This window comes from Pristiophorus japonicus, unplaced genomic scaffold (assembly GCF_044704955.1).
Source record: "Pristiophorus japonicus isolate sPriJap1 unplaced genomic scaffold, sPriJap1.hap1 HAP1_SCAFFOLD_370, whole genome shotgun sequence".
Taxonomy (NCBI): domain Eukaryota; kingdom Metazoa; phylum Chordata; class Chondrichthyes; family Pristiophoridae; genus Pristiophorus; species Pristiophorus japonicus.
The window spans coordinates 231,879-376,057 of NW_027253544.1; the positions used below are offsets into that span (position 1 = coordinate 231,879).

The 144,179-nt window shown below is 50.2% G+C and overlaps 1 protein-coding gene across 3 annotated transcripts; it reads left to right on the top strand.

Moving 5' to 3' along the window:
• The first annotated feature begins 19,601 nt into the window (after nucleotides 1–19,601).
• On the top strand, nucleotides 19,602–114,658 carry LOC139250427 (uncharacterized). Of its 3 annotated transcripts, none has more exons than XM_070872822.1 (8): nucleotides 19,602–19,773; nucleotides 32,830–33,183; nucleotides 64,219–64,563; nucleotides 71,565–71,912; nucleotides 73,713–73,857; nucleotides 84,555–84,598; nucleotides 104,619–104,662; nucleotides 111,780–114,658. In XM_070872822.1, the coding sequence occupies exons 1-8, from the start codon at nucleotides 19,722–19,724 to the stop codon at nucleotides 111,894–111,896; spliced, it is 1,449 nt and encodes a 482-aa protein (XP_070728923.1). In that variant the 5' UTR covers nucleotides 19,602–19,721; the 3' UTR covers nucleotides 111,897–114,658. The 3 variants fall into 3 exon arrangements, with proteins under 3 accessions (XP_070728923.1, XP_070728925.1, XP_070728924.1); XM_070872824.1 differs by lacking the exon at nucleotides 19,602–19,773 and adding an exon at nucleotides 20,031–20,143; XM_070872823.1 differs by lacking the exon at nucleotides 19,602–19,773 and adding an exon at nucleotides 32,504–32,651.
• The last annotated feature ends 29,521 nt before the right edge of the window (nucleotides 114,659–144,179 follow it).

Here is a 144,179-nt window from a genome sequence, read left to right on the forward strand (position 1 = left end):
GCTTCATGAACGTCTTTCCTCCTGCCAGCATAGCAAAATGGTCATCAGCCTTTGGTAGTGGGTATTGATCCTGCAGGGAGAAACGATTGAAAGTTACTTTGTAATCACCACAGATTCTGACGGTGCCATCTTCCTTGAGGATTGGAACAATCGGACTGGCCCAATCGTTGAATTCAATCGGCGAAATTATGCCCTCTCTTTGCAGCCGGTCCAGCTCGATCTCTATCCTTTCATCATGTACGGTACTGCTCTCGCCTTGTGATGGATGGGTCGCGCCCCCGGAATTAGGTGGATCTGCACTTTTGCTCCTTGAACTTCCCGATGCCTGGTTCGAACAGCGAAGGGAACTTGTTTAAGACCTGGGCACACGAAGTGTCATCAGCGGACAAGAGCACTCGGACGTCGTCCCAGTTCCAGCGTATCTTTCCCAGCCAGCTCCTGCTGAGCAGCGTGGAACCAGAGTGGTAGGTTGTGCACCACTCCATCGTAGGAGATCTTTACTGTAGCACTGCCGATTACTTGAATCAGTTCCTTTGTGTAAGTTCTCAGTTTCGTGCGAATGGGAGTCAAGACTGGCCTTGAGGCCTTGCTGCACCACAATTTTTCTAAAGTCTTTTTGCTCATAATGGACTGGCTCGCGCTCGTGTCCAACTCCATTGACACCGGGAGTCCTTTAGTTCAACCTTCAGCATTATCGGGGGACACATTGTGGTAAAAGTGTACACCCCATATACCTCTGCCTCCTCGGTCTGAGGCTCTGGTTCGTCGTGATCTGCCCTCCTCTGCAACATGGTGGTTTGCAGGATTAACAGGGTTTGCAACTTGCCTACACTTACATTGGAGGTGTCCCATTGTTCCACAGCCCTTACAAACGTACCCTTTGAAGTGGCATGAATGGAAACGATGATCACCTCCGCAGCGCCAACAAGGTGTTAATGGCCTTGCATTCATCACCCTTGATGGTGGACTCAGAGACATCTGCGGATGTGCAGCTGCAGGCATGTGGGGCCTGCCCTGTACGTTGCGATTTGAAAACAACATTACTTTGTTCACAGTACTTGTAGCAGCACTCGTGTGCTGAGAGATTTGCTTAGTATTGTCACTGGTGGCAATGAACACCTGGACTAACGCTATGGCCTTACTCAAGGTTGGGGTCTCCACAGTCAAAAGTTTGCGAAGTATCACTTCATATCACTTGTATCACTTCAAGTCTCTGAGCATGTGCTCCAAATGTCCTTCAAATTCACAATGTCCTGCAAGGCGTCTTAGCTCGGCAACATAACTCGCTACTTCCTGGCCTTCAGACCTTTTGTAGGTGTAGAACCGGTACCTCGCCATCAGAACGTTTTCATTCGGGTTCAGATGCTTCCGGACCAATGTGCACAAATCATCATACAATTTCTCTCTGGGTTTCGATTGAGCAAGCAGATTTTTCATGAGGCCATATGTTGGTGCCCTGCAAACAGTGAGGAGAATTGCTCTTCGTTTGGCAGTGTTCGCTTCTCCTTCCACCTCGTTGGCCACGAAATATTGGTCGAGTCGCTCCACGGAGGTTTCCCAATCATCTCCCTCCGAGAATTTCTACAGGGTGCCCACTGTTGCTGGCATCATTGGGTTTGTCATCTGTAACTCGTCGCCAGTTATTATGTATGAATAAAGAGTCTGACTGGTTACTGTGAGCTCAAAGTAAAGTGTGACCGTAGTCTTTTATTGCAGGTCTCCAGAGTGCCTCTCCAGCCTGTGAGGCCCCCTTAAGTGATTGTGGGATCCTTTGGGACTCCAGGGGATGAGCCCTCTGGTGGTTGTACAAGGTATATACAAGTTTACATATATAACAGAGGGGAAGAAAACTAATCACTGTGGAATAGAATGAAGATATGTGCATCGATTCAGCGATGGTGAGCTCTCAGAGGATCCGTGCTCCTGGAGTGGACCTTGCTAAATTGAGAGAATAGGAAGGAGCTTTTGATCATCTTCTCCAATCGCTCCTCCTTTGGCTTGACACCTGCTTCCCTCACACCTCTTTTAAGCGCCATGAAATATTTTTCTGCGGTAAGGGACTGTTAAAGGCAAGTTGTTCTTGGCCCAGCCTGTGCTGGATACAGCACAGCACCACAGACTGGGCTCACTGCAGCAACATCCATGAAAGTCTGAGTAAATAGAAATGGTGTTTTCCTCTTTCTGGGTGTGGTTGCTTTTAATTTAGTTTGTGGTGATATGCTGTGTGATTTCCTCCGAATTATCCGTCATTTTGGGGCGATTGAGTAAATTGAGTTCTTGGGCGACAGCCTCAAACCTGTTGCTACAAAACTGCCCGAGTTATATTCCCAAAAAAGCACCAGACCCCTTTATCGTCTGTCAGGAGCCCACCTGTCTGATGGGAATGGCTTACTCCCCTGACCCATTTTCCCAAAGCTCTGCCCCAAGTTCTTCCCCTTACTATGTAAGTTATAGTACGAGATGCAAGAAGGTATTCCTGAGATGGATAGAGTATCGAGGAGGCCATGTAATGTGCAGCTGTTGAAGATTAGCATTACTTTGCCGGTAGATTGGCGTCTTTAATACTCCAGTGCTTCAGTCTGGACTTTTGCTATTAATTTTACTGATCTCTGCTCACATCACTACCTTGCATTGGGGACATGAACTTCCCAGTGGAATCCTATTATGGTATCGCGAAGGATATGGAAAAGGGGCTAGATTGGAGGTGATCATAGTCAGCGTGATTCTTCCCTACAAATCAAGAAAGTCGTCATTGAACTTTTCCACCACCAGAGCCTCAGAAAGCTGCCCCTTGCATTCATGGCTCACGGCTCCAGTAAGGCTTCTGGAGGCTGGGGATGGGTGGGCAACAGATACACCACAGCCCATGCCACTGCACAAAGTGTCACAGAGCAGACTGAGTGTAATGTAGCCAAGTTTGCTGATGATACAAAGATGGGTGGGAAAGCAAGTTGTGCGGAGGACATGAAGAATCTGCAAAGGGATATAGACAGGCTAAGTGAGTGGGCAAAAATTTGGCAGATGGAGTATATGGTGGGAAAGTGTGAGGCAGGAAAAATAAAAAAGCAAATTATTTTTTAATGGAGAGAGATTACAAAATGTTGTAGTACAGAGAGACCTGGGGGTCCTTGTGCATGAAACACAAAAAGTGAGTATGCAGGTTACAGCAAGTGATCAGGAAGGCAAATGGGATGTTGGCCTTTATTTCAAGGGGGATAGAGTATAAAAGCAGAGAAGTCCTGCTACAACTGTACAGGGCGTTGGTGAGGCCACACCTGGAGTACTGCATCTAGTTTTGGTCTCCTTATTTAAGGAAGGATATACTTGGATTGGAGGCAGTTCAGAGAAGGTTCACTAGGTTGATTCCGGAGATGAAGGGGTTGACCCATGAAGAAAGGCTGGGCCTATACACATTGGAGTTCAGAAGAATGAGAGGTGATCTTATTGAAACATCTAAGATACTGAGGGGGCTCAACAAGTCTGATGCAGAGAGGATGTTTTCACTCGTGGGGGAAATCTAGAACTTGGGGGCATAATTTAAGAATAAGGGGTCGCCCATTTAGAACTGAGATGAGGAGGAATTTCTTCCCTGAAGGTTGTAAATCTGTGGAATTCTCTGCCCCAGAGAACTGTGGAGGCTGGGTCATTGAATATATTTAAGGTGGAAATCGACAGATTTTTGAATGATAAGGGAATGAAGGGTTATGGGGAGCGGGCAGAGAAGTGGAGCTGAGCCCAAGATCAGATCAGCCATGATCATATTAAATAGCGGAGCAGGCTTGAGGGGCCAAATGGCCTACTCCTGCTCCTATTTCTTATGTTCTTAATTCTCAAATCCCATTTTAGGTGCTAGATAAATCCAGTGGAGACCTACAGTGTAACCAAGAATCAATACATCCTAGTCTCCAGAATCATTCGAGTTTGCTGTGTTCTGCATAATATCACAATGAGAAAAGGTTTGTTGCTTCAGGAAGCTGAATGATTGGGTGGAAGAACCTGGTTGTATGTCTAAACTATCGTAGGCCATCTGAGGCAGAGCAGACAATATGAAGGGCAGGTGAGTGGTGAGGCCAATTTCTCTTCTTTGAGTACATGCTGCGATGTAGAGGTACACTGACGCTTTAAATGAAGTGTCCAAGAAGACTAACAGTAGCCCACATGGCAGGCAATGTGAGTTGCCAGAGTGGTTTTGAGTAATTGATTCATTGCAGGGGTTATCCCATGTAGAAGTGAGATCCTCTGCTATCCAGCTGCTGAGAGGGCAGGAGAACGATAAATAGCAGTGGACTCACACTGGTGGGCAGCATTCCTCCTGTGCTGCCCTCCTCTGGTCTGGGCCCGCTGTGTTGTCCCGCTGGGCTACATCTCTGGCACCCTCCAATGCACCCTCCCTCACTCAGTACTGTCAATCCTACTCCAGTCACATCGCTCCTCACCCTCACATAAAATAACTTTCATCAGCACCAATCGGACAAGTTCACGCACCTCCTCTCATCCTCACTCCCTTAACAAGCTCACCTCCCCCTTCCTCTGGTGCTGGCCCTCTCCCTGGCATTCTGCGCACTCTTCATCCTGCAGACCTGTGAGGAATGTGTGCATCTGATGGATGCAGTGCAAGGTGAGAATCAGGCAGATGCATAAGGAGTGGGAATGGCATGCCTCTGAGGAACATGGTCACGGTGCCACCTCAGGATGTGTAATGAGAGTGGGTGGAGGCGAGTGAGGTCAGATGAATTGAGGATTGTAGTTGCTGGCAGTGGTGCACATTAACACAGGTTTCTTACATGGGTCATATAGCGTTAACAGATTGTTGGAACAGAACAAATTGCGTGCTCTATTAAAAGCCCTTTCCTGGCTGTCCCCCCAGACCCATTTGCGACCTTTGCGTAGGAGCACGTGTAGCGGCTCTAGCAGCGTGCTCAATTTGGGAAGAAAGTTACCAAAATAGTTCAGGAGCCCCAGGAACGAACGCAGCTCCGTCGTGTTACGGGGTCTGGGTGCTCTCTGCATCGCTTCCGTCTTGGACGCAGTAGGGCTGATCCCGTCTGCTGCTACCCTCATCCCCAGGAATTCTACATCTGGAGCTAGGAAGACGCACTTCGCCTTTTTCAGTCGCAGCCCTACCCGGTCCAGTCTGCGTAGCACCTCCTCCAGGTTGTGGAGGTGTTCTTCAGTATCGTAACCCGTAATGAGGATGTCGTCCTGAAAAACCACCGTCCCTGGAATCGACTTGAGGCTTTCCATATTTCGTTGGAAGATCGCGGCGGCCGAGCGAATCCCGAACGGACATCTGTTGTACTCAAACAACCCCTTGTGTGTCGTGATGGTGGTCAGCTTCTTCGACTCACTCGCCAGCTCCTGGGTCATGTAAGCTGAGGTCAGGTCCAATTTTGAAAAAAGTTTGCCACCGGATAGCATCGCAAAGAGGTCCTCTGCTCTCGGTAGCGGGTACTGGTCTTGGAGTGACACCCGATTGATGGTGGCCTTGTAATCGCCACATATCCTGACCGACCCATCCGCCTTGAGCACCGTCACAATTGGGCTCGCCCAGTCACTGAATTCGACTGGCGAGATGATGCCTTCCCTCAGCAGGCGGTCCAATTCGCGTTCTATCTTTTCCCGCATCACGTACGGCACTGCTCTGGCCTTCTGGTGTACTGGCCTGGCGTCCGGGTTTATGTGAATCACTACCTTGGCCCCCATGAAAGTGCCAATGCCGGGTTGAAATACTGAGTCAAATTTGTCCAGGACCTGTGAGCATGATACTCGCTCCACAGAGGAAATTGCATTGACATCGTCCCATTTCCAGTTCATGACAGCAAGCCAACTCCTCCCCAGTAGTGCGGGACCGTCCCCTGGGACAATCCAGAGTGGCAGTCTGTTCTCCGAATCTTTGTGGGTCACGACTACCGTGGCGCTGCCTAGCACCGGAATGATCTGCTTTGTGTAAGTCCGTAGCTGTGCGTCAATCGGCGATAATTTTGGCCTCCTGGCCTTGGACGCCCACAACTTTTCGAACTGTTTGATACCCATCAGGGACTGGCTGGCCCCCGTGTCTAACTCCATTGATACTGGGATGCCATTGAGGAGCACTTTCCTCATTATCGGTGGTGTCCTGGTGTATGAACTGTATACGTGCTCCACATGAACTCGCTGAACTTCAACTTCCAGCGATTTCCCCCAGCGTTCATTTCTGCAATTTCTGCAGGTATTTTGCTCACCTCTGCAAACTCCGGCTGAGTGTGTGCCTCCACGCCTCCAGCATGAGCTGTGGTTTGGAACAAAAGGTCCCTTGCCAGTCGATCGTCCCTGACTGCCCCTGTTATTGCCCTTGATTGTGCCATTAACAGGTGTTGATGGCCCCATTACTGGCCGCATTGTCCCTTGCAATGGCGTGAATTGCCGTTCAGCTTGCCATTGTCTCTGTCGAACTCCCCCTCTGGGTTCGACAACATGTTGGGGCATGCCCAACTGCCCTTGTCTGCCTGGAGAACTGTGTGCTGCTTTAACAATGTTGAATCTCTCTCCCAACCATTCCTTAACACAGTACCTCTCGTCTGTTCTGCTAGTGGCCATGCTCGCGTGGTTTAAATCCCAGTTTCTTGTTGCTATTGGCACGTCCTTACTATACAGTATAAATGCATACGAGGCCCATGCTTGAGAGGTCAGTCTGTGACCTGTCCTTTATTGCTTAGCACTCAAGTGCAGGAAGTGGGTGGAGCTTCCCCTTTTATACCTGAAGGTCCAGGTTAGGAGTGTCTCCCGCCCAGTGGTCATTGTTCTCACAGTGTACAACTGAGGTCAGATTATACATGGGTTACAATGCTGGTTGAATACATGACAGAGGTGTTGGTGACTGGGAGCTAATGTCGGTCAGCGGGTGATGGGTGAATGGGACTAGTACGAGTTAGGCTAAGGGCAGCAGAGTTTTGGATGAGTTCAAGTTTATGAAGGGTGAAGATGTGAGGCCGGCCAGGAGAGTGTTGGAATAGTTGTGTCTGTAGGGAACGTGGGAGGGTTTCAGTAGCAGATGGGCAGGGGCAGAGACGGGCGATATTACAGAAGTGGAAGAAGGTGTCGAAGTGTGCCCAGATCACAAGCTCACAATTTCCTCTCCCGTAAAATTGTGAAAACACAGTAACAAGGAGGAACTCTCAAAATCATTTGTTCTTGTCCTCTCTTATCTGTGACATTTGTAACCAGACTGATTGTACTGGCTGCCAGTCGAGGAGGCGGGAGCTCGGAGCAGCGCGAGTCCGGGGTCGGCGAGAGGCCTATAAAGGCCAGCGGGAGTCGAGCAGTCAGTCGAGGAGGCGGGAGCTCGGAGCAGCGTGAGTCCGGGGTCGGCGAGAGGCCTATAAAGGCCAGCGGGAGTCGAGCAGTCAGTCGAGGAGGCGGGAGCTCGGAGCAGCGCGAGTCCGGGGTCGGCGAGAGGCCTATAAAGGCCAGCGGGAGTCGAGCAGTCAGTCGAGGAGGCGGGAGCTCGGAGCAGCGCGAGTCCGGGGTCGGCGAGAGGCCTATAAAGGCCAGCGGGAGTCGAGCAGTCAGTCGAGGAGGCGGGAGCTCGGAGCAGCGCGAGTCCGGGGTCGGCGAGAGGCCTATAAAGGCCAGCGGGAGTCGAGCAGTCAGTCGAGGAGGCGGGAGCTCGGAGCAGCGCGAGTCCGGGGTCGGCGAGAGGCCTATAAAGGCCAGCGGGAGTCGAGCAGTCAGTCGAGGAGGCGGGAGCTCGGAGCAGCGCGAGTCCGGGGTCGGCGAGAGGCCTATAAAGGCCAGCGGGAGTCGAGCAGTCAGTCGAGGAGGCGGGAGCTCGGAGCAGCGCGAGTCCGGGGTCGGCGAGAGGCCTATAAAGGCCAGCGGGAGTCGAGCAGTCAGTCGAGGAGGCGGGAGCTCGGAGCAGCGCGAGTCCGGGGTCGGCGAGAGGCCTATAAAGGCCAGCGGGAGTCGAGCAGTCAGTCGAGGAGGCGGGAGCTCGGAGCAGCGCGAGTCCGGGGTCGGCGAGAGGCCTATAAAGGCCAGCGGGAGTCGAGCAGTCAGTCGAGGAGGCGGGAGCTCGGAGCAGCGCGAGTCCGGGGTCGGCGAGAGGCGTACCGGTGCAGCTACAGGGAGAAGGCAAAAAAACAAAGGTGACGTCACAGCCTAGGGGGTAAGTGATTGGCTGGTGATTGGTGAGTAGTTTTTCTTTTTCTTCTTATATTGGTCAGTAACTTTTAACATTGTTATTACCAGTTTAAGTGTATCTAAGGGTTAAGTCATGGCAGGAGAGCTCGGTCGGGTGTTATGCTCCTCCTGTACCATGTGGGAACTCAGGGACACTTCCGGTGTCCCTGACGACTATGTGTGCGGGAAGTGTATCCGCCTCCAGCTCCTGACGGTCCGCGTTACGGAATTGGAGCTGAAGGTGGATTCACTCTGGAGCATCCACGATGCTGAGAATGACGTGAGTATCACGTGTAGTGAGTTGGTCTTACCGCAGGGAAAGGGTCCACAGCCAGATAGGGAATGGAAGACCAGCAGGAAGAGTAGAGCAAGGAAGGTAGTGCAGGGGTCCCCTGCGGTCATCCCCCTGCAAAACAGATACACCGCTTTGGGTACTGTTGAGGGGAATGACTCATCAGGGGAGGGCAGCAGCAGCCAAGTTCATGGCACCGTGGCTGGCTCTGCTGCACAGGAGGGCAAGAAAAAGAGTGGGAGAGCGATAGTGATAGGGGATTCAATTGTGAGGGGAATAGATAGGCGTTTCTGCGGCCGCAACCGAGACTCCAGGATGGTATGTTGCCTCCCTGGTGCAAGGGTCAAGGATGTCTCGGAGCGGGTGCAGGACATTCTGAAATGGGAGGGAGAACAGCCAGTTGTCGTGGTGCACATTGGTACCAACGACATAGGCAAAAAAAGGGATGAGGTCCTACGAAACGAATTTAAGGAGCTAGGAGCTAAATTAAAAAGTAGGACCTCAAAAGTAGTAATCTCGGGATTGCTACCAGTGCCACGTGATAGTCAGAGTAGGAATCGCAGGATAGCGCAGATGAATACGTGGCTTGAGCAGTGGTGCAGCAGGGAGGGATTCAAATTCCTGGGGCATTGGGACCGGTTCTGGGGGAGGTGGGACCAGTACAAACCGGACGGTCTGCACCTGGGCAGGACTGGAACCAATGTCCTCGGGGGAGTGTTTGCTAGTGCTGTTGGGGAGGATTTAAACTAATATGGCAGGGGGATGGGAACCAATGCAGGGAGACAGAGGGAAACAAAAAGGAGCCAAAAGCAAAAGACAGAAAGGAGATGAGGAAAAGTGTAGGGCAGAGAAACCCAAGGCAAAGAACAAAAAGGGCCACTGTACAGCAAAATTCTAAAAGGACAAAGGGTGTTAATAAAACAAGCCTGAAGGCTTTGTGTCTTAATGCAAGGAGTATCCGCAATAAGGTGGATGAATTAATTGTGCAAATAGATGTTAACAAATATGATGTGATTGGGATTACGGAGACGTGGCTCCAGGATGATCAGGGCTGGGAACTCAACATTCAGGGGTTTTCAACATTCAGGAAGGATAGAATAAAAGGAAAAGGAGGTGGGGTAGCATTGCTGGTTAAAGAGGAGATTAATGCAATAGTTAGGAAAGACATTAGCTTGGATGATGTGGAATCTATATGGGTAGAGCTGCAGAACACCAAAGGGCAAAAAACGTTAGTAGGAGTTGTGTACAGACCTCCAAACAGTAATAGGGATGTTGGGGAGGGCATCAAACAGGAAATTAGGGGTGCATGCAATAAAGGTGTAGCAGTTATAATGGGTGACTTTAATATGCACATAGATTGGGCTAGCCAAACTGGAAGCAATACGGTGGAGGAGGATTTCCTGGAGTGCATAAGGGATGGTTTTCTAGACCAATATGTTGAGGAACCAACTAGGGGGGAGGCCATCTTGGACTGGGTGTTGTGTAATGAGAGAGGATTAATTAGCAATCTCATTGTGCGAGGCCCCTTGGGGAAGAGTGACCATAATATGGTGGAATTCTGCATTAGGATGGAGAATGAAACAGTAAATTCAGAGACCATGGTCCAGAACTTAAAGAAGGGTAACTTTGAAGGTATGAGGCGAGAATTGGCTAGGATAGATTGGCGAATGATACTTAGGGGGTTGACTGTGGATGGGCAATGGCAGACATTTAGAGACCGCATGGATGAAGTACAACAATTGTACATTCCTGTCTGGCGTAAAAATAAAAAGGGGAAGGTGGCTCAACCGTGGCTATCTAGGGAAATCAGGGATAGTATTAAAGCCAAGGAAGTGGCATACAAATTGGCCAGAAATAGCAGCGAACCTGGGGACTGGGAGAAATTTAGAACTCAGCAGAGGAGGACAAAGGGTTTGATTAGGACAGGGAAAATGGAGTACGAGAAGAAGCTTGCAGGGAACATTAAGGCGGATTGCAAAAGTTTCTATAGGTATGTAAAGAGAAAAAGGTTGGTGAAGACAAACGTAGGTCCCCTGCAGTCAGAATCAGGGGAAGTCATAACGGGGAACAAAGAAATGGCGGATCAATTGAACAAGTACTTTGGTTCGGTATTCACTAAGGAGGATACAAACAACCTTCCGGATATAAAAGGGGTCAGAGGGTCTAGTAAGGAAGAGGAACTGAGGGAAATCTTTATTAGTCGGGAAATTGTGTTGGGGAAATTGATGGGATTGAAGGCAGATAAATCCCCAGGGCCTGATGGCCTGCATCCTAGAGTACTTAAGGAGGTGGCCTTGGAAATAGCGGATGCATTGACAGTCATTTTCCAACATTCCATTGACTCTGGATCAGTTCCTATGGAGTGGAGGGTAGCCAATGTAACCCCACTTTTTAAAAAAGGAGGGAGAGAGAAAACAGGGAATTATAGACCGGTCAGCCTGACCTCAGTAGTGGGTAAAATGATGGAATCAATTATTAAGGATGTCATAGCAGTGCATCTGGAAAATGGTGACATGATAGGTCCAAGTCAGCATGGATTTGTGAAAGGGAAATCATGCTTGACAAATCTTCTGGAATTTTTTGAGGATGTTTCCAGTAAAGTGGACAAAGGAGAACCAGTTGATGTGGTATATTTGGACTTTCAGAAGGCTTTCGACAAGGTCCCACACAAGAGATTAATGTGCAAAGTTAAAGCACATGGGATTGGGGGTAGTGTGCTGACGTGGATTGAGAACTGGTTGTCAGACAGGAAGCAAAGAGTAGGAGTAAACGGGTACTTTTCAGAATGGCAGGCAGTGACTAGTGGAGTGCCGCAAGGTTCTGTGCTGGGGCCCCAGCTGTTTACATTGTACATTAATGATTTAGACGAGGGGATTAAATGCAGTATCTCCAAATTTGCGGATGATACTAAGTTGGGTGGCAGTGTGAGCTGCGAGGAGGATGCTATTAGGCTGCAGAGTGACTTGGATAGGTTAGGTGAGTGGGCAAATGCATGGCAGATGAAGTATAATGTGGATAAATGTGAGGTTATCCACTTTGGTGGTAAAAACAGAGAGACAGACTATTATCTGAATGGTGACAGATTAGGAAAAGGGAAGGTGCAACGAGACCTGGGTGTCATGGTACATCAGTCATTGAAGGTTGGCATGCAGGTACAGCAGGCGGTTAAGAAAGCAAATGGCATGTTGGCCTTCATAGCGAGGGGATTTGAATACAGGGGCAGGGAGGTGTTGCTACAGTTGTACAGGGCCTTGGTGAGGCCACACCTGGAGTATTGTGTACAGTTTTGGTCTCCTAACTTGAGGAAGGACATTCTTGCTATTGAGGGAGTGCAGCGAAGGTTCACCAGACTGATTCCCGGGATGGCGGGACTGACCTATCAAGAAAGACTGGATCAATTGGGCTTGTATTCACTGGAGTTCAGAAGAATGAGAGGGGACCTCATAGAAACGTTAAAAATTCTGACGGGTTTAGACAGGTTAGATGCAGAAAGAATGTTCCCAATGTTGGGGAAGTCCAGAACCAGGGGTCACAGTCTGAGGATAAGGGGTAAGCCATTTAGGACCGAGATGAGGAGAAACTTCTTCACCCAGAGAGTGGTGAACCTGTGGAATTCTCTACCACAGAAAGTAGTTGAGGCCAATTCACTAAATATATTCAAAAGGGAGTTAGATGAAGTCCTTACTACTCGGGGGATCAAGGGTTATGGCGAGAAAGCAGGAAGGGGGTACTGAAGTTTCATGTTCAGCCATGAACTCATTGAATGGCGGTGCAGGCTAGAAGGGCTGAATGGCCTGCTCCTGCACCTATTTTCTATGTTTCTATGTTTCTAAATGTCACTGTACATAGCCCAAGTGACCATCAGCAGGGGTGGGTGTTATCCCCAGTTTGAAGTGTATGTACACACGTCATCAAACCCACAAACAAAGCCGCTCTTTCAAAAATGGTCAATCTATAAATAATCTGCAGTGGTTTTATTTCGAATTGACTTCCTCTTTCACTGCTTCCTTAATGATACTTCCGTAACAGGAACAGATTTTGGTGTTTCATACACGTGATTGGCATCCAAAACCGGGCCATGAACAACCTCTTAGAAGCCGTACCACAACAGGAAAATGCCCAACCAGGGTATTTCCTGTAAATGCTGACCTGATATCCTATAATAAGTGGTAATGTTAAGAACGTAGGAAGAATTAGGGATGAATTATACATAATCTACAACGCACACAGGCCCTGAGGCCCAATGGGTCTGCGCCGGTGTTGATACACCACACAAGCTCCTCCCACTCGAATTACCATCAGCCGTGACTCAGTGGGTAGCACTCTCTCGGTGGGAGGGGCCAGGAGTGAGCAGGGACTGCTGGTTGTTTGATTAATGCTGGGGGTGGAGTGAGTTTGTAAAAAGTTGCTGTTGGGTTTAGGGCCATTTTGGCCCATGAACTGATGTCTGCTGAGGGACCCGGAGTGCAGGGACCCGGAGTGCTGGCCCCTCAGGGAACAATGTTCCCAGGATGCATTTAATCAGGGGAGAAAATGTTGGGGGAAGGGAGAATAAAAGACCCAAAGATTTGGGCCGGGACCCCAGGAGATTGGGAAAAGAAAACACGGTGGTGGTGCAGTGCGAGGATAAGGAGATACGAGCTTGGGACATTATCCAGGCAGTACATGAGGACTGCGGTGAGAGAAGCTGCTTTGCCTGCCGACCAAAGCCCAATGTTGGGTTCGAGGTGACGGTCAGTGGCTGAGAGGAGGTGGGAAGACTTTTACTGAGTTTGAAGGTTGGTGATAAGTTCTTGGATGTATCTCTGCTGTACTCTGAAGAGGTGGTGGTCTCATTCTTAAACCTGACGGTTTATATTGAGGACCATGTGCTAATAAAAAAGTTGGAGTCATAGAAACATAGAAACATAGAAACATAGAAAATAGGTGCAGGAGCAGGCCATTCAGCCCTTCTAGCCTGCACCGCCATTCAACGAGTTCATGGCTGAACATGAAACTTCAGTACCCACTTCCTGCTTTCACGCCATACCCCTTGATCCCCCGAGTAGTAAGGACTTCATCTAACTCCCTTTTGAATATATTTAGTGAATTGGCCTCAACTACTTCCTGTGGTAGAGAATTCCACAGGTTCACCACTCTTTGGGTGAAGAAGTTTCTCCTTATCTCGGTCCTAAATGGCTTACCCCTTATCCTTAGACTGTGACCCCTGGTTCTGGACTTCCCCAACATTGGGAACATTCTTCCTGCATCCAACCTGTCCAAACCCGTCAGAATTTTAAACGTTTCTATGAGGTCCCCTCTCACTCTTCTGAACTCCAGTGAATACAAGCCCAGTTGATTCAGTCTTTCTTGATAGGTCAGTCCCACCATCCCGGGAATCAGTCTGGTGAATCTTCGCTGCACTCCCTCAACAGCAAGTATGTCCTTCCTCAAGTTAGGAGACCAAAACTGTGCACAATACTCCAGGTGTGGCCTCACCAAGGCCCTGTACAACTGTAGCAACACCTCCCTGCCCCTGTACTCAAATCCCCTCGCTATGAAGACCAACATGCCATTTGCTTTCTTAACCGCCTGCTGTACCTGCATGCCAACCTTCAATGACTGATGTACCATGACACCCAGGTCTCGTTGCACCTTCCCTTTTCCTAATCTGTCACCATTCAGATAATAGTCTGTCTCTCTGTTTTTACCACCAAAGTGGATAACCTCACATTTATCCACATTATACTTCATCTGCCACGCATTTGCCCACTCACCTAACCTATCCAAGTCACTCTGTAGCCTCATAGCATCCTCCTCGCAGCTCACACTGCCACCCAACTTAGTGTCATCCGCAAATTTGGAGATACTACATTTAATCCCTTCGTCTAAATCATTAATGTACAGTGTAAACAGCTGGGGCCCCAGCACAGAACCTTGCGGTACCCCACTAGTCACTGCCTGCCATTCCGAAAAGTCCTCATTTACTCCTACTCTTTGCTTCCTGTCTGACAACCAGTTCTCAATCCACGTCAGCACACTACCCCCAATCCCATGTGCTTTAACTTTGCACATTAATCTCCTGTGTGGGACCTTGTCGAAAGCCTTCTGAAAGTCCAAATATACCACATCAACTGGTTCTCCTTTGTCCACTTTATTGGAAACATCGTCGTGGGACATTAAAATTTGCTCGGCAATAAAGAGGAGATACTCTCCAGGAACGCGGGAAGCAGGTGGAACCCGTTATGTAAAGATGTGCTTCCCAGAGGGGATGATGTCATTACCCTGCAACATGAAATTTGAGACAATGGAAGGACTGCAGTACTTCCGGGTACTGCATGGTAACCAGGTGAAGATTTGCTATTATTGTCTCGGACACGACCAGCTTGGAAGAAGCTGTCCAGACCTGTACTGCTATAACTGCGGTGAATCTGGACACATTACTTGGAGCTGCAAGCCAGAGAGCTGTGGGGTGTGTCACAAAGGCCCCACCCTCTGAGTGTGAGGCAGAAGGAAGCCCCTCGAGTGACGAGGAGATGGGAGAATGAGCAGGAGGTGTGAGTGGAGTGGCTGGAGGAGCAGAGCAGGCGGAGGACACTGCCGGCGAACGGAATGAGAAAAGAGCACAAGAAGAGGCAGAAAATTGCGGAGCAGAGAACAGGATGGAGATGGTGGAAAACATACCAAGTGTGGTGGAAAAGGACAAAGACAGCGGGGGGCAGCATTGGTCAAGGGCAGAGTCGAGCCATAATACGGCTCAGCTCACCCTAAGGAATCGGGTGTCCGTGGGGAGAGCGGAGGTGGGAGCGGGGTAAGTGTAAGTACTCCAAAGAAAGGCGGGGAGTCAGATATCCTGGGGAGCAGGAGGGGGCAAGACAAGGAGAGGGTGCAAGAGGCAGGAGTCTTAAAGGGGCAGCAGGACAACGAGTGGGGAGACAAAGAAGCCAAAAGGGAGCAAGATAGGTGAAGACGCACCATTGTCCCAGAGAGAGAAGAAACGGGGAGCAAGGGTCAGTGGTGGAGCTGAGGCCGCTGGGAGCGGCACTGTTGGAGAAACCACGATAGCAGGAAGACTGTCGAAGGGAGATAATGGCCCGAACTTGGTGCACTCACCGCCCGCTGCCACTGGGTTTAATGGGCGGTCTCCCCTCCCAGCCAGTTTGGTGGAGACCTCCCGCCGGCGGGCAGGGAAGACCGCTGGGAACTGTCCGCTGGTGTGCAACTCACGTCAGTGTCCTCCCGCCCGCCGAGCTGCCAGTTTGGTCCAGGCGGGAGTCCGCTGCAGCAGGGGGAAGGATCACCGCGTGGAGGCAGGTCTAAGCTCAACAGTAAGTACGAATCCCGCAAAAAAAGGTTAGTAAACTTCTTTTATTTTTATTTTCCTGCGATTCATGTGGATGGGGTCCCCTGAAGGCTTTCCAGTGTTTTTTTATTTTTTGGAAAGTTTGAATTTTATCTGTTCGCCCTCCCTGGGCCCGACTCAATCCGCGGCGGTACTTTGCCGAGGATTGCATTTGGTGCTGAGATTGGGAGGTCCCGCCCACTGCCGCCCAGATTCATGGTGTAAATGTTTTTTTTGCCGCCGAGCGGTCTTTCCAGGACTTTTCCACCAAACTCCCGCCCAAAGTACCGTCAGGTATCTCAGCGGTCCTTTGGGTGGAACTTGGGCAGAACTTAGCTTCCACAAGTTCGGGGCCGATGTATCTGACGGGGGGCAGGGACGGGAGATTACAGAAGAGCTCGAGAGTGAGGAGTCAGGGGGATGGAGATATGGAAGTGGGGGGTGGGGTGCCATTATGTGCAAAGGGAAAGGTTAGTGAGAGGCAGAAGGAGGGAGAAGGGGCAGCTCCTCGGCCTAAACCGATTGTAAGGAAGAGGCTGAAACGGCAGGGAAGGTTCAAACAGGAGGTGAAAAAGAGCCGGAGGCTGCAGGAGAAAGCAACAGCGGCCCCAAAAGTTGAGAAGCAGCTTGAGAGAAGGGAAGAGCCAGAGATTAAATGATGGGAATTATCAGGCATACTTTTATTAGGAGCCATGATACATTGGTCTCGATTAATGTGAACGGACTGAGGGGGGAGAAGAAATTGCAGCAGTTGTTGCAGTGTTTTAAAGCACTGACCTGTTTTGTCTTTTTGGGATGAGGATATCCTAGAAAGAGTTCGGAAGGTTTGGTTATGATCATTTTTAAAGTACTATAGATTAATATATGTTACGGGAGACAAATTAAACTTCAGGTTCTGATGTTACTGTGTGTTGGAGGAACGGCTGTGCGAGTGATGGAAAGGATTTGTATGATACAGTGGAATGATCACGATGTTGTAAATGTTTTTAATGTTGAATAAATTATATTAAAAAAATGTGGGTAGCACTCTCGCCTCTGAGTCAGAAGGTTGTGGGTTCAAGTCCCACTCCAGAGACTTGAGCACAAAAAAGTCTTGGCTGACACTCCAGTGTGGTGCACTGTCGGAGATGCCGTCTTTCGGATGAGACGTTAAACCAAGGTCCCGTCTGCTCTCTCAAATGGACGTAAAAGATCCCATGGCACTATTTGGAAGAAGAGCAGAGGAGTTATCCTCGGTGTCTTGGCCAATTATCCCTCAATCAACATAACAAAAAAAACAGATTATCTGGTTATTATCACTTGCTGGGAGCTTGCTGTGCGCAAATTGGCTGCCGCGTTTCCTACATTACAACAGTGACTACACTCCAAAAGTACCTCATTGGCTGTAAAGCACTTTGAGACATCCGGTGATCATAAAAGGCGCTATATAAATGCTAGTCTTTCTTTCTTTACCACTTCCCACCCTGCCATAGTATCCCTCGATCCCTTCTCCCTCATGGATGCACCAAGCCACCAGCTTCAACTGCTCTGTGTGGCATCGAGTTCCACATTCTCACCACTCTCTGTCAACAGATCCCTCCTAAATTCTTTATTTGATCTGTTAGTGACTATCTTACCTATTTCTGTCCCTTTATTCTAGACTCACTCACAGGTGGAAACAATCTCTCCACACCCACCCTATCGAACCTTTCATGGTTTTAAAGACCTCAATCAGGTCTCCTCTTCATCTTTTGCAGAGAAAAGAGTCGCTGGCTGCTCAATCTTTCCCCAAAGTTGCACCCTCTGAATTCTGAGAAGGTGCTTGTAAATCTTTCCTGCACTTTCTCCAGTGGTTCAATATCCTTTTTGTAGTATGGAGACCAGAACCGCTACAATAGTTCCAAGTGTGGTCGACGCAAGGTTCTGCACTAATTTAACAAAACCTTCCTACTTTTTTGAATACTATTTTTACAAATGAACCCTCGTACTTTGTTTGCACTCTTTATGCCTTGATCAAATTGTGTTGCTATGTTTAGAGATTTGTGTATCTATTCCCAGATCTCTGTGGGATGAGAAAAGGCAAAATGGTCCCTTCTGATCCCTCGAGAATCCTAACTTGTCACATGGTCCTATTTCAGTTAGAATAATCCCAGTGTTCCTGTACAGCGTTGAAACATTTAGCCCTCTGATACTCAGTTTTAAATGTACTTTGCTCTAATTTTTGTTTGTATCCTCTGGCCCCAGTTTGCTGGTTTACTTTGAAGCAGTAATCTAAATAGCAGCAAGAGAAGCGGGTGTATCAGGGACCCACAGCTACCAGTGTGAGGAACCAATAACGAAAGAAAGATAGACTTGCATTTCTACAGACCTTTCACAACCGCAGGAAGTCCCAACACACTTTACCGACAATGAAGTAATTTACAAGTGTAGTCACTGTTGTAACATCGGAAACGCAGCAACCAATTTGTGCACAGCAAGATCCCACTAGCAGCATGTGATAATGACCAGATAATCAGTTTTAGTGATGTTGGTTGAGGGATAAATCTTAGCCAGGACTCCGGGGAGAACGCCCCTATTCTTTGGTTAGTGCCGTGGGATATTTTACATCCACCTGAGAGGGAAGACAAGGCCTCGGTTAATGTCTCATCGAATGATGGCACCTCCAACACCGCAGCACTCCCTCAGTACTGCACTGGAGTGTGATCCTGGATGATGTGTTGAGGAGTGCGGAGTGGGACTTGAACTCACAACCTTCTGACCTGGAGGTGAGAGAGTGACCCACTGAACCACACCTGACCAGCCTTGTTCTCCCGGCCCCACCTCCACCTTCGAAGAAGCTGGTACTCCTGGCCTCACTTTGTCTGGTCCACTGGTTCCGGCCTCCTGTGGTATGCCCAGTGAGTGAGAGGCAGGGAATGCCGGAATTCTCAGTGTTGGGAGTCCCTCACTTCACCACCTCCTACGTCGCTGGCCTGTTTGGGCCGGGCAGAGGCCTCACCCCTTACCAGACCCAGCAGGTTCACCCACGTAAGGGCAGGACCTGGGTATCCAGGGCCCAGGCCCAACTTGTGGCCTTTTTACCAAAGGTCCACCGGAGTTACTGCAGGAATGTGCCGGAAGGGATGCAGATTTTCAGCTCCGTTGAGAGGATTTCTCAAGTGTTACATTTCTAGTGATATTTTAAGAATATTTGAAAATTCTGGACGGGAATAGACCCACGGGTCCACTCAGCCTGGCCCATACTGTGCTTCTCGACTCGAACGGGAAATACTGCATTCAAAAGCGATTGGTACAAACTAGTTTCGCTGCTTGTTTGTAAGTGTCAACTGTGGCTCAGTGGGTCGCTCTCTCACCTCTGAGTCAGTATGTTGTGGGTTCAAGTCCCACTCCAGGAACTTGAGAACATAGATCTAGGCTGACACTCCAGTGTAGTGCTGAGGGAGTGCTGCACTGTCGGAGGTGCTGTTTTTCGGATGAGACAAACTGAGACACTGTCTGCTCTCAGGTGGATGTAAAAGCTCCCATGGCACCATTTCAAATAAGAGCAGGGAAGTTATCCCTGTGTCCTCGCCAATATTTATCCCTCAATCAACAACAAAAACGGGCTATCTGGTCATTATCACATTGCTGTTTGTGGGAGCTTGCTGTGCACAAATTGGCTGCCCCGTTTCCCACATTGCAACAGTGACTACACTCCAAAAGTACTTCATTGGTTGTAAAGCGCTTTGAGACATCTGGTGCTCGTGAAAGGCGCTATATAAATGCAAGTCTTTCTTTGTGTGAATATGTTTTTCCAGAGGACGGCCCACTTGCTCTTGTTATTCGTTCCTCTTTATGTGGTTTGTACTTGAGCTGTGAGAACCCTGTAAGGAAGTTCAGTGACAATCAGCTATCTCTGAAACATCGACGGTAGCATATTATACAGTGTGTGAATGAACAGGAATTTCATCTTTTAAAAATAATTAATTTGAAATGTTTGGCCCGAGGCTCACAGCCGTGACTCTGACCCTCTGTGTCGCAGTGGGTAAGTAAATGCCCAGAGTGGGGGCATCCAACCTGGGTTTGGTTTCATATGATCACATTTCTGAGTTTGATTTCGCGATTGTGGCCGGGTGGTGTGAGTCGGGTATTTTGCAGTCAGATATTTATGTTTAAGAATTGAGATATGTTGGGATTTCTCATGGTTCAGTGGACAAATACCCGGTAAGATGTGACACTGAGCCAGACTGCCCAGTTATCCCACTCCTGGTCTGTGTGTGTGACTGCTGGGGTGTGGAGACCAATAGGATCAACTGCTCTTCCAGGCTGAGAAGCCATCCACGATGTATTGTTCAGATTCACTTGTGAAGAACAGGCGTTGGGTGAGCTATCAGTAGGCTGGCCCCTCCTGTGAGGTAAGAAACAGTATTATACTAAAAGCAAAGGCTGACACAAATGCACGGCAACGTGGAAATAAAGCAACAAAGGGATACAAAGAAAGTAAAAGCTGCATAAAGGAATACAGAAAAAACTGGTGAAGATTATCAAAGCAAACAGCAGAAGTTATCATCAACAACAAGAACTGGTATTTATATAGCACCTTTAACGTAGTGAAACTTCCCAAGGGGCTTCACAGGAGTATGAGAGATAAAATTTGACACCGAGCTGCATAAGCAGAAATTAGTGCAGGTGATCAAAAGCTTGGTCAAAGAGGTATGTTTTAAGGATTATCTTGAAGGAGGAAAGAGAGGTAGAGAGGTTTAGGCAGGGAGTTCCAGAGCTTGGGGCCCAGGCAACAGAATGTACGGCTACCAATGGTGGAGCGATTATAATCAGGGATGGGCAAGAGGGCAGAATTAGAGGAGCGCAGATATCTTGCGTGGGCGGGGGGCAGGGATTGTGGGGCTGGAGGAGATTACAGAGATAGGGAGGAACGAGGCCATGGAGGGATTTGAAAACAAGGATGAGAATTTTGAAATCGAGGCATTGCTTAACCGGAAGCTAATGTCGGTCAGCGAGCTCAGGGGTGATGGGTGAGTGGGACTTGGTGCGAGTTAGGACACGGACAGCCGAGTTTTGGATCACCTCTAGTTTACGTAGGGTTGAATGTGGAGTGTGTTGGAATAGTCAAGTCTCGAGGTGACAAAGGCACTGATGGGTGTTTCAGTTTATTTGGAGAAAGGGAGCAGCTGAAGGGGAATGTGGGCCCAATAAAGACAGATACAGGCGAGACTATAATAGATAATAAGGGCACGGCAGACTTGGGCAATGGAAACTTTGCATCCATTTAGAAGAACATACTGGAGTTAATGCATGTAAAAAATGTCACTGTGTAAATATTGTGACTGAAGAGAGACAGATCTCCAGGACCTGCTGGTTACCACCCCGGATATTAAAAGAAACCAGTGAGGAAATTGTAGATGTGTTTCATTGTTTTCCAGAGTTCTCTAGAATCAGGAATTATGTCCTTGGTCTGGAAAATTGAAAATGGTGCTCCATATTTGAAGTAGGGAGGAGGCAGAAAGCAAGGGCCCAAGTTTCGGGCCACGCCCCGACTGGACGCCCGTTTTTCACGCCACAAAGTGTGCCTTAAAAAAAAAACTTACCTATTCTCCGGCTCCCTGCAGGTCCTCTGGAGCTGGGCGCGGTGCATCACGAGCTGTGGGGGGCGGAGCCAGGTCCCTGCTCTGAAAACAGTGCCGGGACCTCTGCACATGCGCGCTACAGTGGGCGCGCATGTGCAGTAGCTCCAGGTGCCCAAAACTGTGTGGGAGGGGCCTGAAGCACACAGCCCCGAGCCCTGGCCGAATAGCCTCACTGGGGCTGCGTGGATAAGGCTGCACCTCCCACGCCCAGCTCCTGATTCCTCCCGACCCGACCCAACCCCCCCCCACCCCCCGACCCTCACCTCCCCCCCCCCGACTCGACTCCCGCTCCCCCCTACCGGACCCGACCCGACCCCCCCACCCTCCGACCTTCACCTCCCCCCTCCCGACTCCTAACTCGACTCCCGCTCCCCCCCCGGACCGGACACGACCCCCCGCCGACCCGACCTCCACCCCCACCCACCCCGACCCGCGATCCCGACCCCCGCCGGACCACGGACCCTGGACCCGACGGCGCCTACCTGGAAATCCGGTGCTAAAAACAGGCCCAGCCCGAAGTCTTGGGCCCGGCCCGTTCAGCCTCCCTTTCCTTTCTCCCTTCTCTCTCTCCCTCCCTCCCCCTCCCTTCTCTCCCTCCCTCTCCCCTCCCCCTCCCTTCTCTCCCTCCTTCTCTCCCTCCCTCCCTCCATTCTCTCCCTCCCTCCCCCTCACTTGTCTCCCTCCCTCCCCCCTCCCTTCGCTCCCTCCCTCCCCCACTCCCTTCTCTCCCTCCCTCCCCCACTCCCTTCTCTCCCTCCCACCCTTCTCTCCCTCCCTTCTCTCCCCTCCCCTCCCCTCTCCTCCCCTTTCCCCCCCTTCTCCCTGCCGCACCCCCTCTTCCCCCCTCCTCCTCCCCACCCCCTCCTCCCCCACCCCCTTCCCCCTCCCCTCACTGTCAGAAACACAGACTCTGACAGACAGAGAGATAGAGACACACTGGGGCGGGGGATGTCCCAGCACACTGTTGGAGGACTCCCGGTGCTGCAGTCGGCAAGTAGAAAATGTTTTATTTATTGATTTTTTTATTTTAAAAAAATGTTTGTTTATTTTGTTTTGATTGATTTATTGGTTGATTTATTAATGTATTTATCATTTATTATTGATGATGGCTCTTTATTTGTAAAACTGAAGTGTTTAATGTTTGTAAACTTCCCTTTAAACCCTGCCATTCCCTACGCCTGATTTGTAACCTACGCCTGATTTTGTAAGTGTCGACAAGGTTTTTCTGAGCGTACAAAAATCTACACTTACTCCATTCTAAGTTAGTTTGGAGTATGTTTTCACTGCCTAAACTTTCAAAAGTGGCCGGACACGCCCTCTTTTGAAAATAAAAAGCTGTTCCAAACTGAAACTGTTCCAACTGACTAGAACTGGAGCAAACTAAATGCCGAGAATTGCAATTTCTAAGATACTCTATTCTAAACCAGTTGCTCCAAAAAAACAGGAGCAACTCAGGCCAAAACTTGGCCCCCAAGTAACTACTGACCTGTCAGTTTAATGTCAGTTGTGGGGAAGTTGCTGGAATAGATCACCAGGGACAGAGTGACCGAGCACGTGGACAAGTCTGAGCTGATCAAAGAGAGCCAGCATGGATTGTGAAGACTAGGTCATGTCTGGTTCATCGAGCTGAATGTGTTTAGGAGCTCACTCACATGGTGGATAGGGGAGTGTCTATGGATATGGTCTGCATGAACTTCCAGAAAGATCAGGTTCCTGACAGATTATGAAACATGAGAAGGCATGGAATTGAAGGGGACTCAGTGACATGTGTTGGTCATTGGTTGAGAGATAGGAGACAGTGACAGGTACTCTGATTAGCAGCATGTGACAAGTGGTGTTTCCCAGGGATCGGGACTCAGCTCTTCACCATATTTATTAGTGATTTGGATGGAGGGATTGAGTTACACATCCAAGATGGCACTGAGTTAGGAGACACAGTAAGTTGTGCAGATGTGAACAGGAAGTTACAAAGATACATAGACAGACTCAGTGAGTGGGCAAAACTATGGCAGGTGGGGTTTATTACAGGGAAGTGTGAGGTCATCCATTTTGGATCCAAGAAAGACAAATCAGAATATTTTTGAATGTGTTTTACTTGTATGGGGTGTTTGTGAACATCATTGAGTGGGATACACCTATTTATGTGTCTCTATCTATACAGCAATCTATATTAAAATACAGCCACCAGTGGATTTTACGCAGGAATTTTTGAAAGAACATAAACTGATTATATTATACAAATATATATTAACTGTCCAAGTGCTGCAGCAAAGTAAAAGCCTCTTTCTTCGCTGAAACCACCTTTAGTGTTTTGAACTTGCCTTGTAGTCAGCAAATACACGAGGATGGGTCACAGTGCTTTGAAACGTAAACCGCTGGTGAACCAGTGAAAGTGGGTTAACAGCCTCGGGGGCAGGAAGCAGTGGCAGCAAAGGTAAGAAGGGTATTAGTTCACCAGTGCCAGCTGCTCCCTTCCTTTATTGATTTGTTGCTAGCCCATTCTCTCTCAATTCACCAATGTTGCTGTTAATCCATTCATCTGCTGATGTGCCTGCTGCTTCAGGAATTGATTTCCGTGTGTCCATGGCTCTGGAGTTGGTTCAGTTCTCACTGTCCCACTAACTTACTGATTTGTTGGTATTGCCACTGCTCCCATTTATTCACTGATGCTCACAACTCCATTCGTTTTCGAACCAGAATTTGGGGTTTGCAGTTCTCCGTGTGTTTAATCCGGTCCGCCAATACTTGGAGAAGCCGGGCTCCCCCTCGCTGTTTGCCGAGTGTGTTTGTGGCTGCACAAATCCAATTGTGGGCTGCAGCCCGACCCATTCAATGAGAACAACTTGTATTTATAGTGCCTTTAACGTAATAAACCCTCACAAGGTGCTTCTCAGGAACGGTATCAGACACAATTTGACACCGAGCCACATAAACAGATATTAAGCCAGGTGAAGAGGTCGGGTTTAAGGAGTGACCAAAAGGAAGTAGAGACGGAGAGGTTTAGGGAGGGAATGCCACAGCTTCGGGCCCAGACAGCTGAAGGCACGGCCACCAGAATGGTGGGGCGAAGGAAGTGGGGGATGCACAAGAGGCCAGAATTGGAGTGCAGAGTTCCCGGAGGGTTGAAGGGCTGGAGGACCCCCGACAGTGTTCATCCCCTCCCCCTCCTCCGACCGTGTTCACCCCTCCCCTCCCCCTCCTCCGACCGTGTTCACCCCTCCCCCGACCGTGTTCACCCCTCCCCCAACCGTGTTCTCCCCTCCCCCGACCATTGTTCTCAACTCCCCCTCCCCCGACCGTGTTCCCCCTCCCCCGACCGTGTTCCCCCTCCCCGACCGTGTTCACCCCTCCCCCTCCCCCGACCGTGTTCTCCCCTCCCCCGACCGTGTTCACCCCTCCCCCTCCTCTGACCGTGTTCTCCCCTCCCCCTCCCCCGACCGTGATCACCCCCTCCCCCGACCGTGTTCACCCCCTCCCCCTCCTCCGACCGTGTTCACCCCCTCCCCCGACTGTGTTCACCCCCTCCCCCTCCTCCGACCGTGTTCTCCCCTCCCCCGACCGTGTTCACCCCCTTCCCCTCCCCCGACCGTGTTCACCCCCTCCCCCTCCTCCGACCGTGTTCACCCCCTCCCCCGACTGTGTTCACCCCCTCCCCCTCCTCCGACCGTGTTCTCCCCTCCCCCTCCCCCGACCGTGTTCACCTCCTCCCCCTCCTCCGACCGTGTTCACCCCCTCCCCCTCCTCCGACCGTGTTCTCCCCTCCCCCTTCCCCGACCGTGTTCACCTCCTCCCCCTCCTCCGACCGTGTTCACCCCCTCCCCCTCCTCCGACCGTGTTCACCCCCTCCCCCGACTGTGTTCACCCCCTCCCCCTCCTCCGACCGTGTTCTCCCCTCCCCCGACCGTGTTCACCCCCTCCTCCTCCTCCGACCGTGTTCACCCCCTCCCCCTCCTCCGACCGTGTTCTCCCCTCCCCCTCCCCCGACCGTGTTCACCTCCTCCCCCTCCTCCGACCGTGTTCACCTCCTCCCCCTCCTCCGACCGTGTTCACCCCCTCCCCCTCCTCCGACCGTGTTCTCCCCTCCCCCTCCCCCGACCGTGTTCACCTCCTCCCCCTCCTCCGACCGTGTTCACCCCCTCCCCCTCCTCCGACCGTGTTCTCCCCTCCCCCTCCTCCGACCGTGTTCACCCCCTCCCCCGACCGTGTTCTCCCCTCCCCCGGCCGTGTTCTCCCCTCCCCCGACCGTGTTCTCCCCTCCCCCGACCGTGTTCTCCCCTCCCCCGACAGTGTTCATCCCCTACCCCTCCCCCTCCCCCGACCGTGTTCTCCCCTCCCCCGACAGTGTTCATCCCCTACCCCTCCCCCTCCCGTGTTCATCCCCTCCCCCGACCGTGTTCTCCCCTCCCCCGACCGTGTTCTCCCCTCCCCCGACCGTGTTCATCCCCTCCCCCTCCCCCGACCGTGGTCACCCCTCCCCCTCCCACGACCGTGGTCACCCCTCCCCCTCCCACGACCGTGTTCTCCCCGACCGTGTTCACCCCCTTCCCCCTCCCCCGACCGTGTTCACCCCTCCCCCTCCCACGACCGTGGTCACCCCTCCCCCTCCCACGACCGTGGTCACCCCTCCCCCTCCCACGACCGTGTTCTCCCCGACCGTGTTCACCCCCTTCCCCCTCCCCCGACCGTGTTCACCCCTCCCCTCCCACGACCGTGTTCACCCCCTCCCCCGACCGTGTTCTCCCCCTCCCCCTCCCCCGACCGTGTTCTCCCCCTCCCCCGACCGTGTTCACCCCCTCCCCCTCCCTGACCGTGTTCTCCCCCTCCCCCGACCGTGTTCACCCCCTCCCCCTCCCTGACCGTGTTCACCCCCTCCCCCGACCGTGTTCTCCCCCGACCGTGTTTACCCCCTCCCCCTCCCTGACCGTGTTCACCCCCTTCCCCCTCCCCCGACCGTGTTCACCCCCTCCCCCTCCCTGACCGTGTTCACCCCATTCCCCCTCCCCCGACCGTGTTCACCCCCTCCCCCTCCAGAGTTCACCCCCTCCCCCGACCGTGTTCACCCCCTTCCCCCTCCCCCGACCGTGTTCACCCCTCCCCCTCCCACGACCGTGTTCACCCCCTCCCCCTCCCCTGACCATGTTCATCCCATCCCTCTCCCCCGACCGTGTTCACCCCCTCCCCCTCCCCGACCGTGTTCACCCCCTCCCCTCCCCCGACCGTGTTCACCCCCTCCCCTCCCCCGACCGTGTTCACCCCCTCCCCCTCCCCGACCATGTTCACCCCCTCCCCCTCCCCGACCGTGTTCACCCCCTCCCCTCCCCCGACCGTGTTCACCCCCTCCCCCTCCCCGACCATGTTCACCCCCTCCCCCTCCCCGACCGTGTTCACCCCCTCCCCTCCCCCGACCGTGTTCACCCCCTCCCCCTTCCACGACCCTGTTCATCCCCTCCCCCGACCGTGTTCATCCCCTCCCCCGACCGTGTTCACCCCCTCCCCCGACACTGTTCCCCCCCGACCGTGTTCACCCCCTCCCCCTCCCCCGACCGTGTTCACCCCATCACCCCCCCGATCGTGTTCACCCTCTCCCCCTCCCCTGACAGTGTTCACCCCCTCCCCCGACCGTGTTCACTCCCCCTTCCCCTTCCCTGACCATTTTCACCATCCCCCCTCCCCTGACGGCAAGCAGTGAGTAGCATGGTATGGGGCAGTGGGGAAGGCAGTGAGTAGCATGGTATGGGGCAGTGGGGAAGCAGTGAGTAGCATGGTATGGGGCAGTGGGGAAGGCAGTGAGTAGCATGGTATGGGGCAGTGGGGAAGGCAGTGAGTAGCATGGTATGGGGCAGTGGGGAAGCAGTGAGTAGCATGGTATGGGGCAGTGGGGAAGGCAGTGAGTAGCATGGTATGGGGCAGTGGGGAAGGCAGTGAGTAGCATGGTATGGGGCAGTGGGGAAGGCAGTGAGTAGCATGGTATGGGGCAGTGGGAAAGGCAGTGAGTAGCATGGTATGGGGCAGTGGGGAAGCAGTGAGTAGCATGGTATGGGGCAGTGGGGAAGGCAGTGAGTAGCATGCTATGGGGCTGTGGGGAAGGCAGTGAGTAGCATGGTGTGGGGAAGCAGTGAGTAGCATGGTATGGGGCAGTGGGGAAGCAGTGAGTAGCATGGTATGGGGCAGTGGGGAAGGCAGTGAGTAGCATGGTATGGGGCAGTGGGGAAGCAGTGAGTAGCATGGTATGGGGCAGTGGGGAAGGCAGTGAGTAGCGTGGCAGGGGGCTGTCATGTTTGACCATGAACCACCTTGCCCCCATCAGTAACCCTCCCCTTTGTTATGATCTGGAGTGCACTGCCTGAAAGGGCGGTGGAACCAGATTCAATAACAACTTTCAAAAGGAAATTGGATAAATACTTGAAAAGGAAAATTTTGCAAGGCTATGGGGGGAGAGCAGGGGATGGGAGTAATTGAATAGCTCTTGCAAAGGGCCAGCACAGGTACCATGGGCCGAATGGCCGCATCCTGTGTATGTTTCTATCTGAGACCCAATTATACCAAAGGCCAGGAGCCAGGTTTACAACTTTATAATTGCTAAATTTAAAGAGATGAGGGAAGGATTGAGACAAATGGATTGGAGGATTGACCCTGATTCAGAAACCATCATTCTAATTGGTCAAGTGGCTGCCAATGTGGAACTAAGGGAGGGGCGGTGGACAAGGGAAGACACATATAATGGAACTTTGAAAAGATAAATTGCAGATAGTGAGCAGTTGAAATAGCTGTTCCAATGGGAGTTTGTTAGCTGCCACGTTCGGGGGGAATGGAGTGAGCCAATGGTACCTACTGAAGGGAGTCACTGTTGTACATCCCTGTGCTGTGAAGGGATTCTCTCTTTAAATAACACATTTATTGTATTGGGAATGGAAAGATCTCCTGCTGAAACTGCTCCCCTTTATTTACTGTATCGCTCAGGTTTTCAGAATGCAAATTAAAAATCAGATTTGACCACAGGTTTATCAGCAGCAAGACCAGTGTTTCATTCTTCTCATTCTACTCACACTCTGCGTTTCGTATAAGTCTTTTATTTATTTTATTTCTCCCATTAGGCCTCCTTTTGTCTTCTGCACGCATCACTTTTGCCCTTTAACCTTTTCCAGATCCCCACCGGAGCACTTCACAGGTCATTCTCTGGGGTCTTTAACCCGGAGTGGGTCTTGGGAAGTGGTCTCTCTGCACCTCCCGGGTCTGTATAAATACTGCTGGTCGATTTTAACCCAGAGTGGGTCTTGGGGAGTGATCTCTGCACCTCCCGGGTCTGTATAAATACTGCCGGTCGATTTTAACCCGGAGTGGGTCTTGGGGAGTGATCTCTGCACCTCCCGGGTCTGTATAAAGACCGCCGGTCGATTTTAACCCGGAGTGGGTCTTGGGGAGTGATCTCTGCACCTCCTGGGTCTGTATAAATACTGCCGGTCGATTTTAACCCAGAGTGGGTCTTGGGGAGTGATCTCTGCACCTCCCGGGTCTGTATAAATACTGCCGGTCGATTTTAACCCGGAGTGGGTCTTGGGGAGTGGTCTCTGCACCTCCCGGGTCTGTATAAATACTGCCGGTCGATTTTAACCCGGAGTGGGTCTTGGGGAGTGGTCTTTCTGCACCTCCCGGGTCTGTATAAATACTGTCGGTCGATTTTAACCCAGAGTGGGTCTTGGGGAGTGGTCTCTGCACCTCCCGGGTCTGTATAAATACTGTCGGTCGATTTTAACCCGGAGTGGGTCTTGGGGAGTGGTCTCTGCACCTCCCGGGTCTGTATAAATACCGCCGGTCAATTTTAACCCAGAGTGGGTCTTGGGGAGTGATCTCTGCACCTCCCGGGTCTGTATAAATACTGCCGGTCGATTTTAACCCAGAGTGGGTCTTGGGGAGTGGTCTTTCTGCACCTCCCGGGTCTGTATAAATACCGCCGGTCGATTTTAACCCAGAGTGGGTCTTGGGGAGTGATCTCTGCACCTCCCGGGTCTGTATAAATACCGCCGGTCGATTTTAACCCAGAGTGGGTCTTGGGGAGTGATCTCTGCACCTCCCGGGTCTGTATAAAGACTGCCGCCCACTCCAGGCTGGGAAGAGGGCACAGAGTGTCTGCTGGAGGTGAAGATCCGGTGGCCCCTGGCGGCCCGACAATTTCCAGGTAAATGGGGGAAGTGGGTTGGAGTTTGGGGCAAGGGAGATTTGTGGCCGCACAAAGGAGATTTTTTGACTTGCCTTGGATGGGGGGGTGGGACTGTGGATTCAGCAGGGGTCGGGGGGGGAGGAACTGTGGATTCGCGGAGGGGGGGAGAGTGTGGATTGAGCGGGGGCGGGGGGCGTAGTGGACTCGGGGGGTAGGGGGGAGTGTGTGGATTGAGCGGGGGTGGGGGGAGGTGGACTCGGGGTGGGGGGGGGAGTGTGGATTGAGCGGGGGTGGGGGGCGGTGGACTCGGGGTGGGGGGGGGAGTGTGGATTGAGCGGGGGTGGGAGGAGGTGTGGACTCGGGGTGGGGGGGGGTGTGGATTGAGCGGGGGCGGGGGTGTGGTGGACTCGGGGGGTGGAGGGGAGTGTGGATTGAGCGGGGGTGGGGGGAGGGGTGGACTCGGGGGGTGGGGGGAGTGTGGATTGAGCGGGGGTGGGGGGAGGTGGACTCGGGGGTGGGGGGGGAGTGTGGATTGAGCGGGGGTGGGGGGGGTGGACTCAGTGGGTGGGGGGGAGAGTGTGGATTGAGCGGGGGTGGGGGGGGTGGACTCAGTGGGTGGGGAGAGTGTGGATTGAGCGGGGGTGGGGGGAGGTGGACTCGGGGGGTGGGGGGTGTGTGGATTGAGCGGGGGTGGGGGGGGGTGGACTCAGTGGGTGGGGAGAGTGTGGATTGAGCGGGGGTGGGGGGAGGTGGACTCGGGGGGTGGGGGGAGTGTGGATTGAGCGGGGGTGGGGGGAGGTGGACTCGGGGGTGGGGGGGGAGTGTGGATTGAGCGGGGGTGGGGGTGGGGTGGACTCAGTGGGTGGGGGGGGGAGTGTGGATTGAGTGGGGGTGGGGGGAGGTGGACTCGGGGGGTGGGGGGGGAGTGTAGATTGAGCGGGGGGGGGGGGTGGACTCGGGGGGTGGGGGGGAGTGTGGATTGACCGGGGGGAGGTGGACTCGGGGGGGTGGGGGGGGAGAGTGGATTGAGCGGGGACGGGGGGGGGTGGACTCGGGGGGTGGGGGGGTGGATTCAGTGGACGCAGCCAAGATCTCACAAAGAGAGCTCAAAAAGCTTCCCAGCTGGGCTGATTAATGATGAATGGTGTTCAGTAAGAATAAATGAAAGGTGCCGTATATATCGGGAACGGTAGCATAGTGGTTATATCATTGGATGAGTTATCCAGAGGCCTGGATTAATGATCCAGAGACATGAGTTCAAATCCCACCACGGCCGCTGGGGAATTTAAATTCAGTGAATAAATAAATCTGGAATAAAAATCCAGTGTCAGTAATGGTGACCATGAAACCACTGGATTGTCATAAAAACCCATCTGGTTCATTAATGGCCTTTAGGGAAGGAAATCTGCCGCCCTTGCCCGGTCTGGCCTATATGTGACTCCAGACCCAGTGCAATGTGGTTGACCCTTAACTGCCCTCTGAAATGGTCTAAAAAGCCACTCAGTTGTCATCATCATCATAGGCAGTCCCTCGGAATCGAGGAAGACTTGCTTCCACTCGAGAAGTGAGTTCTCAGGTGACTGAACAGTCTAATAGAGGAATTACAGTCTCTGTCACAGGTGGGACACACTGTGGTTGAAGGAAAGGGTGGATGGGACTGGTTTGCCGCACTCTCCTTCTGCTACCTGCGCTTGGTTTCTGCACGCTCTCGGCGACGAGACTCCAGGTGCTCAACGCCCTCCCGGATGCTCTTCCTCCACTTAGGACGGTCTTTGGGCCAGGGATTCCCAGGTGCCAGTGGGGATGTTGCATTTTATTAGGGAGGCTTTGAGGGTGTCCTTGAAACGTTTCCTCTGCCCACCTGGGGCTCGCTTGCCGTGTCGGAGTTCCGAGTAGAGCACTTGCTCTCAGTTGTATAAGGCGGCTCACCACCTCCTTCTCTAAGGCAATTAGGGATGGGCAATAAATGCTGGCCTTACCGGCGATGCCCACGAATAAATGAATAAAAATATTGGAAATAAACAATAGGAGGTACCCGTGCCCCAGGGGAAGGACAGCACGTGTTGTGGGGGTAGGTAGAGCAAACCCAGAACAATAGTTTCAGATATAAACAGGGCAGGAGGGCACAGTCAGGATTGTAAAGGCCAAGTTCAGGACTCAGTTATTTGAAGACGGTGATCAAAAGCTGGAACAGGTTCCCAGGCGAGGCCAGAACACGGGACAGGTTTACAAACTGCTGGACGCTGCAATGGGACGATGGTAGTATTGGAATTCTGGAAGGATGAGATGAAGTGGACCGAGAGCCTTCTGTATCTGAACCCACATCAGAATCTTGTGTTGGGTATCGCACAATATTACTAAAACTGGCAGCTTTTTACCTGATTTTCTGATCCTTGTTGTACCAACCTCCGTGGTAAAGGCAGCAAAGAACATATCCACAGCAGGAGTTCTGAGTTCAGTTGCAGTGTATGTGTTTTTGGGCTGCCTGTTCACACTGGGATTGTTGGTCAGTACAGGGCAATGTGGGACAGCTAAGCTCAGGATATGTTTGAACAACTCGGCTACAAATTACTGATGATACACATTGGGGCAGATATCCCGGCCTCCCTGAGTCTGTACGGAGTGTGTACGGACCGGGGAAGGCATCACAAAAGCCGGTTTTCGGTGTGCAATGCGCATGTGCAGAAAACCAGCTTTGAAACATACAAAAACAAGTAACAATAACATTTAAAAAGCACATTTTAATGTTAAAAACACTGTCCACTAAGGTAAGTTTATTTTAAACCATAATGAAAAATCTTTTAAAAAAAAGTTTGAAAAATAATATTTTTTTCGAAGACATTTATTAACTTTAATTTAAATTAATCTTAAATATGTGATGTGTTTTTTCTATTTTTTACTTGTGTTTGGATGTTGGGGGGGAGTGTTTCTCAATCATAATGAGAACTCCTACTGACCGAGTTCCCATTATTATGAATGAGAAAATACTTGACCTGGATTGGCTGCCCAGTGCCATGTCACTCCAGCTCCAACATACATCCGTCCTGACAGACACACGCTCCGATGTGCAGGGAGAGTAGGCCTCAGGACCGGGATCTCTGGTGGGCGCAGCAGGAAAAGGTCGGTGCACATCTTTTTTACCATTTTCTGTCGAGCGCCCGCGGGAAACAGAGGAGTGGGATTTCAGACCAATATCCATTCGCAAACACACAGGAGATTTTATAATCACTTCGGTTTCAACTTATTACTTCATGTTGTTCCTCATCTGTTCTGATCCTCAGTTATTTACTATTCACAGGTCTAAAGGCAAGTCCGGTTCTTATCCAGTCCCCAGAAGTTGTGACGGTGCCCGAGGGTGGGATGGTGAAGTTTCGGTGTACCCTGGAGACCAGCAATGTGAATGACCGTGTGGATAAATATACTGTACACTGGTACCTCTCACAGGATAGGAAACACATAATATTTTCTCATTATGTAGATGGCTGGGTTTACCGATCACGCGGTTTCTCTGAGCGGTTTCAGCTTTCCAGAGATGTTGCCAGTAACAGCTACATTCTGACCATCAGAGGCGTGGAGCGCAGAGACAGCGAGGTCTATATCTGTGGTATTTGGGGAACAATCTATGGAAATGGAAACCGGCTGAATGTAACCAGTAAGTATATTCTACATTATATTGGTTTGATATCTAATAATGTTACAATACCAACATCTCATGTGTAAGTAAATGTTGTACAACGTTATCACTTTTACAGTAACAACACTGAGTGGAAATTCTAAGTACAGAATGGAGGGTGAAATCTGGGACAAACTCCATTTGTTTTTAATTTGTTTAAGTGAGCACATGGTGGGACAAAACCTCACACACAGGATTCAACGGGAAAATACATGTTGAGGGAAAAGTGCAGTAAACTCTTTTTGGAGTTTATCTGCAAAACAAAACACATTAAACCGTGCCACCCGACCTGGGTGACACACCAGACATTTACAAGGCCCTTTTTTTTTTTTGGCACTAAAATCACAATTTTCCCCAGTGCCCCCTATAAAAGGGAAGGGGGACACTAAAAGCACCGGCAATTAAAACAAATTAAACTTAAAAACGTAAAATCAAACTAAAATTTGGTTGCCGGGCGTGATGATGCACTCCAGTCCCTCCGGTGCCCACCTCTCGCGGAAGGCCGCGAGCGTACCGGTGGACACCGCGTGCTCCATCTCCAAGGACACCCTGGACCGGATGTAAGAGCGGAAGAGAGGCAGGCAGTCAGGTTGAACGACCCCCTCGACCGCCCGCTGCCTGGACCGGCTGATGGCACCCTTGGCCGTGCCCAGGAGCAGTCCTACGAGGAGGCCTTCGGACCTACCCGCTCCCCTCCGCACAGGGTGCCCAAAGATCAGGAGAGTGGGACTGAAGTGCAGCCAGAATTTCAGGAGCAGCCCCTTCAAATAATGGAACAGGGGCTGCTACCTCGTGCACTCAATAAAAACATGGAACACGGACTCCTCCAGACCGCAGAAATTGCAGGCGGCCTGGGAGTCCGTGAACCGGCTTAAAAATTTGTTGCACGGCACTGCTCCGTGCACCACCCTCCAGGCCAAGTCCCCGACGAATAGTGGGAGGACCCCTGCGTAGAGTGCCCTCCATCGGGGACCCCCGCCTCCTCAGGACGGCAAGATGGTACGCCATGGCGTGTCCGGACGGCAGGCGAGGATGGCAAAGTTGAGGGTGTGCAGGAGCAGCCCGTACAAGAAACCCCTCCGCGCGGAACTGAAAGGCACGGAGGGGATTTCCCCGAGGCGGCTCAAGTTGTGAGGCGCCGGCCCCCGAGGGAGGTTCCGGGGTTTGGCGCCGATGAGGAATTCCGTCCGGACGGGGGTCAGTTCGGACGGGATCTCCCCACGTGCTTGAGCCTCCTCGATGCACCTAACGGAGTCAGGGCCCAGAGCTGTTTTTAGCGACTCGATGGCATCGGCCGCGTGGCGGACGTTGGCAGAATTTAGGCGCCGCGCCAGCGTTTCTGGCGTCATCCAGCCCGCTCCTCCGCCATCGAGCAGGTCCCTGACCCTGGTCACCTCACCAGCCACAGCCCTCTCTTCCGACCGCCACATAAAACAAGTGCAGTAATAGGAATAATGGTGACATACCTGGTTAAATCAGGATATTGACAGGGTATATATATAAAACAATGCATCTCTGAGTGACTAAATCTGCACTCATCAATGCAAACAAATGAGCCCTCGACCCTTTCCAAGCTGCAATACACCATCCTTCAGCCTGTTAATTAATTCAGGAATGTGCAATCCGCTTTCAGAATGGCTGGGCGGCAAAGTACTGCGTCTCGTTTTGGAGTTGAAAGCCAGAAAATATTTAATAATAGAGTCCCGTGAGAAACTCGTCCGTGGGCCCGGAATGTACCCAATACACACAGACTGTAGTGGGTCTGGAATGTGCACAATACACACAGACTGTAGTGGGTCTGGAATGTACCCAATACACACAGACTGTAGTGGTTCTGGAATGTACCCAATACACACAGACTGTAGTGGGTCTGGAATGTACCCAATACACACAGACTGTAGTGGGTCTGGAATGTACCCAATACACACAGACTGTAGTGGGTCTGGAATGTACCCAATACACACAGACTGTAGTGGTTCTGGAATGTACCCAATACACACAGACTGTAGTGGGTCTGGAATGTACCCAATACACACAGACTGTAGTGGGTCTGGAATGTACACAATACACACAGACTGTAGTGGGTCTGCAATGTACACAATACACACAGACTGTAGTGGGTCTGGAATGTACCCAATACACACAGACTGTAGTGGGTCTGGAATGTACCCAATACACACAGACTGTAGTGGGTCTGGAATGTACCCAATACATACAGACTGTAGTGGGTCTGGAATGTACCCAATACACACAGACTATAGTGAGTCTGGAATGTACCCAATAGACACAGAACGTAGTGGGTCTGGAATGTACCCAGTGCACACAGACTGTAGTGGGTCTGGAATGTACCCAATACACACAGACTGCAGTGGGTCTGGAATGTACCCAATACACACAGACTGTAGTGTGTCTGGAATGTGTCCAACACACACAGACTGTAGTGGGTCTGGAATGTACCCAATACACACAGACTGTAGTGGGTCTGGAATGTACCCAATACAAACAGACTGTTGACGGTTTGGGAGGGTGTGACCCAGAGAGAGAACATGGCCAACCTGGTAGGAAGCCTGAGGTCTGTGAACTAACAATTTATGATTTAAACAAACACATCGATGTACGACTATAGTGTGACTGTAAAGGAGTAATGTTGGAAGTCTCGCCCACTGGGACAATATATGGAAGGTTCAGCAGATGCCGCCCACGATTTTCCGACTATCTGGCAGCGAGATTCCTGGCAGAGCTCTGGTCTCCTGAAATTATCTTTTTTGCCTTCTCAAAAAAGTCTATGCAAATAAATTGTTTCCTCGTGTCCAATGCCAGGTACCACTTTGAAAGGCAAGTGCACACTTTGTATAAGCACCACTTGGAGAAAGGACTGAGGGTAACAAGGGCACAGAATGTACTCTGGCTAGGCAGCTTCAATGTCCATCACCAAGACTCGGGAGTACCAGCACTGACCGAGCTGGCCGAGTCCTGAGGGACATTGCTGCCAGACTGGGCTTGCGGCAACTGGTGAGAGGACCAACATGAGGGAATTACTGATCTGGCTCTGTCCTCCCCAAGCTACAACAACTTGTATTTATACAGCGCCTTTAACATAGTAAAATGTCTCAAGGAGCTTCACAGGAGCGTTATCAGACAACATTTGACACCGAGCCACATGAGGAGATATTAGGGCAGGTGACACATGTTGTAACTTCTATGTATATCAGAGCCATTGAAGATGTTGCTGGGGCCGAGGGGATTCGCCTATGAATCTAAAACTTTAGAAGCTGAAGGATCCAGAGCAAGAGACCCAAGAATATAACAGGTCCAACTATGTCACAGACTTTCATGTGTGGCAGAAGGGGCAAATGCAGGTCTCCACGGACTTGGCCAACTAGGTGTGCCAGGGCCAATTCCGAGTGGCTGCCAGGCACCTGAGGTACAAGTCCATCACTCATTCTGCCCCCTCCCTGAACTCCTCTTCCACCTCCAAATCCACAGGAGCCACTGGCAAGGCCCAGTGAGCCTCCGTGCAGAGCAGTATGGTTAGAGAAGAGATTCACAGCTTGACAGCAACAATACAGTGGCTGGAGGGCTGTGCAAAAAGGAAACATCAGAAAAGAACTATTGCACGGACAACGATGCAGAAACAGCGGTACAGGAGATGGAGGGGAAAAAAACAACTTTCCAAAATCGGTCCCTCTGTCCCAGCTTCGAGTGGACATTCTGCGGTGAGCAGCTGGGAAGACCACAAGTGTCCATTATAAACGGGCAAGCAAAAGGCACCAAGTGAGGACACGTGGGGATTCACCATGGGACTGAGTGACATCTATTTACATATTTCTCAGGGTATAATGAATCCACGCAGGCTTTCAACACAACCTGAAAATACTTCAGATGTCTTCTCCGGCTGCATCTGTTGCACCCGGACCGCCTGCCCCATCCCGCGCTGCTTGTGCACTGGCTGCGGAGCACCGCCCCTCCAGTCTGACATTGAGTCAGTGTGACAGTGATTTCAGTGGGAATTAGATCGACATAAAGGCAGTGCAGGTGGAAGACAACAAACACTTGCATTTACAAAGCTCCTTTCACATAATTGTCTCAAAGTGCTTCACAACAATGGAACTAGGGCGACAGGCACCAAGCCGTCAAGGAAGAAATTGGTAGAAGTGTCGGAAATGCTGGTCAAAATGATGGGTTTTTGTAACGGTTTCTAAAGTTGGAGAGAGAAGTGGAGAGTTGGAGGGTTCATTGAGCAGTCTGCAATAGAAACATAGAAAATAGGTGCAGGAGTAGGCCATTCAGCCCTTCGAGCATGCAGCGCCATTCAATGAGTTCATGGCTGAACATGCAACTTCAGTACCCCATTCCTTCTTTCTCGCTATACCCCTTGATCCCCCTAGTAGTAAGGACTACATCTAACTCCTTTTTGAATATATTCAGTGAATTGGCCTCAACAACTTCCTGTGGTAGAGAATTCCACAGGTTCACCACTCCCTGGGTGAAGAAGTTTCTCCTCATCTCGGTCCTAAATGGCTTACCCCTTATGCTTAGACTGTGACCCCTGGTTCTGGACTTCCCCAACATTCTTGGGAACATTCTTCCTGCATCTAACCTGTCTTAAACCCGTCAGAATTTTCAATATTTCTACGAGATCCTCTCTCATTCTTCTGACCTCCAGTGAATACAAGCCCAGTTGATCCAGTCTTTCTTGAAATGTCAGTCCCGCCATCCCAGGAATCAGTCTGGTGAATCTTCGCTGCACTCCCTCAATAGCAAGAATGTCCTTCCTCAAGTTAGGAGACCAAAACTGTGCACAATACTCCAGGTGTGGCCTCACCAAGGCCCTGTATAACTGCAGCAATACCTCCCTGCCCCTGTACTCAAATCCCCTCGCTATGAAGGCCAACATGCCATTTGCTTTCTTAACCGCCTGCTGTACCTGCATGCCAGCCTTTAATGACTGATGTACCATGACACCCAGGTCTCGTTGCACCTCCCCTTTTCCTAATCTGTCACCATTCAAATAATAGTCTGTCTCTCTGTTTTTACCACCAAAGTGGATAACCTCACATTTATCCACTTTATACTTCATCTGCCATGCATTTGCCCGCTTACCTAACCTATCCAAGTCACTCTGCAGTCTCATAGCATCCTCCTCGCAGCTCACACTGCCACCCAACTTAGTGTCATCCGCAAATTTGGAGATACTACATTTAATCCCCTTGTCTAAATCATTAATGTACAATGTAAACAGCTGGGGCCCCAGCACAGAACCTTGCGGTACCCCACTAGTCACTGCCTGCCATTCTGAAAAGTACCCATTTACTCCTACTCTTTGCTTCCTGTCTGACAACCAGTTCTCAATCCATGTCAGCACACTACCCCCAATCCCATGTGCTTTAACTTTGCACACTAATCTCTTGTGTGGGACTTTCTCGAAAGCCTTCTGAAAGTCCAAATACACCACATTAACTAGTTGTCCACTCTACTGGAAACATCCTCAAAAAATTCCAGAAGATTTGTCAAGCATGATTTCCCTTTCACAAATCCATGCTGACTTGGACCTATCATGTCACCTCTTTCCAAATGCGCTGCTATGACATCCTTAATAATTGATTCCAACAAATTCCCCACTACCGATGTCAGGCTGACCAGTCTATAATTCCCTGTTTTCTCTCTTCCCTCCTTTTTTAAAAAGTGGGGTTACATTGGCTACCCTCCACTCCATAGGAACTGATCCAGAGTCTATAGAATGTTGGAAAATGACTGTCAATGCATCCACTATTTCCAAGGCCACCTCCTTAAGTATTCTGGGATGCAGATCATCAGGCCCTGGGGATTTATCGGCCTTCAATCCCATCAGTTTCCCTAACACAATTTCCTGACTAATTAGGATTTCCCTCAGTTCCTCCTTCTTATGAGACTCTCTGACCTCTTTTATATCCGGAAGGTTGTTTGTGTCCTCCTTAGTGAATACCGAACCCAAGTACTTGTTCAATTGGTCCGCCATTTCTTTGTTCCCAGTTATGACTTCCCCTGATTCTGACTGCAGAGGACCTGCGTTTGTCTTTCCTAACCTTTTTCTCTTTACATATCTATAGAAGCTTTTGCAGTCCATTTTAATGTTCCCTGCAAGCTTCTTCTCGTACTCCATTTTCCCTGCCCTAATCAAACCCTTTGTCCTCCTCTGCTGAGTTCTAAATTTCTCCCAGTCCCCGGGGTCGCTGCTATTTCTGGTCAATTTGTATGCCACTTCCTTGGCTTTAATACTATCCCTGATTTCCCTTGATAGCCACGGTTGAGCCACCTTCCCTTTTTTATTTTTTCACCAGACAGGGATGTACAATTGTTGTAGTTCATCCATGTGGTCTCTAAATGTCTGCCATTGCCCATCCACTGTCAACCCCTTTAGTATCATTCGCCAATCTATCCTAGCCAATTCACGCCTCATACCTTCAAAGTTACCCTTCTTTAAGTTCTGGACCATGGTCTCTGAATTAACTCTTTCATTCTCCATCCTAATGTAGAATTCCACCATGTTATGGTCACTCTTCCCCAAAGGGCCTCGCACAACGAGATTGCTAATTAATCCTCTCTAATTACACAACACCCAGTCTAAGATGGCCTCCCCACTAGTTGGTTCCTCGACATATTGGTCTAGAAAACCATTCCTTCTGCACTCCAGGAAATTCTCCTTCACCGTATTGTTTCCAGTTTGCTTAGCCCAATCTATGTGCATATTAAAGTCACGCATGATAACTGCTGCACCTTTATTGCATGCACCCCTAATTTCCTGTTTGATGCCCTCCCCAACATCACTACTACTGTTTGGAGGTCTGTACACAACTCCCACTAGCGTTTTCTGCCCCTTGGTATTCCGTAGCTCCGCCCATACCGATTCCACATCATCCAAGCTAATGTCTTTCCTTACAATTGCAGTAATTTCCTCTTTAACCAGCAACGTTACCCCGCCTCCTTTTCCTTTCTGTCTATCCTTCCTAAATGTTGAATACCCTTGGATGTTGAGTTCCCAGCCTTGGTCATCCTGGAGCCAACCACATCGTATCCGTTAACTGCTATCTGCACAGTTAATTCGTCCACCTTATTCCGAATACTCCTCACATTGAGGCACAGATCCTTCAGGCTTGCCTTTTTAACCCACTTAGACTCTTTAGAATTTTGCTGTAAAGTGGTCCTTTTTGTTTTTTGCCTTGGGTTTCTCTGCCCTCCACTTTTACTCATCTCCTTTCTGTCTTTTGCTTCTGTCTCCATTTTGTTTCCCTTTGTCTCCCTGCATTGGTTCCCATCCCCCTGCCATATTAGTTTAACTCCTCCCCAACAGCACTCGCAAACACTCTTCCTGGGACATTGATTCCAGTCCTGCCTAGCTGCAGACCGTCCGGTTTGTACTGGTCCCACCTCCCCCAGAACCGGTTCCAATGCCCCAGGAATTTGAATCCCTCCCTGCTGCACCACTGCTCAAGCCACGTATTCATCTGAGCTATCCTGCGATTCCTACTCTGACTAGCACGTGGCACTGGTAGCAATCCCGCGATTACTACTTTTGAGGTCCTACTTTTTAATTTAGCTCCTAGCTCCTTAAATTCGTCTCGTCGGACCTCATCCCTTTTTTTACCTATATCGTTGGTCCCAATGTGCACCACGACAACTGGCTGTTCGCCCTCCCTTTTCAGAATGTCCTGCACCCGCTCCGAGACATCCTTGACCCTTGCACCAGGGAGGCAACATATCATCCTGGAGTCTCGCTTGCAGCCGCAGAAACGCCTATCTATTCCCCTTACAATTGAATCCCCTATCACTATCGCTCTCCCAATCTTTTTCCTGCTCTTCTATGCAGCAGAGCCAGCCATGGTGCCATGAACTTGGCTGCTGCTGCCCTCCCCTGATGAGTCATCCCCCTCAACAGTACCCAAAGCAGTGTATCTGTTTTGCAGGGGGATGACCGCAGGGGATCCCTGCACTACCTTCCTTGCACTGCTCTTCCTGCTGGTCTTCCATTCCCTATATGTCTGTGGACCCTTTACCTGCGGTAAGACCAACTCACTAAACGTGCTATTCACGTCATTCTCAGCATCGTGGATGCTCCAGAGTGAATCCACCCTCAGCTCCAATTCTGCAACGCGGTCCGTCAGGAGCTGGAGGCGGATACACTTCCCGCACACGTAGTCGTCAGGGACACGGGAAGTGTTCCTGAGTTCCCACATAATACAAGAGGAGCATATCACGTGTCCGAGCTCTCCTACCATGACTAAACCCTTAGATTAACTTAAATTGGCAACAACAATGCTAAAAGTTACTCACTGATCTCGAAGAGAAAAAAGAAAAACTACTTACCAGTCACCAGCCAATCACTTACCCCCTTGGCTGTGACGTCACCTTTCTATTTCTTACTTCTTTTTTGCTCTCTCCCTGTAGCTGCACAAGCCTCTTGCAGACACTGTCTGACTCCTTGTCTCATGGCCTTTTGTAGGTCTCTCCACACACCCCGGACTGTCTCCTCTCGCAGACACTGTCTGACTCCTTGTCTCATGGCCTTTTGTAGGCCTCCACACACCCCGGACTGTCTCCTCTCGCAGACACTGTCTGACTCCTTGTCTCATGGCCTTTTGTAGGTCTCTCCACACACCCCGGACTGTCTCCTCTCGCAGACACTGTCTGACTCCTTGTCTCATGGCCTTTTGTAGGCCTCCACACACCCCGGACTGTCGCCTCTCGCAGACACTGTCTGACTCCTTGTCTCGCGGCCTTTTGTAGGTCTCTCCACACACCCCGGATTGTCTCCTCTCGCAGACACTGTCTGACTCCTTGTCTCATGGCCTTTTGTAGGTCTCCACACACCGCGGACTGTCTCCTCTCGCAGACACTGCCCGACTCCTTGTCTCACAGCCTTTTGTAGGTCTCCACACACCGCGGACTGTCTCCTCTCGCAGACACTGCCCGACTCCTTGTCTCACAGCCTTTTGTAGGTCTCCACACACCCCGGACTGTCTCCTCTCGCAGACACTGTCTGACTCCTTGTCTTGCGGCCTTTTGTAGGCCTCCACGCACCCCGGACTGTCGCCTCTCGCAGACTCAGTCCAACTCCTTGTCTCATGGCCTTTTGTAGGTCTCTCCACACACCCCGGACTGTCGCCTCTCGCAGACACTGTCTGACTCCTTGTCTTGCGGCCTTTTGTAGGCCTCCACACACCCCGGACTGTCGCCTCTCGCAGACATTGTCTGACTCCTTGTCTTGCGGCCTTTTGTAGGCCCCCACGCACCCCGGACTGTCGCCTCTCGCAGACACTGCCCGACTCCTTGTCTCGTGGCCTTTTGTAGGCCTCCACACACCGCGGACTGTCTCCTCTCGCAGACACTGTCTGACTCCTTGTCTCGCGGCCTTTTGTATGTCTCTCCACACACCCCGGACTGTCTCCTCTCGCAGACACTGTCTGACTCCTTGTCTCGCGGCCTTTTGTAGGTCTCTCCACACACCCCGGACTGTCTCCTCTCGCAGACACTGTCTGACTCCTTGTCTCGCGGCCTTTTGTAGGTCTCTCCACACACCCCGGACTGTCGCCTCTCGCACACACTGCCCGACTCCTTGTCTCATGGCCTTTTGTAGGTCTCTCCACACACCCCGGACTGTCTCCTCTCGCAGACACTGTCTGACTCCTTGTCTCGCGGCCTTTTGTAGGTCTCTCCACACACCCCGGACTGTCGCCTCTCGCAGACACTGCCCGACTCCTTGTCTCATGGCCTTTTGTAGGCCTCTCCACACACCCCGGACTGTCGCCTCTCACAGACACTGTCTGACTCCTTGTCTCGCGGCCTTTTGTAGGTCTCTCCACACACCCCGGACTGTCTCCTCTCGCAGGCACTGTCTGACTCCTTGTCTCGCGGCCTTTTGTAGGTCTCTCCACACACCCCGGACTGTCGCCTCTCGCAGACACTGCCCGACTCCTTGTCTCGCGGCCTTTTGTAGGTCTCTCCACACACCCCGGACTGTCGCCTCTCGCAGACACTGCCCGACTCCTTGTCTCATGGCCTTTTGTAGGCCTCTCCACACACCCCGGACTGTCGCCTCTCACAGACACTGTCCGACTCCTTGTCTCGTGGCCTTTTGTAGGCCTCCACACACCGCGGACTGTCACCTCTCGCAGACACTGCCCGACTCCTTGTCTCGCGGCCTTTTGTAGGCCTCCACACACCCCGGACTGTCGCCTCTCGCAGTCACTGTCTGACTCCTTGTCTCGCGGCCTTTTGTAAGTCTCTCCACACACCCCGGACTGTATCCTCTCGCAGACACTGTCTGACTCCTTGTCTTGCGGCCTTTTGTAGGTCTCTCCACGCACCCCGGACTGTCGCCTCTCGCCGATGGAACCAATCAGGAGGCAGGCGATCTTAGATCTGGTCCTGTGTAATGAGACAGGATTAATAAACAATCTCCTAGTAAAGGATCCCCTTGGAATGAGTGATCATAACATGATTGAATTTCAAATTCAGATGGAGGGTGAGAAAGTTGGATCTTAAACCAGCGTACTAAGCTTAATTAAAGGAGACGACAAAGGTATAAGGGCAGAGTTGGCTAAAGTGAATTGGGAAAATAGATTAAAGTGTAGAACGGTTGATGAACAGTGACGTACATTTAAGGAGATATTTCACAGCTCTCAAGAAAAATATATTCCAGTGAGGAGGAAAGGGTGTAAAAGAAAGGAAAAGCGTTTGATTAGGGCAGGGAAAAGAGTACGAGAGGAAGCTTGCAGGGAACATTAAAATGGACTGCAAAAGCTTCTATAGATATGTAAAGAGAAAAAGGGTAGTAAAGACAAACTTAGGTCCCCTGCAGTCAGAATCAGGGGAAGTCATAACTGGGAACAAAGAAATGGCAGACCAATTGAACAAGTACTTTGGTTCGGTATTCACGAAGGAGGACACAAACAACCTTCCGGATATAAAAGGGGTCAGAGGGTCTAGTAAGAAGGAGGAACTGAGGAAAATTCTTATTAGTCGGGAAATTGTGTTAGGGAAATTGATGGGATTGAAGGCCAATAAATCCCCAGGGCCTGATGGTCTGCATTCCAGAGTACTTAAGGAGGTGGCCTTGGAAATAGCGGATGCATTGACAGTCATTTTCCAACATTCCATAGACTCTGGATCACTTCCTATGGAGTGGAGGGTAGCCAATGTAACCCCACTTTTTAAAAAAGGAGGGAGAGGGAAAACAGGGAATTATAGACCGGTCAGCCTGACATCGGTAGTGGGGAATTTGTTGGAATCAATTATTAAGGATGTCATAGCAGCGCATTTGGAAAGAGGTGACATGATAGGTCCAAGTCAGCATGGATTTGTGAAAGGGAAATCATGCTTGACAAATCTTCTAGAATTTTTTGATGATGTTTCCAGTAGAGTGGACAAGGGAGAACCAGTTGATGTGGTGTGTTTGGACTTTCAGAAGGCTTTGGACAAGGTCCCACACAAGAGATTAATGTGCAAAGTTAAAGCACATGGAATTGGGGGTAGTGTGCTGACATGGATTGAGAACTGGTTGTCAGACAGGAAGCAAAGAGTAGGAGTAAATGGGTACTTTTCAGAATGGCAGGCAGTGACTAGTGGAGTACCGCAAGGTTCTGTGCTGGGGCCCCAGCTGTTTACACTGTACATTAATGATTTAGACGAGGTGATTAAATGTAGTATCTCCAAATTTGCGGATGACACTAAGTTGGGTGGCAGTGCGAGCTGTGAGGAGGATGCTGTGAGGCTGCAGAGCGACTTGGATAGGTTAGGTGAGTGGGCAAATGCATGGCAGATGAAGTATAATGTGGATAAATGTGAGGTTATCCACTTTGGTGGTAAAAACAGAGAGACAGACTATTATCTGAATGGTGACAGATTAGGAAAAGGGGAGGTGCAACGAGACCTGGGTGTCATGGTACATCAGTCAATGAAGGTTGGCATGCAGATACAGCAGGCGGTTAAGAAGGCAAATGGCATGTTGGCCTTCATAACGAGGGGATTTGAGTACAGGGGCAGGGAGGTGTTGCTACAGTTGTACGGGGCCTTGGTGAGGCCACACCTGGAGTATTGTGTACAGTTTTGATCTCCTAACTTGAGGAAGGACATTCTTGCTATTGAGGGAGTGCAGCGAAGATTCACCAGACTGATTCCCGGGATGGTGGGTCTGACCTATCAAGAAAGACTGGATCAACTGGTCTTGTATTCACTGGAGTTCAGAATAATGAGAGGGGATCTCAAAAATACGTTTAAAATTCTGACGGGTTTAGACAGGTTAGATGCAGGAAGAATGTTCCCAATGTTGGGGAAGTCCAGAACCAGGGGTCACAGTCTAAGGATAAGGGGTAAGCCATTTCGGACCAAGATGAGGAGAAACTTCTTCACCCAGAGAGTGGTGAACCTGTGGAATTCTCCACCACAGAAAGTTGTTGAGAGCAATTCATTAAATATATTCAAAAAGGAGTTAGATGAAGTCCTTACTACTTGGGGAATCAAGGGGTATGGCGAGAAAGCAGGAATGGGGTACTGAAGTTGCATGTTCAGCCATGAAATCATTGAATGGCGGTGCAGGCTCGAAGGGCCGAATGGCCTACTCCTGCACCTATTTTCTATGTTTCTATGTTTCTGCAGCCATCCGTGGCAAACTAAAAAAATAAAGGACGGTATCCAATTAAAAACAAGGGCATACAAAGTGGCCAAAACTAGTGTGAGGACAGATGATTGGGAAGCTTTTAAAAGCCAGCAAAGAATGACTAAAAAATGATTAAGAAAGGGAAGATAGACTATGAAAGTAAACAAGCACGAAATATAAAAACAGATAACAAGAGTTTCTATAGGAATATAAAAAGGAAAAGAGTGGCTAAAGTAAATGTTGGTCCTTAGAGGACGAGACCGGGGAATTAATAATGGGGAACATGGAGATGGCGAAAACTCTGAACAAATATTTTTAGTCAGTCTTTACGGTATTTTTATAGAACAAATATTTTTAGTCAGACTAACAATATCCCAATAGTGGATCGACAAGGGGCTATATGGGGAGAGAAACTTAACACAATCACAATCACGAAGGAGGTGGTACTCAGTAAGATAATGGGACTAAAGGCGGATAAATCCCCTGGAACTGATGGCTTGCATCCTGGGGTCTTAAGAGAGGTAGCGCCAGGGATAGTGGATGCATTGGTTATAATTTACCAAAATTCCCTGGATTCTGGGGAGCTCCCAGCAGATTCGAAAACTGCAAATGTAATGCCCCCATTTAAAAAAGGAGGCAGACAAAAAGCAGGAAACTATAGACCAGTTATCCTAACATCTGTGGTTGGGAAAATGTTGGTGTCCATTATTAAAGAAGCAGTAGCAGGACATTTAGAAAAGCATAATTTGGTCAGGCAGAGTCAGCATGGATTTATGAAGGGCAAGTCATAGAAACATAGAAACATAGAAAATAGGTGCAGGAGCAGGCCATTCAGCCCTTCTAGCCTGCACCGCCATTCAACGAGTTCATGGCTGAACATGAAACTTCAGTACCCACTTCCTGCTTTCACGCCATACCCCTTGATCCCCCGAGTAGTAAGGACTTCATCTAACTCCCTTTTGAATATATTTAGTGAATTGGCCTCAACTACTTCCTGTGGTAGAGAATTCCACAGGTTCACCACTCTCTGGGTGAAGAAGTTTCTCCTTATCTCGGTCCTAAATGGCTTACCCCTTATCCTTAGACTGTGACCCCTGGTTCTGGACTTCCCCAACATTGGGAACATTCTTCCTGCATCCAACCTGTCCAAACCCGTCAGAATTTTAAACGTTTCTATGAGGTCCCCTCTCACTCTTCTGAACTCCAGTGAATACAAGCCCAGTTGATTCAGTCTTTCTTGATAGGTCAGTCCCACCATCCCGGGAATCAGTCTGGTGAATCTTCGCTGCACTCCCTCAACAGCAAGTATGTCCTTCCTCAAGTTAGGAGACCAAAACTGTACACAATACTCCAGGTGTGGCCTCACCAAGGCCCTGTACACCTGTAGCAACACCTCCCTGCCCCTGTACTCAAATCCCCTCGCTATGAAGGCCAACATGCCATTTGCTTTCTTAACCGCCTGCTGTACCTGCATGCCAACCTTCAATGACTGATGTACCATGACACCCAGGTCTCGTTGCACCTTCCCTTTTCCTAATCTGTCACCATTCAGATAATAGTCTGTCTCTCTGTTTTTACCACCAAAGTGGATAACCTCACATTTATCCACATTATACTTCATCTGCCACGCATTTGCCCACTCACCTAACCTATCCAAGTCACTCTGTAGCCTCATAGCATCCTCCTCGCAGCTCACACTGCCACCCAACTTAGTGTCATCCGCAAATTTGGAGATACTACATTTAATCCCCTCGTCTAAATCATTAATGTACAATGTAAACAGCTGGGGCCCCAGCACAGAACCCTGCGGTACCCCACTAGTCACTGCCTGCCATTCCGAAAAGTACCCATTTACTCCTACTCTTTGCTTCCTGTCTGACAACCAGTTCTCAATCCACGTCAGCACACTACCCCCAATCCCATGTGCTTTAACTTTGCACATTAATCTCCTGTGTGGGACCTTGTCGAAAGCCTTCTGAAAGTCCAAATATACCACATCAACTGGTACTCCTTTGTCCACTTTATTGGAAACATCCTCAAAAAATTCCAGAAGATTTGTCAAGCATGATCTCCCTTTTACAAATCCATGCTGACTTGGACCTATCATGTCACCATTTTCCAAATGCGCTGCTATGACATCCTTAATAATTGATTCCATCATTTTACCCACTACTGAGGTCAGGCTGACCGGTCTATAATTCCCTGCTTTCTCTCTCCCTCCTTTTTTAAAAAGTGGGGTTACATTGGCTACCCTCCACTCGATAGGAACTGATCCAGAGTCAATGGAATGTTGGAAAATGACTGTCAATGTATCCGCTATTTCCAAGGCCACCTCCTTAAGTACTCTGGGATGCAGTCCATCAGGCCCTGGGGATTTATCGGCCTTCAATCCCATCAATTTCCCCAACACAATTTCCCGACTAATAAAGATTTCCCTCAGTTCCTCCTCCTTAATAGACCCTCTGACCACTTTTATATCCGGAAGGTTGTTTGTGTCCTCCTTAGTGAATACTGAACCAAAGTACTTGTTCAATTGGTCTGCCATTTCTTTGTTCCCCGTTATGACTTCCCCTGATTCTGACTGCAGGGGACCTACGTTTGTCTTTACTAACCTCTTTCTCTTTACATACCTATAGAAACTTTTGCAATCCGCCTTAATGTTCCCTGCAAGCTTCTTCTCGTACTCCATTTTCCCTACCCTAATCAAACCCTTTGTCCTCCTCTGCTGAGTTCTAAATTTCTCCCAGTCCCCAGGTTCGCTGCTATTTCTGGCCAATTTGTATGCCACTTCCTTGGCTTTAATACTATCCCTGATTTCCCTAGATAGCCACGGTTGAGCCACCTTCCTTTTTTTATTTTTACGCCAGACAGGAATGTACAATTGTTGTAATTCATCCATTCGTTCTCTAAATGTCTGCCATTGCCCATCCACAGTCAACCCCTTAAGTATCATTAGCCAATCTATCTTAGCCAATTCATGCCTCATACCTTCAAAGTTACCCTTCTTTAAGTTCTGGACCATGGTCTCTGAATTAACTGTTTCATTCTCCATCCGAATGCAGAATTCCACCATATTATGGTCACTCTTCCCCAAGGGGCCTCGCACAATGAGATTGCTAATTAATCCTCTCTCATTACACAACACCCAGTCTAAGATGGCCTCCCCCCTAGTTGGTTCCTCGACATATTGGTCTAGAAAACCATCCCTTATGCATTCCAGGAAATCCTCCTCCACCGTATTGCTTCCAGTTTGGCTAGCCCAATCTATGTGCATATTAAAGTCACCCATTATAACTACTGCACCTTTATTGCATGCACTCCTAATTTCCTGTTTGATGCCCTCCCCAACATCACTACTACTGTTTGGAGGTCTGTACACAACTCCCACTAACGATTTTTGCCCTTTAGTGTTCTGCAGCTCTACCCATATAGATTCCACATCATCCAAGCTAATGTCTTTCCTAACTATTGCATTAATCTCCTCTTTAACCAGCAATGCTACCCCACCTCCTTTTCCTTTTATTCTATCCTTCCTGAATGTTGAATACCCCTGGATGTTGAGTTCCCAGCCCTGATCATCCTGGAGCCACGTCTCCGTAATCCCAATCACATCATATTTGTTAACATCTATTTGCACAATTAATTCATCCACCTTATTGCGGATACTCCTTGCATTAAGACACAAAGCCTTCAGGCTTGCTTTTTTAACACCCTTTGTCCTTTTAGAATTTTGCTGTACAGTGGCCCTTTTTGTTCTTTGCCTTGGGTTTCTCTGCCCTCCACTTTTCCTCATCTCCTTTCTGTCTTTTGCTTTTGCCTCCTTTTTGTCTCCCTCTGTCTCCCTGTATAGGTTCCCATCCCCCTGCAATATTAGTTTAACTCCTCCCCAACAGCACTAGCAAACACTCCCCCTAGGACATTGGTTCCGGACCTGCCCAGGTGCAGACCGTCCGGTTTGTACTGGTCCCACCTCCCCCAGAACCGGTTCCAATGCCCCAAGAATTTGAATCCCTCCCTGCTGCACCACTGCTCAAGCCATGTATTCATCTGCGCTATCCTGCGATTCCTACTCTGACTAGCACGTGGCACTGGTAGCAATCCCGAGATTACTACTTTTGAGGTCCTACTTTTTTATTTAGCTCCTAGCTCCTTAAATTCTTTTCGTAGCACCTCATCCCTTTTTTTACCTATGTCGTTGGTACCAATGTGCACCACGACAACTGGCTGTTCTCCCTCCCATTTCAGAATGTCCTGCACCCGCTCCGAGACATCCTTGACCCTTGCACCAGGGAGGCAACATACCATCCTGGAGTCTCGGTTGCGTCCGCAGAAACGCCTATCTATTCCCCTCACCATCGAATCCCCTATCACTATCGCGCTCCCACTCTTTTTCCTGCCCTCCTTTGCAGCAGAGCCACCTACGGTGCCATGAACTTGGCTGCTGCTGCCCTCCCCTGATGAGTCATCCTCCCCAACAGTACTCAAAGCAGTGTATCTGTTTTGCAGGGGGATGACCACAGGGGACTCCTGCACTATCTTTCTTGCACTGCTCTTCCTGTTGGTCTTCCATTCCCTATCTGGCTGTGGACCCTTCTCCTGTGGTAAGACCAACTCACTACACGTGATACTCACGTCATTCTCAGCATCGTGGATGCTCCAGAGTGAATCCACCTTCAGCTCCAATTCCGCAACGCGGACCGTCAAGAGCTCGAGGCGGATACACTTCCCACACACGTAGTCGTCAGGGACACCGGAAGTGTCCCCGAGTTCCCACATGGTACAGGAGGAGCATATCACATGACCGAGCTCTCCTGCCATGTCTTAACCTTAGATACCCTTAAATTGGTAATAACAATGTTATAGTTCACTTACTGATATAAAAAATAAAAGAAAAGCTACTCACCAATCACCAGCCAATCACTTACCCCATTGGCTGTGACGTCACTTTTTGATTACTTTCTACTTCTATTTTGCTTTCTCTCCCGCTGTAGCTGCACCAGTACGCTGGCTCTCGATCTCCCGCTGGGCTTTTGACAGGTCGCTCCCCTCTCACCAACTGCCGCTGGCTCTCGATCTCCCGCTGGGCTTTTGACAGGTCGCTCCCCTCTCACCAACTGCCGCTGGCTCTCGATCTCCCGCTGGGCTTTTGACAGGTCGCTCCCCTCTCACCAACTGCCGCTGGCTCTCGATCTCCCGCTGGGCTTTTTATAGGTCGCTCCCCTCTCACCAACTGCCGCTGGCTCTCGATCTCCCGCTGGGCTTTTGACAGGTCGCTCCCTCTCACCAACTGCCGCTGGCTCTCGATCTCCCGCTGGGCTTTTTATAGGTCGCTCCCCTCTCACCAACTGCCGCTGGCTCTCGATCTCCCGCTGGGCTTTTGACAGGTCGCTCCCCTCTCACTAACTGCCGCTGGCTCTCGATCTCCCGCTGGGCTTTTGACAGGTCGCTCCCCTCTCACCAACTGCCGCTGGCTCTCGATCTCCCGCTGGGCTTTTGACAGGTCGCTCCCCTCTCACTAACTGCCGCTGGCTCTCGATCTCCCGCTGGGCTTTTGACAGGTCGCTCCCCTCTCACCAACTGCCGCTGGCTCTCGATCTCCCGCTGGGCTTTTGACAGGTCGCTCCCTCTCACCAACTGCCGCTGGCTCTCGATCTCCCGCTGGGCTTTTGACAGGTCGCTCCCCTCTCACCAACTGCCGCTGGCTCTCGATCTCCCGCTGGGCTTTTGGCAGGTCGCTCCCCTCTCACCAACTGCCGCTGGCTCTCGATCTCCCGCTGGGCTTTTGACAGGTCGCTCCCCTCTCACCAACTGCCGCTGGCTCTCGATCTCCCGCTGGGCTTTTGACAGGTCGCTCCCCTCTCACCAACTGCCGCTGGCTCTCGATCTCCCGCTGGGCTTTTGACAGGTCGCTCCCCTCTCACCAACTGCCGCTGGCTCTCGATCTCCCGCTGGGCTTTTGACAAATTTGCTGGAATTCTTTGAGGATGCAACGAACAGGGTGGATAAAGGGGAACCAATAGATGTGGTGTATTTGGACTTCCAGAAGGCATTTGACAAGGTGCCACGTAAAAGGATACTGTACAAGATCAAAGTTCACGGGGTTGGGGGTAATATATTAGCATGGATCGAGGATTGGCGAACTAACAGAAAACAGAGAGTCGGGATAAATGATTCATTCTCAGGTTGGCAATCAGTAACTAGTGGGGTTCCGCAGGGATCAGTGCTGGGACCCCAACTATTTATAATCTATATTAATGACTTGGAAGAAAGGACCGAGTGTAACGGAGCCAAGTTTGCTGACGATACAAAGATGGGAGGAAAAGCAATGTGTGAGGAGGACACAAAAATCTGCAAAAGGATGTCGACAGGCTAAGTGAGTGGGTAAAAATTTGGCAGATGGAGTATAATGTGAGAAAGCGTGAGGTCATGCACTTTGGCAGAAAGAAATCAAAGAGCAAGTTATTATTTAAATGGAGAAAAATTGCAAAGTGCTGCAGTACAGCGGGACCTGGGGGTACTTGTGCATGAAACACAAAAGGTAGAATGCAGGTACAGCAAGTGATCAGGAAGGCCAATGGAATCTTGGTCTTTATAGCAAAGGGGATGGAGTATAGAAGCAGGGACGTCTTGCTACAGTTATACAGGGTATTGCTGAAGCCACACCTGGAATACTGCGTGCAGTTTTGGTTTCCATATTTACGAAAGGATATACTTGCTTTGGAGGCAGTTCAGAAAAGTTTCACTAGGTTGATTCCAGAGATGAGTAGGTTGACTTATGAGGAAAGGATGAGAAGGTTGGGTCGCTACTCATTGGAATTCAGAAGAATGAGAGGTGATCTTATCAAAACGTATAAGACTGTGAGAGGGCTTGACAAAGTGGATGCGGAGAGGATGTTTCCACTGATAAGTGAGAGTAGAACAAGGGGGCATAATCTTAGAATAAGGGGCCGCCATTTAAAACTGAGATGAGGAGGAATTTCTTTTCTCAGAGAGTTGTAAATCTGTGGAATTTGCTGCCTCAGAGAGCTGTGGAAGCTGGGACATTGAATAAATTTACGACAGAGATAGACAGTTTCTTTACCGATAAGGGAATAAGGGGTTATGGGGAGTGGACAGGGAAGTGGATCTGAGTCCATGATCGGATCAGCCATGATCGTATTAAATGGCGGAGCAGGCTCGAGGGGCCGTATGGCCTACTCCTGCTCCTATTTCTTATGTTGTTATGTAATGTATGAACCTGTGAGCAGGTTTGTATAGCTGTTGTCGATGGGTGCCGGAGGGACTGGAGTGCATCATCACCCCCGGCAGCAAATTTTAATTTGATCTTAATGTCCAAAGTTTAATTTGTTTAAGTTTGTCGGTTTTAGTGCCCCCTCCCTTTTAGCCAGGGGGCAATTGTATAATTTGTGTTTTGGTGCCCTCAGGAAAAAAACCCACAGGGGGCACCATAAATGTTTTGGAGTGTTCCCCCCCCCCCTTTAATCAGGGGGCACTTGATTGTTTTCTATAAAATAGTTGCTAATATATTTAGCTGTTGTGGGAGTGTTTCAGCCACTTGTGAGTTGGGAGCCTGTGGAGAAGGAGCTGCTACAACTATCTGTCTGCCTGCCACCAGAGTCTCTCGGAGAGGAGGAAGAGGCCTGCTGGATTAACACCTTGAGAGGGAGGAGGACCAAGAGCTGCTAGCTTCAACACCCCTGCGACAGAGTTGGAGAGAGGGGAAGAGAACAAACTACAAACTGTCACACCATCATCTGTGTGAAAGGAGGCAGAGCCATTTACAACACCGACAGGTGGCTGCACTCTCCAAAAAATACTTTAGTTTGTAGGTGGGGGGAGGAGAGACCATTTAGGCCGGAACATTGTGGGGGTTTGTGTGTGTGTAAGGGTGTGGGGTTCTTGTGAATAACTAGGCCCCACACACCACTAAAACACCCCTCTCCCCATTGCCTGGCCCAGGACAGCTCGAGCTGCCTGGGTAATTAACTCCCTTAATTAACATCATTAAGACCCGGTGGAGGATGGTACCTGGGTAGTTCCAGCTATCCTGGGTGAAGACATCTTCTTCCCCCACCCGAAGACCATCGATAAAGACTTTGTTTACCATCGAAGAGTGCACCCCTGCCAGCACCCACCCAACACTGAGGGGTGACCCTGCCCTCACAGCTTCCCTCTTTCCCACCCCTCACTCTCTCTCTCTCTCTCTCTCTCAGGCCCCTCTTTCCTACTCTCAATTGCAATTACTATTATTAATTAAAACTACCCAGCAGAGAGAAAGAGGCCCCTCCCCAATTGTTAAACACGCAGGGGAGAGGTGTGCCTAATTAAGAGCTCCCGCTGCTCAATTAAAGAGGCCCTGAAGGCCTGTGACATTGGGGTGGGTGTGGCCTTTAAAGGGACCCTGATATGGCGAGTCCACCTTCGCCGGGGGCGGGGCCAGCAAAAACATGCGCACATGGTGGTCACTGCTGCCCTGCTGCCCTGCCACCTTTTACATTATTGACCAAAAAGAATGGGGTCAAGAGCTACACCCACCCCAACATGACGATTGTGGAGTGCGTGAGGGCAATGGCTGGGGTAGTCAGCCCCTTGGCCATTCTCGCCACCTCAAAAATGCACATGAAGACTATGTTCTTCCTGGGGTCAGAGCAGGGAGTGTCCCTGGCCCTGAATAAGGGGCTCACGGTGGGTGGGACTCGAGACCACCGCACAGAGAATTGTCATCTCCAACGTTCCGCCCTTTGTTCCCGGTGAGCTCCTCCTCCCCCACCTACGTCAACTGGTGGAGGTGAGGGCGGGGATAATGCCGATCCCGCTCGGATTCAGGGAGGCCAGCCTCCCTTGTGTTCTCCGTCCGGCACCAGCTTTTTGTTCAGCTGGTCCGGGAGGAGGTAACAGAAGGTGCATTCAATGTGGTCCACGAGGGGACAGCCTACCGCTTCTTCTCGACAGCGTGTGGTGCCATGCCTGTAGAGAGGTGGGGCATGTCCGCAGTGAACTGCCCCGCCTCCAAGGCCGCCAAAACACCTAAAGTGGCCTCGGCTGGTGCCGCCGCCAGTCCTCCCCCCGTTACCGTCCGTGTGAGGAACCAAAGATGCGCGGGCATCGTTGGGGGCCAATGCCATCTCGGCCTCTGGCAGGTTGGAGGGAGAGCGTCCGCGCGGAAGGAAGGCGCGGAAGAAAGACAAACACCTTCAGCCGAGTCCCCTCAGTGGGCTAAACAGCCCTATCACTGCGCTTAGCCCCAACTTACCACCGGCGAGCGTGGGGCATTCTGTGCCCAAGCCCTTGACCATACCCGCATCTGCGGAGAGTTTGCCACCTGCGGTCGGGCGCGGGCAAGAAACCCGGAAGGAGGGAGCGGAGGCAGAGGCCTCGGCAGATATGGAGGTCTCCCAGCTTCCGCGTCCCTCCAGACAGAAAAGGAGGCACCGCTCCACGGAAAGGGAGGAGGACCAAGATCCCTCCGTGGAGAAGTTGGTGCCTGGTGAGGGTCCCGCGTCCCCCACCAGCGCTCCCAACATGTGCCGAAGGCGGGGGGAGTCTGTCCCTCAGGGGGGTGAGACAGCCAAGGCTGTCTAGCCTGAGCCTCCTGGGGATGGGGAAGAAGAACTGTCTGTTGCGGAGGCCGTGGGGCAGCAAAAAGAAAGTATCGCCGCAGGATCGAGTGCCCTGGGGACTGAGGCGGGCAAGGCCGAAGAGTCCGAGCTCGCCCAGTCAAACATCAGCATCCCCCGGGATCTGCCCGACCCGGCAGAAGAGTATCACAAGAACCCCCGCCCGCTGGGTCAGAGGGTGGTGGTGGGGAGGGTGAGGAACACCAATCTCTGTCCTGATGTTGGAGCCGGGGTACTTGGAGAACCTGGAGCAGTTCTTCGGCCCGGTCTCTCCGTGCTCCCCGGTGCCTGGGGCGGAGGGGAACCCCGTCCGCTGCCACTTCCCGACCCGGTATTCCAGGAAGAGCCCAGGGGGGACTGCTCTGCCAACGATCCTGGGGGTGGGATTGTGACAGAGGTAGGGCCGGATGGTGCGGCCGGGCCGTTCACCATACCCTGTGCGGTCGACGGACTGGCCGCTGGTGGCAACCTCCCGGAGGAGGACGGGGACTCGGTGGTGGACGCGGGAGAGGATTTGGAGTCCATCGGCAGTGAGGCAATGGATCTCCTCGTGCCCGCCGCTGAGTCCACCCTCATTCCTGCCAAGGAACTCCGGGATTTTTTGGTGCAATGCCAGGGTCACCGCAATAGAGCCCACCTGTCCCTGGACCAATGGTCCAAGTCGGTGCTGCTCATCAGGTCCGTCCGCCGTCAGAACCATGGGCGCGGACAGGACCTGACCAAAAAAAGTCATCTTCAGCTGCACCGGCTCAGAACGTTCCTCACTGGGTTGCTGAGGGAGTGGAGGTCATCTCATGACTCCGCTCCCTCCCCACAGTAGGTTATTTAGAGGTTGCGCTATGCTCTTGTCATGAAGATAACCGTAGCCAGCCTCAACATCAATGGCGGCAGAGAGGCACGCTGAGAATTTAATAATTTTTCGCTCCTTCGGGAGGGGAAATATCCGGTGAGCTTCCTGCAAGAAACCCACACCGTGCCGGGAGATGAGGCCATGTGACTCCTGGAATGGCAAGGAGAGGTTCGCATGAGCCACTTCACTGCCACTTCTTGTGGGGTGGCTATCTTGCTGGCCCCACATTTTCAGCCGGAGATCTTGTGGGTCGAGAAGCCTGTGCCAGGCCACTTGCTCCATGTCACGGTTCGCCTGGGGGACGTGCCGCTCCATTTAGTGAGCAAGTGCGTTTGTTCGAAGAATTATCCACTCTTCTAGGCTCCGTCAACGTCGGCGACTGCATTGTCCTCGGGGCGGGATTTTAATTGCACCCTCGAGGCGAGGGACCACTCCGGTGCCTTGCAGAGTTTGACGGTGATAGAAACGTTGAGGGATCTGGTCGGGTCCTTCGACTTGGTGGACGTCTGGCGAAATCTCCATCCCGACTCCAGCACCTTCACTTGGGTGAGGCCTGGAAGAGGAAGGTCCAGAATCGACTGCCTGTACATTTCCCGGGCGTACGTCTCCTGAGTTCCGGCAGCTTCCATGCGGCCGGTGCCGTGCTCGGACCACCACCTGATGTGGGCGGAGCTTGCTTCGCTCCGTGTGCGGGTGGGGTCCGCGTACTGGCATTTTAACAACCTGCTGCTGGGGGACAAGCGGTTCCAGGATTTGTTCCATCGGTTCTGGTCCGACTGGAGAAGGAAGCAGGGGGGCTTCCCCTCCTTGAGGTTATGGTGGGACGTGGGCAAGGCTCACTTCCGTCTCTTCTGTCAAGAGTACGCGAAGGGGTCGACCAAGAGGCGGGAGGCCAGGGTGGGGCGCCTGGAGAAGGAGGTGCTCGACCTGGAGTCCCGTCTCGGTCAAGTCGTGGAGGACCCGGCCCTGTAGACCGTGTACAAAGCGAAGAAGGCCGCGCTGAAGGACCTGCAGCTCGTCGGGTCTCGAGGCATATTCGTGAGGTCACGTATCTGGTTCCTCCAGAACCTGGACCACGGCTCCCCCTTCTACTCGCTGGAAAAAAGACGGGGTCCGTAAGCAGCTCTTCACGCTGCTGGCCGACGACGGATCTCTGGTCTCAGATCCGGAGGGCATCAGCAACAGGGCCTGAGACTATTACGGGGCTCTGTTCTCCCCGGATCCGTCCAGCGAAGAAGCGTGTAGAGTTTTGTGGGAAGACCTGCCGAAGGTCGGGCTGGATGGTGCCGAGAATCTGGACAATCCGCTAGGCCTGGCGGAGCTGACCGGTGCCCTCGACCAGCTCTCGAGGGGAAAGTCCCTGGGGCTGGATGGGTTGACCGTGGAGTTCCACAGGGCATCCTTGGGGCCGACTACGTGCGGGTCCTGGGGGAAAGTCCGGTGACCGGGGAGATGCCCCTCTCTTGGTGCAGGGCAGTCATCGTCCTGCTGCCTATGAAGGGCGATCTCCGCCAACTTAAGAACTGGTGCCCGGTCTCCCTCCTCAGGACGGATTACAAAATTTTTGCCAGGGCTGTGTCTGCTCGCCTTGTGGCCGTGCTAGACCACATGATCCACCCGACCAGTCCTGCACTGTCCCGGGCCGGGCAATCCACGATAACATCTATCTGGTCCAGGACCTGGTCCACCATTCCCAGGAGGCTGGTCTGTCGATCGCCTTCCTTTCCCTCGACAGGAGAAGGCGTTCGACAGGATGGATCACGAGTATCTGTTCGGAACTATGCACACTGTCAGGTTCGGGACGCATTTCGTTGCCTGGATCTGACTTTTGTATGTGGCCGCGGAGTGTCTGATTAAGGTTAATGGATCTTTGACGGCACCCCTTCGCTTTAGGAGAGGTGTGCGCCAGGGATGCCCCATGTCCAGCCAGTTATATGCCATATGAGTGGAGCCTTTCCTGCGCCTCTTGCGGAAGAGGTTGACGGGACTGGCTCTACAAGGGTCGGACGTGGAGGTCGTCCTCTCGGCTTACGCCGATGATCTGCTCCTCATGGTCGAGGATCCCATTGAACTGCGGAGGATGCGTGAGTGCCAGGAGATTTACTCAGCCGCATCCTCCGCCAGGATCAACTGAGAGAAATGTTCCGGACTCCTGGTGGGTGAGTGGCAGGTGGACTCCCTGCCGGAGGAGCTCAGGACTTTTGCCTGGAGCACGACACATCTCCTCTATCTGGGAGTCTACCTTAGCCTTGCCGAGGAAGCCTGGCCGGCGAACTGGCAAGAGCTGGAGGCCAAATTGCCACTTGGCGAGGGCGCTGGACAGGACTGCTCCGAGTGCTGTCCTACAGGTGTCGAGCGCTAGTCATAAACCAGCTGGTGGCCGCTATGCTGTGGTACTGGCTGGTCACTTTGACCCCTCCCCCTGCATTTGTCACCAAGATGCAGAAAAAGCTGGTGGACTTCTTCTGGAACAACAGGAAGCACTGGTTCTCTGCTGCGGTTCTGAGTCTCCTGCTGAAGGAGGGCAGGCATTGGTGTGCATCAGCACCCAGCACGCGACTTTCCGTCTTCAGACCCTGCAGAGATAGCTGTATGTTGAGCCCCCTCCTCGGTGGTGTGTGCTGGCGATGTATTTCTTCCGCCAGCAGTACAGCCTCAATTATGATATGCAGCTCCTGTTTGTGAGCCTGGGGGGTGTCAGGACCACCATGTGGGGGCTGCCCACCTTTTACCAGGAACTCATCAGGGTCTGGAACAGAGTCGCCACCAAACGCAGCTCTCCCCCGTCTGGAGTGGCGGCTGTCCTTTGGGAGCCGCTGCTCAGGAATCTGTACCTCCACCACCGCGGTTTTCGGTGGCAGGCGGACGAGGGGGCTGTGGCTGGCGAGGTGACCAGGGTCAGGGACCTGCTCGATGGCGAGGAGCGTGCTGGATGGTGCCTGAAGAGCTGGCACGGCACCTACCCTGGTCCAGCGTGTGGCCAATGCCATCGAGTCGCTAAAAACGGCCCTGGGCCCTGACTCCGTTAGGTGTGTCGAGGATGCTCAAGCACGAGGGGCGATCCCGTCCAAACTGACCCCGTCCGGACGGAATTCCTCATCGGCACCAAGCCCCGAAACCTCCTTCAGGAGCCGGCGCCTCACAATTTGAGCCTCTTCCGGGAAATCCCCTCCGTGCCTTTCAGTTCTGCGCGGAGGGGTTTCCTGTATGGGCTGCTCCTGCACACTCTCTACCTTGCCATCCTCGTCTGCCGTCTGGACATGCAATGGTGCACCATCTTCCCGTCCGGATGAGGCGGGGGTCCCCAATGGAGTGCACTCTATGCAGGAGTCCTCCCTTTATTTATTGGGGATTTGGCCAGGAGGGTGTTGCACAGAGCAGTCCCGTGCAATCGATTTTTAAGTCAGTTCACGGACTCCCAGGCCGCCTGTAATTTCTGCGGTCTGGAGGAGTCCGTGTTCCATATTTATATTGAGTGTGTGAGGTTGCAGGCCCTGTTCCAATATTTGAAGGGGCTGCTCCTCAAATTCTGGTTGCACTTCAGTCCTACACTCCTGATCTTTGGGCACCTTGTGCAGAGGGGAGCGGGCAGGTCGGAGGGCCTCCTCATAGGACTGCTCCTGGGCATGGCCAAGGAGACCATCAGCATGTCCAGGCAGCGGGCGGTCGACGGGGTCGTTCAGCCTGACTGCCTGCCTCTCTTCCGTGGTTACATCCGAGCCAGGGTGTCCCTGGAGATGGAGCACGCGGTGTCCACCGGTACGCTCGCGGCCTTCCGCGAGAGGTGGGCACCGGAGGGACTGGAGTGCATCATCACCCCGAGCAACCAAATTTTAATTTGATCGTTAAAGTTTAAAAGTTAATTTGTTTAATTTGCCGCTTTTAGTATCCCCCGTTAACAAGGGTCACTTGATTTATAGGTTCACAAAAATAATTGTGGAGCTGTTCCAGGAACTTGATTTAAAGTTTCTACTCAAAATAGTGTAGAGCTGTTGCATTGTGAGTGGCTTAGCCAGTCATGTGATGTTGACAAGACTCAATAAAACCCCAATCAGTTGGGCCCAGGTCATCCACGATGAGGTATGCAGTTGTGAGCCTCGTGGATGAACTGGTAATGTGTAGTGGGATTGTTAAACCTTTGTTAATAAACCAACTAGTTCTTGATAGCAATGTGTTGCTATGAATTCTTAAAGCAAAGAACCCAAGAAGTAAATGCATTACAGAGGGGTTTAGCGAGGGAGCTCGAGGGAGTCGGGCTGAGGCAATGAAAGGCTTTTCCACCAATGGGGGGAGGGGAAGGGGGAGTGAATGCACAGTTAAAGAAGCAAAGAGTGCCGGGGTTATCGGCCTGGAGGAGGTTACAGAAGGTTGGAGGTGGGACAAGGCCAGTCAGAGATTTGAAGCTGAGGACAAGAGTTTATATTTAGTGCATTGAGGGACAGGGAGCCTTTGTACGATGACAGTGAGGAGGATTTCCTGTGGGACAGGATATGAGCGACTGTATTTTGGACAAATCAGTCGAGTTCACTGAGGATGTGAGGCCAGCAATGAGAGCATTGGAGCCATCAAGACCAGAGGTGACAGGAGCATGGATAAGGATGTCAGTGTTGTAGGGTATCAGTTGTGACCTTGGGCAGGACCACTTCAATGCTGTGAGCTGGAATTGGACTGGACAGATTGGAACAGGCAGCATTGAGAGGGTTGGGCTTGGAGTTTAGGTGAAGATGGGTCAGCAGGCAGAGAGGACAGGCGGGTGGGTGGCTTGTTTGAGGAGGGGATTGATGACTGGTTTTGAATGTTTGAGGAAAGTCACTAGTAGTGTGAGCTACACAGTAAATGTTATGTCTTTTTCGATGCTCTGATAATGACTCCACGACGCAGTGTGTTGTACTTGAACTGTAGTGACCTTAGTCCTTTATTGATAACTCCAGCATGAGGATTACACCTGGTGGCCTGCCTTTTGTACTGGGCCAGGCACACCTGTACAGGTAACCTACAAGTCTCCCACTGCAGTGCCCTCTGGTGGCACACCTTGTAATAGTGCAAGCAGTAACCATGTAGGGTACATGACATCGCTCTCCCCCAAGCCTTTAGTGCAAATCGCCTCTGCATTGACTGTGCTCTGGGCTTAGCTCTATCTGGTTGACCCTTGGCGGGTTGTTTCTATCTTGGGTGAGTGGTTGGTGTTTCGTTGGCAGTAGAGTGCTGGTGGTTACTGTTTGTGTGTGTGTCCATGACCACTCCATTCTCTCCCCCCACATATAGATTATGCCAGAGGTTCATTGCATTCATATACATTCAAGTCCAGAAAAACAAGTTTGCATTACATTTGAGGTGACACGCCATGGTGCACAACTCTGGCCCCAGGGACGCAGGCTACTACATTGGGTAGCTCACTGGACCTGTGTGCTCCCGATTGGTGTCTGCCCACTGCATTGGTTGAGTGCAGTTGAAATCCTACATCGCACAACGTTTCATTACTCATTATAAATAACTTGTAGCTCCGATCGTGATCACGCACCTTTTCTTTGTTTATTGCATGTACACAACGCTGATCATCAATTTCACATCTTGCATCTGGCTCACCGTTGACTTTACATTGTTTGAAAATGTGGAACAGTCCCTTTAAGTGTGGTGGGTTGCAGGCCTCCTTTAAGAGAGCTTTGCCATCTTTACCCCAATCCTCTTCTCTGGTGCCACGTGTTGCTCCATCAGCGCAGCACCTCGTGGTCTGGCCGTCGCCATCTTTTTCTTCGGTGCATCACCTCGTGGTTTGGGCGCCATCTTCCCTCCATCCACGATGTCGACTGCGGTGATCCTCTTCTTCCCGGGATCTGCCACCGAAGCTGGGAAGTCGCCTTCGGATCCAATTTTCTTCCTCCGGAGTCCTGCCACTGGAGCCTGGAAGGTGTGTTCGGGTTGTCTCAGCTGGATCATCTCCACATGCTGAGCGGTCTGTGCCTCGGGTGCTGTGCTGGTCTGCTTGCTGATGCCGGGTCCACCCTCAAGTGAGGGCTTGCTGTGCCTCCGAGCGCGGAGGATGTCGATTGCTGGAGGGATGAAGTCTTCCCACTTGCAATGGATCTTCTCCATCCACCTTCTTCCGAGTAGCATTGGTCCATCACCTGCAACAATCCACAGAGGTAACTTGTGCACCGCGCCATCATGGAGTACCTTTACATTCGCAGTACCAACAACTGGGATAAGTTCATCGGTGCAGGTGCGCAGCTTTGCCTGAACCAGGACCAACTTGGTTCATTCAGCCTGATTGTCCCATAACCTCTCAAAGGTTTCTTGATTCATTACTGACTGGCTCACCCCTGTGTCCACTTCCATGAAGACTGGAACACCATCTATCTCGACTTCCATCCTCAATGGGGAACCTTCGGTGGTGTAGGTAAACGTGCTATATACCTCATCATGGGGCTGAGCTGTCTCTCTGCCTATCGTTTCATAACCAACGCTGGATTCATGGCCATCTGCAGACTCTTCATCGACACAGTGAGTCATATTTCTCTTACACATTCGCTTGAGGTGGCCCTTTGTGCTGCAGCCTTTACACACAGTCTTTAAAACAGCACTGGTGAGCCCTGTGATTCCCTCCGCAATGCCAGAATGGAGCTACTCGGTTAGTGCCCCTCGGCGAACTCTGAGCTAAGGGCCTCAGGGGTCTGTTCTCTCTTCCCTGAGAAGTTTTGCGTTCTATAGTCCAGCCTCTAAAAGACGCCACTCTGTGCATAGTACTTGCAGGGTTTGAGTCCTGAGGATGGGTCATCTGCCTAGAAACGCAGGTCGAGGTCATGAATGTCTGGCTCACAGAGATGGCCTTCTGCAGTGTGACTGTGGTATCCGCAGACAGTAGCTAATGAAGAAGGCTCTCATGGCCGATTCCAATGACAAAAATGTCTCGCAGCGCTTCAGTGATGTGGTCGCCAAAATCACACGGTGCCACCAGCCTCCTGAGGTCTGCAGCATATTTTGCAATTTCTTGGCCGTCGGTGGGTGCTGAACCGGTGTCTGGCTGTGAGGATGCTCTCCTTGGGCTTCAGTTGCTCTTGGATCAGCGTTACAAGCTCCTTGTACGTCTTGGTCGTTGTCTTCGCTGGTGCCAGCAAGTCCCTGACGAGGTCATAGATGATGGGCCCACAACTGGTTAGCAGGATAGCTCTGCACTTATCAGCCAGTGTGGCCGGGTTTCTCCTGCCAGGTCTTTGCTGTGAAGAAATGATCGAGCCTCTCCACAAAGACATCCCAATCATCAGCATCGGCAAACTGCTGCAATGTACCAAGGGTAGCCATTTTCGCGTGAAGGTTCCTAATCTCGTCGCCAATTGTTATGTCTTTAGATACGCTGACAATGATTGCATGAGGCAATGTGTTGTACTTGAACTGTAGTGACCTTAGTCCTTTATTGGTAACTCCAGAGTGAGGATCACACCTGGTGGTCTGCCTTTTATACTAGGTCAGGCACACCTGTACAGGGAACCTGCAAGTCTCCCACTGCGGTGCCCTCTGGTGGCACACCTTGTAATAGTGTAAGCAGTAACATGTCAGACACATGACAGTAAGGGATAAAGAGGAGTCAGGAGGTGTATGGAGAAGAAATCACTTGGCCAGGGTGTGAGCATCATTTGGGAAATAAGTGAAGAGAAGGCATGGGAGGGAGATTGGGGAGAATCTGCAGTGATGGGGATCAGGGAGGAAGACTCGGGGAGGTTGGGGAGGAAGTGGCAGAGGCACCTGTATGCATGAAGCAAAGAAATCCTGGAGCTTTTCATATCAGGCCATATAATGATCAGTTGTTTAGAATTTACTGAAGCTCAGGTGAGCTGCCTGCAGTTTTCATTGAAACATTTCAGACATTTATCAACCTTCAGACCGGTTTTTAAGTGATTGATATTTTCCCATTAAAGGTGCAGTTGTCCCTGTCCTGACCCAGTCTCCGAGCCTGGAACGTGTCACAGAGGGTCACACGGCGCGGTTACAGTGCACCATGAGGAACGCCAGAGTGAGTGACACCGATGTCCACTGGTACCGGCAACTACCGGGGCAAGATACGGAGTGGGTTTTAACACATGAGGCAAGTGGCAGCACACGAGGGAGCCCAGGTTCCACTGACCGTCTCCAGCCTTCCAGAGACACCTCCAATAACAGCTTCATTCTGACAGTCACAGACGTGCAGCCCAGTGACACTGCCGCCTATTACTGTAAAGTGTGGGGCGATATCAGCGGGAACGGAACCCAGCTCAATGTAACCAGTAAGTATAAGTTACATTTGGTTTTATTCATAATAGCATTACTACAGAGAGGGTAATTTTACAACAATACACTCCCAGTCGAGAGGCACACACACACTGGGAGCATGGACTGGAGAATTGGGGCTGTGATGTTGTGGCCCTATATCTGACCCACATTCCATGGGACTGTAGCTTCTCACTGGGAGCACGGCATTGTGGGATCCCTCTTATACACACTTCACTTCTCAATAGAACACAGGAGCTTCCCAAACTTGATGGAAATATATTGTTTCGCCTAAAGTGTGATTTCACTTATACTGACAGGGATTAGGAATTCTAAGGCGATTTGATTCTTTTAAAATTCAACATTACTAAACGTTAAAGTGCCAGTAATCCGTCACAGTGCAACTCAGCAGCAGATAGTTTTGCAATAATTTCTCACATTTATCTGCACCTATTTTCTCCTCGTGATGGTCCAGTCCACAGGCCCTGACTCCTTGCCCAAGTTACCATTCACACCCACACATATCCCCATCAGTGTTACCCTGCATTTGCTTTTTGATGCGTGGTCCCTTTAACGGGCGGCGCGGCCCATTCAAAGTTTCACATCGGGAAAGCTGAACCCGGGCTGTGCTGATCTCCCCCTCCCCCACGTCCCCCACCCCCCCACATCCCCCCCACCACATCACCCCTCCCCCTCCCCCACGTCCCCCCCACCCACATCACCCCTCCCCCTCCCCCACGTCCCCTCCCCCATCCAATCACCCCTCCCCCTCCCCCACGTCCCCTCCCCCACACACATCACCCCTCCCCCTCCCCCACGTCCTCTCCCCCACCCACATCACCCCTCCCCCACGTCGTCCCCCACCCACATCACCCCTCCCCCACGTCCCCCCCCAACCACATCACCCCTCCCCCTCCCCACGTCCCTTCTCCCTCCCCCACGTCCCCTCCCCCACGTCCCCTCCCCCTCCCCCACGTCCCCTCCCCCTCCCTCACGTCCCCTCCCCCACCAACGCCCCCTCTCCCCCACCCACATCCTGCTCCCCCACGTCCCCTCCCCAACCCACTTCCCCCCTCCCCCACCCACATCCCCCCTCCCCCACGTCTCCTCCCCCACCCACATCCCCCCTCCCCCACCCACATCCCCATGTCTCCGCACATCCCCTCCCCTCCCCCACCCACATATCCCTCCCTTACCCTCGATTTAATTCCTAAGTTGATTTTTATGCTGCTCCTTTCCGCTCCCGACAGGATTTGTTCATTCTTTGTAAATTCACCTGAAATAATGATTTGTGGTTAATTCTATAAAAATTGTTTGGCTGGATTTGCGATGTTCTGGGCAGAGGATCTGTTCCCCCTCGCACCAAGTGCAGTTATTGAAGTAGGGCAGGGATGACCATCACTGGTATAACATTGAGACAAACACCATGCGCTGTATATTTTAGGTACTTGCTGTCTCACAATACAAGCTGTTCTCGCTCCACAGTCCCATTGACCAGTTTTATGCTCCGACTTCCTTCTGTTTGAATCAAACTTTGATAAAGTTTACACTTGTATTATCCAAGCTTTTATATAAATCTTACAGCACAGAAAGAGGCCATTCGGCCCATCGTGCCCGTGCTGGCTCTTTGAAAGAACGATCCAATTGTTCCCACTGCCCCTGCTCTTTCCCCACAGCCCTGCAATTTTATTCCTTTTCAAATATTTATCCAATTCCATTTTGAAAGTTACTATTGAATCTTCCACCGCCCTTTCAGGCAGCGCATTCCAGATCACAGCAACTCGCTGCGTAAAAAGGAATTCTCATCTCTTTCCCCCCTCCCCCCTGGTACTTTTGTTAATTATCGTCAATCTGTGTGCTCTGGTTACTGATCCTCCCCACACTGGAAACATTTCATCCTCATTTACTCCAGCAAAACCCCTCAGAATTTTGAACGCCTCGATTAAATCCCCCTGTGACTTCACTGCTCTAAGGAGAACAATCCTAACTTCTTCAGTCTCTCCACATAACTGAAGTCCCTCATCTCTGGTCTCATTCTAGTAAATTTCCTCTGCACCCTCACCAAGGCCTTGACATTGTTCCTAAAGTGTGGTGCCCAGAATTGGACACAATAGTCCAGCTGAGGTCTAACCAGTGATGTATGGAGGTTTAGCATCACTTCCTTGCTTTTGTACTCTACACCTCGATTTATAAACCCAGGGTTTTTTAGCTCTTTTAAAGCCTCATCAACTTGTCCTGCCACTATGAAGATTTGTATGTGAACCTCCAGGGCTCCCTGTTCCTGCACCCACTTTATAATTGCACCATTTAGTTCATATTACCGTTCCTCATTTTTCCTTCCAAAATGCATCACTTCACACTTCTCTGCATTAAATTGCATCTGCCATGTATCTGCTCATTTCACCAGTCCTCCTGGAGGCTGCTGCTTTCCTCCTCATCTGCAAACTTTGAAATTATGCCCTCTATACCCCAGTCTATTTTCAGCATTTAAAAAACCTGCTTCATGTCCTCTCTCAATGAAATATCCCTGCTCCAGTGAGAACTAATCTAATTCTATCATCACACTTCTACACAGGGTATGGTGAGGCCACACCTGGAGTACTGCGTGCAGTTTTAGTCTCCGTATTTACGGAAGGATAGACTTGCATTGGAGGCTGTTCTGAGAAGGTTCACCAGGTTGATTCCGGAGATGGGCAGGAAAGTGGAGCTGAGTCCATGATCGGATTAGCCATGATCTTATTGAATGGCGGAGCAGGCTCGAGGAGCCAAATGGCCTACTCCTCCTCCTACATAAGAACAGAAGAACATAAGAATTAGGAACAGGAGTAGGCCATCTAGCCCCTCGAGCCTGCTCCGCCATTCAACAAGATCATGGCTGATCTGGCCGTGGACTCAGCTCCACTTACCTGCCCGCTCCCCATAACCCTTAATTCCCTTATTGGTTAAAAATCTATCCATCTGTGACTTGAATACATTCAATGAGCTAGCCTCAACTGCTTCCTTGGGCAGAGAATTCCACAGATTCACAACCCTTGGGAGAAGAAATTCCTTCTCAACTCGGTTTTAAATTTGCTCCCCCGTATTTTGAGGCTGTGCCCCCTAGTTCTAGTCTCCCCGAACCTCTCTGCCTCTATCTTGTCTATCCCTTTCATTATTTTAAATGTTTCTAATAAGATCACCCCTCATCCTTCTGAACTCCAACGAGTAAAGACCCAGTCTACTCAATCTATCATCATAAGGTAACTCCCTCATCTCCGGAATCAGCCGAGTGAATCGTCTCTGCACCCGCTTCAAGCTAGTAAATCCTTCCTTTAGTAAGGTGACCAAAACTGCACGCAGTACTCCAGGTGCGGCCTCACCAATACCCTATACAGTTGCAGAAGGACCTCCCTGCTTTTGTACTCCATCCCTCTCGCAATGAAGGCCAACATTCCATTCGCCTTCCTGATTACCTGCTGCACCTGCAAACTAACTTTTTGGGATCCATGCACAGGACCCCCAGGTCCCTCTGCCTAACAGCATGTTGTAATTTCTCCCCATTCAAATAATATTCCCTTTTACTGTTTTTGTTCCCAAGGTGGATGACCTCACACTTTCCGACATTGTATTCCATCTGCCAAAGCTTAGCCCATTCGCTTAACCTATCTAAATCTCTTTGCAGCCTCTCTGTGTCCTCTACACAACCGCTTTCCCACTAATCTTTGTGTCATCTGCAAATTTTGTTGCACTACACTCTGTCCTCTCTTCCAGGTCATCTATGTATATTGTAAACAGTTGTGGTCCCAGCACCGATCCCTGTGGCACACCACTAACATCGATTTCCAACCTGAAAAGGACCCATTTATCTCGACTCTCTGCTTTCTGTTAGCCAGCCAATTCTCGATCCATGCTCATACATTTCATCTCACTCCGCGTACCTTTATCTTCTACAGTAACCTTTTGTGTTGCACCTTATCGAATGCCTTTTGAAAATCTAAATACACCACATCCATCGGTACACCTCTATCCACCATGCTCGTTATATCCTCAAAGAATTCCAGTAAATTAGTTAAACATGATTTCCCCTTCATGAATCCATGTTGTGTCTGCTTGATTGCACTACTCCTATGTAGATGTCCTGCTATTTCTTCCTTAAAGATAGTTTCAAGCATTTTCCCCACTACAGATGTTAAACTAACCGGCCTATAGTTACCTGCCTTTTGTCTGCCCCCTTTTTTAAACAGAGGCGTTACATTAGCTGCTTTCCAATCCGCTGGTACCTCCCCAGAGTCCAGAGAATTTTGGTAGATTATAACGAATGCATCTGCTATAACTTCCGCCATCTCTTTTAATACCCTGGGATGCATTTCATCAGGACCAGGGGACTTGTCTACCTTGAGTCCCATTAGCCTGTCCAGCACTACCCCCCTCGTGATAGTGATTGTCTCAAGGCCTCCCTTCCCACATTCCCGTGACCAGCAATTTTTGGCATGGTTTTTGTGTCTTCCACTGTGAAGACCGAAGCAAAATAATTATTTAAAGTCTCAGCCATTTCCACATTTCCCATTATTAAATCCCCCTTCTCATCTTCTAAGGGACCAGCATTTACTTTTGTCACTCTTTTCCGTTTTATATATCTGTAAAAGCTTTTACTATCCGTTTTTATGTTTTGCGCAAGTTTACCTTCGTAATCTATCTTTCCTTTCTTTATTGCTTTCTTAGTCATTCTTTGCTGTCGTTTAAAATTTTCCCAATCTTCTAGTTTCCCACTAACCTTGGCCACCTTATACGCATTGGTTTTTAATTTGATACTCTCCTTTATTTCCTTGGTTATCCACGGCTGGTTATCCCTTCTCTTACTGCCCTTCTTTTTCACTGGAACATATTTTTGTTGAGCACTATGAAAGAGCTCCTTAAAAGTCCTCCACTGTTCCTCAATTGTGCCACCATTTAGTCTGTGTTTCCAGTCTACTTTAGCCAACTCTGCCCTCATCCCACTGTAGTCCCCTTTGTTTAAGCATAGTACGCTCGTTTGAGACACTACTTCCTCACCCTCAATCTGTATTACAAATTCAATCATACTGTGATCACTCGTTCCGCGAGGATCTTTTACGAGGAGATCATTTATTATTCCTGTCTCATTACACAGGACCAGATCTAAGATAGCTTGCTCCCTTGTAGGTTCTGTATCATACTGTTCTCAGAAACAATCCCATATGCATTCTATGAATTCCTCCTCCAGGCTACCCCGTGCGATTTGATTTAACCAATCGATCAGTAGGTTAAAATCCCCCATGATTACTGCCATTCCTTTTTCACATGCCTCCATTATTCCCTTGATTATTGCCTGCCCCACCGTGAAGTTATTATTTGGGGGCCTATAAGTGACTTTTTCCCCTTACTATCTCTAATCTCCACCCACAATGATTCAACATTTTGTTCATCAGAGCCAATATCGTCTCTCACAACTGCCCTGATATCATCCTTTATTAACAGAGCTACCCCACCTCCTTTCCCTTCTTGTCTATCTTTCCGAATCGTCAGATACCCCTGTATGTTTAATTCCCAGTCTTGGTCTTGCAACCACATTTCTGTATTGGCCACCAAATCATACCCATTTGTAATGATTTGTGCCGTCAACTCATTTACTTTATTTCGAATGCTGCGTGCTTTTAGGTAGACTGTTTTAAGACTAGTTTTTAAAGCATGATTTTTAGTTTTGACCCTTCCTCCAGCCCCTTTATATTCAGTGGCCCTTTTTGTTTTTTGCCTTGAATTTCTCTGCCCTCCACTTTTACTCATCTCCTTTCTGTCTTTTGCTTTTGTCTCCTTTTTGTTTCCCTCTGTCTCCCTGCATTGGTTCCCATCCCCCGCCATATTAGTTTAACTCCTCCCCAACAGCACGAGCAAACACTCCCCCTCGGACATTGGTTCCGGTCCTGCCTATGTGCAGACCGTCTGGTTTGTACTGGTCCCACCTCCCCCAGAACCTGTTCCAATGTCCGTAACTTCTTATGTTCTTATCCACAGCTCTCGGCCACTCTGCTGCTATAACTCTGCCTGGAGTGCATGGGAGGGCTGCAAATTATTCCTGGACCCGGATATGCCTGGTCCCAGCCTTCCATTGGCCTTTTGGAGGCATCAGGGATAGACACTAAGAGAAAGAACCTGCACTTCTATAGTGCCTTTCAGTCTCGGGATGTCCCAAAGCACTTTACATAAGCCAATGAAGTACATGTGAAGTGTAGTCTCTGTTGTAATTTAGGAAACACACAAGGTCCCACAAACAGCGATTAAATAAATAGCCAGATCATGTGTTTTAGGTATAAATGTTGGCCTGGACACTGGGAGAACTCCCCTGCTAATCTTCGAATAATGCCGTGAGATCTTTTACATCCAACTGAGATGCCAATCTTGGTTTGACATCTCATTTCAATAACAGCACCTCCAACAGTGCAGCACACCCTCCATACTGCACTGGAGTGTCTAGATATGTGCTGGGATCTCTGGAGTGGGACTTGAACCCACGACATTGTGACTCTGAGAAAGAAAGATTTGAATTTCTACAGTGCTTTTCATGACCTCATGATGTCCCAAAGCACTTTACAGCCAATGAAGTACTTGTTGAAATGTAGACACTGTTGTAATGTAGGAAACATGGCAGCCACTTTGCACACAGCAAGCTCCCATAAACAGCAATGTGATAATGGCCAGGGCACTGGGGATAACTTCCCTGCTCTTCTTCAAAATAGTGCCGTGGGATCTTTTACATCCACTTGAGAGAGCAGACGGGGCCTCGGTTTAACAACTCATTCAAAAGCTGGCTCCTCGGACAGTGCAGCGCTCCCTCAGCACTGCACTGGGAGTGTCAGCCTACTGCACTCCATACTGCACTGGAATGTCTAGATATGTGCTGAAGTCTCTGGAGTGGGACATGAACCCATAACCTTCTAACTCCAAATGTTATAAATTGTTAAACTTTGAAAGCTTGGAGAAATATATTTCTTTGTGTTAAGCTCCATATATTTCCCATGTACAGATCCATTGGCTGATCCGGTCCTTGTTCAGCATCCAACAGTCAGCAAGGTCCCAGAGGGTGAAACCGTGCAGTTACAATGTGCCATGTACAATGCCAGTGTGAGTGACGCTGATGTCCACTGGCACTGCCAGCGACCCGGGAACAACAGCGAGTGGGTGATGAGCCAGTTTGTGAATGGCACCATTACCAAGTCCTGGGGTTTCCACGACCGTTTTCTGCCTTCCAGGAACATCACCAGTAACAGTTACATTCTGACCATCGTGAATGTGTCCCTCAGTGATACTGCTGCCTACAGCTGCAGTGTGTGGAGCTACATCTATGGAGCAGGGACCCAGCTCAATGTAACCGGTAAGTCAATGTTAGCTCACACTGGCAGGGTCACAGTAACAGCTCCTTACTGGGAACATGTGTAACCTTCACACAGTGGGGTGGACCAGTGGAAATATACCGTCAGACACAGTGGTTACTGTCTTGCTGTGGAACAGAGAGTGGGAATGTTGTTAGTGATGTGCGAAATGCCAGAGTTGAATAGTGGCGATGTAAGAATGGATCAAAACTCTGGAACAACAACAGAACATACGGAATGTCTCGGCCAGTCTGTTTTTTGTGGAGAAAACGGAGGAGTTGACATTTTGGGTGTGGGCCACTCAGAACAAAAGAGAAGGGAGAGGGGAAAACAGACATGGGAAAAGAAATGGGCACACTTATTTGTACTGCAAAAATGGCCGCCATGCTCCACTCTTTGTCAATGATTGGTCCTTGTGGAGGATAAGCCACACCCTGAAGTTTCACTGGAATGTGTAACTGGAACCGCCCATCCCAAGGTCTCACTGACTTTGCAAATTGTAATTCGATCCACTTTGACTTCCTGAAGCGACAGAGGACAGAGCTCCCCAGAAGACAGCAAGGGCCTGACCCCAGTCCAGGTATATCCCTCCCCCAGCCAAAGTACCTTACCCCAGTCCAAGTATATCCCTCCCCCAGTCAAAGTACCTTACCCCAGACCAAGTATATCCCTCCCCCAGCCAAAGTACCTTACCCCAGTCCAGGTATATCCCTCCCCCAGCCAAAGTACCTTACCCCAGTCCAAGTATATACCTCCCCCAGTCAAAGTACCTTACCCCAGTCCAGGTATATCCCTCCCCCAGCCAAAGTACCTTACCCCAGTCCAGGTATATCCCTCCCCCAGTCAAAGTACCTTACCCCAGACCAAGTACATCCCTCCCCCAGCCAAAGTACCTTACCCCAGTCCAAGTGCATAGCTAGAGGATTTGAGTATAGGAGCAGGGAGGTCTTACTGCAGTTGTACAGGGCCTTGGTGAGGCATCACCTGGAATATTGTGTTCAGTTTTGGTCTCCTAATCTGAGGAAGGACATTCTTGCTATTGAGGGAGTGCAGCGAAGGTTCACCAGCCTGATTCCAGGGATGGCTGGACTGACATATGAGGAGAAACTGGATCAACTGGGCCTTAATTCACTGGAGTTTAGAAGGATGAGAGGGGATCTCATAGAGACGTATAAGATTCTGACGGGACTGGACAGGTTAGATGTGGGAAGAATGTTCTCGATGTTGGGGAAGTCCAGAACCAGGGGACATAATCTTAGGATAAGGGGTAGGCCATTTAGGACTGAGATGAAGAGAAACTTCTTCACTCAGAGAGTAGTTAACCTGTGGAATTCCGTGCCAAAGAGAGTTGTTGATGCCAGTTCATTGGATATATTCAAGAGGGAGTTAGATATGGCCTTTACGGCTAAAGAGATCAAGGGGTATGGAGAGAAAGCAGGAAAAGGTTACTGAGGGAACTTAACGGTTGTGCTTATTATTAAACCTGGTTTTAATGTTATACCGAGGGAGAGCTGCCTGTCTCGGTTGTGCTTATATTAAACCTGGTTTTAATGTTATACCGAGGGAGAGCTGCCTGTCTCGGTTGTGCTTATATTAAACCTGGTTTTAATGTTATACCGAGGGGGAGTTGCCTGTCTCGGTTGTGCTTATATTAAACCTGGTTTTAATGTTATACCGAGGGAGAGTTGCCTGTTTCGGTTGTGCTTATATTAAACCTGGTTTTCTGAAGGACAGGAATCCGAGTCTTTACTCGATTCACCTTACTGCTATTGAACTATACGTCACCTTTTGATATTTTACAGAGTTATCTGAAAAGTGGTCTCTGAATATCATCATCAGCATTGCAGTCTGTGCCCTGGTATTAGCCGCCTTACTCTGCATCTTCATAGCCGCAGTATTCTACGTGAAAAAATGGGCATGTTTTCAAAGCAGATTAAAAGCGGAAGGGTAAATACAATTTCATTTCCTGTCTCATTTCAGTCTGATATTGATTGGTGCAGGGGATGGAATCAGCCCAAGAATGGGGGCAGACTAGCTGGGGACTGAGGGTTTTCTCTTGCTGTACGGATAAATAAATGCAAACATAAACAGCATTAAATCACCCAGTTATAAAATACACTGCAATTTCTCAGGTGATTATAAAGGAGTTTTGTGTTTTACACCCTCTCTTTCAGTGTTTCTCTCCTTCTCCTTCTGCCTCTCTCTGTCCATCTGTATCGCCCGCTCTCTCTCTCTCTCTCTCTCTCTCTCGCTGCCACACACTCTCATTGTCCCACCTGTTTTCTCCATGTGACTGTATCTCAACCTTTGCCTCCCTTTCTCTTATTGTCCTTCTGTATCTCTGTCCCGTGCTCTTGTTGTTGTGTTTTCTCTCTCTGCCCTTCCCTCCTTCTGCACCTTTGAAATTTTACGGCTGGAATTTTCCAGGGTGGGAGCGCTGCTTCAGGCTGTGCGCTCAGCCGGGGGTCCATGTGCTCACGGCCTTGTGTCTTCCATATAACTGCCAATGTAAAGCGTCTATCTGTCTGTAACTCATCTACTCCTTTTATCACTTTGGACATCTCGATCAAATCCTCCCTCAATCTTCCTGTTTGAAGAAAATTCCATCCCAGTCGCTCTAGCCTATCCTTGTAACACAGACCCCCTCACAGAAACATAGAAACATAGAAAATAGGTGCAGGAGTAGGCCATTCGGCCCTTCTAGCCTGCACCGCCATTCAATGAGTTCATGGCTGAACATTCAACTTCAGTACCCCATTCCTGCTTTCTCGCCATACCCCTTGATCCCCCTAGTAGTAAGGACCTCATCTAACTCCTTTTTGAATATATTTAGTGAATTGGCCTCAACAACTTTCTGTGGTAGAGAATTCCACAGGTTCACCACTCTCTGGGTGAAGAAGTTCCTCCGCATCTCGGTCCTAAATGGCTTACCCCTTATCCTTAGACTGTGACCTCTGGTTCTGGACTTCCCCAACATTGGGAACATTCTTCCTGCATCTAACCTGTCTAACCCCGTCAGAATTTTATATGTTTCTATGAGGTCCTCTCTCATTCTTCTGAACTCCAGTGAATACAAGCCCAGTTGATCCAGTCTTTCTTGATAGGTCAGTCCCGCCATCCCGGGAATCAGTCTGGTGAACCTTCGCTGCACTCCCTCAATAGTATTAAAGCCAAGGAAGTGGCATACAAATTGGCCAGAAATAGCAGTGAACCTGGGGACTGGGAGAAATTTAGAACTCAGCAGAGGAGGACAAAGGGTTTGATTAGGGCAGGGAAAATGGAGTATGAGAAGAAGCTTGCAGGGAACATTAAGACGGATTGCAAAAGTTTCTATAGATATGTAAAGAGAAAAAGGTTAGTAAAGACAAACGTAGGTCTTCTGCAGTCAGAATCAGGGGAAGTCATAACGGGGAACAAAGAATTTTATATGTTTCTATGAGGTCCCCTCCTCAGGTTAGGAGACCAAAACTGTACACAATACTCCAGGTGTGGCCTCACCAATGCCCTGTACAACTGTAGCAACACCTCCCTGCCCCTGTACTCAAATCCCCTTGCTATGAAGGCCAACATGCCATTTGCTTTCTTAACCGCCTGCTGCACCTGCATGCCAACCTTCAATGACTGATGTACCATGACACCCAGGTCTCGTTGCACCTCCCCTTTTCCTAATCTGTCACCATTCAGATAATAGTCTGTCTCTCTGTTTTTACCACCAAAGTGGATAACCTCACATTTATCCACATTATACTTCATCTGCCATGCATTTGCCCACTCACCTAACCTATCCAAGTCGCTCTGCAGCCTCACAGCATCCTCCTCACAGCTCACACTGCCACCCAACTTAGTGTCATCCGCAAATTTGGAGATACTACATTTAATCCCCTCATCTAAATCATTAATGTACAGTGTAAACAGCTGGGGCCCCAGCACAGAACCTTGCGGTACCCCACTAGTCACTACCTGCCATTCTGAAAAGTACCCATTTACTCCTACTCTTTGCTTCCTGTCTGACAACCAGTTCTCAATCCATGTCAGTACACTACCCCCAATCCCATGTGCTCTAACTTTGCACATCAATCTCTTGTGTGGGACCTTGTCGAACGCCTTCTGAAAGTCCAAATATACCACATCAACTGGTTCTCCCTTATCCACTCTACTGGAAACATCCTCAAAAAATTCCAGAAGATTTGTCAAGCATGATTTCTCTTTCACAAATCCATGCTGACTTGGACCTATCATGTCACCTCTTTCCAAATGCACTGCTATGACATCCTTAATAATTGATTCCATCATTTTACCCACTACCGATGTCAGGCTGACCGGTGTATAATTCCCTGTTTTCTCTCTCCCTCCTTTTTTAAAAAGTGGGGTTACATTGGCTACCCTCCACTCCATAGGAACTGATCCAGAGTCAATGGAATGTTGGAAAATGACTGTCAACGCATCCACTATTTCCAAGGCCACCTCCTTAAGTACTCTGGGATGCAGTCCATCAGGCCCTGGGGATTTATCGGCCTTCAATCCCATCAATTTCCCCAACACAATTTCCCGGCTAATAAGGATTTCCCTCAGTTCCTCCTCCTTACTAGACCCCCCGACCCCTTTTATAACCGGAAGGTTGTTCGTGTCCTCCTTCGTGAATACCGAACCAAAGTACTTGTTCAATTGGTCCGCCATTTCTTTGTTTCCCGTTATGACTTCCCCTGATTCTGACTGCAGAGGACCTACGTTTGTCTTTACTAACCTTTTTCTCTTTACATATCTATAGAAACTTTTGCAATCCGTCTTAATGTTCCCTGCAAGCTTCTTCTCATACTCCATTTTCCCTGCCCTAATCAAACCCTTTGTCCTCCTCTGCTGAGTTCTAAATTTCTCCCAGTCCCCAGGTTCACTGCTATTTCTGGCCAATTTGTATGCCACTTCCTTGGCTTTAATACTATCCCTGATTTCCCTTGATAGCCACGGTTGAGCCACCTTCCCTTTTTTATTTTTATGCCAGACAGGAATGTACAATTGTTGTAGTTCATCCAAAAGTCTCTAAATGTCTGCCATTGCCCATCCACAGTCAACCCCTTAAGTATCATTCGCCAATCCATCCCAGCCAATTCACGCCTCATACCTTCAAAGTTAGCCTTCTTTAAGTTCTGGACCATGGTCTCTGAATCAACTGTTTCATTCTCCATCCCAATGCAGAATTCCACCATATTATGGTCACTCTTCCCCTGGTAACTCTGGGAATATCTGGTGCCATAGTTCCCAGTCAGTGGGTCATAACGGAATGGCACCTGGGCCAGGAAATAGTGCGGGGAATCCTGTTAGACCGCTCTAACGCACGTGTAGAAAATGTGCAGGAGCCCATTTTACATCTTGTAATCTGTGGAAATGAATGCTAATGGTGGCTAGCAGCATTCCCCAGTTTTCCCAGGAGCAATGTCCATTGTGCTCTGCTCACCCACATAAAGTGAGCCAGTGCTTTCAGCAGGTCGGTACGCAAAGGGCTTCTGGCTTTTCCACAGCAGCGTTTTTGATGATGGACGTGGGATTTGAGAGCTGCGGCTGGTGATTGTATTTTTTAAAGTGCAGTTTTGTTTTATTTGTTGTGATGCACTGCATTGGAATTATTCCACATCACAGGATTCGCCAAAGTCCAAGACATTGTTGTTGGTATCCGTGCCCACCTTGGACCCTACACATTACACCACGGTCTTCCTGAACTCCGGGGGTTTCTAACCCCCTCAATGTGCAGTTCAGTGACCAGCTCATCATACGGTGAATGTTCTGATCCCTCCATTTTAAGACCATCCACTGTGCCTAAACTCTTTCAAGGAGAAGGCAGACTGGGATCATGGCTCCTGAAAGACAAAGGCTATCCTCTGAGCTCTGGTTCCTGACATCATTGTGACAAGCGGGATCAAAGACACAACATGATGCACGCAGTCACCGGGATCATTCATCTCCAAGATGCACCAATGCTTTTCTAGTCCTGACCCCATCTACAAAATACACTGGCCCAATACACCCTTACCAACATAGACCTCTGCACTAACTCAACTACCACAGCGGCCCAGCCTATTGCCTGCTAATACCTAATTCTGCACTGTCAGATGGAAACTGTCTGCATCACAGGTTGGGCCTCTACTCATTGGCATTCAGAAGAATGAGAGGTGATCGTTTCAATACGTATAAGATTCTGAGATCCGTGACCGTCTCATCAGAGTTCCATCCCACTTCCCGGTTCCTTTGGACGTCCCCATGACCACATCCATTTTCCCTTCCATTCCAAAGCCCCAAAACTGAAATGAGAGACAACAGCAAAGATTAAAAATTCCAATCCAAATTTATATCAGAACAACATAATATATTTACTAATCACCCTTGTGCATTTCCTTCTATCCCCTTTTTGCTTTAACTAGTCTAGCGTTCCTCCGCTGAGGCACGGCTGGTGGAAGACTGCTGCGTGTCAGGGCCAGATACTACAGAAGGCCTTGCAGGACACCCTCGACCAGCTCTGGGCCTGGAAGGCTCGGCTGTAGACTCCACCACCTCAGGCTGGGCAGCAGCAGTCTGGGCTGGCTGGATGACGGCCAGCGACAAGTGCAATGGCGGAGTGGCAGTGGTGGGATCAGGATAGCTGTCATTCTGAGAAAGGACAGCAGGTTCCTGCTCCACTGACCCAGTGCCACTCCCCCGGGGCAGCACCTCAACATCCCCAACAATTTGCTGGAGCACAGTTTGGTGGGCTGCTGCGAACTTGGATAGGTTAGGTAAGTGGGCAAATGCATGGCAGATGAAGTATAATGTGGATAAATGTGAGGTTATCCACTTTGGTGGTAAAAACAGAGAGACAGACTATTATCTGAATGGTGACAGATTAGGAAAAGGGGAGGTGCAACGAGACCTGGGTGTCGTGGGACATCGGTCACTGGGGGTTGGCATGCAGATACGGCAGGCGGTTGGGAGGGCGGGTGGCGTGTTGGCCTTCATGGCGGGGGGATTTGAGTGCAGGGGTGGGGAGGTGTTGCTGCGGTTGTGCAGGGCCCTGGTGAGGCTGTGCCTGGAGTGTTGTGTGCAGTTTTGGTCTCCTGACTTGAGGGGGGACACTCTTGCTGTTGAGAGGGTACAGCGAGGGTTCACCGGATTGATTCCCGGGATGGTGGGACTGACGTGTCTGGGTGAGCGGGGGGAGCTGGATCGACTGGGCTTGTATTCGCTGGAGTTCGGAGGAGTGAGAGGGGATCTCATGGAAATGTTTCGGGTTCTGGCGGGTTTGGACAGGTTGGATGCGGGAGGGATGTTCCTGGTGTTAGGGGGGTCCGGGACCGGGGGTCACGGTCTAGGGATGGGGGTGGGCCATTTGGGGCCGAGATGGGGGGGAAACTTCTTCGCCCGGGGGGTGGTGGACCTGTGGAATTCTCTACCACGGAAAGTTGTTGAGGCCAATTCACTAAATGTGTTCGGGAAGGAGTTAGATGTGGTCCTCGCTATTGGGGGGTGTGGCGGGGGAGCGGGAGTGGGGTGCTGGAGTTGCATGTTCGGCCATGAACTCGTTGAATGGCAGTACGGGCTCGAGGGGCCGAATGGCCTACTCCTGCACCTATTTTCTATGTTGCTATGTTTCAATGGTAGCTGTGGATGTACTGGATGACATGATTATACACCATATCCACTTGGAATATGCATCCACCACAACTAAAAACATCTTTCCCAGGAAGAGACCTGCAAAGTCAATGTGGATCCTGGACCGTGGTTTAGATGGCCACAACCACAGACTCAGCGGCGATTTCGCTGATGCTTTAATTAGCTGCATGCAAGTGTTGCACTGATGCACACATGATTCCAGATCAGAGTCAATTCCAGGTCATCATACATGAGATCTGGCAATGGCTTTCATCATGACAATACCGGGATGAGTGCTATGTAGATCATGTACAAATTTCTCTCTGCCTTTCTTAGGCATAGTCTAAGGATAAGGGGTAAGCCACAGTCTAAGGATAAGGGGTAAGCCATTTAGGACCGAGATGAGGAGAAACTTCTTCACCCAGAGAGTGGTGAACCTGTGGAATTCTCTACCACAGAAAGTTGTTGAGGCCAATTCACTAAATATATTCAAAAAGGAGTTAGATGTAGTCCTTACTACTAGGGGGATCAAGGGGTATGGCGAGAAAGCAGGAATGGGGTGCTGGAGTTGCATGTTCAGCTATGAACTCATTGAATGGTGGTGCAGGCTCGAAGGGCCGAATGGCCTACTCTTGCACCTATTTTCTATGTTTCTATGTTTTTCTATGACAAGGTGGATGCAGAGAGGATGTTTCCACTGATACAGGAGACGAGAACTAGGAGGCATAATCTTAGTATAAGGGACCGCCCATTTAAAACTGAGATGAGGAGGAATTTCTTCCCTCAGAGGGTTTTAAATCTGTGGAATTCGCTGCCTCAGAGAGCTGTGGAAGCTGGGGCATTGAATATATTTAAGACAGAGATAGACAGTTTCTTAACTGATAAGGGCATAAGGGGTTATGGGGAACGGACAGGGAAGTGGACCTGAGTCCATGATCGGATCAGCCATGATCATATTAAATGGCGGAGCAGGCTCGAGGGGTTGTATGGCCTACTCCTGCTCCTATTTCTTATGTTTTTATGTTCATTGTTTTCGGTCCCTGCCACAAACTCCGTTCCCTAGCCACTGACTCCATCCCTCTCTCCAACTTCTGCCTGAGGTTGAACCAGACTGTTCACAATCTTGGTGTCATATTTGACCCTGAAATGAGCTTTCGACCACATAGCCACAGCATAACTACAACCGCCTATTTTCACCTCCGTAACATCACCCATCTCCGCCCTTGCCTCAGCTCATCCGCTGCTGAAACCCTCATCCATGCCTTTGTTACCTCTAGACTTGACGATTCCAAAGCACTCCTGGCTGATCTCCCATATTATACCCTACGTAAACTAGAGGTGATCCAAAACTCGGCAGCCCGTGTCCGAACTCGCACCAAGTCCTGCTCACTCATCACCCCTGTGCTCGCTGACCTTCTGTTGCCTGGGCCCCAAGCTCTGGAACTCCCTGCCTAGACCTCTCCGCCTCTCTACCTCTCCTTCCTCCTTCAAGGCGCTCCTTAAAACCTAACTCTTTGAACAAGCTTTTGGTCACCTGCACCAATTTCTACTTATGTGGTTCAGTGTCAAATTCTTTATCTCAAATAATACTCCTGTGAAGCACCTTGGGACATTCACTACGTTAAAGGCACTATATAAATACAAGTTGTTGTTGTTATGTATAGGAGACAAACATAACCCACTTCAATCAGGAGTCGATCGAACATCAACCAAACGGTCATGACTTGTGCAGAATTTCATTTTAAGAGAGAGACGTTCTTTGAAGCTTCTGTGCTCTTTCCTGCTCACAGCAGTGCCAGTGTGAAGTTGTACAGAAACATTCACTGATATTTATGCTCACAGCAGTGCCAGTGTGAAGTTGTACAGAAACATTCACTGATATTTATGCTCACAGCAGTGCCAGTGTGAAGTTGTACAGAAACATTCACTGATATTTATGCTCACAGCAGTGCCAGTGTGAAGTTGTACAGAGACATTCACTGATATTTATGCTCACAGCAGTGCCAGTGTGAAGTTGTACAGAAACATTCACTGATATTTATGCTCACAGCAGTGCCAGTGTGAAGTTGTACAGAGACATTCACTGATATTTATGCTCACAGCAGTGCCAGTGTGAAGTTGTACAGAGACATTCACTGATATTTATGCTCACAGCAGTGCCAGTGTGAAGTTGTACAGAAACATTCACTGATATTTATGCTCACAGCAGTGCCAGTGTGAAGTTGTACAGAAACATTCACTGATATTTATGCTCACAGCAGTGCCAGTGTGAAGTTGTACAGAGACATTCACTGATATTTATGCTCACAGCAGTCCCAGTGTGAAGTTGTACAGAGACATTCACTGATATTTATGCTCACAGCAGTGCCAGTGTGAAGTTGTTGTACAGAAACATTCACTGATATTTATGCTCACAGCAGTGTCAGTGTGAAGTTGTACAGAAACATTCACTGATATTTATGCTCACAGCAGTGCCAGTGTGAAGTTGTACAGAAACATTCACTGATATTTATGCTCACAGCAGTGTCAGTGTGAAGTTGTACAGAAACATTCACTGATATTTATGCTCACAGCAGTGTCAGTGTGAAGTTGTACAGAAACATTCACTGATATTTATGCTCACAGCAGTGCCAGTGTGAAGTTGTACAGAAACATTCACTGATATTTATGCTCACAGCAGTGCCAGTGTGAAGTTGTACAGAAACATTCACTGATATTTATGCTCACAGTAGTGCCAGTGTGAAGTTGTACAGAAACATTCACTGATATTTATGCTCACAGCAGTCCCAGTGTGAAGTTGTACAGAAACATTCACTGATATTTATGCTCACAGCAGTGCCAGTGTGAAGTTGTACAGAGACATTCACTGATATTTATGCTCACAGCAGTCCCAGTGTGAAGTTGTACAGAGACATTCACTGATATTTATGCTCACAGCAGTGCCAGTGTGAAGTTGTACAGAAACATTCACTGATATTTATGCTCATAGCAGTCCCAGTGTGAAGTTGTACAGAAACATTCACTGATATTTATGCTCACAGCAGTGCCAGTGTGAAGTTGTTGTACAGAAACATTCACTGATATTTATGCTCACAGCAGTGCCAGTGTGAAGTTGTACAGAAACATTCACTGATATTTATGCTCACAGCAGTCCCAGTGTGAAGTTGTACAGAAACATTCACTGATATTTATGCTCACAGCAGTGCCAGTGTGAAGTTGTACAGAGACATTCACTGATATTTATGCTCACAGCAGTGCCAGTGTGAAGTTGTACAGAGACATTCACTGATATTTATGCTCACAGCAGTGCCAGTGTGAAGTTGTACAGAAACATTCACTGATATTTATGCTCACAGCAGTGCCAGTGTGAAGTTGTACAGAAACATTCACTGATATTTATGCTCACAGCAGTGCCAGTGTGAAGTTGTACAGAGACATTCACTGATATTTATGCTCACAGCAGTCCCAGTGTGAAGTTGTACAGAGACATTCACTGATATTTATGCTCACAGCAGTGCCAGTGTGAAGTTGTTGTACAGAAACATTCACTGATATTTATGCTCACAGCAGTGTCAGTGTGAAGTTGTACAGAAACATTCACTGATATTTATGCTCACAGCAGTGCCAGTGTGAAGTTGTACAGAAACATTCACTGATATTTATGCTCACAGCAGTGTCAGTGTGAAGTTGTACAGAAACATTCACTGATATTTATGCTCACAGCAGTGTCAGTGTGAAGTTGTACAGAAACATTCACTGATATTTATGCTCACAGCAGTGCCAGTGTGAAGTTGTACAGAAACATTCACTGATATTTATGCTCACAGCAGTGCCAGTGTGAAGTTGTACAGAAACATTCACTGATATTTATGCTCACAGTAGTGCCAGTGTGAAGTTGTACAGAAACATTCACTGATATTTATGCTCACAGCAGTCCCAGTGTGAAGTTGTACAGAAACATTCACTGATATTTATGCTCACAGCAGTGCCAGTGTGAAGTTGTACAGAGACATTCACTGATATTTATGCTCACAGCAGTCCCAGTGTGAAGTTGTACAGAGACATTCACTGATATTTATGCTCACAGCAGTGCCAGTGTGAAGTTGTACAGAAACATTCACTGATATTTATGCTCATAGCAGTCCCAGTGTGAAGTTGTACAGAAACATTCACTGATATTTATGCTCACAGCAGTGCCAGTGTGAAGTTGTTGTACAGAAACATTCACTGATATTTATGCTCACAGCAGTGCCAGTGTGAAGTTGTACAGAAACATTCACTGATATTTATGCTCACAGCAGTGCCAGTGTGAAGTTGTACAGAAACATTCACTGATATTTATGCTCACAGCAGTGCCAGTGTGAAGTTGTACAGAAACATTCACTGATATTTATGCTCACAGCAGTGCCAGTGTGAAGTTGTACAGAAACATTCACTGATATTTATGCTCACAGCAGTGCCAGTGTGAAGTTGTACAGAAACATTCACTGATATTTATGCTCACAGCAGTGCCAGTGTGAAGTTGTTGTACAGAAACATTCACTGATATTTATGCTCACAGCAGTGCCAGTGTGAAGTTGTTGTACAGAAACATTCACTGATATTTATGCTCACAGCAGTGCCAGTGTGAAGTTGATCTACAGAAACATTCACTGATATTTATGCTCACAGCAGTGCCAGTGTGAAGTTGTACAGAAACATTCACTGATATTTATGCTCACAGCAGTGCCAGTGTGAAGTTGTACAGAAACATTCACTGATATTTATGCTCACAGCAGTGCCAGTGTGAAGTTGTACAGAGACATTCACTGATATTTATGCTCACAGCAGTACCAGTGTGAAGTTGTACAGAGACATTCACTGATATTTATGCTCACAGCAGTGCCAGTGTGAAGTTGTTGTACAGAAACATTCACTGATATTTATGCTCACAGCAGTGCCAGTGTGAAGTTGTTGGACAGAAACATTCACTGATATTTATGCTGTAAATGAATCATTGACTTTCTGTTTCTGCACCATCTCCCTAGGCCCCCCGCTGGAGAGTTTAACACGGTGTATGCAACAGTCAGTGGTAAGAAACCCAATTCATTACTCATTCCGCTGATTAGTCCGAATAATGTTTATTGTTTTGTGATGTTTCTAAAAATCAATCGGATGAATCTTCTACTTATTGTTATCTCTGAAAAATGGAATACTTTCCCATTTCAAGCACTCAATAGCTGCATCAAGCTGGTGAAGATATAGGAGAGTCAGCTGTGGAGTAAAGCTCCCTCTGTCGGGCATCACTAATGTGCCTCACCCTCAGACTTGGAACAGAGCTCACCACTGGAACAATTTCGACTTCAATTCTTGCCACCTCTCTCAGCAATGTTGATGTTTAGTGCCCAGTGAGGGATGTGTTGTACTGAGATCTGTAAGAGCCACGTGGAGACGGACACACAGACACAATCTCCATCCCTCCAGCCACGGCCGATTTCAAACCCACTCCCACTGGTGAGCAGACAGAGTTCAGTTACCCCCATTGGAACGTTAACCTTGGAGTTGGTGCTGTGTAGATGTGTTGCAGCTCACTGCTCCCAGGTGAAGCAATGGACACAGGGTCAAGCTACTTCATATGTAAACATTTAATGCTGCATTTATACCACACAAACCGGACTCATGATGTAGTACACTTGGGGAGCGACGCAGTGTGTGTGGGGAGCGACACTGTGTGTGTGGGTGTGTGTGTGTGTGTGTCGGGGGGGGAGTGTATGTTTGGGGAGTGTGCACGCGTGTGGGGAGTGTGTGTGTGTGTATGGTGTGAGTGTGTGTGTGTGCGGGGAGTGTGTGTGTGTGCGGTGAGTGTGTGTGTGTGTGCGGGGAGTGTGAGTGTGTGCGTGGGGGGGAATGTATGTTTGGGGAGTGTGCACGCGCGTGGGGAGTGTGTGTGTGTGGGGAGTATGTGTATGTGTATGGGGTGTATGTGTGTGGGGAGTGTGTGTGTGTGGGAAGTGCTGCAGTGTAGGATAGGCAAGCAGAGTTATGGATGAGCTAAAGTTTATGTTCGGCGGAGGATGTGAGGCCAACCAGGAGAGCACTGCAATAGTCGAGTCTTAAAGTGATAAAGTCAGGGTGAGAGTGTCTGCAGCAGGTGGCCAGAGATGGCCGATGATTTTTTAATCGTTCACAAAGAGCATTTATTGCCCTTGGGAAGGTGCAGCCCGTGAGGTGATGCTACTCCCACAGTGAGTATATTTCTTGGTCGCAGTTTGTTACAACTGTGTGTCTTGCTCGGTCATGTCAGAGGGCAGTTAGAACTCAACCACATTGCTGTGGTCTGGAGTCACATATAGGCCAGATTTCATTCCCCAAAGGACATTGGGGAACCAGAATCTGGTAGTTTCATGGTCACCATAACTGATACTAGATTTTTATTCCAGATTTATTTAATTAGAACCATAGAATAGAATCCTGGAATGGTTACAGCACAGAGGGAGGCCATTCGGCCCGTCGAGCCCGTGCTGGCTCTCTGTAAGAGCACTTCAGTGAGTCCCTCTCTCCCGCCCTCTCCCCGTAGCTCTGTAAACCTGTTCCCTTCGGGTACTGACCTATTCCCTTCTGAAAGCTACGATTGAATCTGCCTCCACCAAGCTTTCAGGCACTGCATTCCAGATCATAACCACTCGCTGCGTCAAAAGGTTTTACCTCATTGGTTCTTCTGACAATCACCTTAAATCTGTGACCTCTGGTTCCCGACCCTTCCACCAATGGGAACAGTTTCTCTCTATCTACTCTGTCTGGACCCCTCATGATTTTGATCACCTCTCTCAGATCTCCTCTCAATCTTCTCTGCTCCAAGGAGAACAACCCCAGTTTCTCCAGTCTGTCCATGTAACTGAAGTCCCTCATCCCTGGAACCATTCTTGTAAATATTTTCTGCACCCTCTCTAAGGCCTTCACATCCTTCCTAAAGTGCGGTGCCCAGAATTGGACACAATACTCCAGTTGAGGCCGAACCAGTGTTTTATAAAGGTTCATAATAACTTCCCTGCTTTTGTACTCTATGCCTCTATTTATGAAGCCCAGGATGCCAAATACTTTTTTAACCACTTTCTCATCCTGCCACCTTCAACGATTTGTGCTCATGTACCCCCAGGTCTCTCTGTTCATGCACCCACTTCAGGATTGTACCCTTTAGTTTATATTTCCTCTCCTCATTCTTCCGATCAAAATGTATCACTTCACACTTTTCTGTGTTAAATTTAATCAGCGACCTGTCCGCCCATTTCACCAGCCTGTCTATGTCTTCCTGGTCTGTCACTATCCTCCTCACTGTTCACTGTACTTCCAGATATTGTGTCATCTGTACATTTTGAAATTGTGCCCTGTGCACCCACGTCCAAGTCATTCTGTTTGTAGCCACCAGATGGCGTCATTGTTGGAGACCACTGAGCAGCACGCTCATGGTATAAAAGGCCAGCCATTTTGAGAGTCAGGCACTTTGAGCCTAAATAAGACAGAGCCAAGGTTGTACCTTGCTTAGTTAAACAGTACTCAGCTTGAACCTTTATTCCATACATTACATTTGGCGACGAGAATACAAGAACCTTTGTTTGCAAAATGAACACGATTGGATTTTTAGAGCGAGTCGTGGAGGGAGAAGATTGGGCAGACTTTGTGAGCCATTTGAACCAGTACTTCATGGCCAACAAAATGAAGTGGGTCAACGATGCAGATCGGCGCCTAGCTGTGTTCCTCACTGTGTACGGTTCAAAGATCTGTGGTCTGATAAAGAATCTACTCATGCCTAGTGATCCAACAGAGAAAACGTACGAGGAGTTGCGTACATTGGTACGGGAGCACCTCAAGCCAGACGACAGCATCATCATCTCGAGATACAGGTTTTATACACACGTTCGATCGGAGGGCCAGAGCACGGCGGAATTCGTTGCTGACCTGAGACGTCTAGCAGGACCGTGTAAGTTCAGGAAGGTGTTGGCAGACATGCTGCGGGACTTCTTTGTTCTCAGTATCAACCACGATGTGATCCTGCACAAACTTCTGGCAGTGGAGGAGTTGGATTTAAAAAGGGCCATCCAGATCGCTCAATCATGTATGATAGAAACATAGAAAATAGGTGCAGGAGTAGGCCATTCGGCCCTTCTAGCCTGCACCGCCATTCAATGAGTTCATGGCTGAACATGCAACTTCAGTACCCCATTCCTGCTTTCTCACCATACCCCTTGATTCCCCTAGTAGTAAGGACTTCATCTAACTCCTTTTTGAATATATTTAGTGAATTGGCCTCAACAACTTTCTGTGGTAGAGAATTCCACAGGTTCACCACTCTCTGGGTGAAGAAATTCCTCCTCATCTCGGTCCTAAATGGCTTCCCCCTTATCCTTAGACTGTGTCCCCTGGTTCTGGACTTCCCCAACATTGGGAACATTCTTCCTGCATCTAACCTGTCTAACCCCGTCAGAATTTTAAACGTTTCTATGAGGTCCCCTCTCATTCTTCTGAACTCCAGTGAATACAAGCCCAGTTGATCCAGTCTTTCTTGATAGGTCAGTCCCGCCATCCCGGGAATCAGTCTGGTGAACCTTCGCTGCACTCCCTCAATAGCAAGAATGTCCTTCCTCAGGTTAGGAGACCAAAACTGTACACAATACTCCAGGTGTGGCCTCACCAAGGCCCTGTACAATTGTAGCAACACCTCCCTGCCCTTGTACTCAAATCCCCTCGCTATGAAGGCCAACATGCCATTTGCTTTCTTAACCGCCTGCTGTACCTGCATGCCAACCTTCAATGACTGATGTACCATGACACCCAGGTGTCTTTGCACTTTTCCTAATTAGTCACCATTCAGATAATAGTCTGTCTCTCTGTTTTTACCACCAAAGTGGATAACCTCACATTTATCCACATTATACTTCATCTGCCATGCATTTGCCCACTCACCTAACCTATCCAAGTCGCTCTGCAGCCTCATAGAATCCTCCTTGCAGCTCACACTGCCACCCAACTTAGTGTCATCCGCAAATTTGGAGATACTACATTTAATCCCCTCGTCTAAATCATTAATGTACAGTGTAAACAGCTGGGGCCCCAGCACAGAACCTTGCGGTACCCCACTAGTCACTGCCTGCCATTCTGAAAAGTCCCCATTTACTCCTACTCTTTGCTTCCTGTCTGACAACCAGTTCTCAATCCATGTCAGCACACTACCCCCAATCCCATGTGCTTTAACTTTGCACATTAATCTCTTGTGTGGGACCTTGTCGAAAGCCTTCTGAAAGTCCAAATATACCACATCAACTGGTTCTCCCTTGTCCACTCGACTGGAAACATCCTCAAAAAATTCCAGAAGATTTGTCAAGCATGATTTCCCTTTCACAAATCCATGCTGACTTGGACCTATCATATTACCTCTTTCCAAATGCACTGCTATGACATCCTTAATAATTGATTCCATCATTTTACCCACTACCGATGTCAGGCTGACCGGTCTGTAATTCCGTTTTCTCTCTCCCTCCTTTTTTAAAAAGTGGGGTTACATTGGCTACCCTCCACTCCATAGGAACTGATCCAGAGTCAATGGAATGTTGGAAAATGACTGTCAATGCATCCACTATTTGCAAGACCACCTCCTTAAGTACTCTGGGATGCAGTCCATCAGGCCCTGGGGATTTATCGGCCTTCAGTCCCATCAATTTCCCCAACACAATTTCCCGACTAATAAGGATTTCCCTCAGTTACTCCTCCTTACTAGACCCTCCGACCCCTTTTATATCCGGAAGGTTGTTTGTGTCCTCCTCAGTGAATACCGAACCAAAGTACTTGTTCAATTGGTCCGCCATTTCTTTGTTCCCCGTTATGACTTCCCCTGATTCTGACTGCAGGGGACCTACATTTGTCTTTACTAACCTTTTTCTCTTTACATATCTATAGAAACTTTTGCAATCCGTCTTAATGTTCCCTGCAAGCTTCTTCTCGTACTCCATTTTCCCTGCCCTAATCAAACCCTTTGTCCTCCTCTGCTGAGTTCTAAATTTCTCCCAGTCCCCGGGTTCGCTGCTATTTTTGGCCAATTTGTATGCCACTTCCTTGGCTTTAATGCTATCCCTGATTTCCCTTCATAGCCACGGTTGAGCCACCTTCCTTTTTTTATTTTTACGACAGACAGGAATGTACAATTGTTGTAGTTCATCCATGCGGTCTCTAAATGTCTGCCAGTGCCCATCCACAGTCAACCCCTTCAGTATCATTCGCCAATCTATCCTAGCCAATTCACGCCTCATACCTTCAAAGTTACCCTTCTTTAAGTTCTGGACCATGGTCTCTGAATTAACTGTTTCATTCTCCATCCCAATGCAGAATTCCACCATATTATGGTCACTCTTCCCCAAGGGGCCTCGCACAACGAGATTGCTAATTAATCCTCTCTTATTACACAACACCCAGTCTAAGATGGCCTCCCCCCTAGTTGGTTCCTTGACATATTGGTCTAAGAAACCATCCCTTATGCACTCCAGGAAATCCTCCTCTACCGTATTGCTTCCAGTTTGGTTAACCCAATCTATGTGCATATTTATGTCACCCATTATAACTGCTGCACCTTTATTGCATGCACCCCTAATTTCATGTTTAATGCCCTCCCGAACATTACTACTACTGTTTGGAGGTCTGTACACAACTCCCACTAACGTTTTTTGTCCTTTGGTATTCTGCAGCTCTACCCATATAGATTCCACATCATCCAAGCTAATGTCCTTCCGAACTATTGCCTTAATTTGCTCCTTAACCAGCAATGCTACCCCACCTCCTTTTCCTTTTATTCTATCTTTCCTGAATGTTGAATACCCCTGGATGTTGAGTTCCCAGCCCTGATCATCCTGGAGCCACGTCTCCGTAATCCCAATCACATCATATTTGTTAACATCTATTTGCACAGTTAATTCATCCACTTTATTGCGGATACTCCTTGCATTAAGACACAAAGCCTTCAGGCTTGTTCTTTTAACACCCTTTGTCCTTTTAGAATTTTGCTGTACAGTGGCCCTTTTTGTTCTTTGCCTTGGGTTTCTCTGCCCTCCACTTTTCCTCATCTCCTTTCTGTCTTTTGCTTTTGCCTCCTTTTTGTTTCCCTCTGTCTCCCTGCATTGGTTCCCATCCCCCTGCCATATCAGTTTAAATCCTCCCCAACAGCACGAGCAAACACTCCCCCTAGGACATTGGTTCCGGTCCTGCCCAGGTGCAGACCGTCCGGTTTGTACTGGTCCTACCTCCCCCAGAACCGGTTCCAATGCCCCAGGAATTTGAATCCCTCCCTGTTGCACCACTGCTCAGGCCACGTATTCATCTGCGCTATCCTGCGATTCCTACTCTGACTATCACGTGGCACTGGTAGCAATCCCGAGATTACTACTTTTGAGGTCCTACTTTTTAATTTAGCTCCTAGCTCCTTAAATTCGTTTCGTAGGACCTCATCCCTTTTTTTACCTATGTCGTTGGTACCAATGTGCACCACGACAACTGGCTGTTCTCCCTCCCTTTTTAGAATGTCCTGCACCCGCTCCGAGACATCCTTGACCCTTGCACCAGGGAGGCAACATACCATCCTGGAGTCTCGGTTGCGGCTGCAGAAACGCCTATCTATTCCCCTCACCATTGAATCCCCTATCACTATCGCTCTCCCACTCTTTTTCCTGCCCTCCTGTGCAGCAGAGCCAGCCATGGTGCCATGAACTTGGCTGCTGCTGCCCTCCCCTGATGAGTCATCCCCCTCAACAGTACCCAAAGCAGTGTATCTGTTTTGCAGGGGGATGACCACAGGGGACTCCTGCACTACCTTCCTTGCACTGCTCTTCCTGTTGGTCTTCCATTCCCTATCTGGCTGTGGACCCTTTCCCTGCGGCAAGACCAACTCGCTACACGTGATACTCATGTCATTCTCAGCATCGTGGATGCTCCAGAGTGAATCCACCCTCAGCTCCAACTCCGCAACGCGGACCGTCAGGAGCTTGAGGTGGACACACTTCCTGCAAATATAGTCGTCAGGGACACTGGTGTCGTCCCTGAGTTCCCACATGGTACAGGAGGAGCATAACACCCGACCGAGCTCTCCTGCCATGACTTAACCCTTAGATACACTTAAATTGGCAACAACAATGTTAAAAGTTACTCACTGATATAGAAGAGAAAAAAGAAAAACTACTCACCAATCACCAGCCATTCACTTACCCTCTTGGCTGTGACGTCACCTTTTGATTTCTTTCTACTTCTTTTTTGCCTTCTCCCTGTAGCTGCACAAGTCCCGCCTTTTATAGGCCTCTCCACGCACCTCCTCGACGCTGGGCCCCGGACTCCCTGCTGTGCCTTTTATAGGCCTCTCCACGCACCTCCTCGACGCTGGGCCCCGGACTCCCTGCTGTGCCTTTTATAGGCCTCTCCACGCACCTCCTCGACGCTGGGCCCCGGACTCCCTGCTGTGCCTTTTATAGGCCTCTCCACGCACCTCCTCGACGCTGGGCCCCGGACTCCCTGCTGTGCCTTTTATAGGCCTCTCCACGCACCTACTCGACGCTGGGCCCCAGACTCCCTGCTGTGCCTTTTATAGGCCTCTCCACGCACCTCCTCGACGCTGGGCCCCGGACTCCCTGCTGTGCCTTTTATAGGCCTCTCCACGCACCTCCTCGACGCTGGGCCCCGGACCCCCTGCTGTGCCTTTTATAGGCCTCTCCACGCACCTCCTCGACGCTGGACCCCGGACTCCCTGCTGTGCCTTTATTGTCCTCTCCACGCACCTCCTCGACGCTGGGCCCCGGACTCCCTGCTGTGCCTTTTATAGGCCTCTCCACGCACCTCCGACGCTGGGCCCCGGACTCCCTGCTGTGCCTTTTATAGGCCTCTCCACGCACCTCCGACGCTGCTCCCGAGTGCCGCCGACGCAGTCGATGATGGACAGGAGTCTAAAGCAAATAGCGGTGAAGAACGAAACCTCCTCAAGTACTGTAAATACGATTGATTCGGTGTTCGGCAGAGCGGCACATGGCAGGGCCTATCTGGCTGCGTTCACGAAACCTGTGGCTGCCCTAAGTCCGCCAGCGGGAATTTATCCGACTTCTCCGTGTTAGCGTTGTGGGGGAAATCATCGGCACCAGCAGTGCCGATTTAAGCAATATAGTTGCAAAGGCTGTCTGAGAGTGGGGCATCTCCAGCGCAAGTGTCCGCAGATGAGCAAGTGAGCTGCGACACACCATGTGGAGGATGAGAGTCAGACTAGCGCTGATCCGGATACACAACCCGAGATGCCAGAGGAGGAAGTGTATGGACTGTACTCTTTCATAACCAAGAGTAAACCAATGTTGATTAATGTGAAGTTTAATGGGATACCGGTATCGATGGAACTGGACACGGGGGCGAGTCAATCGATCATGAACGAGAGGGCATGTAATAAGCTGTGAGATACTAAGACTGTGAGGCCCAAGCTGAGCCCTGTTAACACCAAGCTGCACACGTACAAAGAACTGATAAAGGTGATTGGCAGTGCACAAATTAATGTGTCATATAATGGTGCGCTTCACGAGATACCGCTGTGGATTGTTCCAGGCAATGGCCCAACGCTGCTCGGCAGGAGCTGGTTGGAGAAAATCAGATGCGACTGGAACGACATAAAGGCGTTGTCATCGGAGGAAGATACATGTGATCAAGTATTGAGCTAGTTCCCCTCACTGTTTGAACCGGGTATCGGCAACTTCACAGGAGCCAAGGTGCAGATCCACCTGGACTCAGATGCAATACCTGTCCATCATAAAGCTCGGGCAGTGCCGTATCTGATGAGGGAGAAGGTCGAAATTGAACTGGACAGACTCCGGCGTGAAGGGATCATATCACCGGTCAAATTTAATGAATGGGCCAGCCCCATTGTTCCTGTGCTGAAAAGTGATGTCACAGTCAGAATCTGTGGAGACTACAAGGCTGCGATCAACAGGGTTTTGAAACAAGATCAGTACCCGTTACCAAAGGCTGATGACTTGTTTGCGATGCTAGCTGGAGGGAAGTTGTTCACAAAACTGGACTTGACGTCGGCCGGTATGATGCAGGAGTTGGTTGAGACACCGAAGAGACTTAGGTGCATTAACACGCACAAAGGACTGTTTATTTACCACAGGTGCCCGTTTGGAATTCACTCGGCTGCAGCAACATTCTAGAGGAATATGGAAAGTCTACTGAAGTCCGTTCCCAGAACCGTCGTGTTCCAAGATGACATCCTGATCACCAGTCGTGACTCCAAGGAACATCTGAACAACCTGGAAGAGGTTCTATTGCATTTGGATAGAGTGGTACTCAGACTGAAATGCTCGAAGTGCGTCTTCATGACACTGGAGGTCGAATTCCTCGGGAGGAAAATCGCTGTTGATGGCATCAGACCTACTGACGTGAAAACCAAGGCCATCAAGAATGTACCCAAGTCGCAGAATGTGATGGAGCTGCATTTGTTCCTGGGCCTACTCAACTACTTTGGTAACTTCCCACCTAAATTGAGCACAGTACTAGAACCACTGCACATGCTATTGAGAAAAGGCAATAACTGGGTGTGGGGCACATCGCAAGACAGAGCTTGTGAGAAAGCCACCAATCTGCTTTGCTCGAACAAGCTGCTGGTACATTATGACCCATGTAAGCATTTAGTTTTGGCCTGTGACGCATCGTCATATGGAATTGGTTGCGTACTCCAACAAGCCAATGAGTCGGGGATACTTCAACCTGTCGCATATGCATCCAAAAGTTTGTCCAAAGCAAAAAGAGCCTACGGCATGGTGGAAAAAGAAGCTTTAGCGTGTTGTACAGTGTTAAAAAGATGCATCAATACCTGTTTGGTCTGAGGTTCGAATTAGAGATCGATCACAAGCCGCCCATTTCGTTGTTTTCCGAGAGCAAAGATATCAATACCAATGCTTCATCCTGCATCCAAAGGTGGGCGCTGACATTATCTGCCTATGATTATATCATTCACCCCAGACCTGGCACAGAGAATTGTGCCGATGCTTTGAGCCGGTTGCCGTTGCCCACACCGGAGGTGGAAACGCCACAACCGGCGGATCTAATGTTAATCATGGATGCTTTTGAGAGTGAAGGAACCCCTGTCACGGCTCAACAAGTTAAGACCTGGAACAGCCATTTCCCAATTTTATTGGTGGTAAAGGGTTGCATCCTCAAAGGGGATTGGTCTGCCATACCTAAGCAAATGTGCGAGGAGGCCAAACCATACATTCATCGCAAGGACGAACTGTCTATTCAAGCAGATTACATATTGTGAGGCAATCGTGTTGTAATGCCCAAAAAAGGGAGAGAGAAGTTCGTGCGTGAGTTACACAGCACACATCCTGGTATAGTGATGATGAAGGCCATCGCCAGGTCCCACGTATAGTGGCCAGGAATTGATTCTGAGCTGGAAGCATGCATGCATCAGTGCAACATCTGCATGCTGCTCAGCAAAGCACCAGCGGAATCGCCGCTGAGTCTGTGGTCATGGCCATCCAAACCTTGGTCCAGGATCCATGTAGATCTTGTAGGTCCCTTTGGGCAAGATGTTTTTAGTGGTGTTGGACACTTATTCGAAGTGGATAGAATGCATAATCATGTCATCCAGCACGTCCACGGAAACCATAGAGGATCTCAATGTCATGTTCGCGACACGTGGTCTGCCTGACATAGTGGTGAGCAACAATGGGTCGTGTTTCACCAGTCAGGAGTTTCAGGAGTTTGTGAAACTTAACAGCATAAAACATGTAAGGTCAGCACCGTTCAAGCTTGTGTCCAACGGGCAAGCTGAACATGGAGTACAAATTATCAAGCAAAGCATGAGGAGAGTAACCTAAGGGTCACTGCAGACCCGCTTGTCCTGCATACTGCTGGTTACAGGACAAGACCCCACACACTCACAGGGGTCTCGCCTGCTGAACTCATGATGAAAAGAGGTCTTAAGACCAAGCTATCTCTGGTACACCTGGATTTAAATAATCATGTTGAATACAGAAGACAAAGTCAACAAGGTTACCACGATCGCGCAACTGTGTCACGCGAGATTTCTGTTAATGATCCTGTATATGTGTTGAACTATGGTCAAGGTCCCAAATGGATCGCTGGCACGCTCATGGCCAAGGAGGGCAACAGAGTATTTGTTATTAAGCTCAAGAATGGGCAAACTTGCAGGAACCACATGGATCAGACAAAGCTGAGGCACACAGACGAGCCAGAGCAGTCGGACGAAGAAACCATCGACGACCAACCAACCTACCAGCAGTCTTCAGTGGGTTCAAGGGTCATCAGTGAACCTGGGATTTCCATCACAGACATGTTCAATAAAAATGGACTTGCAATTCCTGACATGGCCACTGCCACCCCCAACAAGTCAGTCATCCAGCCATCAGCCACAACAGACCCCGCACACTCACCCAAGGCTGGAATTGAACTGAGACGGTCAACCTGGAAGCACAAAGCATCGGACCGTCTCAACCTGTGAAAGTCTGTGATAAGATCTCAGAGGTGGGTATTGTCATGTATGTACATTCTATTGTCACTATTGGAGGACACTGAGCAGCACGCTCATGGTGCTGCTCAGGTATAAAAGGCCAGCCATTTTGTGAGTCAGGCACTTTGGGCCTAAATAAAGCAGAGCCAAGGTTGGACCTTGCTTTGTTAAACAATACTCAGCTTGAACCTTTATTGCATACATAACAGGTCTGGAACTCACTGCCTGAAAGGGCGGGCGATGCAGAAACCCTCACCACATTTAAAAAGTACTTGGATGTACACTTGAAGTGCTGTAACCTACAGGGCTACGGACCTAGAGCTGGAAAGTGGGATTAGGCTGATAGCTCTTTGTCGGCCATCGCCAACACGATGGGCCGAATGGCCTCCTTCTGTGCTGTAAATTTTGATGATTCTATGGGGCTGAAATTCGCCCCTCTCCTGAAGGCCTGTTACCACCGTAAATCAGCGGCCCCACTGCGGAGTGGAGTGGCCGGGGACTTTTGCTGGAATGGCTGCTGCTAGCCCAATTGCTCTCCCGAGTTTTCCCGGCGGTGCCCCGATCCCACCCTTACCACCCCTCTGCTGCCGATCGGTGTTAAACACATCATCACCGTGCACACTGCCGATCCAACCCCCCGATAGCGACATTCCCCTGGGAAAATCTTCGGCCCACTCGGCGGTGCCAAAACAACCTTTTCCCGGTGGCCCGGTGAGGCTGTGGCCTTTTGCAGCGGCCGTGCAGCTTCCCTTAAAGGGGAGGACCCACTGCCGCTGCCGCCATGTTTTTCTTGTCGGCCGACTGCCAGGTCAGCCCGACAATTATACCGCGGGTTCGGCCGGGCCACCAACAGGCAGCATGGGGGCCGCTGGCCCGGTCGAGACCCTCCCTGGTGCCCCTGTGGACTGAAGTTGAAGGGGACAGTTGTGGTGACACGTGACATACCGATGGTAAAAAACGGGGTGCGTGCGGGGGGCATTGTGTACCCCTATGACTCTCTGATGCGCTCTTTTTCCTGTCACTTAACCAATTTCATATCCATGCAACCACGGGACGTTTGACAGATAGAGGGAGAGATGAGGCTATGGAGGGATTTGAAAATAAGGATTAGAATTTTGAAATCGGGGCCATGATTAACCAGAAGCCAATGTAGGTCAGTGAGCACAGGGGTGAGGGGGAGAGAGTGTGTGTGTGTGTGTGTGTGTGTGTGTGTGTGAGGGGGAGAGTGTGTGTGTGTGTGTGTGTGTGTGTGTGTGTGAGGGGGAGAGTGTGTGTGTGAGGGGGAGAGTGTGTGTGTGTGTGTGTGTGTGTGTGTGTGTGTGTGTGTGTGTGTGTGTGTGTGAGGGGGAGAGTGTGTGTGTGTGTGTGTGTGTGTGAGGGGGAGAGTGTGTGTGTGTGTGTGTGTGTGTGTGTGTGTGTGTGTGTGTGTGTGTGTGTGAGGGGGAGAGTGTGTGTGTGTGTGTGTGTGTGAGGGGGAGAGTGTGTGTGTGAGGGGGAGAGTGTGTGTGTGTGTGTGTGTGAGGGGGAGAGTGTGTGTGTGTGTGTGTGTGAGGGGGAGAGTGAGTGTGTGAGGGGGAGAGTGTGTGTGTGTGAGGGGGAGAGTGTGTGTGTGTGTGTGTGAGGGGGAGAGTGAGTGTGTGAGGGGGAGAGTGTGTGTGTGTGTGTGTGAGAGGGGGAGAGTGTGTGTGTGTGTGAGGGGGAGAGTGTGTGTGTGTGTGTGTGTGTGTGTGTGTGTGTGTGAGAGGGGGAGAGTGTGTGTGTGTGTGAGGGGGAGAGTGTGTGTGTGTGTGTGTGTGTGTGTGTGTGTGTGTGTGTGAGGGGGAGAGTGAGTGTGTGTGTGTGAGGGGGAGAGTGTGTGTGTGTGTGTGAGGGGGAGAGTGTGTGTGTGTGAGGGGGAGAGTGTGTGTGTGAGGGGGAGAGTGTGTGTGTGTGTGAGGGGGAGAGTGTGTGTGTGTGAGGGGGAGAGTGTGTGTGTGTGTGAGGGGGAGAGTGTGTGTGTGAGAGGGAGAGTGTGTGTGAGAGAGAGAGTGTGTGTATATGAGGGAGAGTGTGTGTGTGTGAGGGGGGTACTTGGTGCGAGTTAGGACACGGGCAGTCAAGTTTTGGATCACCTCTCGTTTACGTACAGTAGAATGTGGGAGGCCAGCCAGGAGTGCGTTGGAATAGTCAAGCCTAGAGGTAACAAAGGCATGGATGAGGGCTTCAGCAGCAGATAAGCTGAGGCAAGAGTGGAGATGGGTGATGTTACGGAGATGGAAATAGGCGGTGTTAGTTATGCTGTGGATATGTGGTCGAAAGCTCATTTCAGGGCCAAATATGACACCAAGGTTGCGAACAGTCTGTGATATGTCCTTACTATACAGTATAATTGCACACGAGGCCCATACTTGAGAGAAGGTCACTCTGTGACCAGTTACCTTTATTACCAAGCCTCAAGTGATGAAGGTGGGCGGATCTTCCCCTTTTATACCTGAAAGTCCAGGTTAGGAGCGTCTCCCGTAAGTTCACCCCCTTGTGGTCAATGTTCTCAAGGTGTACAACTTAGGTCAGCTTATACATGGGTTACAATGATAGTTGAATACATGACATCACCACCCCCTCACAGTCTTGTTGGGATCACAGATTAAGTCTCTCTGGTGGTTAACGCTCCCCTGTAGAGCACCTGAGTTGGGGCTCCGGTTGTTGGGCGCTGGCCTGAGTGTCTGCTGTTTGCGGTGCCTCAGGCCTGTCCGGACTGCCCACAGTGACTGGGCTCTCCTCCACTTGGTTCCGGTGTTCGGTCACCTGTGGTGGAGTAAACTCTACGTCATGTTCTTCCTCTGCTTCTTCTATGAGGTTGCTGAAGCTCCTTTTAGTTTGATGCACGTGTTTGCGGCAGATTTGTCCATTGGTAAGTTTAACTACCAAAACCCTAATCCCCTCTTGGGCAATCACAGTGCCTGCGAGCCATTTGGGCCCTGCACTGTAATCAAGGACAAAAACAGGGTCATTGACATCAATACATCGCGCCCTCACATTCCTGTCATGGTAGTCACATTGTAACTGACGCCTGCTCTCAACAATTTCTTTCATGGTGGGGTGTATAAGGGATAACCTGGTTTTGAGCGTCCTTTTCATTAGCAGCTCTGCGGGTGGAGCGAGTGTGGTCGGGATCTATTGGCCAACAGGAGGCATGACAAGCGGCTTTGTAGGGAACCCCCTTGGATTCTGAGCATCCCCTGTTTGATTATCTGCACTGCTCGTTCCGCCTGGCTGTTTGAGGCCGGCTTGAACAGTGCCGTTCTGACATGGTTAATTCCATTGCCTGCCATGAAGTCCTGGAATTCAGTGCTTGTGAAGCACGGGCCATTGTTGCTGACCAAGACATCCGGTAGACCATGGGCGGCGAACATTGCCCGTAGACTTTCTACCGTGGCAGAGGATGTGCTTGAATTTAAAATGGCACACTCAATCCATTTGAAGTAGGCGTCTACGACAACCAAAAACATTTTTCCCATGAAAGGACCTGCGTAGTCCACATGGATGCATGACCATGGCTTGGCGGGCCAGGACCAGGGGCTAAGGGGGGCTTCCCTGGGTGCATTGCCCAGCTGAGCACACCTGTTGCACTTGCGAACACAAAGTTCCAGGTCTGCATCGATTCCTGGCCACCAAACGTGTGACCTGGCAATTGCCTTCATCATGACAATGCCTGGGTGCTCATTGTGAAGTTCTCTGATAAACACCTCTCTGCCCTTCTGGGGCATGACTACTTGGTTTCCCCACAGTAGGCAATCAGCCTGAATCGAGAGTTCATCCTTGCGCCTATCAAACGGTTTAAATTCCTCAGGGCATGTCCCGTACGTGGCTGCCCAGTCCCCATTCAGGACACATTTCTTAACTAAGGACAATAGCGGGTCTTTATTTGTCCAGACTTTGATCTGACGGGCTGTCACAGGTGAGCCTTCGCTTTCGAAAGCTTCAACAGCCATGACCATCTCAGCATCATGCTCAGTTGTCCCCTCAGTGGTGGCTAGTGAGAGCCTGCTCAGTGCATCGGCGCAGTTTTCAGTGCCCGGTCTGTGCCGAATTGTGTAGTCATAGGTGGCTAACGTGAGTGCCCACCTCTGTATGCGGGCCGATGCATTCGCATTTATGGCCTTGTTGTCGACCAAAAGGGACATTGGTGGTTTGTGATCTGTCTTCAGCTCAAATTTGCTGCCAAACAGGTACTGGTGCATTTTTTTTTACTGCATATACACATGCTAGCGCTTCCTTTTCTACCATCCCGTAGCCTCTTTCTGCCTGGGACAGACTTCTGGAGGCATAAGCTACTGGCTGTAACTGCCCATTGGGCATTCACATGCTGCAACACACACCCGACTCCATAGGACGACGCATCGCACGTTAAAACAAGTTTCTTACACGGGTCATATAACGTTAACAGTTTGTTAGAGCACGCAATTTGTTGTGCTCCATCAAAAGCCCTTTCCTGGCTGTCCCCCCAGACCCAATCGCGACCTTTGCGGAGGAGCACATGTAGCGGCTCTAGCAGCGTGCTCAATTTGAGAAGAAAGTTACCAAAATAGTTCAGGAGCCCCAGGAACGAACGCAGCTCCGTCGTGTTAAGGGGTCTGGGTGCTCTCTGGAGTGCTTCTGTTTTGGACGCAGTAGGTCTGATCCCGTCTGCTGCTACCCTCCTCCCCAGGAATTCTACTTCTGGAGCTAAGAAGGCGCACTTCGCCTTTTTCAGTCACAGCCCTACCCGGTCCAGTCTGCGTAGCACCTCCTCCAGGTTGTGGAGGTGTTCTTCAGTATTGCGACCCGTGATGAGGATGTCGTCCTGAAAAACCACCGTCCCTGGAATCGACTTGAGGAGGCTTTCCATATTTCGCTGAAAGATCGCGGCGGCCGAATGAATCCCGAACGGACATCTGTTATACTCAAACAACCCCTTGTGTGTCGTGATGGTGGTCAGTTTCTTCAACTCACTCGCCAGCTCCTGGGTCATGTAAGCTGAGGTCAGATCCAATTTTGAAAAAAGTTTGCCACCGGATAGCGTCGCAAAGAGGTCCTCCGCTCTCGGTAGCGGGTATTAGTCTTGGAGTGACACCCGATTGATGGTGGCCTTGTAATCGCCACATATCCTGACCGACCCATCCGTCTTGAGCACCGGCACGATCGGGCTCGCCCAGTCACTGAATTCAACTGGTGAGATGATGCCTTCCCTCAGCAGGCGGTCCAATTCGCGTTCTATCTTTTCCCGCATCATGTACGGCACCGCTCTTGTGGTGTACTGGCCTGGCGTCCGGGTTTATGTGAATCACTACATTGGCCCCCATGAAAGTGTCGATTCCGGGTTGAAATAATGAGTCAAATTTGTCCAGGACCTGTGAGCATGATACTCGCTCCACAGAAGATATTGCATTGACATCGCCCCATTTCAAGTTCATGACAGCAAGCCAACTCCTCCCCAGTAGTGCGGGACCGTCCCCCGGGACAATCCAGAATGGCAACCTGTTCTCCAAATCTTTGTGGGTCACGACTACCGTGGCGCTGCCTAGCACAGGAATGATCTCCTTTGTATATGTCCGTAGCTGTGCGTCAATCGGCAATAATTTTGGCCTCCTGCCCTTGGACACCCACAACCTTTCGAACTGTTTGATACCCCGTGTCTAGCTCCATTAATACTGGGATGCCATTGAGGAGCACTTTCATCATTATCGGTGGCGTCCTGGTATATGAACTGTATATGTGCTCCACATGAACTCGCTGAACTTCAGCTTCCAGCGATTTACCCCAGTATTCATTTGGCCTCGTAGGGCTTACATTGGGCCCGTCCTCCTCGTACATCAACCTGGCTGCAGGCTTCCTGCACATATGCGCCAAGTGACCGCTGACGTTGCAGTTTCTGCAGGTATATTGCTGATACCTGCAAGCTCTGGCTGGGTGTTTGCCTCCACACCTCCAACATGAGCTGGAGGCCCCGTTGTTGAAAACAAAAGGTCCATTACCAGTCGATCGTCTCTGACTGTCTCTGCAACTGTCCTTAAGCGCACCATTAACAGGTGTTGATGGCCCCATTACTGGCCGCATTGTCCATTGCGATGGCATGAATTGCCGTTAACTAGCCATTGTCTCTGTTGAATGCCCCCTTTGGGTTCGACTACATGCTCGGGCATGTCCGATTGCTCCTGTCTGCCTGGAGAACTGTGTGCCGCGTTAACAATGTTGATTCCCTGGTCGTTTGCCGCATTTGAGCCAAGATTTTTGTCATACATCATTCCTGTCTTTTCCTCCCCTGAGATAAATGTCTGGGCTATCAGAGCTGCCGCTTCCAAGGTCAAGTCTTTGGTCTCAATCAGTTTCCTGAAAACCCCAGCGTGCCCGATGCCCTCAATAAAAAAGTCTCGCAGCATCTCCGCTCTGCATGCATCTGGGAACTTACATAGGCTCGCCAGTCGCCGGAGGTCTGCCACGAAGTCTGGAACGCTTTGCCATTCTCGCCGCCGGTGCATGTAAAACCGGTGTCTCGCCATGTGCATGCTGCTTGCCGGTTTAAGGTGTTCCCCGATTAAGTTACTGAGCTCTTCGAACGTCTTGTCCGCCGGCTTCTCTGGCGCTAGAACGTCCTTCATCAGGGAGTACGTTCTGGATCCACAAACCGTCAGGAGGTGAGCCCTGCGTTTGTCGACCGAATCCTGTCCCAACCATTCTTTAGTGACAAAACTTTGCTGTAGTCTCTCAATAAAGTCGTCCCAATCATCACCAACACAGTACCTCTCTTCTGTGCTGCTAGTGGCCATGCTCGCGTGGTTTACATCCCAGTTTCTCGTCGCCAATGATATATCTTTACTCTACAGTATAAATGCACATAATTGAGAGAAGGTCATTCTGTGACCAGTTACCTTTATTACCAAGACCTCAAGTGATGAAGGTGGGTGGAGCTTCCCCTTTTATACCTGAAAGTCCAGGTTAGGAGTGTCTCCCACAAGTTCACTCCTTTGTGGTCAATGTTCTCAAGGTGTACAACTTGGGTCAGCTTATATATGGGTTACAATGATAGTTGAATACATGACAGTCTGGTTCAGCCTCAGACAGGAATTGTGGAGAGGAATGGAGGGGGGAAGAGGAGGGGGAGTGCGGGAGGGGGGAGAGGGATGGGGAAGGGGAGGGAGAGAGGGGGAAGGGAGAGGGGGAGGGAGGGGGAGAGGGGTCAGGAAGGGGGTGAGAGGAGGGAGGGAGAGGAGGGGGAGAGGAGAGGGGGGAACGGAATTTGTGGCGGGGACCGAAAACAATATTCAATTGGATAAAATTTCTGCTCATCCAGAGCTGGATGTGGGACAAGCAGTCTGACAATTTAGAGACCGAGGAGGGCTCGAGCGAAGTGGTAGTGAGGTACAACGTCTGGGTAATGTTGCTAAGGAGTAACATGTAGATGTGAGAAAGGAGGGGGCCAAGGATCCAGCTTTGGGGGAGGTTTGAGAAGAGAAGCCATTGATGCAGATAAGTGGAAGCACTGAGCTGGAGGAGAGATGTTGGACGATGATTGTGTGGGTCGACTGTGTCAAAGGCTGCATAGAGGCCGAGGAGGGAGAATGCAGCATGGACACAGTCACACAGAATGCTGGTGATGACTTTGGCTCGGGCCATTTTGGTGATAAACATGGACGTTGCATTGGGTCTGTCAGCGGCTGGCCTGGAGATCGAGGAGGTGGAGGGTGTCACAGAGAGGAAAAGCACAGATGTGCTTATATCTCGAGTCTGGCACCCACTCTGACTCTGCCCAGCTACTACACTTTCACACCTACTTGGCCATACCTGAGGAGACCCGTCTTTTCTGTCTCCACTCACGAAGCAGTCTGTGACAGAGTTATGCCACGTGCTGAAGCCAGGAATCCAGAGTGGGCCGAGCACAGGGACAGACATGGCCATTGTGGGTGAACATCACAACATTGAGCTTTTGTTCAGATCCTTTCAAGCCACCACTGGAGACATTTGTAACATTAGTATTACTTCAGTCCGCTGATGCCGCAAGCAGGCCCTGGGAGCCGAGGTTTGCAGGGGAAACACCTTCGTCACTTTGTCCATTGAAAGGAGGCAACAGCTCGAGTGGGCACAGCACTTTTACCTGTTGCAGCTTCTGTAAAGTGCAGAGTCTCATCGATGGCACATACACAGCCAACAAGACCCATAATGACTATCCCAAGGTGGGCATCTATAGCAAAGGCTTCTATCCATCATTGTACAGGGTGTGTCAGACCACAAGTACAGGATCATTCAGGGGAATGTGCACCAGTCCAGCCTGGAGTGACAGCCTGGATTATGGGCTCAAGTCCCTGGAGTGGGGCTTGAACCCACCATCTTCTGACCCCGAGGTGAGAGTGCTACCCACTGAGCCACACCTGACTCCCGTGGTGTACAGTGTAGAGCACTGACAGAGTGTGTGGCTTATCACCACATGTGTGCTGCATGGTTTGCTGCAGGTTGCTGAGTGGGATACAGTCGAAGAGTATTTGACCACACTGGTTTCACTGTGATTATCAGTCATACATGTGGCAGCTATAATAAACTCACACAGGTTCTTATATTTCAGCTGCAACCCAGACTAATAAACAGGCAGCCGCAACCTCGACTGTGGTGAGTACTGAGCAACAGCTTTTATACCGATATCCTGCTGTTAAATACACCTCATCACTTCCTCTCCAGCCCTGGACGTTATAGTGTGTTTCTTTTACTTATGACCAATGTTCTTCTGAAGGAGCTGACTCTTGCTGGGAAACAGTTTACAAATGGCAACAGCCCCTCCCGATATCACACCAAGCAACTGTTTATCATGTGTAGCTTGGACAGTACCAGTAACCATGGCAGTGAGTGAGGGAACATAGGAACAGGAGCAGGCCATTCAGCCCCTCGAACTGTTCCGCCATTCAATTAGACCAGGGCTGATCTGTATCTCAACTCCAGCTACCCGCCTTGGTTCCGTAACCCTTAATACCCTTGCCCAACGAAAATCTATCAATCTCAGTTTTGAAATGTTTAATTGACCCCCCCAGCCTCAGCTTTTTTGGGTAAGTTCCAGATTCCCACTGCCCTCTGTGTGAAGAAGTGTTTCCTGATTTCACCCTGAACGGCCGAGCTCTAATGTTAAGGTCATGTCCGGACTCCACCATCCAGAGGAAATAGTTTCCCACAGTACCTTCCCTATCAATTCCTCGGATCATCTTAAACACCTGAATTCCATCACCCCTTAATCTTCTATACTCGGGTATACAAGCCTGGTCAGTGCAACCTGTCCTCATAATCTAACCCTTTTAGTCCCCGAATCATTCTGGTGAATCTCCACTGCACCCCCTCCGAGGCCAATATCCTTCCTGGGCTGCGGTGCCTAGAACTGAACGCAGTGCCCCTGATGTGTTGTAACCAGAGTTTTATCCAAGTGTAGAATAACTTCCGCCCTTTGTATTCCAGCTCCCCTGAGATAAAGGCCAACATTCCATCAGCCTTTGTAATTATTGTTTGTACCAGTCCCCTGGGTTTTATGATTTCTGTGCATGGACCCTTAAATCTCTCGCTCCTCCACAGTTCCTAGCTTCTCGCCATTTAAAGATATCTCAGGTGGAGCTCGGGTGGAGCTGAGTAACACGTGGTGCATCCCTTTAAAGCCATAAGGTCGAATTGCCATACCTTGTTCACGGAAACAGAAATTCATCAGTGTGATCGTGTGACTCTGAACAAGCATTGAATTCGTTGTCATTTATAAAAACTAATATTGAATTTCCTGCTGTAGCAAAGCCTGTCATCTGGGTCACTAGGCGACTCTGATAATGTCACTGACCAGCTCCAGCCGTTCGAAAGTGGAAGCTTTTTCAATGCCTGGGTCCATATAAACAACATCTACAGACTCTCCCTTATCGAGCACCTTAGCTACCACCTCAAAAAATTCAACTAAGTTTGTTAGACATGAGTTCTGCTTTACAAATCCATGCTGGCTCTCTCTGACCAGCTCATATTGTCCAAGTGCTCAGCGACCCTCCCTAATAATAGGCCCAGCCTGATCCTGAACTCACGTGACTTTCACAGGTTGGGGTCTAGTTTGACTCCCGGGCCGGGGACTAGTGGTCAGATGACCGACTGAGGGAGTGATGGTCAGGTGACTGACTGAGGGAGTGATGGTCAGGTGACTGACTGGGGGAGTGATGGTCAGGTGACTGACTGGGGGAGTGATGGTCAGGTGACCGACTGGGGGAGTGATGGTCAGGTGACTGACTGGGGGAGTGATGGTCATGTGACTGACTGGGGGAGCGATGGTCAGGTGACTGACTGGGGGAGTGATGGTCAGCTGACTGACTGGGGGAGTGATGGTCAGGTGACCGACTGGGGGAGTGATGGTCAGGTGACTGACTGGGGGAGTGATGGTCAGGTGACTGACTGGGGGAGCGATGGTCAGGTGACTGACTGGGGGAGTGATGGTCAGCTGACTGACTGGGGGAGCGATGGTCAGGTGACTGACTGGGGGAGTGATGGTCACGTGACCGACTAAGGGAGTGATGGTCAGGTGACTGACTGGGGGAGTGATGGTCAGGTGACTGACTGGGGGAGCGATGGTCAGGTGACTGTTCCAGTGGTGCCGAGCTCCCCCTCCTCCCTGCGATTGTGAGCCACCGGCCTCATTTAAATCTGTCGTTCCATGGCCCGTGGGTCGGGTCGGGTCGGTGTGAGCACAGCCCAGGCTCCTGCCCGCTCCCACCCGAAATGGCAATCGGGGTCCCAATGACATTGTGACTATTACTGCGGTGGGAATACTCTGAGCCCGCTGGGTGTGACTGGACCCTGGGTGATGGTGGGTCAGGATGTCAGTAGGGAGAGAAGGGATAACGTAAGGTGCTCCTGTCCCTGAGTGAGGGCGAAGCCTCCGGCTTCAGCCTGTCCCAATCCCTCTGCTCCCAGGCACAATCATTTCCAAGCAGCTCCCCTCCAAAGGCTCTCGGGGTTGTGTCTGTGGGCCCTCCTGTCCCGGCCTCCTCTCTCCTGTTAAGTCACACCTTATTGTGCAGGCAGAGGGACGGTGAGCTGCTGGAAGGGTCAGGAGCAGGTGCCGCAGATTATCGGTGTGTGTGGGCACCCGACACGAGGCTGGGATTTGTTCAAAGGGATTGTCTCTGTGAAACCCTTTGTGTGTTTCCCAATCTACTAGTTTCCCACTAACCTTGGCCACCAATGCGTATAAGGTGGCCAAGGTTAGTGGGAAACTAGAAGATTGGGAAAATATTAAACGACAGCAAAGAATAACGAAGAAAGCAATAAAGAAAGGAAAGATAGATTACGAAGGTAAACTTGCGCAAAACATAAAAACAGATAGTAAAAGCTTTTACCGATATATAAAACGGAAAAGAGTGACTAAAGTAAATGTTGGTCCCTTAGAAGATGAAAAGGGGGATTTAATAATGGGAAATGTGGAAATAGCTGAGACCTTAAACAATTATTTTGTTTCGGTCTTCACAGTGGAAGACACAAAAACTATGCCAAAAATTGCTGGTCACGGGAATGTGGGAAGGGAGGACCTTGAGACAATCACTAACACTAGGGGGGTAGTGCTGGACAGGCTAATGGGACTCAAGGTAGACAAGTCCCCTGGTCCTGATGAAATGCATCCCAGGGTATTAAAAGAGATGTCGGAAGTTATAGCAGATGCATTCGTTATAATCTACCAAAATTCTCTGGACTCTGGGGAGGTACCAGCGGATTGGAAAACAGCTAATGTAACGCCTCTTATTAAAAAAGGGGGCAGACAAAAGGCAGGAAACTATAGGCCGATTAGTTTAACATCTGTAGTGGGAAAAATGCTTGAAACTATCATTAAGGAAGAAATAGCGGGACATCTAGATAGGAATAGTGCAATCAAGCAGACACAGCATGGATTCATGAAGGGGAAATCATGTTTAACTAATTTACTGGAATTCTTTGAGGATATAACGAGCATGGTGGATAGAGGTGTACCGATGGTTGTGGTATATTTAGATTTCCAAAAGGCATTCGATAAGGTGCCACACAAAAGGTGACTGCAGAAGATAAAGGTACGCGGAGTCAGAGGAAATGTATTAGCATGGAGATAGAACTGGCTCGATCTGGCTCAGCCATGATCTTGTTGAATGGCGGAGCAGGCTCGAGGGGCTAGATGGCCTACTCCTGTTCCTAATTCTTATGTTCTTATGTTCTTATGTGTGTGCGTGTGTGTGGGGAATGTGTGTGTGTGGGGGGAGTGTGTGTGTGTATGTGTGGGGGGGGGAGTGTGCGTGTGTGTGTGGGTGGGGAGTGTGTGTGTGGGTGGGGAAGGTGAGTGTGTGTGTGTGTGTGTGTGTGGGGAGTGTGTGTGTGTGTGTGTGTGGGTGGGGAGGGTGTTTGTGTGTGTGTGTGTGGGTGGGGAGTGTGTGTGTGGGTGGGGAAGGTGAGTGTGTGTGTGTGTGTGTGTGTGGGGAGTGTGTGTGTGTGTGTGTGTGGGTGGGGAGGGTGTTTGTGTGTGTGTGTGGGTGGGGTGTGTGTGTGTGTGTGGGTGGGGAGGGTGTTTGTGTGTGTGTGGGTGGGGAGTGTGTGTGTGTGTCGGTGGGGAGTGTGTGTGGGGAGTGTGTGTGTGTGTGGGTGGGGAGTGTGTGTGGGTAGTGAGTGTGTGTGAGGGTGGTGAGTGTGTGTGAGGGTGGTGAGTGTGTGTGAGGGTGGGGAGTGTGTGTGTGGGTGGGTGGGGAGTGTATGTGTATGTGTTTGTGGAGAGTGTTTGTGTGTGTGTGTGGGGGGAGTGTGTGTGTGTGTGTGGCTCAGTGCCAGTGACAGACAGCAGCCAGAGTCTGTGCGTGTTGCAGTGAGGCCTCGGACAGGAAGCTTTAAAAGAGCAGGAACCGGTCTGAGTGCTTTGTCACAGTGCAATTATGAGGATATGTTGCATGAACTTGGCTTGTATTGTCTGGGGTTTCGAAGGTTGGGGGATGATTTAATCAAGGGTTTAAAGTGAGAAAGGGACTTGCTATAAATTTGACTTGTGGGGCTGGAGGAACAGGAAGGTCCCTCCACCCTCTCTCCGCCAGTAATCCCCCTCCCCTCGTCCCTCCGCCAGTAATCCCCCTCCCTCTCTCCGCGAGTCATCCCCCTCCCTCCCTCCTTCCCTCCACCAGTAATCCCCCTCTCTCCCTCCCTCCGCCAATAATCCCCCTCCCTCCGCCAGTAATCTCCCTCCCTCCCTCCGCCAGTAATCCCCCTCCCCCTCCTTCTGCCAGTAATCCCCCTCTCTCCCTCCCTCCGCCAGTAATCCCCCTCCCTCCCTCCCTCCGCCAGTAATCCCCCTCCCTCCCTCCCTCCGCCAGTAATCTCCCTCCCCGCTCCCTCCCTCCGCCAGTAATCTCCCTACCTCCCTCCCTCCCTCCGTAAACCCCCTCCCTCCCTCTCTCCACCAGTAATCCCCCTCCCTCCCTTCCTCCTGCCAGTATTCTCCCTCCCTCTGCCAATAAACCCCCTCCCTCCCTCCCTCTGCCAGTAATCCCCCTCCCCCCCTACCTCCGGCAGTAATCCCCCTCCCTCCCTCTGCCAGTAAACCCCCTCCCTCTCTCCCTCTGCCAGTAATCCCCCTCCCCTCCATCCCTCCGCAAGTAATCTCCCTCCCTCCCTCTGCCAGTAATCTCCCTCCCTCCGCCAGTAATCCCCCTCCCTCCCTCCCTCCGCCAGTAATTTCCCTCCCCCCCGCACCGCCAATAATCCCCCTCCCCCATTCCGCCAGTAATCTCCCTCCCTCCCTCTGCCAGTAATCTCCCTCCCTCCGCCAGTAATCCCCCTCCCTCCCTCCCTCTGCCAGTAATCCCCCTCCCCCGCTCCGGCAGTAATCCCCCTCCCCTCCTCCCTCCCTCTTCCAGTAATCCCACTCCCTTCCTCCCTCCTGCCAGTAATCCCCCTCCCTCCCTCCCTCCCTCTGCCAGTAATCCCCCTCCCTCCCTCCCTCCGCCAGTAATCCCGCTCCCTCCCTCCCTCCCTCTTCCAGTAATCCCCCTCCCTCCCCTCCCTCTGTCAGTATTCCCCCTCTCTCCCTCCGCCAGTAATCCCCCTCCCCTCTTCCTCCCTCCGCCAGTAATCCCGCTCCCTCCCTCACTCCCTCCTGCCAGTAATCACCCTCCCTCCATCCCTCCGCCAGTAATCCCCCTCCCCCTCCCTCCCTCCGCCAGTAATCACCCTCCCCCTCCCTCCGCCAATAATCCCCCTCCCCCTCCCTCCGCCAGTAATCTCCCTCCCTCCCTCCCTCTCTCCGCCAATAATCCCCCCCCTCCCTCCCTCTGCCAATAATCCCTCTCCTTCCCTCCACCAATAATCCCCCTCCCTCCCTCCACCAGTAATCCCGCTCCCTCCCTCTCTCCCTCCGCCAGTAATCCCCCTCCCTCCCTCTGCCAGTATTCCCCCTCCCTCCCTCTGCCAGTAATCCCCCTCCCACCCTCCCTCCCTCCGCCACTAATCCCGCTCCCTCCCTTGCACCGCCAGTAATCTCACTCCCTCCCTCCCTCCGCCAGTAATCCCACTCCCTCCCTCCCTCCCTCCTGTCAGTAATCACCCTCCCTCCATCCCTCCGCCAGTAATCCCGCTCCCCCCTCCCTCCCTCCGCCAGTAATCCCCCTCCCCCCTCCCTCCCTCCGCCAGTAATCCCCCTCCCCCTCCCTCCGCCAATAATCTCCCTCCCCCTCCCTCCCTCCGCCAGTAATCCCCCTGCCTACCTCCCTCCACCAGTAATCCCCCTCCCCCTCCCTCCGCCAGTAATCCCTCTCCCTCCTTCCGCCAGTAATCTCCCTCCCTCCCTCCGCCAGTAATCTCCCTCCCTCCCTCCCTCCGCCAGTGATTCCCCTCCCTCCCTCCACCAATAATCCCCCTCCCCCTCCCTCCGCCAGTAATCCCCCTGCCTACCTCCCTCCACCAGTAATCCCCCTCCCCCTCCCTCCGCCAGTAATCCCTCTCCCTCCTTCCGCCAGTAATCTCCCTCCCTCCCTCCCTCCGCCAATAATCTCCCTCCCTCACTCCCTCCGCCAGTGATTCCCCTCCCTCCCTCCACCAATAATCCCCCTCCCCCCTCCCTCCCTCCGCCAGTAATCCCCCTTCCTCCATCCCTCCACCAGTAATCCTTCTCCCTCCCTCCCTCCGCCAATAATCCCCCTCCCTCCCTCCCTCCCGCCAGTAATCCCCCTCCCCCCCTTTCCCCCCCCCCACCCTCCGCCAGTAATCCCCCTCCCGCCAGCAATCCCCCTCCCGCCAGTAATCCCCCTCCCGCCAGTAATCCCCCCCCCCCCCTCCCCTCCCTCCCGCCAGTAATCCCCTCCCCCCCTCCCGCCTGCCAGCTCACCCTCCCGCCGTGTTTGGGCAGGACAGCGACGGGGCCTGTGCAGAGCAGGCCTGAGAGTTAGAATCTCCCGGGCCTCACGGTGTGAATGGCCTGATGGTCTGCCGTACGTCCCAGCCCCCAGTTCTCACTACTCCCGCCTCGAGTTAATGTCGAGGGTCAGACGTGAGCAAAGGCCACTGAGACCAGGTACCAGAGGCCCCAGGAACGTTACTGAGGGCCAGTGCCTTTAGCAGGACACTGACGGAACCTCAGCTTATGTATAAATGAGAGGGGATCCCGGCTCTGCCTCTGATGTGGGTTGATGGGTTTGTGCTTTAAGTAAGTGCGTGGGTTGGGGGAGAGGCCTGTTTCCGTGTGGTAATCTGTGTATTTATGTATGTCACTGTGTTTCAGTCGGAGGAAGGAGAGCTGTATTACGCCAATATTCAGTTCCTGCGACAGAAAACCGTGGGCCCGACATTAATAATCAGTGAGGAGACAACCGAATATGCTGCCATCAAACGCCCATAGTGACTGGGAATACATTCTTTAGCACCTACAAGTGGTTTGGTGAAGGACAGTGTTTGTGGCCGGTACCTCCGATCCCACAGGACCTCAACAACAACAACAGCTTTTATTTATATAGCACCTTTAACGTAGTAAAACGTCCCAGGCACTTCCCAGCGCGTGATAAGACAAAACAGATAAATTTGACACTGAGCCACATTAGAAGAAATTGCGGCAGATGACCAAAAGCTTGGTTAAAGAGGTAGGTTTTAAGGAGCGTCTTAAAGGAGGAAAGAGTGGTAGAGAGGTGTTCACTGGGGTTTATTGGTATTTCTGCTCAATAATTATTGTCGAATTTCCTCACCAAAGGTGCAGAGCCCTGTCGGACTGAAGTCCCATAGGTCCCGGGGCCCATCCCTCCCTCGCCCCAGGTGACCATTCTTCACACGTGAGCCTTTGGGGCATCATTCTATCCTCACTCACTGCCCACACTTTCTGTCAGGGGAAAATAGGTTGTGGTTAGAAACAGGAATCCTCACCCGCTCCCTGACTCAGCTACACTGAGGTAAATGTATGTGTTTCCACTGGGACCCTGTCTCAGGATAGATAGTGAGACCCACATACACCACTGGGACCCTGTCTCAGGAGAGATAGTGAGACCCTCATACACCACAGGGACCCTGTCTCAGGATAGATAGTGAGACCCACACACACCACTGGGACCCTGTCTCAGGATAGATAGAGAGACCCACACACACCACTGGGACCCTGTCTCAGGATAGATAGTGAGACCCACACACACCACTGGGACCCTGTCTCAGGATAGATAGTGAGACCCACACACACCACTGGGACCCTGTCTCAGGATAGTGAGACCCACACACACCACTGGGACCCTGTCTCAGGATAGATAGTGGGACCCACACACACCACTGGGACCCTGTCTCAGGATAGATAGTGAGACCCACACACACCACTGGGACCCTGTCTCAGGATAGATAGTGAGACCCACACACACCACTGGGACCCTGTCTCAGGATAGATAGTGGGACCCACACACACCACTGGGACCCTGTCTCAGGATAGATAGTGAGACCCACACACACCACTGGGACCCTGTCTCAGGATAGATAGTGGGACCCACACACACCACTGGGACCCTGTCTCAGGATAGATAGTGAGACCCACACACACCACTGTGACCCTGTCTCAGGATAGATAGTGAGACCCACACACACCACTGGGACCCTGTCTCAGGATAGATAGTGAGACCCACACACACCACTGGGACCCTGTCTCAGGATAGATAGTGAGACCCACACACACCACTGGGACCCTGTCTCAGGATAGATAGTGAGACCCACACACACCACTGGGACCCTGTCTCAGGATAGATAGAGAGACCCACACACACCACTGGGACCCTGTCTCATGATAGATAGTGGGACCCACATACACCACTGGGACCCTGTCTCAGGATAGATAGTGAGACCCACATACACCACTGGGACCCTGTCTCAGGATAGATAGTGGGACCCACACACACCACTGGGACCCTGTCTCAGGATAGATAGTGGGACCCACACACACCACTGGGACCCTATCTCAGGATAGATAGTGAGACCCACATACACCACTGGGACCCTGTCTCAGGATAGATAGTGAGACCCACATACACCACTGGGACCCTGTCTCAGGATAGATAGTGGGAACCACACACACCACTGGGACCCTGTCTCAGGATAGATAGTGAGACCCACACACACCACTGGGACCCTGTCTCAGGATAGATAGTGAGACCCACACACACCACTGGGACCCTGTCTCAGGATAGATAGTGAGACCCACACACACCACTGGGACCCTGTCTCAGGATAGATAGTAAGACCCACACACACCACTGGGACCCTGTCTCAGGATAGATAGTGGGACCCACACACACCACTGGGACCCTGTCTCAGGATAGATAGTGAGACCCACACACACCACTGGGACCCTGTCTCAGGACAGTGAGACCCAAACACACCACTGGGACCCTGTCTCAGGATAGATAGTGAGACCCACATACACCACTGGGACCCTGTCTCAGGATAGATAGTGAGACCCACATACACCACTGGGACCCTGTCTCAGGATAGAGAGACCCACACACACCACTGGGACCCTGTCTCAGGATAGATAGTGAGACCCACACACACCACTGGGACCCTGTCTCAGGATAGATAGTGGGACCCACACACACTCACTGGGACCCAGTCTCAGGATAGATAGTGAGACCCACACACACCACTGGGACCCTGTCTCAGGATAGATAGTGAGACCCACATACACCACTGGGACCCTGTCTCAGGATAGATAGTGAGACCCACACACACCACTGGGACCCTGTCTCAGGATAGATAGTGGGACCCACACACACCACTGGGACCCTGTTTCAGGATAGATAGTGAGACCCACACACACCACTGGGACCCTGTCTCAGGATAGATAGTGAGACCCACACACACCACTGGGACCCTGTCTCAGGATAGATAGTGAGACCCACACACACCACTGGGACCCTGTCTCAGGATAGAGAGACCCACACACACCACTGGGACCCTGTCTCAGGATAGATAGTGAGACCCACACACACCACTGGGACCCTGTCTCAGGATAGATAGTGAGACCCACATACACCACTGGGACCCTGTCTCAGGATAGAGAGACCCACACACACCACTGGGACCCTGTCTCAGGATAGATAGTGAGACCCACACACACCACTGGGACCCTGTCTCAGGATAGAGAGACCCACACACACCACTGGGACCCTGTCTCAGGATAGATAGTGAGACCCAGGTGATTCTCTGTTACTAAAATTGAATAAATAAAATTGAATGTTCTCTAACTGTGCCAGTGAGCAATAACATGCTTCTTGACTAGAATCTGGGAGCACGAGTCTGATTGTGATTCAATTGGCTTTACGGCAATGAATTGCTATATCCACATCGCCCAGGTCTTGTGTTAACGGAGAGAGAAATGACCTGAGTTTTGCCAAATAGCGATATCTGGTCACTTCAATGGGCTGATGTTTAGTGTCCGGAATAAATAAAACATTAATTTGATGCAGGATTTGAGCCAATCAGAGACTGGTTTAAAGCATCTGGGAGAAAGGTTATTTAAATTTACAATAAAAAGCTTAAAGCGATGCATTTATCAAATGGCAAATAAAAGTTAAAATAATGAGTGTAAGGATAGCTCAGCTCATCGGCTTCCAAAGAGCGACCTCAAATCAGACACATTTCCAGTGTCAGCCGTGGATCAATGGGCAGCTCTCTCGCCTCTGTGTCAGCAGGTTGTGGGTTCAAGCCCCACTCCAGAGACTTGAGCACATAATGGAGGCTGGCACTCCCAGTACTGTGGGAGTGCTGCACTGTCAGAGGTGCTGTCTTTTGGATGAGATGTTAAACAGAGTCTGTCCTCTTAAGAACATAAGAAATAGGAGCAGGAGTAGGCCCCTCGAGCCTGCTCCGCCATTGAATAAGATCATGGCTGATCTGATCATGGACTCGGCTCCACTTCCCCGCCCGCTTCCCATAACCCCTTCTTCCCTTATCGGTGAAGAAACTGTCGATCTCTGTCTTAAATATATTCAATGACCCAACTTCCACACTCTCCAGCCACGGGAAATAACCTCTCAGCATCTGCCCTGTTAATCCCCTTCAAAGTCTTTTATGTTTCAATGAGATCATTTCTCATTGTTCTAAACACCAGAGAGTATCGGCCCATTCTACACAATCTCTCACCATAAGGCCGTTGTATGTAAACAGTCCCATGGCACTATTTCGAAGAGCAGGAGAGTTATCCACGGTGTCCTGGCCAATATTTATCCCTCAACCAACATCACGAAAAAGATTATCTGGTCATTATCATATTGTTGTGTGTGGGAGCTTCCTGTGTGTAAATTGGCTGCTGTGTTTCCTACATTACAACAGTGACTACACTTCAAAACTACTTCATTGGCTGTCAAGCAGTTTGGAACTTCCTGAGGCCATTAGAGGAGCTGCATAAACACCGGAACAATACTTTCAGATACACCAGGAAAAGAGGGTAACCTTAGGACAGACATTGGGATCGGCTTCTTCACACAGAAGGTGATCTTCTCTCAGAGGGTTATAAATCTGTGGAATTCTCTGCCCCAGAGAGCTGTGGAGGCTGGGTTATTGAATATATTTAAGGTGAAGATAGACAGATTTTTGAGCGATAAAGGAATATAAAGGGTTATGGGGAACGGGCGGGGAAGTGGAGCTGAGCCCATGATCAGATCAGCCATGACATTAAATGGCGGAGCAGGCTCGAGGGGCCGAATGGCCGACTCCTGTTCCTATTTCTAATGTTCTTATGTAACAGCTGGAATGTTTTCCCAGGCCACTGGATTCATTTAAGGAACAGCTGGATGGGGCATGAGGGCTGGTGTTCTGGAGGGATGAGTCCAAGTGGGCCAAAGAGTTGTCTTCATCCAAACCCAATAAGCCTTTCTTTTCTTTCTTGTCCTGTTTTCAATGTGTTCTGGCTGCCCCAATGGACGGGGCGGGTAAACCGGAGAAATTCAGCACTTGGTGCCGTCTTTTGGAGTGGGGCTCAAGTGGCCTCATCATCGGGGCACAGTGGGCATCACTAGCGGGGCGGAGTGGGGGCAGGGTGGAGTGACCATCACTAGCGGGGCGGAGTGGGGGCAGGGAGGAGTGACCATCACTGGAGGGGCAGAGTGGGGGCAGGGGGGAGTGACCATCACTGGAGGGGTGGAGTGGGGGCAGGGAGGAGTGACCATCACTAGCGGGGCGGAGTGGGGGCAGGGAGGAGTGACCATCACTGGAGGGGCAGAGTGGGGGCAGGGGGGAGTGACCATCACTGGAGGGGTGGAGTGGGGGCAGGGAGGAGTGACCATCACTAGCGGGGCGGAGTGGGGGCAGGGAGGAGTGACCATCACTGGAGGGGTGGAGTGGGGGCAGGGAGGAGTGACCATCACTGGAGGGGCAGAGTGGGGGCAGGGAGGAGTGACCATCACTAGCGGGGCGGAGTGGGGGCAGGGAGGAGTGACCATCACTGGAGGGGTGGAGTGGGGGCAGGGAGGAGTGACCATCACTAGCAGGGCGGAGTGGGGGCAGGGAGGAGTGACCATCACTGGAGGGGCAGAGTGGGGGCAGGGGGGAGTGACCATCACTGGAGGGGTGGAGTGGGGGCAGGGAGGAGTGATCATCACTAGCGGGGCGGAGTGGGGGCAGGGGGGAGTGACCATCACTGGAGGGGCAGAGTGGGGGCAGGGAGGAGTGACCATCACTAGCGGGGCGGAGTGGGGCAGGGGTGAGTGACCATCACTAGCGGGGCGGAGTGGGGGCAGGGAGGAGTGACCATCACTAGCGGAGCGGAGTGGGGGCAGGGGGGAGTGACCATCACTAGCGGGGCGGAGTGGGGGCAGGGAGGAGTGACCATCACTGGAGGGGCAGAGTGGGGGCAGGGGGGAGTGACCATCACTGGAGGGGTGGAGTGGGGGCAGGGAGGAGTGACCATCATTGGAGGGGTGGAGTGGGGACGGGGAGGAGTGACCATCACTGGAAGGGCGGGGAGGAGTGACCATCACTGGAGGTTGGGAGTGGGGGCGGGGAGGAGGGACCATCACTAGCGGGGCGGAGTGGGGGCAGGGAAGAGTGACCATCACTGGAGGGGCGGAGTGGGGGCAGGGAGGAGTGACCATCACTAGCGGGGCGGAGTGGGGGCAGGGAAGAGTGACCATCACTGGAGGGGCGGAGTGGGGGCAGGGGAGAGTGACCATCACTGGAGGGGCGGGGAGGAGTGACCATCACTAGCGGGGCGGAGTGGGGGCAGGGAAGAGTGACCATCACTGGAGGGGCGGAGTGGGGGCAGGGAGGAGTGACCATCACTGGAGTGGGGGCAGGGAGGAGTGACCATCACTAGAGGGGTGGAGTGGGGACGGGGAGGAGTGACCATCACTGGAGGGGCGGGGAGGAGTGACCATCACTGGAGGGTGGGAGTGGGGGCGGGGAGGAGTGACCATCACTAGCGGGGCGGAGTGGGGGCAGGGAAGAGTGACCATCACTGGAGGGGCGGAGTGGGGGCAGGGAGGAGTGACCATCACTAGCGGGGTGGAGTGGGGGCAGGGAGGAGTGACCATCACTGAAGGGGCGGAATGGGGGCAGGGAGGAGTGACCATCACTAGCGGGGCGGAGTGGGGGCAGGGAGGAGTGACCATCACTAGAGGGATGGAGTGGGGGCAGGGAGGAGTGACCGTCATTGGAGGGGTGGAGTGGGGGCAGAGAGGAGTGACCATCACTGGAGGGGCTGAGTGGGGGCATGGAGGAGTGACCATCACTGGAGGGGCGGGGAGGAGTGACCATCACTGGAGGGGCGGAGTGGGGGCAGGGAGGAGTGACCATCACTGGAGGGGCGGAGTGGGGGCAGGGAGGAGTGACCATCACGAGCGGGGCGGAGTGGGGGCAGGGAACATAAGAAATAGGAGCAGGAGTTGGCCATACGGCCCCTCGAGCCTGCTCTGCCATTTAATACGATCATGGCTGATCAGATCATGGTCTTAAATTTATTCAATGTCCCAGATTCCACAGCTCTCTGAGGCAGCGAATTCCACAGATTCACAACCCTCTGAGAAGAAATTTCTCATCTCAGTTTTAAATGCGCGGCCCCTTATTCTACTATCATGCCCTCTAGTTCTAGTCTCCCCTATCAGTAGAAACATCCTCACTTTGTCAAGCCCCCTCATAATCTTATACGTTTCGATAAGATCGCCTCTGAATTCCAATGAGTAGAGGCCCAACCTACTCAACCTTTGCTCATAAGTCAACCCCCTCACCTCCGGAATCAACCGAGTGAACCTTCTCTAAATTTCCTCCAAAGCAAGTATAACCGTTCGTAAATATGGAAACCAAAACTGCACGCAGTATTCCAGGTGTGGCCTCACCAATACTCTGTATAACTGTTGCAAGACTTCCCTGCTTTTATGCTCCATCCCTTTTGCAATAAAGGCCAAGATTACATTGGAGTTGCTGATCACTTGCTGTACCTACATACTATCCTTTTGTATTTCATGCACAAGTTCCCCCAGGTCCCGCTGTACTGCAGCACTTCGCAATCTTACTCCATTTAAATAAGAACTTGCTCTTTGATTTTTTTTCTGCCAAAGTGCATGACCTCACACTTTCCAACATTATAATCCATCTGCCAAATGTTTGCCCACTCACTTAGCCTGTCTATGTCCTTTTGCAGATTTTTTGTGTCCTCCTCACACATTGCTTTTCCTCCCATCTTTGTATCATCAGCAAACTTGGCTACGTTACACTCAGTCCCTTCTTCCAAGTCGTTAAACTAGATTGTAAATAGTTGGGGTCCCAGCACTGAACCCGACAGCACCCCATTAATTACTGATTGCCAACCCGAGACTGAACCATTTATCCCAACTCTCTGTTTTCTGTTCATTAGCCAATCCTCTATCCATACTAATATATTACCCCCAAGGTAGGAGTGACCATCACTGGTGGGGAGGAGTGACCATCACTGGCGGGGAGGAGTGACCATCACTGGCGGGGAGGAGTGACCATCACTGGCAGGGCGGAGTGACCATCACTGGCGGGGAGGAGTGACCATCACTGGCGGGGAGGAGTGACCATCACTGGTGGGGAGGAGTGACCATCACTGGCGGGGCGGAGTGGGGGCAGGGCGGAGTGACCATCACTGGCGGGGAGGAGTGACCATCACTGGCGGGGCGGAGTGGGGGCAGGGCGGAGTGACCATCACTGGCGGGGAGGAGTGACCATCACTGGCGGGGAGGAGTGACCATCACTGGCGGGGAGGAGTGACCATCACTGGCGGGGCGGAGTGGGGGCAGGGCGGAGTGACCATCACTGGCGGGGAGGAGTGACCATCACTGGCGGGGAGGAGTGACCATCACTGGCGGGGCGGAGTGACCATCACTGGTGGGGAGGAGTGACCATCACTGGTGGGGTGGAGTGGGGGCGGAGCGAAGTGACCATCACTGGAGGGGGTGGAATGGGGGCGGGGCAGAGTGACCGACGCTGCAAGCCTTCAGTGCCGTGCTGATGATGTCATCGCGCTGGCGTGTCACAATGTCCCTCCCCCATCAGTTAAAGGGGAGGGCCCGCGAACTCTGCAGCCACTTTAGTGCAAACACTGGGCCACCAGGGAGGGTTTTGGCCGGGCCAGCGGCTTGACACCCAATTGCTGGGTCGGGCCGACAAAAAAATAAGATTGCATCGCGGGCAGTGCCACCTCCCCTTTAAGGGCAGCTGTGTGGCCAAGTCACAGAGAATGTACCGACAGCAAAAGCTGTTGGGGCACCGATCGGCGGTGGGGCTGCTCCCGAGGGGTAATTCCGGGAAGGGGTCACTGCCGGTCGGTAAGGGGTCAGCGGGTGCACGCCGCGGCAGGAAAACAGGCGGAACCGTCCCCTACACCGCTCCAAACTCGAGGAAGAACAATTTTTAAAATGGTGGCCCCTCTGCAGAGACTCGGTGCCATTCCGCACCGACCCGTGGCCGACACTTTCACATGGCCAGAAGCCTTATAGAAAGGGCCAATTTCAGCCCCTTAGTGTTGTAGATAGTGTGGTCCACACCACAATGGGTGAGACCCCCTCACATCACTCACTGTGAAGCAGTGCCACAGTCTGCACCCTGACAATTGTGCTCGTCGCTGTTTGTATTCTGCTTTCCTCATTGTTTGTATTTTGTGTTAAAAATGCAAAATACTGATTGGCTGTGAATCTCTGCACCACATAAAGAGCACTGTCGAATTATTTTAGCAAAACACCTGAACATGCTGTAAGTGATTTCTGTAAATGCAATAAAATCGATGTGGCCTGACCAATGACATCAGCAACCCCAGGAACAGCTTCAGAAAAACAAGTGGCAGGGAAGGGCTGTCAGTGAAGCCCAGCAGCAGCAGGGAGTAGATACTGAGACAGGACAAGCAATGTCTTATTGATCAGGCTTTGGGGAAACGATTTCAACATCCAGCCCAATTAGCATGTTAGTCACTTTCCATCTCAGTCCATCATTAACCGTCTGTCAACACACTTCATTTTTGTAAAATTCTCATATTTTAATGTAACTTTTCCAAATCCTCTCTGTGGAAAAATGGCCAGTGTTACACTCATAATAAATGGTCAGACTGAGTACTGAGTGTAATGAGCAAGTGTGACCTTCGCTCCTTTATTAAGATTCCAGAGTACAGGTACCTCGTGGGAGGCCTGCTTATATACTGTGCTCCCAAGGGATGCTGGGATCCCTTGGGACTCCAACAGGTGGGCCTCTGGTGGTCAGGTGTGATGCAGATTACAAAGGGTTAAATACATAACATCACTCCCCCATGAAGTCAACACTACACTTATTTACAAGGTGAGATTATCTGGGGCTTTACGCTCCCTTGTCGATCGTCTCGGTACCAATGCTGGTGTGGGTGGGTTGGTCAGTTCATCACTGGGCTGTTGGGCAGCCGGCCTTGCCGGGCGGCTGGGGATGATGAGTTCGGTTTTGTGGTCAACTGTGATGTCAGTTGCCACTTGTGTGTGTGTGTTGGAGGGTCACAGTTGGTGGTGTCCTCTTCAGGTTGTACGTAGCTGTTGGTGAACCGCAATTTGATTTGGTCCAAGTGTTTTCTGTGTGTTTGTCCATTGGTCAGTTTGACCTGAAACACCCTACTCCCCTCTTTGGCTGTGACCATGCCAGTGAGCCATTTGGATGATCAGGGTGGACAAGAGAGAGGCTTGTTTTAAGCACCCTTTTCATGAGCAGCTCAGCTGGGGGAATTCCGGTGAGTGAGTGGGGTCTGGTGCCATAGCTGAGCAGTACTCGGGATAACCGGGTCTGCAGGGAGCTTTCTGACACGTGTTTCAAGCTTTGCTTGATGGTCTGAACTGCCCGTTCTGCCTGGCCATTGGATGTGGGCGAGAACGGGGCAGGTGTGACATGTTTGATCCCATTACGGGTCATGAATTCCTTGAATTCAGCACTGGTGAAGCACGGCCCATTGTCGCTGACTAGGACATCAGGCAGGCCGTGCGTGGCAAACATAGCTCGTAGGCTTTCAATGGTGGCCGTGGATGTGCTTACAGACATTATTGCACAATCCATTTTGAGTAAGCGTCTACGACAACCAAAAACATTTTGCCTAGGAATGGGCCCGCATAGTCTACATGGATCCTCGACCACGGTTTGGAGGGCCATGACCACAAACTTAGCGGTGCCTCTCTGGGTGCATTGCTCAGCTGAGAGCAAGTGTTGCACTGGCGCACACATACTCTAAATCTGAGTCGATACCGGGCCACCACACGTGGGATCTGTCTATGGCTTTCATCATTACGATGCCTGGGTGGGTGTTTCGCAGTTTGCAAATAAATGTGTCTCTGCCTTTCTTGGGCAAGACTACACAATTGCCCCTCAAAAGGCAGTCCGCCTACAGGGACAGCTCCACTGGGACACTGGACCAGCTCCCATGGAGGACACAGTTTTTTACCAAGGACAGTAAAGGATCCTGGATGTTCCAGGTCCTGATCTGGGGCGCCATAACGGGGGACTTCTCGTCATGACCATGACCATGAGCAAATCCGCTGGCTGTGCCATTTCCACCCCGGTGGTGGGCAATGGTAGCCGACTGAGAGCACCCGCGCAGTTCTCTGTGCCCGGTCTGTGGCAGATTACATAGTTGTATGCCGACAGCGTGAGCGCCCATCTTTGGATGCGGGCAGAGGCATTGATATTAATCCCTTTGCTGTCCGAGAATAGCGATATGAGCAGCTTGTGGTCAGTTTCAAGCTCGAACTTGAGGCCAATAAGTACTGGTGCATTTTTTTTTACCCCTTCAATGCACACCAGAGCCTCTTTTTCAACCATGCTGTCAGCCCTTTCGGCCTTGGACAAACTCCTCGATGCATACGCAAATGGTTACAAAATTCCCGATTCATTAGCTTGTTGTAACACACACCTGACCCTGTATGATGACACATCGCAAGCTAACACCAATCATTTACATGGGTTATACAGGACAAGCAGTTTGTTAGAACACAATAAGTTTCTGGCTTTCTTAAAGGCAGCCTCTTGTGAATTCCCCCATACCCAGTCGTCTCCCTTGCACAGTTGCGCATGTAGGAGGTATAAACCTGTAAATACCATGTCTAACCACCAGAGGGCTTATCCCCTGGAGTCCTAAGGGATCCCACAATCTCTTGGGAGCACCTGTATAGAAGGAGGCCTCACAGATTGGAGAGGCACTCTGAGATCTGTAACAAAGGACTATGGTCACACCTTACTTTGAGCTTGCAGTATCGAGTCTGACTCTTTATTCAAGACGTAACAACTGGCGACGAGATACAAACGGCGAACCCCATCGCAACAATGCAGAGAACCGTGGGCATCCTGGAGAAATTTTCGGAGGGAGATGATTGGGAAACCTCCGTGGAGTGACTCGACCAATACTTCGTGGCCAACGAGCTGGAAGGAGAAGTGAACACTACCAAACGAAGGGCGATCCTCCTCACCGTTTGCGGGGCACCAACGTACGGCCTCATGAAAAATCTGCTCGCTCCAGCGAAACCCACAGAGAAGTCGTACGATGAATTGTGCACACTGGTCCAGGAGCTTCTAAACCGGTAGGAAAGCGTTCTGATGGCGAGGTATCGGTTCTACACGTACAAGAGGTCTGAAGGCCAGGAAGTGGCGAGCTAAGTCGCCGAGCTAAGGCGCCTTGCAGGACATTCCAAATTTGAAGAACACTTGGAGCACATGTTCCGGGACTTCTTTGTACTTGGCATTGGCCATGAAGTAATACTTCGCAAACTTTTAACTGTAGAGACCCCAACCTTGAGTAAAGCCATCGTGATAGCCCAGGCATTTATCGCCACGAGTGACAATACCAAACACATTTCTCAGCACACGAGTGCTGCTGCAAGTACTGTGAACAAGGTAACATTGTTTTTGAATCGAAATGTACAGGGCTGGACTTACACGCCTGCAACTGCATGACCGCAGATGACTGAGTCCACCATCAAGGGTGATGAATGCAAGGCCATTAACACCTTGTTGGCGCTGCGAGGGTGATCATCATTTCCATTCATGCCGCTTGTAAGGGTACGTTTCCAAGGGCTGTGGAACAATGGGTACCTCCAACGCATGTGCAGGCAAGCTGCAAACCCTGCTAATCCTGCAAGCCACCATGTTGCAGAGGATGACAGATTCACGGTGGACCACGATGAACCAGAGCCTCAGAACGAGGAGGCAGAGGTATATGGGGTGCACACATTTACCACAAATTGTCCCCTGATAATGCTGAAGGTTGAATTAAATGGACTCCCGGTGTCCATGGAACTGGACACTGGTGCAAGCCAGTCCATAATGAGCAAAAAGACTTTCGATAAGTTGTGGTGCAGCAAGGCCTCGAGGCACTGATTCCTGTAATCGGCAGTGCTACCGGAAAGGTTTCCTACGATGGAGCGCTGCACGAGTTATCATTCTGGGTGGTACCGGGCGATGGTCCCACGCTGTTCGGCAGGAGCTGGCTGGGGAAGATACGCTGGAACTGGGACGACGTCCGAGCGCTTTCATCTGTCGATGACATCTCATGTGCCCAGGTCCTAAACAAGTTCCCCTCGCTGTTCGAACCAGGCATAGGGAAGTTCCAAGGAACAAAAGTGCAGATCCATTTGATTCCGGGGCACGACCCATCCATCACAAGGTGAGAGCGGTACCTTACGTGATAAGAGAGAGGGTGGAGATCGAACTGGACAGGCTGCAACGAGAGGGCATCATCTCGCCGATCGAATTCAATGAGTGGGCCAGTCCGAATGTTCCTGTCCTCAAGGGAGATGGCACCGTCAGAATCTGTGGTGATTACAAAGTAACTATCAATCGTTTCTCACTGCAGGATCAATACTCACTACTGAAGGCAGACGATCTATTTGCGACGCTGGCGGGAGGAAAAACGTTCACGAAGCTGGACTTGACCTCGGCCTACATGATGCAGGAGCTGGAGGCCTCCTGCATCGAACGACCTCACCTGCATCAACACGCACAAAGGTCTCCTTAGTTACAACAGATGCTCATTTGGGATTCGATCGGCTGTGGCGATATTCCAGAGGAACATGGAAAGCTTGCTGAAGTCAGTCCTGCGCACCGTGGTCTTCCAGGACGACATCTTGGTTACAGGTCGGGACACTGTCGAGCACCTGCAGAACCTGGAGGAGGTTCTTAGTCGGCTTAATCGTGTGGGGCTCAGGCTAAAACGCTCGAAGTGCGTTTTCCTGGTGCCTGAAGTAGAGATCCTGAGGAGAAGAATCACGGCGGATGGCATCAGGCCCACCGATTCGAAGACGGAGGCAATCGAGAACACACCAAGACCACAGAACATGACGGAGCTGCGGTCATTTCTGGGACTCCTGAACTATTTTGGTAACTTCTTACTGGGTCTTTGCACATTGTTAGAACCCCTGCACTCTTTACTGCGTAAAGGAGATGAATGGGCATGGGGTAAAAGCCAAGAAAATGCCTTTTGAGAAAGCTAGGAAGCTGTTATGTTCAAACAAATTGCTTGTGTTGTACGATCCATGTTAGCGTTTGGTACTAGCATGTGATGCGTCGTCGTACGGGGTAGGGTGTGTATTGCAACAAGCTAATGAATTTGGGAAATTGCAACCGGTTGCTTATGCATCCAGGAGTCTGTCTAAGCCCGAGAGGGCCGACAATATGATCGAAAAAGAAACGTTAGCGTGTGTTTAAGGGGTAAAGAAAATGCATCAATATCTGTTCGGGCTCAAACTTGAATCTGACACCGACCATAAGCTGCTTATGCCCCTCTTTTCTAAAAGCAAGGGGATAAACACGAATGCATCGGCCCGCATCCAGAGATGGGCGCTCACGTTGTCCGCATACAACTACACCATCCGCCACAGGCCAGGCACAGAAAACTGTGCCGATGCTCTCAGTAGGCTGCCATTGCCCACCACGAGGGTGGAGATGGCACAGCCCGCAGATTTAGTCATGGTAATGGAAGCATTCGAGAGTGAGCAATCACTTGTTACCGCCCGACAGGTTAGAATCTCGATGAGCCAGGACCCCTTACTGTCCTTAGTAAAAAAACTGTGTGCTCCACGAGAGTTGTTCTAGTGTCCTGTTAGAGATGCAGGAAGAAATAAAGCCGTACCAGCGGCGCAGAGATAAAATGTCTATACAGGCAGACTGCCTCCGATGGGGTAATCGGGTAGTGGTGACAAAAAAGGGCAGGGACACTTTCATTAGTGATCTCCACAGCACCCACCCAGGCATCGTAATGATGAAAGCGATAGCCAGATCCCACGTGTGGTGGCCCAGGATCGATGCAGACTTAGAGTCCAGCATGCACAAATGTAATACATGTTCCCAGTTCAGCAATGCACCCAGGGAGGCGCCATTAAGTTTATGGTCCTGGCCCTCCAAACCGTGGTCCAGAGTCCATGTCGACTATGCAGGCCCATTCTTGGGAAAAATGTTCTTAGTGGTTGTCAATGCGTACTCCAAATGGATTGAATGTGTGATAATGTCGGCAAGCACGTCCGCTGCCAGCATTGAAAGTCTACGGGCCATGTTTGCCACACATGGCCTGCCTGATGTCCTTGTAAGTGACAATGGGCCATGTTTCCCAGTGCCAAGTTCAAGAAGTTCATGACCCGCAATGGGATCAAACATGTCACATCTGCCCCGTTTAAACCAGCGCCCAACGGTCAGGCAGAACGAGCAGTTCAAACAATCAAGCAGAGCTTGAAAAGGGTAACTGGAGGCTCATTGCAGACCGAGTCCTGCTTAGTTACCGCACAAGACCCCACTCACTCACTGGGTTCCCTCCCGCTGAACTGCTCATGAAAAGGGCACTTAAGACAAGGCTCTCGTTAGTACACCCTGATCTACATGAACAGGTAGAGAGCAGGCAGCTTCAACAGAATACATATCATGATCGCGCAAATGTCTCCTGTGAAATTGAGATAAATGATCCTGTATTTGTGTTGAACTATGGACAAGGTCCCAAGTGGCTCCCTGGCATTGTTTTGGCCAAAGAGGGGAGTAGGGTGTTTGTGGTCAAACTCTCAAATGGACTCACCTGCAGGAAACACTTGGACCAAACCAAACTCAGATTCACGGACTATCCAGAACAACCTACAATAGACTCTACCTTTTTCGACCCTCCAACACACACACAAGTAGCAACCGACACAGCGGGTGACCACGATGCAGAACCCATCACCAGCAGCAGCCCAGCAGGACTCACCACCTCCAGCAGCCCAGCAAGGCCAGCGAGGGCCCAACAAAGGACTCACCAAAACCAGCATTTGCACCAAGACGATCAACCAGGGAAAGGAAGGCCCCAGATCGACTCAGATTGTAAATAGTTGCACTATTAACTTTTGGTGGGCGGGGGTGGGGGTAGTGTTGTTATGTATGTAAACCTGTAAATACTATGTCTAACCACCAGAGGGCTTATCCCCTGGAGTCCCAAGGGATCCCACAATCCCTTGGGAGCAGCTGTATATAAGGGGGCCTCACAGGCTGGAGAGGCACTCTGAGACCTGTAATAAAGGACTATGGTCACACCTTACTTTTAGCTTGCTGTATCTAGGCTGGTGGAGGACCTTTGTCTTACGGATGTTTAGCGTAAGGCCCATGCTTTTGTACGCCTCAGTAAATACGTCGACTATGTCCTGGAGTTCAGCCTCTGTATGTGCGCAGACGCAGGCGTTGTCCGCATACTGTAGCTCGACGACAGAGGTTGGGATGATCTTGGACCTGGCCTGGAGACAGCGAAAATTGAACAGGTTCCCACTGGTTCTGTAGTTTAGTTCCACTCAGCGGGGAGCTTGTTGACTGTGAGGTGGAGCATGGCAGCGAGGAAGATTGAGAAAAGGGTTGGGGCGATGACGCAGCCCTGTTTGACCCCAGTCCGGACGTGGATTGGCTATGCAATGGATCCATTGGTAAGGATCACAGCCTGCATGTCTTTGTGGAGCCGGCGGAGGATGTTGATGAATTTTTGGGGGGCATCCGAAACGGAGGAGGATGCTCCATAGACCCTCACGGCTGACAGTGCGAAAGGCCTTTGTAAGATTGAAGAAGGTCATGTATAAGGGCTGCTGCTGTTCCCTGCAACTGTCGCACTGCAAAAATCATGTCCGTTGTGCCCCGCAGGTGAGGAAATCCGAACTGTGACTGCGGGAGGAGTTCTTCGACCACAGGGAGAAAGCGATTGAGGAGGACTCCAGTGACGACTTTCCCAGTGGCTGATAGCAGAGAGATTCCTCTGCTTGCCGCAGTCGGACTTGTCCTCTTTTTTAAAGATGGTCACGATCCCTGCATCTCTGAGATCTCCCGGCATGTTCTCCTCCCTCCAGATGAGAGAGATGAGGTCATGTATTCGCGCCGGTAGTACCTCTCCGCCATACTTCAGTGTTTCAGCAGGGATTCCATCCGATCCCGATGGTTTGAAGTGTGAATCGGCTAGAATAGACTGGCGAAGGATACTTCAAGGATTGACGGTGGATAGGCAATGGCAAACATTTAAGGATCACATGGATGAACTTCAGCAATTGTACATCCCTGTCTGGAGTAAAAATAAAATGGGGAAGTTAGCTCAACCGTGGCTAACAAGGGAAATTAAGGATAGTGTTAAATCCAAGGAAGAGGCATATAAATTGGCCAGAAAAAGCAGCAAACCTAAGGACTGGGAGAAATTTAGAATTCAGCAGCGGAGGACAAAGGGTTTAAGTAAGAGGGGGAAAATAGAGTACGAGAGGAAGCTTGCTGGGAAGATAAAAACTGACTGCAAAAGCTTCTATAGATATGTGAAGAGAAAAAGATTAGTGAAGACAAACGTAGGTCCCTTGCAGTCGGATTCGAGTGAATTTATAATGGGGAACAAAGAAATGACAGACCAATGAACAAATACTTTGATTCTGTCTTCACGAAGGAAGACACAAATAACCTTCCAGAAGTACTTGGGGACCGAGGGTCTAGTGAGAAGGAGGAACTGAAGGATATCCTTATTAGGCTGGAAATTGTGTTAGGGAAATTGATGGGATTGAAGGCCGATAAATCCCCGGAGCCTGGTAGTCTGCATCCCAGAGTACTTAAGGAAGTGGCCCTAGAAATAGTGGATGCATTGGTGATCATTTTCCAACAGTCTATCGTCTCTGGATCAGTTCCTATGGACTGGAGGGTAGCAAATGTAACACCACTTTTTAAAAAGGGAGGGAGAGAGAAATGGGTAATTATAGACCGTTTAGCCTGACATCAGTAGTGGAATCAATTATTAAGGATGAAATAGCAACGCATTTGGAAAGCAGTGACAGGATCGGTCCAAGTCAGCATGGATTTATGAAGGGGAAATCTTGCTTGACAAATCTTCTGGAATTTTTTGAGGATGTAACTGGTAGAGTGGACAAGGGAGAACCAGTGGATGTGGTGTATTTGGACTTTCAAAAGGTTCTTGACAAGGTCCCACACAAGACATTGGTGTGCAAAATCAAAGATCATGGTATTGAGGGTAATATACTGACGTGGATAGAGACCTGGTTGGCAGACAGAAAGCAGAGTCGGGATAAATGGGTCCTTCTCAGAATGGGAGGCAGTGACTGGTGGAGTGCCGCAGGGCTCAGTGCTGGAACCCCAGCTCTTTACAATATACATCAATGATTTACATGAAGGAATTGAGTGTAAAATCTCTAAGTTTGCAGATGACACTAAACTGGGTGGCGGTGTGAACTGTGAGGGGGACTCTTAAGAGGCTGCAGGGTAACTTGGACAGGTTAGGTGAGTGGGCAAATGCATAGCAGATGCAGTATAATGTGGATAAATATGAGTTTATCTACTTTGGGGGCAAAAACGCGAAGACAGAATATTATCTGAATGGCGGCGGATTAGGAAAAGGGGAGGTACAACGAGACCTGGATGTCATGGTTCATCAATCAATGAAAGTTGGCATACAGGTATAGCAGGCAGTGAAGAAGGCAAATGGTATGTTGCCCTTCATAGCTGGGGGATTTGAGTATAGGAGCAGGGAGGTCTTTCTGCAGTTGTACAGGGCCTTGGTGAGGCCTCACCTAGAATATTGTGTTCAGTTTTGGTCTCCTAATCTGAAGAAGGACGTTCTTGCTATTGAGGGAGTGCAGCGAAGGTTCACCAGACTGATTCCAGGGATGGCTGGACTGACATATGAGGAGAGACTGGATCAACTGGGCCTTTATATACTGGAGTTTAGAAGGATGAGAGGGGATCTCATAGAAATGTATAAGATTCTGACAGGACGGGACAGGTTTGATGCGGGACGAATGTTCCCGATGTTGGGGAAGCCCAGAACCAGGGAACACAGTCTTAGGATAAGGGGTAGGCTATTTGGGACTGAGATGAGGAGAAACTTCTTCACTCAGAGAGTTGTTACCCTGTGGAATTCCCTGCTGCAGAGAGTTGTTGATGCCAGTTCATTGGATATATTCAAGACGGAGTTAGATATGGCCTTCCGGCTCAGGGGATCAAGGGGTATGGAGAGAAAGCAGGAAAGGGGTACTGAGGGAATGATCAGCCATGATCTTATTGAATGGTGGTGCAGGCCCGAAGGGCCGAAAGGCCTACTCCTGCACCTATTTTCTATGTCTATGTTTCTATGCCTTAACTGTCCACCTGCCCAGTTTCACTGGGCGGGAAGGATTAAAATCAGCCTCAAAGCCTCATTCTTTGCTGTCAAATAATTCTATAACTATTGCTCTGTTTAGTATTCTGCTTGTGGGATTTTGCTTTTGTGAATAATTTTTAAATGTACAGAAATGTGATCAGTGGTTTAGCCTCTCCACGAGGCCTAGTGTGATATTTACACCCTAATGTAGTAGGCATCACGTGTTCTCCAGTAACCGACCGTGCTTGTGGTTAACTGGGCTGCCTGAGAGTAAGGGCTCAGGTCTCAGTTCGGAGGAGGGAGAGTCTGTTTAGACAAACCGCTCTCTGGCCTTTTACATTAAAAACCCACAACAACAGACACCCTCTCTCCCCAATCTACAGACGCATCAATAGAGTAAATATATCTGCAAAAGTGAGACTTCTGAGAAGTAAAATAATGAAGTGAAGAGACGTGACAATGTGACAGGAAACTGATAAAGTAGGGAACACGTTAAATCATCGAACCGTACGGCACAGAAGGAGGTCATTCAGCCCACCGTGCCTGTGCTGGCTCTTTGATAGAGCTATCCAATTAGTCCCCCTCTCCTGCTCTTTCCCCATAGCCCTGTATTTTCCCCATTAAGTATTTATCCAACTCCCTTCAGAAAGTTATTGAATCTGCTTCCACCTCCCTTTCAGGCCGTGCAGGTCAGGTCACAACTCCTGTGTAAAAATAATTCTCCTCATCTCACTTCTGGCTCTTTTACCAATTACTTCAAATCTATAATTCTAAATAGAATCCTGGAGTAGTACAGCCGAGAAAGAGGCCATTCGGGCTGTGCTGGTGCTTTCGAAGAGTAATCCAGTTAGTCGCACTCCCGCTCTTTCCCCATATCCCTGAAATTTGTTCTCCAAGTATTTATCCAATTCCCTTTTGAAGGTTACTATTGAATCTGTATCCACCTCGCAATCAGTCTCCAAAGCCTTCACGTACTTCCTAAAGTCTGGTGCCCAGATTTGGACACAGTACTCCAGCTGGGGCCGGACTAGTGATTTATATACGTTCAGCATAACTTCCTGGTTTTTGTACTCTATGCCTCTATTTATAAAGCCCAGGATCTCGTATGCTTTTTTAACCAAAGCAAAATATTGGATGCTGGAAATCTGAAATAAAACAGAAAACACTGGGAAATACTCAGCAGGTCGGGCAGGATCCGTGGAGAGAGAAACAGAGTTAATGTTTCAGCTTGTTGGCCTTTCATCTGAACTGGAAAAAGTTAGAGATGTAACAAGTTTTAGACAAGTCCAGAGGCAGGGAAAGAGGGAGTGGAGGAAAGAACAATAAGAAAGGTCTATGATAGGGTGGGAGGCAGGAGTGATTAAATGACAAAAGGGATTATTTTTGTACTGCGTCGCTGGCAAGGCCAGCATTTATTGCCCATCCCAAATTGCCCTCGAGAAGGTGGTGGTGAGCTGCCTTCTTGCACCGTTGCAGTCCGTGTGGTGAAGGTTCTCCCACAGTGCTGTTCCCGAGGGAGTTCCAGGATTTTGACCCAGCGACGATGAAGGAACAGCGATATATTTCCAAGTCAGGATGGTGTGCAAATTGGAGGAGAACTTATCCTCCACACGAGCAGCATCGTAACCCCCTGACCCCATGTCAGTTTATCCTGAAGAGCGCAACTCCAAACCAACGTTGCTTCGTAGACTTGAGACCCTCCTTCCCACTCACATACACATTTCAGAATGTGTTTCTTCCCAAAGCTCCAGTGGCTCTTTGATGTGGCTTCACGTGAAAAGGGTCTCACTTTGGATCCTTGCCCCATGTTGAATGAAGTGATCTCAGCCAGAGTACTTGTGGTAACTGCTTTAATTATCCTGGATTATCTTTAATTATCCTGTGCTAACCAGCGACACCTGCTGGAAAGTGCATGTTTGGTGAGGACAGAGGGACGTGTTCATGGAAAGTACTCAAGATAGTTTTCTAGATCAGTATGTCGAGGAACCAATGAGAGAACAGGCTATTTTAGATCTAGTACTGTGCAATGAGAGAGGGTTCATTAATAACCTTGTAGTAAAGGGGCCTTTTTCATCATAATGTCCATAGTGTCAGCTGTGGCTCAGTGGGTCAGAAAGTTCTGAGTTCAAGCCCTACTCCATGGCACTTGAGCACATAAATCTAGGCTGACACTCCAGTTCACTGCTGTCGGAGGTGCCATCTTTCGGATGAGACGTTAAACTGAGGCCCCATCTGCACTCAGGTGGATGTAAAAGATCCCATGGCACTATTTTGAAGAAGAGTAGGGAAGTTGTTCCTGGTGTCCTGCCCAATATTTATCCCTGAATCAACTGAACAAAAAACAGATTAGCTGGTCATTATCACATTGCTATTTGTGGGAGCTTGCTGTGTGCAAATTGGCTGCTGCATTTCCCACATTACAATAATGACTACACTTCAAAAAATAGTTCATTGTCTGGTGGTCATGAAAGGCTATATAAATGCAAATCTTTATAGTATGACAGAATTTTATGTTAAGTTTGAGAGTGACTTAGTCACATCTAAAACCAGGATCTTCAATCTGAACAAAGCAAACTACGTGGGTATGAGAGGACCATTGGCTAAGGTAGGTTGGGAAACTGCATTAAAAGAAACTAGATTAAAAGATATCAATAGCTAAGCAACGGCAAACATTTAAAGAAAACTGTTATATTTCACAATAAATATACATTCGCTTAAGGAATAAAAACCCCACGGGAAAAATGATCCAATCGGTGTGAACAAAAGAAGATAAAGATAGTTGGGTGGCGGTGTGAGCTGCGAGAAGGATGCTATGAGGCTGCAGAGTGACTTGGATAGGTTAGGTGAGTGGGCAAATGCATGGCAGATGAAGTATAATGTGGATAAATGTGAGGTTATCCACTTTGGTGGTAAAAACAGAGAGACAGACTATTATCTGAATGGTGACAGATTAGGAAAAGGGAAGGTGCAACGAGACCTGGGTGTCATGGTACATCAGTCATTGAAGGTTGGCATGCAGGTACAGCAGGCGGTTAAGAAAGCAAATGGCATGTTGGCCTTCATAGCGAGGGAATTTGAGTACAGGGGCAGGGAGGTGTTGCTACAGTTGTACAGGGCCTTGGTGAGGCCACACCTGGAGTATTGTGTACAGTTTTGGTCTCCTAACTTGAGGAAGGACATTCTTGCTATTGAGGGAGTGCAGCGAAGATTCACCAGACTGATTCCCGGGATGGTGGGACTGACCTATCAAGAAAGACTGGATCAACTGGGCTTGTATTCACTGGAGTTCAGAAGAATGAGAGGGGACCTCATAGAAACGTTTAAAATTCTGACGGGTTTAGACAGGTTAGATGCAGGAAGAATGTTCCCGATGTTGGGGAAGTCCAGAACCAGGGGTCACAGTCTAAGGATAAGGGGTAAGCCATTTAGGACCGAGTTGAGGAGAGACTTCTTCACCCAGAGAGTGGTGAACCTGTGGAATTCTCTACCACAGAGAGTAGTTGAGGCCAATTCACTAAATATATTCAAAAGGGAGTTAGATGAAGTCCTTACTACTCGGGGGATCAAGGGGTATGGCGAGAAAGCAGGAAGGGGGTACTGAAGTTTCATGTTCAGCCATGAACTCATTAAATGGCGGTGCAGGCTCGAAGGGCTGAATGGCCTGCTCTTGCACCTATTTTCTATGTTTCTATTTTCTATTAGGTTATTAGATTAAATGAAGAGGCTTATAATGTTGGCAAAAGGAGCAGTAAGACTGAGGATTGGGAAGATTTTAGAATTCAGCAAAGGATGACCAAGAAATTGATCAAGAGAGAGAAAAAGAATATGAGAGTAAAATAGCAAGAGACATAAAAACCGATTGTAAAAGTTTCTGTAGGATGTAAAAACCGATTGTAAAAGTTTCTGTAGGGATGTAAAAAGGAAGGGAGTAACAAAAGTAAACATGGGTCCCTTAGAGGAGAACTTATAATGGGGAATAAGGACATGGCAGGGACATTAAACAAATACTTTGTCTCTGTCTTCACGGTAGAAGACACAAAAAACTTCTGGAAATATTGGGAAACCAAGGGGCCAAAATTTCCCTCCGCCCGAAACGGGTCACATGCACTGCATTTGAGCGCCCCTTACCTCGAGATGGATGGGGTGGTGTTAGGAGGGAAATTGGGCTTTTTCGGGCCCGAAACTGAGCGGAGTGGTAATGCCTGGTGGTAAGGGCTGCTTTCAGCGGTGTGGCAGCGGAGTGGTGTTTGGAGCGCGACATTCCCCTCCCTGCCCTTTGATGCTAACCTTAAAGGGCAGGTTTTGCAGCTGTGTCTTGAGTTCGTTCTGACTTACATCTGAGGCGATGGCTGCAAGGGGAGGTTTGAGGAGGGCCAGCCGCTTCAGCGACACAGAGCTGGAGATTCGAATGGAAGTTGTGGAGGGAAGGAGGCGGCTACTCTTCCCTGAAAGTGGTGGGAGAGCAACTCGGAGCGTCTTCACCGAAGCCTGGAGGAAGATTGTGGAGGAGGTTTCAGGGACCTCCATTCACCAGCGGACCCCCAACCAATGAAGGAAAAGGCTAACCGACCTTACTCGAGTGATGAAATTGAGAACATGTTCCCCTAACTCCTCACATTACATCTGCCACACTCTCTTTCACCTTAACTTGTTTCTCACCAACACGATACAGGAGCTGAAGTGCCTGTTGATTGCTGGCCTGTATGTGTGCACCCTCACAATGGATGAGAGAAACATAGAAACATAGAAAATAAGTGCAGGAGTAGGCCATTCACCCCTTCGAGCCTGCACTGCCATTCAATATGATCATAGCTGAACATGTAACTTCAGTACCCCATTCCTGCTTTCTCTCCATACCCCTTGATCTCTTTAGCCGTAAGGGTCACATCTAACTCCCTTTTGACTATATTCAGTGAATTGGCCTCAACAACTTTCTGTGGTAGAGAATTCCACAGGTTCACAATTCTCTGGGTGAAGAAGTTTCTCCTCATCTCGGTCCTAAATGGCTTACCTCTTATCCTTAGTCTGTGACCCCTGGTTCTGGACTTCCCCAACATCGGGAACATTCTTCCTGCATCTAACCTGTCCAGTCCTGTCAGAATTTTAAATGTTTTATGAGATCCCCTCTCATTCTTCTAAATTCCAGTGAATATAAGCCTAGTCGATTCAGTCTTTCATCATATGTCAGTCCTGCCATCCCGGGAATCAGTTTGGTGAACCTTTGCTGCACTCCCTCAATAGCAAGAATATCCTTCCTTAAATTAGGAGACCAAAACTGTACATAATACTCAAATCCTCTGGCTATGAAGGCCAACATGCCATTTGCCTTCTGTACCTGCATGCCAACTTTCAATGACTGATGTACCATGACACCCAGGTGTCGTTGCACCTCCCCTTTTCCTAATCTGTCACCATTCAGATAATATTCTGCTTTCCTGTTTTTGCCCCCAAAGTGGATAACCTCACATTTATCCACATTATACTGCATCTGCCATTTATTTGCCCACTCACCTAACCTGTCCATGTCACCCTGCAGCTTCTTAGAATCCTTCTCACAGCTCACACTGCCATCCAGCTTAGTGTCATCTGTAAATTTGGAGATATTACCTTCAATTCCTTCGTCTAAATCATTAATGTATATTGTAAATAGCTGGGGTCCCAGCACTGAACCCTGCAGTATCCCGCCTGCCATTCGGAAAAGGACCCGTTTATTCCTACTCTTTGCTTCCTGTCTGCCAACCAGTTCTCTATCCACGTCAATACATTACCCCCAATACCATGTGCTTTAATTTTGCGCACTAATCTCTTGTGTGGGACCTTGTCAAAGGCCTTTTGAAAGTCCAAATACACCACATCCACTGGTTTTCCTGTGTCCACTCTACTAGTTACATCCTCGAAAAATTCTAGAAGATTTGTCAAGCATGATTTCCCTTTCATAAATCCATGCTGAAATGGATCCTGTCACTGCTTTCCAGATGCGCTGCTATTCCATCTTTAATAATTAATTCCAACATTTTCCCCACTACTGATGTCAGGCTAACCGGTCTATAATTCCCTGTTTTCTCTCTCCCTCCTTTTTTAAAAGGTGGGGTTACATTAGCTACCCTCCAATCCATAGGAACTGATCCAGAGTCTATAGAATGTTGGAAAATGACCACCAATGCATCCACTATTTCTAGGGCCACTTCTTAAGTACTCTCGCATGCAGACTATCAGGCCCTAGGGATTTATCGGCCTGCAATCCCATCAATTTCCGTAACACAATTTCCTGACTAATAAAGATTTCCTTCAGTTCCTCCATCTCGCAAGACCCTCGGTCCCCCAGTATTTCCGGAAGGTTATTTGTATCTTCCTTAGTGAAGACAGAACCAAAGCATTTGTTCAATTGGTCTGCCATTTCTTTGTTCCCCATTATAAATTCACCTGATTCTGACTGCAAGGGATCTACATTTGTCTTCACTAACCTTTTTCTCTTCACCTATCTATAGAAGCGTTTGCTGTTATGTCTTGAATTAAGAGTCAGACTAGATACTGCAAACTCAAAGTAAGGTGTGACCATAGTCCTTTACTACAGATCTCAGAGTGCCTCTCCAGCCTGGGAGGTCTCCTTATATTGTGGGTTCCCTTGGGACTCCAGGGGATAAGCCCTCTGGTGGTTCGACATGGTATTTACAGTTTACATACATAGGAACACTCCGCCCCCACCCCCCGCCAAAGTCAATAGTGTAACTATTTACAATGTGAGTTGATCTGGGGCCCTCCTTTCCCTGGTTGATTGTTTCGGTGCAAATGCTGGTGTTGGTAGGTCATTTGCTGGGCCATCGCTGGGCTGTTGCACAGCTGGTCTTGCTGGGCCACTGAGGATGGTGAGTCCTGCTGGGCTACTGCGGGTGATGGGTTCTGCTTCGTGGTCAACCGCTGGGTTGGTTGCCACTTGTGTGTTGGAGAGGCGAAAAAAGTAGAGTCTATTGTGTGTTGTTCCGAATAGTCCGTAAATCTGAGTTTGGTTTGGTCCAAGTGTTTTCTGCAGGTGATTGCATTTGCGAGTTTGACCACAAACACCCTACTCCCCTCTTTAGCCAAAACAATGCCAGCAAGCCACTTGCGACCTTGTCCATAGTTCAACTCAAATACAGGATCATTTATTTCAATTTTGCGTGACACATTTGCGCGATCATGATATGTATTCTGTTGAAGCCGCCTGCTCTCTACCTGTTTCTGCAGATCAGGGTGGACTAATGAGAGTCTTGTCTTAAGTGCCCTTTTCATGAGCAGTTCAGTGGGAGGAACCCCAGTGAGCAAATTGGGTCTTGTGCGGTAACTAAGCAGGACTCGGTCTGCAGTGAGCCTTCAGTTACCCTTTTCAAGCTCTGCTTGATTGTTTGAACTGCTCGTTCTGCCTGACCGTAGGACGCTGGTTTAAAGGGGCAGATGTGACATGTTTGATCCCATTGTGGGTCATGAACTCCTTGAATTCGGCACTGGTAAAACATGGCCCATTGTCACACACAAGGACGTCAGGCAGGCCGGGCGTGGCAAACATGGCCCATAGACTTTCAATGCTGGCAGCGGACGTGCTTGCCGACATTATCACACATTCAATCCATTTGGAGTATGCATCTGCAACCACTAAAAACATTCTCCCAAGGATGGGTCTCCCTAGCCGACATGGACCCTAGATCCTTGGAGGGCCAGGATCATAAACTTAGTGACGCCTCCCTGGATGCATTGCTTAACTGGGAACATGTATTACATTTGTGCACACAGGACTTTAAGTCTGCATCGATCCTGGGCCACCACACGTGGGATCTGGCTATCGCTTTCATCATTACGATGCCTGGGTGGGTGCTGTGGAGATCACTAATGAAAGTGTCCCTGCCCTTTTTTGGCACCATTACCCGATTACCCCATAGGAGGCAGTCTGCCTGTATAGACATTTTATCTTTGCACCGCTGGTACGGCTTTATTTCTTCCTGCATCTCTAACGGGACACTAGACCAACTCCCGTGGAGCACACAGTTTTTTACTAATGACAGTAAGGGGTCCTGGCTCATCCAGGTTCTAATCTGTCGGGCGGTAACAGGTGATTGCTCACTCTCGAATGCTTCCATTACCATGACTAAATCTGCGGGCTGTGCCATCTCCATCCCTGTGGTGAGCAAAGGCAGCCTACTGAGAGCATCGGCACAGTTTTCTGTGCCTGGCCTGTGGTGGATGGCGTAGTTGTATGCGAACAACCTGTGAGTGCCCATTTCTGGATGCGGGACGATGCATTCGTATTTATCCCTTTACTTTCAGAAAAGAGGGATATAAGCAGCTTATGGTCGTTTTCCATTTCGAATTTCAGCCCGAACAGATATTGATGCATTTTCTTTACCCCGTAAACACATGCTAACGCTTCTTTTTTGATCATACTGTAGGTCTCTCAGCCTTAGACAGACTTCAGGATGCATAAGCAACTGGTTGCAATTTCCCAAATTCATTTGCTTGTTGCAATACACACCCTACCCCATACGACAACGCATCACATGCTAGTACCAAACGCTAACATGGATCATACAACACAAGCAATTTGTTTGAACATAACAGCTTCCGAGCTTTCTCAAAGGCATTTTCTTGACTGTTACCCCATATCCATTCATCTCCTTTACGCAGTAAAGAGTGCAGGGGTTCTAACAATGTGCTAAGGCCCGGTAAGAAGTTACCAAATTAGTTCAGGAATCCCGAAAACAACTGCAGCTCCGTCACGTTCTGTGGTCTTGGTGTGTTCTTGATTGCCTCCGTCTTCGAATCGGTGGGCCTGATGCCATCCGCCGCGATTCTTCTCCCCAGGAACTTCACTTCAGGCGCCAGGAAAACTCACTTTGAGCGTTTTAGCCTGAGCCCCACACAATTAAGCCGATTAACAACCTCCTCCAGGTTCTGCAGGTGCTCGACGGTGTCCCGACCTGTAACCAAGATGTCATCCTGGAAGACCACGGTGCATGGGACCGACTTCAGCAAGCTTTCCATGTTCCTCCGCAATATCGCTGCAGCTGATCGAATCCGAAACGGGCAACTGTTGTAAATAAGGAGACCTTTGTGGGTGTTGATACAGGTGAGGCCTTTCGATGATTCCTCCAGCTCCTGCATCATGTAGGCCGAGGTCAAGTCCAGCTTCATGAACGTTTTCCCACCCGCCAGCGTCGCAAATAGGTCGTCTGCCTTTGGTAGCGGGTATTGATCCTGCAGGGAGAAACAATTGATCGTTACTTTGTAATCACCACAGATTCTGACGGTGCCGTCTCCCTTGAGGACTGGAACAATCGGACTGGCCCACTCATTGAATTCAATCGGCGAAATGATGCCCTCTTGTTGCAGCCTGTCCAACTCGATCTCCACCTGCTCTCTCATCATGTAAGGTATCGCTCTCACCTTGTGATGGATGGGTCACGCCCCTGGAATCAAATGGATCTGCACTTTTGCTCCTTGGAACTTCCCGATGCCCGGTTCGAGCAGTGAGGGGAACTTGTTTAGGACCTGGGCACATGCGATGTCGTCGACGGACGAAAGTGCTTGGACGTCATCCCAGCGTATCTTACCCAGCCAGCTCCTGCCAAACAGCGTGGGGCCATCGCCCGGTACCACCCAGAGTGGTAACTCATGCACCGCTCCTTCATAGGAAACCTTTACGGTAGCACTGCCAATTACGGGAATCAGTTCCTTTGTGTACATTCTCAGTTTAGTACGAATGGGAGTCAGGACTGGCCTTGAGGCCTTGCTGCACCACAATATATCGAAAGTCTTTTTGCTCATTATGGACTGGCTCGCGCCCGTGTCCAGCTCCATGGACACCGGGAGTCCATTTAATTCAACCTTCAGCATTATCGGGGGACACTTTGTGGTAAATGTGTGCACCCCATATACCTCTGCCTCCTTGGTCTGAGGCTCTGATTCGTCGTGATCCACCGTGGATCCGTCCTCCTCTGCTACATGGAGGTTTGCAGGATTAGCAGGGTTTGCAGCTCGCCTGCACATGCGTTGGAGGTGTCCCATTGTTCCACAGCCCTTGCAAACGTACCCTTTCAAGCGGCATGAATGGAAACGATGATCACCCGCGCAGCACCAACAAGGTGTTAATAGCCTTGTATTCACCACCCTTGATGGTGGACTCTGAGTCATCTGTGGACGTGCAGTTGCAGGCGTGTAAGTCCTGCCCTGTACATTTCAATTGGAAAACAACGTTACTTTGTTCACATTACTTGCAGCAGCACTCGTGTGCTGAGAAATTTGTTTAGTATTGTCACTGGTGGCAATAAATGCCTGGGCTATCGCTATGGCTTTCTTCAAGCATGGCGTCTCTACAAAAAATTTGCGAAATATTACCTCATGGCCAATGCCAAGTACAAAGAAGTCCCTGAGCATGTGCTCCAAGTGTCCTTCAAATTCGCAATGTCCTGCAAGGCGCCTTAGCTCGGCGACATAGCTCGCCACTTCCTGGCCTTCAGACCTCTTGTACGTGTAGAACCGATACCTGGGTTTAGATGCTCCCGGACCAGTGTGCACAACTCATCGTACGACTTGTCTGTGGGTTTCGCTGTAGCGAGCAGGTTTTTCATGAGGCCATGCATTGATGCTCCCCAAACGGTGAGGAGGATCGTCCTTCTGTTTGGCAGCGTTCGCTTCTCCATCCAGCTCATTGCCACAAATTATTGGTCGAGTCGCTCCACGAAGGTTTCCCAATCATCTCCCTCCGAAAATTTCTCCAGGATGCCCACAGTTCTCTGCATTGTTGCAGTGGGGTTCGTCATCTGTATCTCGTCGCCAGTTGTTATGTGTTGAATAAAGAATCAGACTAGATACTGCAAGCTCAATGTAAGGTATGACCATAGTCCTTTATTACAGATCTCAAAGTGCCTCTCCAGACTGGGAGGCCTCCTTATATACAGCTGCTCCCAAGGGATTGTGGCATCCCTTGGAACTCCAGGGGATAACCCCTCTGGTGGTTAGACATGGTATTTACATTCATAACATTTGCAGTCAGTTTTTATGTTCCCTGCAAGCTTACTCTCATACTCTATTTTCCCCCTCCGAATTAAGCCCTTTGTCGTCCTCTGCTGAATTCTAAGTTTCTCCCAGTCCTCAGGTTTGCTGCTTTTTCTGGCCAATTTATATGCCTCTTCATTGGATTTAACACTATCCCTAATTTCCCTTGTTCGCCACGGTTGAGCCACCTTCCCCGTTTTATTTTTACTCCAGACAGAGATGTACAGTTGCTGAAGTTCATCAATGTGATCTTTAAATGTCTGCCATTGCCTATCCACCATCAACCCTTTCAGTATTATTCACCAGTCTGTCCTCGCTAATTCACGTCTCACACCATCAAAGTTACCTTTCTTTCATTTCAGGACCCTAGTCTCTGAATTAACTGTGTCACTCTCCCCCTTAATGAAAAAATTGACCATATTATGGTCACTCTTCCCCAAGGGGCCTTGCACATCCCCAAGATGCCTTGCATCTAACAGTCACAGCTGCATGTAATGGACCCACACTTGCACTCATTGCCGAGGCCTCTGGAAACTTACCGACACTTCGTTGCTTTACAGGCCAAGGTGGTGCACAACCGTGCCGCCCAACAAGCCACTGGTGGGGGCGACTCGCAAAATGTGCAGCTCACAGATCCTGAGCAGAGGGTGCAGGGGCTAGTGGGTGCCTGGGTTTAAAGCAAAAGCTGCTGTACAGTATTGGACACCACCTTCCCGGTCCGTCTTCAGACCGTTGGGCACTTGTGGTGACACAATATGTCCCACCGCCTACATATGCTGCCTGTGGAGGCATGTGGTTAGGGGCCATTACCTCCATTGTGCAATTGATAGGCTCTGCCCCAGCAGTGCTGAACCCACATTGTGGCCTTGCAAAAGCGTTCAAGTGCTGGGGGCACAGGATTACCTGTGTTCCCCTGCTCCGACAACCCGAGAGGTCTGTACCTGTCACAGTGTGCTCCCACATTGTGACATAAGGTGGGACCTCTTGGAATCGAACATGCACCCCTCCACGAATGATTCCCACATTCTCCACTCAGTACAGGGGTGCTGGTCGTGGGGACGCCCCCATCACGGGCATCCTGACCACCACACCCATGGTGGTATGGTTTGACTTTCCACAGTCCACCGGTACCGGGTAGGCTTCCGACGCTACACGAAGTTGGCAAGGACTCAAAACATTATCATAAGGGTGCAGTGCTGCTAAGTGCTGGTTGCTGATCCAGGAGGGGACCTGTCCCTGTCTCAGATCCTCGAGGTTACTCCGTCCCTCTCCCAGCGACCAGGCCCCATAGAGCACGCACACCTCATTTTGGGCGGCTTGATCGGAGGCGTTTCTATCCTCCCGAATCAAGGCGTTTACAGCCCTGGCCTGTGCCTCCAATTGAGAGATAATCTCCTTTAAGTGAACTGTCATTGCCACCTCTTCGTGGAGCGCGGATCTCACTCCGGTATTCTCGTCCCCCAGGACTTTGTGCAGCTGATTCTTTAACCGATTTGTCTGGAGGGCCAGCTGCATGTTATCCAAACTGTTTATGGCGGACGCCCCGGTGTTAAACCCCGTGAAAATGTCATTTAAAGTGCTACACCTCTGCCTGCCCGGTTCGGCCCGATCCGACTGTTTATACAAGTCTGTCACTTTGACATCCCCGAAGTCCAGTTCATAGAACTTCCGGAACATCTCCCGCAGCAGAGCCTGGTATAACAGCTCGGTTTCCCGGGGACACCACGTAGGTAGACGGACTTCTGTCAGATTTAGCACCACTGATGCCACCGCGTAGTGTACCCCCTGATAAAGTAGTTTCTCGGTAGGGACCAACACTAAACCATTCCCCGGCCCCCTGGTTGTTGTCGGGCACCCGTATTATCATTATCCAGACGTTCCCAGTCCGAGTGTCGGTCTCCCATGTCCCTCTTGAACTTTCTGAGCCACCACCACCGCCCCAGAGGTATGTCCCCTTGGCAAGTTAGGCACACCTTCCTGCCTTCTGTCACACTCACTCTGGAAGTGGCCACAGTGATCTCCGGGCAGGGGATGGAGGCCTCTCCGTAGGTAAAGTCCTTATGGTTGGAGTAATTGGTGGAGTTCGATCCCAACCACCCAGGCCATCTCCCCTCGTGGGAGTAGGTGACCCGGCCATCCGCCGCCGGAGTCCCTTCTCCTGTGGTCACTGTCGGCGCTCTGCCCCCGGAGCATCCGAAAACCAGGGAGTCCTCGGTGTCCCCTCGGTGCCCGGTGCAGATCCTTAACGATACCAGCATCACTAACGTCCAGTAGGGAGGTGTTGACATCTGAAAGGCAAGAAGAACATGGCCTTGCCTTGAGAGACCTCTCCAGGCTCGGCCCACTTAACATGTTCCAAACATAAAATGCTGTACCCAACCGTCACTGCCTTACCTAAACACATATACACACAACACAAAGTAACAAAACAGGAAGGGAAAATATACACACCGCCACCCGTCCCCGGGTGGCCAGGCTACATCCTGTCACTGTACAGGCGTCGTCGACCACTCGGCTGACCGTATCCTGGGGACCAGGATGTCCTCCGCTGAGGGGCTCGTATGGTCC

Bases quoted from the DNA above. Each gene is read 5' to 3' on its own strand.
- LOC139250427 (XM_070872822.1), top strand. From the start codon at position 19,722: ATGTTTGGCCCGAGGCTCACAGCCGTGACTCTGACCCTCTGTGTCGCA. The intron at 64,564-71,564 runs GTAAGTATAAGT...TCCCATGTACAG, and splicing joins AACCCAGCTCAATGTAACCA to ATCCATTGGCTGATCCGGTC. The intron at 104,663-111,779 runs GTGAGTACTGAG...ACTGTGTTTCAG, and splicing joins CAGCCGCAACCTCGACTGTG to TCGGAGGAAGGAGAGCTGTA.